The sequence below is a fragment of the Eschrichtius robustus genome, chromosome 8, assembly GCF_028021215.1.
Source record: "Eschrichtius robustus isolate mEscRob2 chromosome 8, mEscRob2.pri, whole genome shotgun sequence".
NCBI lineage: Eukaryota > Metazoa > Chordata > Mammalia > Artiodactyla > Eschrichtiidae > Eschrichtius > Eschrichtius robustus.
In genome coordinates, this window is record NC_090831.1 from 87,468,904 (window position 1) to 87,613,082 (window position 144,179).

The window sequence follows — 144,179 nt, forward strand, 5'->3', positions numbered from 1 at the left end:
AAGACTGTGAAAAAGAACTTGTCAGGTACTGGCCCTTCAATATTACAGAAAGAACTTTGTGAAGTCATTACCACCTATTCATCCACAAAATAGGATGCATTAGCATTATCTCAGCTCCTTCCCCAGCAAACTAACACAAAGGAAAACTAAACATGCTTAAGCTACAGCACTACAAATACTTCTCTATTGGCTCTCATTTCTATAGGGAGAAATGGACTTCAGTTAGTCATTTTGCATTATGGTATGTTATATAGTATTGCCTCTTTGAAGATTCTTTTAACCTGTGGAAAGTAGAAAGAAAACCTATACATGTTGACTTTATACATTACTGCAATGACACAGCATTTTTAACCACTAGGAATAATGCATCTTAAGATTCATCTGCCTTGTATTATTAAACTTTCTTGGTACACTGATATCCAATAGTTGCGGGACTTAGGTTGGCTAAGAACTTTACACTGATTCTCTCTCAAAGCCAAAAGCTGTCCCCCACTACAGATGAATCCTGGTCCATGGTGCTTTCCCTCAGTGGTAGGTTTTATTGTGAGTCCAGCTCTCCTCTTTAATAGGTCCCATGTCTCCTGGAGAGCCCCGGCTCCAACACCCCACATCCCACCCACCCAACCCTGTCTTATATTTCCATACCCATTTGCACATTCTGGATCTGGATTCTCCTGTTTTTAGAAGAGTCATACAAATGGCGTCATCACAGCAGAGGAATGGCGCAGTCCTTGGATAGCAGCATAGGGCCCCTGCTGAAAGTAGTGATGATACCGGGGCATGTGGAATGAGGGGAATGTCGGGCCACTCCCCTGCATGGAGCTGGCAATGGCCGATGGGGTTAGAGGCATCCCAAGTCGGCTATATGGTGGCAGAGAGCCCTGTATAGGGTGAGGAATGGGTGTCGCTATGGATGCTGTGCTGGTGCCAAGAGCAGTCAGGGACTGTGGGTGCTGAAATCCAGGAAAACTGGATGAAGATGATACCCAGGAACTGAGAGACAAATTATCAGATGTTGTAAAGGCTGATCCTGAAAGGAAAAAAAAAATCTCATTAGACTGGAAACTCTACTTCAGTGTGCAAATCAAGAATTACATTATCTGAACAAATACTGTATGCTAACACATATATATGGAATCTTAAAAAAAAAAAAAAAAGGTTCTGAAGAACCTAGGGGCAGGACAGGAATAAAGATGCAGACATAGAGAATGGACTTGAGGACACGGGGAGGGGGAAGGGTAAACTGGGACGAAGTGAGAGAGTGGCGTGGACATATATACACTACCAAATGTAAAATAGATAGCTAGTGGGAAGCAGCTGCATAGCACAGGGAGATCATCTTGGTGCTTTGTGACCACCTAGAGGGGTGGGATAGGGAGGTTGGGAGGGAGCCGCAAGAGGGAGGAGATATGCGGATATATGTATATGTAAAGCTGATTCACTTTGTTATACAGCAGAAACTAACACACCATTGTAAAGCAATTATACTCCAATAAAGATGTTAAAAAAAAAAGAATTACATTATCTGCAAGGGTCAATTTTATTTTTAAAAATATGTAATAGATCTATAATTTAAAAGAGAGACAGGTTAAATCATGAGGCATATCTAGCTTTCCACACAAAAAGATATCATTTATACCATATATGGAAAAGAGAATTTACTGACTTAACTCAATAGATGGCCTGCATACTCCCTGAGAGTGGCCAAAACACTAGCACCCTGCCTGAAGGTAATGACCTGATTCCCTTTAAAGGACTTCCAAATAGCTGATATCTGTCTTAACCTCTGTAGCATCCCTATAAGTAAGGCTGGACAGACAAGCCTCAACGAAGCTACCTGGTTTCCAAAGCCACTATGAAAACCCACAAGACTGTTTTTCTTTTTTTTTTCTTTAGCTTCTGTAACTCTTTTCTTTTGGAAATGATGAGAACATTTACTATGTTGATTACATTTAAGATAGATACACAAAATCCAAACACATTTTAATATGCCAGTTCTACTCAGCATAGCTGAGTCATGTGGAAACAATAAGCACTGTCAAAAATAAAGCATAAACACTTAGAAATTACTCTAAAAAGAAATGCATGATACTTATTTGAAGTTTTTCACACGACTCTATTGAAATAGAGATGTAAGGAAAGATTTTAATAATTGGAGACACATGCCATATTCTTGGATGAAAAATAAAAATTTTTTAAAAGTCATTTATTCCCAAATTAATTTATGGGTTGAGTGTAAAGCCAATGAAATGCCAATGTTTTTTCCCTCTTCAACTCGATTCTCAAAATCATCAGGACAAATAATGACAGAATTTTAAATTTTTTAAAATTATAACAAGGATAGATTTTCCCTACCAGATACAAAAATATGTTATCATGTTATAAAAACAAAATAATGCATTTATGAAAATAGCATAGTACTGAGCAAGATGAGAAGCCACATCAATAGAAAAGAACAAATTGTCACAATACAAGATAAAATATATATGTATATTGTATTTATCATATATTTAGTATATAATAATATACTAAGTAATAATGGTAATATACATCATTACAAACTATCAGGAATGACAGCTTAGTGTCCATAATTTTTTATTAGATATTTGACAAGTTGCAAGAGTAAGTTTTTCTTATATCACAGTATCCAGAAGTTGAAACAAAAGTTGACACTGAATTTTCCAGTTGTATAATTACTAGTAGCTCATCTGGATTTACCTATAAGAGATGTCATATGTTCTGACTGTTTATGCTATTCCATATCATGAACATAAAAATATGACAGAGGACTCTCCCCATGTGAACATCCCTGTGCCTGGGCACCCCCCTCTGGTTTCTTTTCTCTGGCCTCCCAGATGCAGAGGGCTCCTCTTTGAACATCTGCAGCAGAGGAACTTTTTAGTACTCCGCTATTCTCACCACCTGGGGCACCACCTCTACACAATGTGTTCACTAGGAGAATCTTCTTTTTAAAAGTGTTTTCCATTCTAGTCATTGATCCTAATAAGATATTCCTGATATAAGTAAAATAGATATATTCCCTGATTTTTAGATTGTAAAACTGAGGTTGAGGAAGACTAAGGGGCCACCCCCAAAGTCCAATAGCTCTTTGGTAGTAGATCACAGACAACTCCTGGGCCCTGACTCAGAGGCTCAATGTCCTTTTACTGGAAAACAAACTACAGGAAAGCTTTAGGCAGCATCATCACTTAAGATGCAAAGGCAAAATAATGATCAGCCTCAGGCTGTCCCTTCCTGAAGAGGCTTCTGAAATACTTTGGGGCAGTCTCTCCCCTGAGGGCTAGAAGTCTCATCACCTCCCTGCCCGGCAGTTGCATAGCCCAGAAGCGGTCTTACCTCGATTCTGTGTCGTCTGAACCTCATCCCCCAGCACATCCTCTTCTCCTCCGTAGGTACGGATAGGTGAGCGGGCATAGGAGTGTTTCTGAATCAGGCTCTCCACACTTTCCCTAGATTAGAGAGTGACACATCCTGAGTAAACTAAAAAGTTAAGTACTCAGAGAAGGAGAGGAGTCTTAAAGATGATTTACCAGTCAGTAAAACCATTTTCTCAGCCAAAAGACCACGACTTCAGTAAGGAATCCGCCTTCCAATGCAGGGGACGCAGTTTCTATCCCTGGTCGGGGAACTAAGATCCCACATTCCGCAGGGCAACTAAGCCCACATGCCACAACTACTGAGCTCACTCACGCGTCTCAACTAGAGAGCCCGCGTGCCACAAACTACAGAGCCCACGCGCTCTGGAGCCCGTGTGCCACAACTAGAGAAGAGAAAACCCACAGGCCACACGTTTCTAGTGTTCTAGAAAACTAGAGAGAAGCCCGAGCACCACAACGAAGAGCCTGCACATCGCAACTAAGACCCGCCGCAGCCCAATAAATAAATAAATAAATAAATAAATAAAATATATTAAAAAAAAAATGCCACCACTTCAGGGAAAGATAACTTTCAAAACATGCATGTTTATTTCATTGTAGATGCCTCAGAAACATGACCTCAGGCATATAAATACAAGAAACCTAACTGGACAGGATAAGGACAATTCCCTGAAATTCTACAAAATTAGGGTCAAAGGTGAACAAGGAGCTATAAAACCTGACCATAGGAATATGGAGTTTAATGATGTGAAAAAATGGTGAATTTACTACAAGGAGCTGCAATCCTGTGACTTCATCAGCTAATGAACACAAAACACTCACCTGATACGAACTGCACTGATTGAGTTCATCTGATGAAATACTGGCCCAAAGTTCAGAATATCATTAGTCATAAAAAAGACTCAATGTTCACTAATAAACCTAGTAAGTGCATAGAGTATATGACAATATGGGTAGTATGGATAGTGGCCACTTTGCGATTCTTGTTGCTTTAAGACTGAAAATTATGGAAAACCTATGAAGGACACATAAAGGGCCACTAGGGAATGTAAGCCCCCAAATAAATTGGTGCATTGTCTTTGTAGATGGTCTTTCTCTTGCAATATAGTCTAAAAACTAAAGAGTGTTGTTAACTTTCAGAACAAAAATTATTTTGGTGTTTGCCAGTTCAACCTGCTGCCATTAAGCGAGAAAAACACCAGATAAGAGGTTTTTTTTAAAATTAATTAATTATTTTGGCTGCATTGGGTCTTTGTTGCTGTGCACAGGCTTTCTCTAGTTGCGGTGAACAGTGGCTACTCTTCATTGTGGTACATGGGCTTCTCATTGCGGTGGCTTCTCTTGTTGTGGAGCACGGGCTGTAGGCACGCAGGCTTCAGTAGTTGTGGCATGCGGGCTTCAGTAGTTGCAGTACATGGGCTCAGTAGTTGTGGCTCATCGGCTCTAGAGCGCAGGCTCAGTAGTTGTGGCGCACAGGCTTAGTTGCTCCACGGCATGTGGGATCTTCCCAGACCAGGGCTTGAACCCGTGTCCCCTGCATTGGCAGGTGGATTCTTAACCACTGTGCCACCTGGGAAGCCCCCAGCTAGAGTTTAGCCAAATGATTTCTTTGCCAAAAATGGAAGTTGGTAACAGGTTAGCTTATACAGTATACATCTCCAAGAATAGCTGTGGCCTGAAGACCAACACCAAATTAACCACCAAAGGACAAAAAAAGGATTTTTAAAAAGTGTGTTGAATAAAGGACAAACCGAACACCAAATTTCATCTTGAGGGGATAAGGAAAGCAAATAAAATGTCATAATAACTTTTCAAAATGTAATACTTGTCAACATTTCACAGAGATATACAGACTTTACCTGTGAAAAAATACTAATAGTGAATTTGGTGTTCTAGAAAGCTTGTATACTCACACAGATTAAAGCATTGTGTCATATTATATAGCATGCAAGTGAAGACTTAAAGGTATGCCTAAAAGAAAAATTAATTCTAACAACTACTCAAGTTATATCTTTACTCCCAAAAGGTTTTAAAATAAGCATACAGTACCACCTCATGCAGCCAAAATCACTGGGATCAGGCAAAATCCAGATCCAGTGGATTAACATGTAGGTGTTTAAAAAAATGAGGCCATTCCATATTTATTGATATGGAATGATCACCAAGACATATTAAGTGAAAAAAGTTAAGTACAGAACAGTGTATAAAGTTTGCTACCATTTGTGAATTTAAAACAAGAAATATGTATGTTTGTATATGCACAGTATTTCCAGAATGTTCCAGTTCCCAGAACAGGAAGTGGCCTAGAATAGGTTTTCTCTATAGTGTGGAACTAGGGGCCTACTGGAGCAATGATTCCCAAATTTGTCCCAAATACACTTGAGTTACCTAAAGCTCTTAAAAAAACAACAACTATATTGAGGTAAAATTAATGTACAGTAAGTGGCATATATTTAAATTGTACAATTTGATCGATTTGGGCTTATGTGACCAGTGACACCACCACCACAAGTTAGATAATAAATGTATGTAACACCTCCAAAAGTTTCCTCATGCCCATCATGCTCCCTGGTCTCCACCCCAACATACTTTTCCAAGGAAAACACTAGTATGATTTCTGTTCCTACCCATTAGTTTGTGTCTTCTAAAATTTTTTAAAAATGAAATCGTGCCTTATGTGTATCTTTTTATCTGGCTAAATTACTTTGAGATTCACATATCAATAGTTCATTCTTTCTTATTCTGAGTAGCATTCTATTGTATGGACGTACTATAGTCTGTCTGTTTATCTGCTGATGGACATTTGCATTGTTTCTAGTTTTTAACTGTTACACATGCCGCTGCTGCATATATTAATGAATATTTTTAAATATACATATGATTTCCGTTCTTTTGGGAAAATGCCTAGGAGTGGAATGGCTGGATTGTATGGTCGGTATATGTGTAATTTTTTAAGAAACTGCCAACCTATTTTCCAAAGCAGTTGTATCATTTATTTTAGTATTCCCACTCAGCAGTGTATGAAAGTTCCATTCCTCCACATTCTCACCAACACTTGGTGTGATCAGTCTTTTTAATTTTAGCTATTCTAATACACATGTACTAGTATGTCATCATAGTTTTAATTTGCGTTTCCGTAATGACTAAGATGTTGCACATCTTTTTATGTGCTTATTTGCTTCTATATATTAACTTTGGTAAAACTGTTCAAATACTTTGTTCATTTTAAAAATTAGGTTGTTTCCTTATTATTGAGTTTTGAGATTTCTTTATATATTCGGGATGCTTGTCCTTATAGGATGTATGACTTGCAAATATTTTCTCCCAGGCTGTGGCTTGTCTTTTCATCTTTAACAGTGTCTTTTAAACAGCAGAAGTTTTTAATTTTTATTAAGTCCAATTTATTGTTTGCAATTTTATGGATGCTTTTGCTATACTATCCCAGAATCTTTGCCTAAACCAAGACCATAAAAGTTTCTCTTAATTTTCTTTTCTAGAAGTTCTTATAGTTTTAGGTTTCACATAATGATATATAATTTGCCTTGAGTTGATTTTGTATAAGCATGAGGTATGGATGGATGTTCATTTTTTGCTTATTGATAGCCAACTATTCCAGCACTATTAGTTGAAAAGATGAGCCCGTCTACCACTGAATTACCACTGCATCTTTGTCAAAAAAAATCTTCTTCCTCTTTTTGCCTTCTTTTAGGTTATATTTTATAATTCCATTTCATCTCCTTTGTTGGGTTTATTATTTATAACTTTTGGTTTTTTAGTGGTTGATTTAGTGTTCACAGTAAATATCTTTAACACATCACAATCTGCTTGGCAAGTGATAGTTACCACTTTAAGTATAAGACTCACAATAATATTACTTTTATTTCTCTCTTCTAACCTTTGTACCATTCTTGTCAAACATTTTACTTTTACAGAAACCCCACACTACACTGTTATTTTTTTGTCTAAACAGTTAATTATATTTTAAAAGATTTGAATAATATGAAAAAGATTGATCTACTTATTCTTGTAGTTACCATTCCCACTGTCCTTCATTCCTTTGAGTAGATCTAGGTTGACATCTGATATAATTCTCCTTCTACCTGAAGGACTTCCTTTAACATATCTGTAGTGCAATTTTGTGTGTCTGAAAGTCTTCATTTTGCTTTTTTTTTTTTAACATTTTTGCTGGGTGTATAAATTTCTAGGTGAGCAGACTTTTTTCTTTCTGTACTTTTAGAAATGTTGCTCCACTGTCTCCTCATTTACTTTGTTTCTGACTAGAAACCTGCTGTCATCCTTATCTTATGTACTATGTCTTTAATTCCCTGGTTGCTTTCAATATTTTCTACACTGGTTTGGAGCAATTTGATTATGATGTGCCTTGGTGTTATTTCTTTATTTTTTTTTTAATTTTATTTATTTATGGCTGTGTTGGGTCTTCATTTCTGTGCGAGGGCTTTCTCCAGTTGAGGCGAGTGGGGGCCACTCTTCATCGCGGTGCGTGGGCCTCTCAGTATCGCGGCCTCTCTTGTTGCGGAGCACAGGCTCCAGACGCGCAGGCTCAGCATTGTGGCTCACGGGCCTAGTCGCTCCTCGGCATGTGGGATCTTCCCAGACCAGGGCTCGAACCCGTGTCCCCTGCATTAGCAGGCAGATTCTCAACCACTGAGCCACCAGGGAAGCCCTGTGTTATTTCTTAATGCTTCTTGAGCTTGGGTTTGTTGGCCCTCTTTGGATTGTGTGTTTTTAGTTGTCATTAAATTTGGAAAATTTTTGAACATTATTTCTTCAAATATAATTCTTCCTTCATCTCCCCATCCACCTTTTAGAGGCTCCAATTCTCCAGTTACACATATATTAGACTGTTTAAAGTTTCCCCACAACTCACTGATACGCTTCATTTTTTAAAATTTCTCTTTGCTCTGTTTTATTTTGGATAGTTTCTATTGCTGTGTCTTAAAGTTCTCTAATATTTCATCTGCAACATCTAATCTGCCATTAGTCCCATCCAGTGTATCTTTCATTTTATACATTATAGTTTTCATCTTTAGAATTTTGACAACAAGGTCCTAATGTATAGCACAGGGAACTAGATTCAATATCCTGTGATTAAACCATAATAGAATTTTGATTTGGATCACTTGGGCCTCTTCCATGTCTCTACTTAATTTTTGGCTATTTGGAATACAGTTATAATAACTGTTTCAATGTCCTTGTCTGCTAATTGTAATATTTGTGTCAGTTCTGGGTTATTTTCAATTGGTTAATTTATGGGTTATATTTTTCTACTTCTTTGCATTTCTGGTAATTTTTAATTGGATGTCAGACGTGAATTTTATCTTGGTGGTTGCTGGATATTTCTGTATTCTTATAAATATTCTTGAGCTTTGTTCTAGGATATAGTTAAGTTATTTGGAAATAAGTGATCGTTTGGGGTCTTGCTTTCAAGATATGTTAGGTAGAACTGGAATACTGTTTAGTCTAGGACTAATTTTTTTCTCACTATTAAAGCAAAACCCTTCTGAGTATTCTATCAAATGCCCTGCAAATTGCAAGATTTTCCAGTCCATCTAGTTAGAACAGGCATTATTTTTATCCCTGTATGGACACTAGGTACTGTTTCCGCCAGTCTTTTCAGGTGCTCCCCTCCCCCCAACCTCTGGTAGTTTCCTCACACATGTGCTAGTCAGCTCCCAGCTGAACACTCAAGAGGGACCCCCTGTAGGACTTTGGTATTCTCTTCTTCTGTGGTGTGTCCTGTGGATTCTCACTGTTTGCTCTCATTGAACTCTCAGCTCTGACTGCTCAACTCAGGGAGTCTGCCAGGCTCAGCCTGTATTCTCCCTCCCTGTGCCATGGCCTAGATACTCTCTCAGACTCTAAGCTGGGTCCATCATAGGGCTCACCTCATTTGTTTCCCATCTTTCAGGGATTACTGTCTTTTGTTGCCTTGTGTCCAGTATCATTTAAAAAAGCACTGTTTCAAAAAAAAAAAAAAAAGCATTGTTTCATATATTTTGTGTGTTTCTTAGTTATTTAAGGCAAGAGGTTATATTTGGTCCTTGTTGCTTTACCTTTACCTGAAGCAAAGTCTGTCCTGAGGCTCTTCTAAAAATTCCAAAACCAGGTCATACCCACAGATCAAGTAAATAAGAATCTATGGGGTGGGACACAGGCTTCAGTAATTGGTAAATCTCCCCAGGTGGTTCTAGTGGAGGAGAAGGTGTGTGATGGATACTTTTCTCCATATATGCCTCTGTACCATTTGAACTTTGGACATGTTTATTCAAAATTAATTACAAATCATAAACTATCATAAGAAATGGTAGGGCTTCCCTGGTGGCGCAGTGGTTGAGAATCTGCCTGCCAATGCAGGGGACACGGGTTCGAGCCCTGGTCTGGGAAGATCCCACATGCCGCAGAGCAACTAGGCCCGTGAGCCACAATTACTGAGCCTGCGCGTCTGGAGCCTGTGCTCCACAACAAGAGAGGCCGCGATACTGAGAGGCCCACGCACCGCGATGAAGAGTGGCCCCCACTTGCCGCAACTAGAGAAAGCCCTCGCACAGAAACGAAGACCGAACACAGCCATAAATCAATCAATCAATCAATCAATCAAAAAAAAAAAAAAGAAATGGTAACATACCAATGGACAAAAAGAGAAGAACTGCTGGTCTAATGCTGATACTTGGGGAACTTATAATGAATTGATAAAACTCATTATCATGCTGATTTTTATATCAATATAGTAAATGCATTGGAGGCAATGTGGTATATGGGAAATTTCATGGGCTTTAAAGTCACTCATCAAATGGATGAATGGATAGATGAGTTTATGGACCACCTAAAACCATTTTCACATTCTAGTTTTGTTACTTCGTTAATCTCTCTTCATCTATAAATTGGGAAGTCATTCATTCATCCCCCCAAAAATTATTTAGCACCTTTTATGAACAAGGCACTATTCTAGGAATTATGGAGACAGCAGTAAGCAAAATGTAAAAATCCCTGCCTAATGGGGGAGAGGGCTGGGGGAGAGGGAGAAAGATGATAAGAAAAATATGTAGAAAAATGTGTAGCATATTAGATGATGATGATAGTGCTATGGAAAAATAAAAGTAAAGCAAATAATAGTGATAAGAACTATAACTATGAGAATTAAATGAGATAAGGCATTGGAATTGCTCAAAGTGTCTGGCACATAGGAGGTACTCAGTAAATATTAGTGCCCTATAAAAGTGTATCTAAAGCAGGTAAAAATTCTATTCTTTTAGATTATATTTTTTTCCAACTTATTTCACCCATATGAATAATCCTAATTCAGAATAACGTGATCCAAACAGGAGGATTTTTCTCAGTGATTGAATGTAAAAGTCAGCAGAAAACTTGAAAAGTACGTTATTTGCAGTTCTATTATAAAATTATACCTATCATAAAATATAACATTAAGCTTTAATGAGTCCATATCACCTGTTTAAAAGTGTAACCTGTTTTTAAAGATCCCGTGAACTTGTTGAATCCCTTGAGTTGGACTTGTTGACATGAAAATATTTTATCATTTACTAAGAGGCACCAGTAAATGCAGAAATTAACAGAAAGGGTAACTTGGCATGACATGGACCCTAACTAATCAATTTGCCAACTGCCATATATTTTAAGCTTTATATGCCCACACTCTGGTAATGTTGGACCCCTGTAGCCTTAACAGCTGAGTCACTTACTCAAGGACTTAATTCACTGTAATATTAGAGCATGACTGTCTTTTTGGGTAACTTGGGTCATTAAGAAGAGCGTCAATTGAGATGAGTAACCCATAATAAAATGACAACTATAGCATCCATTCAAGCTGATGTCCTTTCAGTCTAAGCCATGTGTCATACTGTTAATATTTAAAATGAACTTAGAAAAGAATTAGGTGGTCATTTTCACATGAGGAAAGAACTTGTTTCAGATACCCTAGAAAATATTTTCTCTTTGTAAAGTCATAAAGGAATGACCATCAATGGGCTGAAATTATGGATGGTGTATTTCTAAGGTGTATTCTGTTGCCCATCCTAGGCACGTAGACTGCTCTATCCAAGCATTTAAGTTCAAAAGCAGAGTATAGTATCTGCCTCTCTAAAAATGCCCTTATATAAAATCATTTAAACATTTTTCACATATACACAAGAAAAATTGTTTAAATAACACAATGAATCACTGCCTTGTGAAATATTTTGCTTTTCTATACAAAGTACATTATATTTATTTTGTCCTTGGAAGATCACTGGTATCATTACTTATTCTTGTCTCTAAGAGGGAGAAAAAAGGGATTTATTGAAGTGATTTATTTTTGTCAGGCCTGGAAGGGAACTGAAAGCAATGGCAGTTCTTATATAAAGGATGGCATAATTAAATTATTGCCTTTTAAGTGATTGAAAACAGTGGTGCAAATCAGGGCCGTCTCTTCGAAGATGTTACAAAGAATAGACAGCTCATGTTGTTTACTTTATGTCTAATCCCTGTTTCCAGCAGAATGAAAAGTGCAAAGAATTTATTTAGCCTGGAAGACTACTGTGAGGATTTCTGGAATACTGTGCTCTGAAAAATATGGGATGACTCACCTAATGGGTTAAGTGACTTAGGTATTACAAGCTAGGACAGTACCTTGTAATGCTCAGTTCTGTTATATCCCAAAGCAAGAGACAATAGTTACTTTGGATTTTAATAGATAAGTAAAATGGGTACCATTATTGAAGGTTGGCCTTTCTAATATCTAACACTAAATTATTTTTCTAGGCAAAAAGCATACATCATTAGGTATCTTTAAGAGATCTCTTCTGACTAATGTGTAACCATCAATTCCAAGACTAATATACATGTGAGAGACACAATCATAGCCAGAAGGTGGGCAAGATACAGGGTAGCTGCAATGATTATGTTGATTCTGCAAAAATGTTCAGAACTATTGGAAGTCATCTGAACTATTTGTTCAAACTCTAGATAAGCAAAACCAACATACTCTATCAGTATTGAACTGATTACCCTTCCTCTATCTCTGAAACTAGAGTACAAATTTCTTAATGCTCAAAAAAGCAAAACCCTTTTCCTTCACATTCTCCTTTGCACCATCGCTTTACCCAATATATTCCTCTTTAAATGCACTTACTAGATGGATGGCAATCATGTGTTTGCATGACCACCGTTACCACTACACTGTTGGCCTTTGAACAAGGGAGAGAACAATGCTTACTTTATCTAGGCAGTGGTTCTCAAACTTTAGTGTATTATAGACTGAGTGTTTGTGTCCCCCAAATTCATGTTGAAATCTTAATCCCCAATGTGATGATTTTAGGATGTGGGGCCTTTGGTAGACCGTTAGGTCTTAAGTGTGGAGCCCTCATAAATGGGATTAGTACCCTTATAAGAAGAGAAAGGAGAGCTTGCTGTAGCTTTCTGTTCTTCAGCCATGTGAGGACACAGTGAGAAGATAGCTGTCTATGAACCACAAGCAGGTCCTCACCAAAAACTGAATCTGCCAGCACCTTGATCTTAGACTCGCCAGCTTCCAAAACTGTGAGAAATAAATGTCTGTTGTTTAAGCTACTCACAGTCTATGGCATTTTTGTTATAGCAGCCCAACAGACTAAGTGTTCATCAGAATTACCTGGAGGGCTGGTCAAAACACAGATTTTTGGACCCCACCCTAGAGTTTCTAGTTTAGTAAGTCTGAAGTATGGCTCGAGAATATTATTTCCAGCGTGTTTCCAGGTAACGCTGATGCTACTGACATGGAGGCCACACTCGGAGAACCACTGCCCTAGTGTAGTGGTTACTGGAACCTGCTTAGCTCGAATCCTAGCCCTGCCACTTGCCAGTTGTGTGCCTTTGGTCAAATTACTTCACTACTCTTTGCCTCAGTTTTCTCATCTGCAAAATGAGGGATATTAATATGACCTCGCTCTTAGGGTTATTATTAAGATTTAATGAGTTAAATACACATAGAGAGCTTATATTTGTACTTGGCATATAATAAGTGCTCAATAAATGTTTATAGGTAACAAAATTAAATCACTGTTATTGAGTATCAAAATCATGTGTTCCTAAAGCTGGTTACATAATCATAATCATTTTAGATGAAATTGAGACTTCCAGTTGCTATAACTTGCTATGCTTCATTTAAACCATCCTACAATATACATGTCAGAGAGAAAATTAAATAAAAAGTAAATATTATTTCGATTTACATTCTAACTTTCTCTCTTTCTATACAGACCTGGTAAAAAGCTGCATTCAGGGAGAAAATGTCAGATCCATTAAAATCAAATCTAATTTACAGGAAACAAAATATTTAAAGTTGTCCTTGCTCATCAGTTTGCTCATGTTTACATCATATCTTACTAGGCCTTTGTAAACAACTCCTTGTCACAAAATTTTTCTAAAGATTTATGCAGATAATGTTATAAATTACTGGAAGACAATATATCAATATTTGTTGCTTCCACAAAGTACTTAATAAATGAAAACTTTAGATAATATAATTGGAGATGTATTATAAATCATTAATTTTAATTTGAGAACAGAAATATATTATGCAATACATTTTGGAAAAACAAAATAATCTTTTTAAAAGCTTTTAGATTTTAGCTTATTTTTATTTATGTGACTTAATCCTACTAATTTTTCTTTTCAATAGTAATACACATTTCTGGTTTTATATCATTATTAGCAACTTAAATAAGTAAACTGTACCACTGTGGAAAAAAAAAAACTAGTTTCTTAAGTCTAACTGTTGTGACTAGAACAAAGGTCTCATGCAAAGTACAGATTATTCAGCCTCTAAAAATAAACTTTAGTAAATTGCGAGGCAGGGAACAAATATCCTTTAGACACAGATAGAAAGAAAGAAACAAGCAAGAAAAAAAGGAGGACAAATTGTGACCGTAAGTCAATTGTGAATAACTGCTACTCTATCAAACCTGCTGATTTGTTTGACACTGTTTTGTAATATAAATGTTTCCTCTTAGAAGCTGTGAATAAATGAGTAACGTTTTAAATGCAGGAACATAGCTTGCTAGTTAAGAGAATTTTGTGGTAACTACTTATATAATTTGAAAAAAAAAATTTAGTTCTGTTGAAAGTCATCCCTTCCTTTCTGTGGTTGTTGTCACCAGACTATTTTAATTTATTAAATTAATAGATTGTATTTAAAAGCAGACTTTAATCTGGTTGCCAAACAAAATAACTTTCATTTTATGCATACAGTCTTTTATACTAACTCTGTCTTCACTGGAGATGATAAAAAGATGTTTCTTTACTAAGAAGCTGTGCGATCAGATTCCTTATCTGTGTCTGGGCTTTGCTTTCTCCTATAAAATGAGGGTGTGGTAGGGAAATGGTGGGCTGGATTAGATGAGCTCTAAGATCCATTATGGCTCTAACAATTTATGAGTCTATAAATATATAAACAGAATTAAAATTAAAAAGAGCCATTTTGAAAAAGTCCAGTACTAGTTGCAAAGAACCCTGAGTTGTAACCCCAAATCTTCTACTAATTGTGTGATCTGGCAGATCACTCTCTGGGCCCTACTTGCCTCATTGGTATAATGACAGAGAAACTGGTTGGCTCCCCAAATCACTCCAGCCTTAAAATAAATAAAGCAGAGACCATTGTTACTACCTTTTACCATTTGCTTTCTTTAGTATTTTTACTTTCGAATAGCCTGCCTCTCACATGGTGGCTGCCTTTAACATCCAGGGTTTTTTGTTTGTTTGTTTTTTTTAGCTGACTTCATTGAAATTATGTTTCACTTTTACTTTATTACAGACACTGCATAATCTACTTTGTAAGAGTCTCCATAATACTCAAGTATAGTTGTATTTATGAAAGATTAAGGGAATTAGCAAACTAAGTTATGAGCCATAACCATTTCACTATTCACTAGGCTGAAGTTTAATCCATTTATTTTCTCAGGCAATACAATGCTCCCCCCCCCATATATATATTCCTCTGCTTTGCATAAATCAGTTATACTGGTTTTCTTCTAAAGATAGAATATAAGAGTGATATGTGAACTTATGTTGTCAGCTATTTGGGTAACAACTATTAGGTTGGACTAATCAGTTCATGACATGCATGACTTCTTCAGGAGCCCTGATTGTCAGAATTTTCTTTTTTCCAAAGCTAGCTAGAATGCTTAGAAGAAAGCCCAGATACCAGCAGGTATCCTAAACAGGGGAAGGTGAAGATGAGGAGGAGAGATGAACTAAGTACACAAAAGTATACTGCAGAAAGTCTTATTCTGGACCACACTTTAAGAAAAAAAGTGACTAATATGTCCAAAATTCAAAGGTAGAGGAGAAGTTTTTAAAGAAATGTCTCTACTATAGGACATCTGGAGAGAGCACTGAGCAGGACATCCATTCAGCTTCCCATTGAGTCCACCAAAATGATGCAAGTGCCAGCTGTCTGGATGGGACCCATGATGTAGAGAAGGAAAATCCATATAATCCTTACATTTCATTTCACCATGAATTTCCTCTTCTCTGCCTCTAAGGTCATCAGCAGAGCTTCTGACAATTTAAAATTTATTCCATTGGCAAGCTCACTAGAAGTTAGTATAGGGAGGGTCTTGGATTGTACTCCAAGGACTCCTCATTCTAAGGAAGCATGAGGTACAAGAGGAACAAATGAATAATGTTTCAGAAGACTGATGCCACCTTCTTTCTGTCCCTTCACATCATCTATGAGTGAAAGAAATAAGAAGGCAACATGTCCAGATAATCCTCTGGGAACTGGGCATCCCCTTCGGCCCTTTGATCAAGGACAATAAGAACAAAAGAAAAAGAACGAAATCTTTTTATCATTCCAGAAAACAGGCTGTCACTTATATGGGAAAGAATATCAGATTGTCATCAGAGTTTGACAGCCATAGTTTATTCCAGGAGACAGTGAAGTAACAACATATCTAAAATATGGCAGGAAAGAAAATGTGATGCAAGGATTGTGTATACCAAGTCAAACTGACTTTCACAAATGAAGGCCACAGACTGTTATGTTCATGCAAAAGACAAGGAATTTTGGTCCCACTATAGCCTTTCTTGAGGAACCAAGTAGAAAATGAACTTCAGACAACCAAAACACTGGAGAGACACTGACATAAGATGCATCAGGGGCATTAAATATATATTTACTTATAGAACTAAGACTAAACTATGGTTATAAGAAAGGATATAGTATGTAATGACTGTTCTCTGACAAGGTAGATGAGAAACAGTTCTCAAAAATGGGGGGGGAGAATGGGGAAAGAACATGATAAGTAGAATAAAGTTGTTGATTATATATGTTTATTAACTGGGATTAAAAGGATGTTACTTCAAATCAGATGCTGAAAAAGAGGGAAAGTAGAGGGGAAGAAAAAAAGAAGTTACTAGTTAATTTCAATATTGCTTCTAGGAGGGGACTTAAAGAAAATTAGAAAGAGGGAGAGTAGGCATTCTTAACAGATATTAGTGTAAAGGAAAACAGAACAAGAGTATGAATCTTGCTAGTTACCAAAAAAAAAGTATAAAAAAAAAGGTTGCTAATAAAATAGACCACATAGTAAAAGATTATTTATATAAAATACTTGTATATCTATTTAAATATAACAAAACAATATGACACAACTGAGCCCAAACATATTACTATATACATTACATGTATATTATATACTTACAGATATACATATATGTAATATAATACTAATGTACAGTGTTACATAAAAAACAAGGTAAAATGTATAGAGTTAAAATTTAAGAAAAAGAAGCATATATAAACATGTATCTGCTTATATTAAAAAACATAATGGAAGGATAAACAATGCTTTTTCTTTTTAATAGTTACCGATAGGAGAGGGAAGAAATAGGATGGAGGAGATACAGAATTTTGACCGCCTTTGAATAAGCCATGTTCTGTAGATTTATCTTGAAACCTTGTAAATCATGTATTAAATAACCATATAAGAAAATTATACTTTTTTAAATTCCAAAAAATAAAAAATACAATAAAACAAATGAACCTAAATGTGTATCATTAGGTTGGTGGTATGACCAAAAAACAAAACAAAACAAAACTTAAAAAAAACACAACACTCTAGTATCAACAGAATCTACACTAAGGACAAAAAGAACCACAAAAAGATTTTTAACTATTTTTAGTTGGCACACTGTTGGAGATATGCTGACATACATATTCTGAGATTGCTATGCTTCTTTCTCTATGCTGTGAGATAAAGCAAAGGAGCAATGACAGAATATTGTCATTCCTGGTGTTACTGAGAACTAGAGGCTCAGCATGAGAGAAAAGAAGTACAGAGAAAAGGTCAGAGAGGTTAAGTAAAAACTTTATCATCCTGAATTGAAATAGAAAGTATTAGTATGAACTCAAGTAGGATTTTACCTCTAAAGTACATGTGAGTGTGCACACACATATCCTTCAAACTGAGGACAGAGACTATCTCTGGGGAGGGGGATTCTGAGAAGTGGAGGCTCACATTTGACTTATTTAAAGTTTGAGTACTGGATTCTTACACATTTTAAATATCACATTTTTCCATTTTAAAATGCAAATTTGGGAAATATTAGTAAAAGTATTTTCTAATTCCTTAATAATAAACTGGATGATGTTTTAGGAGTCTCTCTAACACCAGCTTTCCCAAATGCCTTTTATACTGTTCTCTAAAGGCCCTGCAAGTTTTCTCTGAAAGAGGAAAAAAAATTACAACCTATTTTTCAGTTATTCATTATAGTTGAGGCACAAGATTAGACGATGGATAAAAATAACATAGATAATTGAAATTTACAGAGAATCTTAAAAAGTATGCATCTCTGAAGTTATTACTCTGTCATCCTACTCTGTCATCTTTCTTCTGGCTTGAACTACAGGTGCTAAAATGACCCTAAGGCATGTCTCAAAAACTACCATTGTAAAGAGAGGAAGGATAAGGTGTTGGCAGAGGTCAGATCTCGCCAGCTTTGTCAATTAGCATCACCATATGGGCCTCAAAATGAAATTCTGAGTTTCTTCATTTTAAATACCATCCTAAGGAGGTAAAATTTCTGGGTAGGAGTTTTCCTTGCTGCCAACATTTCCACAGCCCCTTAAAGCTCTAAGCCTGTGATCAGCAAACTTACTCTGTAAAGGCCTGGTAGAAAATAGCTTAAGCTTTGCAGGCCTTAGGATCTCTGTCAGATATACTCAGCTCTGTCACTGTAGCATGAAAGCAGCCACATACAATACATAAATTGAAAAATGTGACTGTCCTGCAATAAAACTTTATAGACAATAAATTTTAATTTTATATTATTTTTGCATGTCACAAAATGTTATTTTTTATAATTTTTTCAACCATTTAAAATGTGAAGACCATTCTTCGCTTGTGGGCTATACCAAACAGGTGGCAGACAGCAGGGTTTGCCAACCCCTGCTCCAAGCTATTTACCTGATTAGAGGTGGGCCCCACTCACCCCACACTGCTCTTCATGAAAACCTTACTGCCTCAGAAACTCCACAAGCCAGCTTAGAGCTATGTTAGAACCAACACTGCTTTCTTTCTAGCACCAGAAGTCATTATTTAAGACCGAGGAATTATCCATAAACTGTGAACCTCTTTAGCAAACCTGCCAAAATGCTTGCTGCTCCATGGCTTGATGCAGATAAAACTATAAATTTCCAGAATAGCAGATTTGCAACTTTGTTTCCTGAAGTTTTCTTCTTCATCTAAACTAATAGTGTTTGAGCTCTGAGCAAGAAGGCCTGATTCCCTCTGGGCTTGTGTCCAAATTTCATGTGTTTGAAAGTTTTGTTCAGTCCCAGGGAGTTTTAAACATATTTTATAGAGACTCTCAGTGTGAAGGGAGAGTGCCAAGTGCATAGTCTGACATTTTAGCCACAGGAAAGGAGTGAGGGAAGCATCAAACAGCGTGCGGTTCATTGCTGTACAGGGAGGAAAGCTACTTGGGGGGGATGGGGAAGAAACGAAAAGCCCTCTGTCAGAGCTTCACCTAAACCCCACCTTGGAGCAGCAGAGATTAATGATAAAGGCAGATCTTTGAGCAGTTGATGAGAAGCAGATTCTTAACACTGCTGGAGGCCATGAGGAAGGGATCCCACAGCAGCACGCTCTCAGCTAGCACACTGTGGTCTTGGTACACTGCAGGGTGTGGGGCTAATGACCACCACCGGCTCTGGAGGAGGGCCATGAGGTTGCTTTGCTGGGCATGGAGAGGGGACAGCTGATTTCCAGCTGCTGAGGCAGACAGGGTAATATAATCAATGCAAAGTTAAAACTCCCTTTTCCAAGGCTATCTCCACCTACCTGCAACAACTTCCTAACCCAAACAGAATAATTTTATTTCCAAATTGGCACACTCACAGTAAGTTTAAATTATTACCCCTTCTTCAGTCTGCACCTGCAAGATTAAACAAAGAGCCACATGATTTTATTCACAATTAATCTCAGCTCCTAACGCTAAACAAACAGACATCCCATTCTATACATGAGCTAGAGAAAGGAAATTGGAATTACAAAAAACTCAGTAATTCAAAAGAAGAAAACTAATTTTTAAAAACAGAACAGGTGTTCTCTTTTGAAACAGACTTGTTCCAAGAAACAAATATTTTAAGTCTCTAATTTGTAGTTTCAAGTTTTTAGTGAGATTTAAGAAGACCCTACACTAATAAAGCAGGGACTAGCAGGCATGAAAAGGAAACAATCTGGAAATGTAAAAGGATACTTGAAAGTGACAAAATAATAATTACCACATTTTAAAAGAACTCAGTAAGGACAGCAAACAGCATACCGGATGCTGTAGAAAACAGCATCAACAAATTAGAAGACTCATATAGGAAATTCTTCCAATATCAGAGTAAACAGTTAAAGAAGTAAAAATTATTAAACAAAAGATGAAAGAAATAGGGAATAGATTCAGGAATTGTAACATTTATATAATAGGAATTTTAGTAGGTCTGAATAGAGCAGAACAATTAGAAGCAAAAAGAATGAGGAAGAGGAGAAAAAAAAAGAACAAGAAGAAAACTTTCCTGAGATGAGTAACGACTTGAGTTTTCAATTGGAAGCGCTCAGTTATATTGTGAATACGAATGAAAAAAATTTACAACTGAACAAATACTGGTACAATTTCTGAATTTCAAAGGAAACTTTCTAAAAGCATTTTTATCAGATAGGAAAAAAAGGTAATTTTCCAACAAAGGAAAGACAGTGAGTTTAGCATCAGCTTTTACTCTATCTACAGTATTTAAAAACTAGATGACAAAGGAAGGTTGAAAGAGTTCTGAGGAGAAAGACAGTGACGCTAGTCAGGTTATAATAATGGCAACAGATCCTCTCAGATATGTATGAACTGATAAAGAGGGTCACCCATATATCCTTCCTCAACCAATTACTCAACATTTATCAACAACTGAGAATAAAGTCAGAACACAATTCCAGTAATTAGAGTATAACAGAAGAAATGAGCATTAAACAATGAAATGAGTATGACTAGAATTAAATTTAAATGATCGTGGTTGATGTATTTGTGATCCTTACATAAACATTAAGAAAAAGAATTGAAAAAGAAGATAAGATACATGAATAAAAAGCTGGATTTTAAATCCCAGATTTTTTAAACCAAAACTATAGGTTGAGGGAGGGGCAGTACAAGGAAAAAATCACATACTAAGTATCTCCTATTTTACAAGAAAAGAAAATGTATAGTTTCATTCCTAACAATAACAGAGAAATATCAATTTTACAATTATGTCTTTCAGAATTTAAAAGCATAATTATATTAAAAAGAAATATAATGAACATTAAAGAAAGGACTTTGGTTTCAGACAAACTAACCTGGGTGTGAGGCTCAGCTGTCACAAATTACCATATGTGAATTTGAATAAAGTATTAATCTCTTTAAGCTTCAGCTTAATAGGGATGACAGTCATTCTTTATTATAGAATTATAGGGATGATAATCATTCTTTATTATAGAATTATTTTGAAGTGTAGCTGAAATAAAATGTGTCAACTGCATAGCTCACTGGCTGACACGTGGTGGCTGTGGAATGTTAACTGTAATAAAAGCGGGGTGGGGTGGGGTGGGGGGTGGTGCTGGGACTTGATAAATTTAACAAAAGACAGGAAGAGAAAATAAGGGGTAAAACAAATAGCTGAATTAAACAGAAAGCAGAAATAGTTAGAAAGAAGCAATACCAAACATATCAGTGGTCATAATACTTGGAGATAGATTAAATTTTTTGACTAAAACACAAAGACCTTCAGACAAGTTTTTAAAAATACAGATACTCTGTATGACATTTTTAAAGACACAGCATTATTTATGCAACAAATATTTGAGTGTTTACTATGTACCAGGCACTATTCTAGGTTCTGGGGATATAGTAGGAAGCAAAAAGACAAGGCATTGGACCAATCAGATATTGGGGGCTGCAAAATCTAGGCAGAGGGTAAGTAAGTATAAAGGCCCTAACTGGGGCTAAGATGGGCCTGGGCATGTTCAAAGGAAAGTGAGCAAGACAAAGGTAGGTGAGTTCAGAGAGATAACTGGGAGGGCTGGAATCAGATTCTGTGGGACCTTTCAGGCCTTGTCTGGACTTTGGATTTTACTGTGAATGGGAAGATGAGTCACTCTGAGCAAGAGTGATGTGATCTGACTTCCTTTCTTTGATAAGATCATTCTGATTGGTGAACTGAAAATGGACTTAAGAACAGTAAGAGTGGGAGTAGAAAGATCAATTAGAAAATTAATGTAATAATTCAGGAAAGAGATGATATTGTCCTAGATAAGAGTGGTAGCAGTGGGAATGGTAAGAAGTAGTTGGACTCCTCTGGATATAGTTAGAATGATTAGTTGCCTGCATGTGGAAAGAGAAAGAGGGGCCAGCAAGGGTGACACCAGTCTTTTGGCTGGAGCAACGGGAGGGATGCAGCTGAGAAGGGAACTGTAAGAGGAGAGCAGGTGTAGAAGAGTGTGGTTGGGCGTCCTGTTGTAGATGTGAGGTACCCTTAGCAGAGATGGAAGAGTAAAAGAAGTAGCCAGCCAGAGCTTTGACTCTAGAGAGGCCAGAACCAGAGATGTAAATTTGATAGTAGTCAGCATATAATGGCATTTAAAGGCATGAAACTGGTGATATCACCCAGGAAGGGGATGCGAACTGAGAAGAGAAGAGGTCCAAGGACTAAGGCCTGGAACACATTACTGTTTACAGATGGAGGACAAGGGGAAGAACCAACAAGGGGATGGAGAAAGAATGGCCAATGGAGTAGAATAAAAACCAGAGATTGTGAGAGATCTTGGAAGCAAAGAGGAAAAAGGGAGAGAATAAACAACAGTGTCAAACCCTGGTAATAGGTGAAGTAAGATAGGACTGAGAATTGACCATTGTGGTTAGCAATGGGGAGTTCACTGATGACCTGGACAGAGGAGGACTGGTGGGGTAGTGTGGGTGAAACTCTAAATGACAGGGTAGAAGAGACAAAGGGAAGAGAGGAACTGAGAAGAGAATACACACAACTCTTTTTAAGGAGCTTTACTATTAGAAGGAGTAGAAAACTGGGAAAATCAGTAACTCAAGAGACACATGGCATCAAGAGAAGGTTGTTTTTTACTTAATGAAAGAAATGTCAAGATATCTGTTTGATTATGCAAGAGAAAGAGGGGTCTATTGCTGTAGGGACAAAGATTTTTAAAAATTGAAAGGCAAATAAAAGCAAAAAATGTTAAGGTATACCAATAGAAGATGAGACAAAGTAGAACTCAAGACAGGCATTAAATGGGATAGAAGTAAATGATCATTTGACTGATAAATTATGGAACAAACTAAGAAAGTAGTTAAAGAAGTATTCCTCAAAAGAATAGTGCACCCAGATGAATTTATGGGCAAGACTGTAAAGTATCACTTCTTTGGATTTAAACTGATCAAACAATAAAAAGAAGGAAGATATTTCAGTTTATTCAAACAAACTAGCAGAAACCTGATACCAAAAACTGACAGAGAAGGAAAGAAGAAACAAAGTATATCTGTGTTATGAAGACTGATACAAAAAGTCTTAAATAAAATATGAGTAAGTTAAATCCAGCAATATATTACAAGAAAAACAGATAAAATCCAGATAGGATATATTCCAGAAATACAAGGATGGCTCAACATAGACAGTATGACTAGAATTAATCATATTGTTATTTAAAAGTAGAAAAATAATTAAAATTGTCTCAGTGGATGTTAAAAGAGCATTTAATATAAATTCAGTTAACATTCAGGATAGCAAAAAATTCTTAATTTAGGCATACCTCAATATGATAAAGCATATCAATCTGAAACCAACAGCCAATGAAAACCATATATAATGATAAAACACGAGGCATTACTAAATAAGTCAAGAACAAGAGAAAATGCTAACTATCATCACTTTTTAATAGTATTCCAGAAATTTTAGTCAGTGTAATAAAACAAGAAAAAGACATTGTTAAAGGCGTAAATCCTAGAAAGAAAACAACAAAATGATCATTTTTGCAAATGATATAGAAATCTAAGTGGTTAACTCAAGAGACTAAAAGGAAAAATTGTTAAAACTAATTTTTTTAAGTTCAGTAAAATGGCAGGATGCCAAAGACATATAGGAATCAATAGCTTTTTACAGACTAGACAGATTTCTAATTAAAAATTCTATTTTCAAAAGCAAGCCCTCTCCCACCGAAAAAGAAAAACCTTCTAGTACATTCTAGACAAAAGGTAACGTGAGCCACATATGTAATTTTTAATAGTCTAGTTGTCACATTTTAAAAAAGCAAGTGAAATTAATTTTAGTATTTTATTTAACCCAGTATGTCTCCAAAATATTATTTCAATATGTAATCAATATCCTAAAACTATTGTTGAGATACTTTCAGTCTTTTTTCATACTAAACCCTAAAAATCAGTGTTTGGTTTTTTTGTTGTTTGTTTTTTTGTTTTTGTTTTGTTTTTTGGTGCCTGTGGTATTTCTTAATATGGAATAGCCACATTTCAAGTCCTCACTAGCCATCTGTGGCCAGTGGCTATTGAACTGGACAGTGTAGCTATGTGCCTAAGAAATTGTGTAGGACTTATAAACTTGAAAATACCAAAACTTCTAAAGAACATAAGAAGAGGTTTCAGTAAAAAGACAAACATATGACATACTCCTAGAAGTCTCATTACTGTAAAGATATCATTTTTCTCCCCCAAATTATTATATAAATTTAACACAAGCCCAATCAAAATTCCAATGACATTTTTTGGGAAGACTGGACAGAATTCCAGAGACTGGAAGCATAAATGTCAAAGAATGTCAAGAAAATTTGAAAATGACAAGAAAAAAGATCTGGAGTTGTCATGTCAGATATCTACCGATCATCAAATATTTATATATTATACCAATTTACCAAAATTATAACAATATAATACTGGCAGATCAATAAAGAGACTAAAAACAACTATAAGTAAGAATTTAGTATATGATAAAGGGGAAATTTTTTAAAAGTGGGAAGGAATATGTTAGTAAATATATAGTTTTGGGGCCACTTATAAAAAATATACAATGACATCTATTTTATATTTTATACAAAATCAATACTGCATGAGTTAAGTATTTAAATAAAAACCTAGAAAGCAATAAAATGATAGAAAATCTGTAGTTGAATATTTACCTAGTTATGTTTTTTTGGACTAGAGAATCTTTTTAAGATAGAAATCATAAAGAGAACAATACATTTGGTGATAAAATATTCTATTTATCAAAAACATAAGTAAAAAGCTAATTTCAAACAGATAAAATAATTCCAACATATATGAACAATAAAAATATTAATACATAAAAATAGCTTTTATAGATGAATAAGAGAAAAGATGAACAATCCAAAAGAAAAAAACAATGGGCGAAGGACATAAATAGGTCAATTTATAAAAGAGAAATACAGAGTTTCACCTATCAAATTGGCAAAGATAACAAGATGATGATCATGTTTCACAAGGGTGCAAAGAAATGGACACTCTTGATCATGACATGGACAATCTTTCTTGAAGGAAACCTGGCAGTATATATGAAAAGCCTTTAAAACATGCATATCTTTCCATTTATATGAGGTACCTAAACTAGACAAATTCATTGAGACAGAAGGTAGAATAGACATTACCAGGGGCTGTGGAGAGGAGGAGTAGAGAGTTACTGTTTAATGGGTACAGATATTTTGTTTGGGATGTTGGAAACGTTCTGGAAATGGATATGGTGATGGTTGTATAACATTGTGAGTGTACTTAATGCCACTGAATTATACACTTAAAAATGTTCAAAATGCATATTTTACCACAATTTAAAAAAATTCCATTGCGTGACTATAAAAATTTATTAAACCATTCTCCTATTGTTGAACATTCCGGTTTTCCCCATAACTTAACAATTAAAAATAACATTATGGTTAAAATAATGTGTATCCTTTTACACAGCATTTTTATTTGTTAGTATTTATCCTATAGTAATAATGAGTAATATGTGTAAAGATATACATTTTACTTCCTGGCACTGTTTGTAATAACAAAGAGTGGGAAACCTAAGTAACTAACATTATAGGATTGGTCAAATTATTGTACACAATGGAAAATTAGACAGCCATTAAAAAGTATACTACAGACATACCTATTGATATTAAGGGAAAAATGATTAAAAATAGTGTGTGTGGTAAACTTCAAAGGAAGTTAATGTTCATATGTGCATAGGAAAGTATCTGGAAGAATATATAAGTTTTTGCCAGTGGTTATCTCTGAGTGAATGGGATTTTGTTACTTTTTTTATGCTCTTTTTCTTGCTTGTCAGTATTTTTCTGCAATAAGCATGAACTCTAATTGTAAAAAACAAAGCAAACAAACAAACAAAAAAACCTAACAGAAGAAACTTAATTTTGAACATTTAAATATCTTCATAGTCATTTCTCCTTTCTCAGAAGTAATACCATGCCTTCACTTACTATACAAAGTGCCCCTTCCCTCCCCACAAAAGAAAAACCAACTGATAGAGTGTCTGTAAGTTATTTATTATATGGCACCAGCAGATAATTCTTTCCCTGAACTAAATAACTATAAATTAGATTATATTAAGAAATCCCTTTGAGCTTTTAATTTGCTTCTTGGCTGTCCATTGTAGGTATATGTGCAAAGCATCTAATGAAAACACTTTCTACTTTTGGTAATGAGATGAGTTGCCTTTTATAAATGAGGGAGATGCTGTCCCTGGGAGAAGGCTGCACATGAAGTATGTAAGACATTCAGGTATCTGAATGGAACCTCATAAAATGAGAGCAAGAAAACCAGAATGCCCTTTAGAGTATCCTCAAAGCTTGTGCAGATGTAGAAAGAATAATACTGTGAGTTTAGAGGTATAAGGCAAACAGATCCAATCCTAAAGGCATTTTTGTTTGGGTGTCCCACACAGTAGCTGTAAATCGGAACAGGAAACTTGAAATCATTAAGGTCACATATTTATAACATCATATTCAATTAGGTTAGAAAAGTGCAATTTCTGTCATCATGTCCTAAAAAGATGTGTTTTTCTCTCAGATCTCTTATTAAAAAAAGGTCTCTATATTGTTACAAATAGGGCTGTTTTCAGTCAGTTACAAGGAGCAATTCAATTACTAGATGGTTTAGTGCAGTAACTGACTCCAGACTAATTTAATTTCTTTAGGTCTCCAAAGATCAATTGATCTGATTTGTCCCATCCCCAAAGGCTGCTTAGAAAAAACTCAGACTGAAATACCTGGAAATGAAATCCAAAACCTTGTCCAATTTCACACTACTTAGGTCATCTTGCAAACTTGCAGCTAGTCACATAAGATGCTCTCTTGGCCCTCAGACCATTGAAAGCTTCTTAGCTTCATGTACATGTGAGTGTTCCCCACATCAGGATGTTTATTAAATAAGTGAAAAATGTGGCTGCATGTGTTATCAAATACGTCGCTCCAAAGGGTAGTGAGTCTGGGTACTTGTCTCTCATGAGCACAAGTGCAACAAAAGGGGCTATTTTTACTCTAGGAGTAGTTTATTAAGACTATTAAAAGTAGCTTAGGGGCTTCCCTGGTGGCGCAGTGGTTGAGAATCTGCCTGCTAATGCAGGGGACACGGGTTCGAGCCCTGGTCTGGGAAGATCCCACATGCCACGGAGCAGCTGGGCCCGTGAGCCACAACTACTGAGCCTGCGCGTCTGGAGCCTGTGCCCCGCAACGGGAGGGGCCGCGATAGTGAAAGGCCCGCGCACCGCGATGAAGAGCGGTCCCTACACCGCGATGAAGAGTGGCCCCCGCTTGCCGCAACTAGAGAAAGCCCTCGCACGAACCGAAGACCCAACACAGCCAAAAATAAATAAATAAATAAATAAATAAAGTAGCTATAAAATTAAAAAAAAAAAAAGTAGCTTAGATGGGGTAAAACTATGCTCATCTAATAAAATATTTTACATTTTGAGATTTAGAAGTGCTTTCATAAATGTCATCTTACATGGTTCTCATAATAAACCTTTGAAGTAAGCAGGGTTATTTTCTCCATTTTCTAGATGAGGAAGCAGACTCAGGGGTTAGGTGACTTCTCTAGGATCACTCAGGCAGGAAAAGGCAGAGCTGGGACTCTAACCCATGACTTTGTCTCTATATACCATGCTCACCCACTGATTTGAGACAGACGATATGATGCCCACTGTAAAAACACATCACTTACTTCCCAACTGAGCCACTGTTTTCATTCTTGCCTGACCCCTGACTAGAACGGAGAAAAAGTTCACATATTAAAATCCCACTTGCATAAACCCAGTCTGAATCAGTACCTCTGGCACTCCAGAAATAGGAGATAAAAAAGGCCACACCTAAATGCAAGTAGCCTTTGTAAATGGACTCCTTTGTCACCCACGCTGCTGATACCACTTTCTCACTGACTTGGGTCTTATGACCTATTTGCACGCCTATGTCCCACCTAATTGGAGAGTTATCTCCTTGCCATCTCTCTGCATTTTGCAATGGATTTTCAACAAGCTCAAGTTTCTTTCCCTGATCTCTCAATACCCCACAATCACTTGTCAAGCACTCCAACTAATTAATCTTTTCTACTCAGATGCCACAGTTCTACCCAACTTTCAGTCTCTCCTGCTGGATACTTTGTCTCCCCACCGAGCTTCTATATCTGTTCCCACAAGTCAAAACCACACGCCTATGCTCTGCCATTTGGGAAGGATGAGGGAAGGATAAGACAGATGTTGCTAAAACATGTAATTATCCTTTAATTTGAATTTCCAGGACAGGTTAGAGAGAAGTGCTGAGGTCAGATGTGACCATGTGGTAGGTAACAAAGAGTGTGGCAGACATAGCAGTTGGTAGGGAAATCACACAAAGATTTGGAGATAAAGTAAACCAGAGGGCTGGTAGCTAGGGTACCCCACCTGTCAATAAAGATTCCAGGCCACATAAAAGATTAGATACAGAAGATGAGTAAGATCTGACGATCTAATGTGTGAAATGGTGACTATAGTTGATAACATTGTATTATATAATTCAAATTTGTAAAGAGAGTGGAACTTAAATGTGCTCACCAAAAACAAAACAGAATAAGCACAGAAAGTTACATAGTATGTTTACGGGATACAAATAATCTTTTCCTTGAAAAAATCATTTTTTGACATTCATTTTGGGCAAACTATGCATCTCAATATAGTCATTACTCATCACTTAGACAGTCTCACACTGTGTGAACCATTTTAATTAAATAAAAAGTGGGGTAAATTACGGCACATGATTGTCACTTGCCTTCTTAAAGGTCCTGAGATCTGATAGCTTTCCTATTAAGTATAAGCAGTCTATGCTGTAGGTAAAATATACACCTTGATTTAAATTGCCTCTCCTTGTTTCAAAATTCCAAACTACCTTTATAAGTCTTTATGTTAACAAATATATCCACTTCAGAAGGCAAAGGCTATTAAGATTCTATTTCTCTGTGGATTGCCACTCAAGACATGAAGCTTAATATCATCGAGAGGACTGTGTCTTTGATAACAAAGAAGCCCCGTTGAAAAACTGTCCTGTCCAAAGAAACCACTTCACTCAGAAATTGAGCATAGAATAGATCCAGCTGCAGCAGCTGTCAAAGCTTAAGCAGTTGCATATCTACAGGGTTTATAACTGGAAGGGAAGGTGGGGCAGAGAACTGGAGACTATACAGAGTACTGGAGCCTCTATACAGTCAGGTTATGGCTCTTTGGTGTTGAAAGGAGTGTGCTCTTACAAACTAGTGCTTCTCTTTATCTTATCTGGGCAAAAAAGTAAACAGAAAATTCTCATTACCTCTCAATGTCAGTGAGCCTGGAGGAGTCCCGGAATCCTTTGGCAAAAGGGTTACTATCTATTTTCAGCTTGGTTATCTGGAAAGGGAAAAAAGGGTAACAAAACAGTATCATTTCCATGGTCAAGGAAATAAAATCAGAAATAAAAACTTTGTTCATTTTCCATCATGGCACCCCAAGAATATCTTAATGTCTCTCAGTATTGTGATAAAGGTTAAAATTGCTAAGGAAGTTCACAAGAGGCCTAAATTGGGTGGAATGGTCAGAGAAAGCCTCAGAGAGAAGGAAGTAGTTGAGGACAGACTGGTCCTAAAACAGGCTGGAAGTCAATGGATAGAGACAGTTCGAAATGGGGGCCTTTTACAAACAGTGTGGCTGCCGTGTGAAGTATTTAAGAGAGTAGTGAAAGGCTAGAGCTCGACTGGGGAATGGGGAAGCTGTCTAGGAGGCCAGCATTGGTGGGTAATGGGGAATAAAAACAAGAACATTACCTCATGCTGACTTGGCAGCCTCATTTGTTAATACCATGGGTACCTATATATACCATAATGGATACCACAGTAGTAACTTCATGTTCAATACTATATGAAATACCTGACATAAATATATGATATAAAGCTTTCAGCATATAAATTTACCCCTGTTCCCCTTTCCATCTGACTAAATAAGAATCAAGTTAGTGGGTCTCTTATTATCCTCCCATATAATGTTACTTACAGACTCTATGCTTATATGGAAAAAAAGTATTTCCTAATAAGAATCATAGTCTGAAGTATTAAGTGTCTATGTTGTGCTAGTCATAATTCGCACAATATTAATGTAGAAAGATCCATTAAAATATATGCACTGCACCTTCACGGAAAAATACGTTAGGTTACAAAGAAAATAAATAAATAAATAAAACACTGATGAAAAGATGCTCTACTTGCAAAATTCCTGAGTGTTAAGAGCTAAAAGGAATGGAGGAGGATTATTGGCATTAGAACCACAGACACCTTTAAAGAGAGTCATAGCTCATTTCTGTCAAAATGAGAACCCACATTCATCTTTGGAAAGAGAGACACACACAGAATAGTCTTAACCTGAAAAAAAAGTTACAGGTTGAGGGAGGCATGCCTTCCTCTTTCAAAGTAAGGAGTAAACACAATCAAAAATATATCTATTTTGAGAGAGAGATATATATATATATAATAGTTTGAAATACTATTTTGCCAATAAGCAACTTTTCCTTTGATCAGAGTGTATCTACTTTTCATTTTAAACTATTAACATCTAAAGAATTGCTTTTTTCATTACAAAAGAAAGTCTTTTTTTTTTTACTTTTCAAGTTTTCTTAATGTGAGCTAACCAATGTACAAGCTGCAAAAAGCTATTTACCTCACTTAAAATAGAACTTCCCACACTGTCCTTACCAGAGAGACTGCACTTCTCTATCATTAACACTGGCAAGTTTTAAGATTGATTCTTTGATATTAGTTTTTAAGGGCACTTGACAGTGCCTCAGAAATGCTCATTTTTGTCCCATGCACATTCACTCTGGAGTAGCCAAAAATAAAATTGCTAATTTCCTTATCAGCTTAGTTAATGGAAAATGGTAAACAGTGAAGGAAAGTGTGCATAGAAAGAAATATACAGGAACCACTGAGGTTGCCCCTAAAGTGTGGCCATCAAGAGTTTGTAGAGAACCTTCTCTCAAAGTCAGCCACCCCTTTAATCAAGGGCATGGATTTCTAAAGGGTAAAGTCTATTTTAGCCATTCTTTCAGACTAGGATTTAGTATTAAAGGTCAGTTTTCAGGGCAAAGGCAAAAATTTTTATTTGTTTGAAATAAATTATAAACATCTTCTAAAGCCCAAGCAGTCAATATATTCTAGGATTATAAAACACCAACAAGATTTTTAAATCCTCAGAAACGGGATTTCTTTGATTATCTTTTTCTACTGAATAATTATAAATGAAAATACTTTAGATTTCTAAAGTGCTTTATAGTTCATGAAAGCACTTTCACAATAATTTATCAACAGAAATGAGATCACATGGTCCCTAAAATTCCATGGAGCAGGCAGTGGCATACATAGAACTGGAAGTGGTTTAAGTGCCACTAAAGAAGCTGGCACCACATCCCCTGCAGTGTTAGGTGACGTTAAGTGTGAACCAAACCCAGATAAAAGCTTCAAACTGAAACTGTAAAATATAGCAATAAAGTTAAGTCTTCAAGTTCAATTCTTATAAGCTCATTTATAAAAAGTGAATGGATTTGCCAATGGATAAAATTTTCTGGAGACAAAGGCAAATAATATCTGATGGAGAAACTAATTTTGAACGAAGTCCTTTTGCAGCCATCCCTCTAAAATGTGAACCATATCAGGAATTCCCTGGTGGCCCAGTGGTTAGGACTTGGCGCTTTCACTGCCGGGTCCCGGGTTCAATCCCTGGTCGGGAAACATCCTGAAAGCCACGCAGTGCAGCCAAAAAAAAATTTTTTAAATAAATATAACAAAAAAATGTGAACCATATCAAGCTTTGTTTGAGTCTTTATAAACTAAAAGAATAGAAAATATTATCTATCTGTTATAATAGTTAAAGAACCACCTTTGATCCACTTTGTCCCTGAAAAGGATTTTGAGAATTGTATTTGTTGTTATTTATATTTCCAGGAGGTAGACTGTTGGCTCAGAATGTGATGATTGTGGAGTTGTCGTAGAAAATAAATATTCTCAGTGTGTGTGTGTGTTAGTTGCTCAATTGATGTGTAACCATATCTAGTATTACTGCCATAACTTTGAATGAGGAAGTGAATCAAATTCAACACAAGTTTTCAGATTTCTTTGGAATTTTCTTTCATTTATTGGAACTTTCTCTTTCCAGTATCTTTTTGGTCCTTCTTTCATCATCCCCAAGAGTATCAATGGTAACTTTTTTACTTTACATTTGATATAATTTCAAACTGTAGGAAAGTTTCAAGAATAGTACAGCGTGTACTCATACAGCTAGATTTACCAGTTGGTTCAGCAGTGATTTAACTTTAGTGTGTTAAGTAGAAAAGGAGCTCAAGAGAGTAACCAGGTACTTACTTTCTCTACGGACTATTTTATCTAATTCCAGGGAAAAAAATTGCTTTTGGAGGTTAGAGAAAAAAAGCTGAATGGATCTCTTACTACTAAAATTGTATGGGGGCCCTGAACTAACCACTACAGTCTTGAACAGGCTTTATGGAGTACCGATTAGCAGTACAGGGACTGTGGGTAGACTTCTTAATGAGCCCACCGTGCTCACTGTGGTATCACTAGACTCTGAATCTACTGGGGTGCCAACAATAAGCACCCCAGAAATGTTTGTTTGAACTTTGCTTCAAGGACAAGCAGTCAGAAATATGATTTCATATGTTTACCAGTTATAGACTAGGTGAAATTCTTGAGTCTACATAAAAAGCATTTTGTTTTCTATTTTAAGATAAAGTAATTTTTAAATAGCAAAGTTTTAACATTCTAGTTAATCATGCACTTTTAAAAGGTCAGGCACAGATTTTATTCCATGGATATTTAAATAAAAACCAGTAGTTAATAGAAAGAAATTCATTTCTGCAGATATAGTTTTATATCCCTTTATGAAATTTGGAAGAATGAAAAAGTTACGTATTTGAGAACTGATGAGAGAAAGACCTGAGTTATATACAGTGATGTCAGTTGGACATCATTTTCCTAATATAGAATACCTGCAGCTTGTAAAGCTGTTGAACCAGCATCACCCATGTCAAAGGTAAAATTAAAAGGAAGATCCAAAAATAGTCAACTACCAAAAACATATGTAGAGAACCCATGTGAAACTACAAGTATGTCTTTATGATTCAACAACAAATTTTAAAAGCAGCAGTATTTTTCATTTTGTGAGGAAGAAGAATTAACAAGTAAGGACAGCAGTATGTGCTTAAGAAATCCTGTTTCAAGTGTATCTACATACATGCAAATCACTGACTAATTCTGGTCAAAATACACCCGTTTTTTCATGTATTATCTTAATAATATGGAACATAATGCATTTCCTAACCAAATTCATTCTTTCAACATCTCCTTTATAGATAAATATATGTATAAATGGAAGGCAGACTTTGACACTGCCAGCTGCACCAAAGAGAAAGGGACTTTTTCTAGTAGTTATTATTCCATGTGATATCACTGGACTCTGAATATAGCTGGAGTTCCCAGCCACAAGGTGAAATTGGCCCTCAGAGACCATTTCTCCAATTATCAGGAAAAGATCTGTCTAAAGGCATTTAAAAATGAAACCTGACCTACACTTCAACTCTACAGCAATGGCATGCCTGCTCAAAAACAATGTATGACCTTTAAATCTTAAATTATAAAATAGTTTGTTGAAAGTATAATGTATTTAGCTTTAATCTAATAATGTTAAGAAATGCAATCATTTCCTCACAAAAACCAGAGGAAAAAATAGCAAAAAATAGAAAAATGGTCCCATTTTCATTACTTACAAATAAAACTACCAGACACAATAAATGAGAAGCTTTTTCACAAATTCTAATGGAAAATTTGATTTGGCTTTTAATATGTATGTAAATAATGTCCTATCCAAAGTTTAAGAGATATAAAGGCGGTCCTAAGTGTGAACTTTTAAATCTTCTTTCTCTCTTTTCTCCCTGTTCTTTGTGCATGAAAATATTCTAATATTTATACTGTACTTAGTACACATTTAATTTGTTTATTTCCTATATATTTATGTTTATTATGGGTAAATCAGTAGACAAGCATGGTATAGCAGTGAAAAGGCAGTAAATGTGAGGAGGCCTAGAAAGAATCAAGGATAACTTCAGAAAACTGTATAAGACTAATGAAAATACTAACCCCCAAAATGATTTATTCACCCCACGTGAATTTCGATTGGTCTTATGAGGTCTATAAACCATTTGCAAAAATGGCTCATTACTATACCAAATCAAATTTTTGACTATTAATTGAATTTCAAATATATATGTGAGTAGATTTCACGTCACCCCTGTGGCTGCCATCTTCTTTGCCTGTAAACTGGGACTAAGAACCAGACCATCTTAGGGAACAACTGTAAGGATCAAATGAGATGCTGTGCATAAACATGCCTTTGGAAATTGTAAGGCACTCTATAAATAAAGCACGTGGTGACTGTTGGACTGTCTCTGGAATGTCCAAAGAGGATTTGCCACCATTTGGATTTTTAAATGTTAGTGGCAACTTTTCAGTGAGATAAATGAATGCACAAATGTTATACTATTTATCTTTAAGTAAAAGCACACACACATACACACACACATACGGCATTGTGCTAGGGATTATGGCTTTAAAGGTGGGTGCACAGAAATAAACTCAGACATGGCAGGATCTACTGAGAAAAGCAGTACTGAATTTAATCACTTATTGTGGGTTATTTAGCAATGAAATGATATATACTAATCATATTAATCGTTACACTTAATGATGCAGTGAAAGCTAGCTAGGCGCTGGTAGGTGGATTTTGAGCCCATTTATAATCTTAATTAGAAATAAACATTTTCAAGAGGAGCAACTAGTGTTGGGATATGTGTTTATTAGAATCTTAAGCCTATTTTAATTTAGCAATATTTTCAAATTCAGTTTCCCAACCTTGACACTGTCAGTGATCATTTCTTGGCCTTGCAATCCAGCAGGATGCTACCAAAAAGGAGGAGTTAACACCCAGAAGATGGTTCTTTCACTTACCAGATTTGTGACCTTGGGCAAGTGTATTAATCACTCTGAACCTCAGTTTCTTCATCCACAAAATGAGGCTTATGGGGCCTTATCCAGGGGATCAGTGTCAGAATTAAGTGAGATATTGATTAAAAATATAGAGGGATTCTTCTAAATTAAAATAAATCCAAACCATGAACCTTAGGTGGATACTAGTTCAAAGGCGGGGGTGGGGGGGAAGGCTGTAAAGACATTTGTAGGTCCATCCTGAAATTTTTAATATGAACTCAATTTTAGATGTTGTAAAGATATTGTGGTTACAAAATAATCTTATTGTCAGTCTAAACTTGTAGAAGTACTTACAGGTAAAGTATCATGATGCATGCATCTTAGTTTCAAATGATTGCGAGAAGGGGGAAAGTATGTACATGTACAGAGATTGAGAAATGGGGCAGGGGAGGTAAAGCAAATTGGAAAAATGTTAATTGTTGAATCTGGGTGGAGAGTATACGTGGTTCATTTTACCATTTGTTTAACTTTTGGATATTTGAAAATTTTCTAGATAAATGTTGAGTGGAAACAAAAGAATTCAGTGAGGTAATGTCACTATAGCATATGGCTCCTATTTGAAACAGCTAATGCCAGTGGATATTTTGATTGTCAATATAGGTTGATTACCATCTTGTTACACTGGCTGCTGTCAGTGTGAAGAGCTCCCTGCACACAGCAGGTAAGCAATGAGCACTTGCTGAAAAGAAAAGAAAAGAAATTAACATAAAGAGCTGAAACCCTCTAAAAAGGATGTCTTGAATCCATCAGGGTCACAAGCTGACAGGAGGTGAGGTTCCCCTTTCTTGGGTAAAGCTTAGAGGTTAGGCTTTTAAACCTAACTACCTGGATTCATATCTGTGATGGGAGCAGCAGGGTCACATTGGATAAGTTATTTAACTCCATGCCTCCATTCTTTGAACTGTAAAATGCAACATAAAAATACTGTTGTTCCTATCTCATAATATCATTGTGAGGATTAAATAAGACAGTGCACTTTAAATGGTGCCTTGTGCACCGAAATATTAGCTGTTATTATAATTATGTAGATAATAACCTCCTATTCCGTGTTCCGTGATATGAAAGGTCCTGCCAGTATTTATTCAGGATTGCTCCTTCACCAATTAAACCAAATGTAAGGTGTTACACTTAGAACTTTCCTTAGTTTTGTTCTGTCTGTAATTTTCACTAAACAATCCCAAATTACCTATTCTTGCTTTGGTTCCCTTTACAGATAATTCTGATAAAAGCAATGAAGTTTCCATATGACAAGTTTTTATTTCATTCTCAAACATCAGCAGGTTTTCTTGTATTAGTATAAATCTGATGTTTCATAATATAAAAGCTACTAATTCAGTTAGTGTAAATTGAATTAAATGTTTCAGGAATCTTTTCTGAACCTGTGATACCTGTATTACATGCATCCTCAAATAAATTAAAAATGGGATTGTTGATGTCAGTGTTCCAGATTCTAAGAGAAGGAGCATTATGTTTTAGGCCTTTGTGGGCTTCACTCTATACCCAAATTTTTAGCTTGGGCATTCTCTGAAAGTTGCCACTCTTGTGTTGTTATCTTAGGGATAATTAAAAAGTTATAGTACTTTGCTTTTACTTAAAGATAAATAGTATAACATTTGTGCATTCATTTATCTCATTGAAAAGTTGCCACTAACGTTTAAAAATCCAAATGGTGGCAAATCCTCTTTGGACATTCCAGAGACAGTCCAACAGTCACCACGTGCTTTATTTATAGAGTGCCTTACAATTTCCAAAGGCATGTTTATGCACAGCATCTCATTTGATCCTTACAGTTGTTCCCTAAGATGGTCTGGTTCTTAGTCCCAGTTTACAGGCAAAGAAGATGGCAGCCACAGGGGTGACGTGAAATCTACTCAAAGTCATATGGAAATTATAGGTGCTTATGCCTTACAGACACATACCCACTCTGGCCATTTTTCCACATCCCTTCTCTGACTTCCTGTTTCCTCATTTGTGTAGGGCTACCTGGGCTTTCAGTTTCATCTTCTTGCTCTTCCTGAGAGACTCAACACCATATTTCCTTGGTTGACCATCCCACTCTGAGCCATCTGTCAGGCAGCACCTAACAGTTATTCACTCAGAACCAAAATATAACATCAAGACATGAGGAGAGCAAGAGTTCTGGCTACCTATAACCAGTCAAATAAAAGCAAGACACAAAACCCAGAGTAAACGGACAATGTGAGTTCCTTTTACTAAAGTACAGTATATCAAAAGGAATTCTACTTCTGGTCCATTCGGACTGTGGAAAAGTTACTTGTCCTCTCTTAGCTTCAGATTCCTCACTAAAGAATGTTACCGTTACCCCTGGCCTTCAAGATTACGCTGACCATGAAAGAAGAATACATGGGGAAGTATCTAACAGCACCCAGTCCTTAGCAACACTTTGATAAATATTTACAGTAGAGTTGGACTAAGCCTTATGGATGAAGAAATGCATAAATTTTAAATATGATTTACAACAGAGAGTAGAAAATATATAACTCAATATTATAAATTAGATATCTTGACGTTAAGTAAATACACAACTGCTTACATACTACAGTTTATTATCTAAAGAGGCATTTAAGATCATTCTACTAGAATTATCTTACCCTGAAATACAGCTGAATAAATCTCACAAAATATCTAACGTATCAGTAGCTTGGACAGTTGGCTAGCACACTACGTGTGCTAATTTAGCAGAAAAACTGAACTTCTAAATTTTATGAAGCAATGAGTTATGGTTACGCATGTCATGAGGCTCTACCAGAAAGAGAAGGAAGCAGGTAATGTTCTTGAGAAAATTTGAGAAGGCAGATTGGGTCAGGTTTGGGTGGGACATGGGAGCAGTGAACAGCCTGACCACGAGTATAAAGGTTCTAAGAAAGATGGTGTAATACAGACCTTCATAACCTTGAGCCACAGATACTCAACATATTTGGAAGTCCTGGGGCTGATTCTCCATAGCTTTCTCCAAAGTGAATTTCTGTTTTGAGTACTGGGATAGCCCTTCTCTCCAAGAAGATAACTCTCCTAAAGCCTTATCTTATTCAGGAAATAAATTGTGAAGGGTATACTCACCAGTTGATTCTGGTAGGCAGTGACCGCCGTAAAAACTGTTTCTGGAAAGATGAATGTTCTGAATTCTTCAGACTTCAGATTGAGTAATGATGCTGTGTGGTCTTTCTTCTTAATGATGTGCACCCGTGGCTGGTACTTATGCATTGAGTTCAAAATTATCTGTAGCAAAGAGTGGGAAGTACAGTACTGGATTTTAAGTACTTATAGTGCTAATAAACAGGCCAAATTACAATGAGGCAAAGAAAGAACCATAAAATCTACAGTGTCAAATGCAGTTTTAAGATTAGGATCTACCCTTTCCATTCTTCAGGCAAATAATTTTCACAAGATACTGCAGAGTATTGTGAGTCACGTTTTACCAAACCAACTGCAAATAATACAGGTTGTTTCAAGTGTCCTTTCTAAAATGACAGAGGAAAAAGTCATCTGGAGGATGTTTATTTTTTAAAAAACGCTTTTTGTTTTTTAGTCTGGTTAGACCAAAGGCAGTATGTCTCTAAATTTTCTAAAGTAAGAAATTACATATTTGAGGAGGCTAGATTGTTATTTGGGGCAGTGGGGGGTGAGGGGTGGGTGGCAGATGGGGCAGAGGGAATAAAACAATTTTAAAAGGCAGCGTGGTATAAGGTAGACCTTGGTTGGAATACTGAATCTGCTACTTTCTAGCTTTTTAATCTTGGGCCAAGTGATCTCACCTCTCTTACCTCATTTTCTTAAATGCAAGAACAGTATTAACTTCACAGGGGTTGTGGTGAGGATCAGACGCTGTAACCCTTGTAAATCACATAGCAAATAGGAAGTGCTTAGTAAACTGTATTATTATTATCGTCGTCATCATTTCTGACAACTTCATTGATTCCTGACTTACAGTTACAAACTAAATAAGAATGTTAGTGATGGATGTCTTCCATTCCATAGCTGCTAAAAGTTGCCCGGTACTTAGAGATCAGAAATATACCCTGTTAACAAGGCAGTATTTTTCATGTATCATTTAAATAAAATACAATAATTTACCATTATGAAATTTGAGCAACAAAATTTACTTTCAGATATTAAAGATTTTCCACATCTCCCCCCACCCCGCAACCCAGACAGCTACCTAAATCTACAAAATCGGGTATGTCTTTCCTGGGATAACAGGGCTCACAATGTACGCCCTTCACCCCAAGGGCCTAGCAGAGAGCTTGGCTCTCAGGGGAGGTGTCTGACACATGCTGTGGCAGGACTAGGGTCAATGGCATGCAGTGTTGTTGCTCTCTTGTTCTTTGGCTAACTTGGGTGTGGTGGGTGAGTGTTAACACTGGTTGACTTGAGCAGAGTTAAATACTAGTCACTGTGAGATAACCGATACAGAATCAATCTCTTTCCATGCTGAGATATAAGCCAACAAAGTTACAGGGCATTAACTGGCATTGAATTTTTGAACATGCCATCTTTTTATGATCCCAGACCTGAATAGGAATTACTGAAACAAATGAGACGTTCAAATGAATCAAAATAAACTTAAAAAAAAAAAGTTATCTCTTTGTGTAATGCGTTTATTCCAAGGAGTTCCAAGATATCTGTGCTCAGTCATAAAACTGGGATAAACTTGAAGTGACAGAAGTAAACATTTGCCTTCTAATCCTGATATAAGAAAAACCTGAGCATTCATTATATGTTCTACTAAGAAGATAGAGTTTTCAAATCATACACACACACACACACACACACACACACTCACACACACACAATGGGAAAAAACCTAAGCTTTAAATAAGGTCCCCTCTTCCTTATACCACCCCCACGTTAATTTCCTTTAGGAAAGGGTGCTGGACAGACTCAGACCCCAGACTGAGTCTCAGATCCCAGGGCTCCTTGAACCTCTGCTCAAGCTTTCATGGGGCTAAGAAACACTGATAGAAATGTAGACTTTGTTACATCGAAGAAATAAATTCCTGGAAATAAATTTTCCTGGAATGCATCTACAAAGGGGGCTTCTTTAGGACTGATTCAAAGAACCTGGCTAAACAACACAGGATCTAAAAATATTTCCTGGTACTTTTCAGAATACACTATTTCTGGTGACAAAGAGTTATATTAAATAATAAAATTTTAAAGCTAAAATGGATATTAGCAACCATATAAGACTTAAACAATTTGTCAAGGTCTAATCTTAGCATAATCAGACTAGAACCCAGAGCTCCTGAAATATAGCTTAGTGCTATTCCCATCCATGAAGCTGATGCTAAAAGGAAAACATATCAATTCTGGACAACTGATCTCAAAATGAATTCTCAGGTCTTTCTGGAAAAACTCAAACAGTTCTTACAAAAGTTTCACATTGGAAAATACTAGAACCATAAAAAAATTTCATTTCTCTCTGCAAAGATTTCAGTGGAGCCCAAGAAATTTTAATATGAATGACATTAAGAATGATCATGGGCCTACAGAAAATGTCTCTCAGATACTTCATAAATTTTAACCTGAAAAAAAAAAATCTATCAATGAAAACATCTGAAAGAAAGGACAATTCTGCCAACGTCCTTGAAGGTAAAAAAAGTCAGTTATCTTTTCCAATACATCAAGTAACAGAAGCCTGTTAACCTACTTCCAACATCCCAGCAGTGCCACCAGCAGACTTGTGAGTTAACCTGGTTACTCTGACTTGGTCAAGATAAACAAGATCTCCTGTGGGTATATGGATGGTGGCAGTGCCTGAAGTGATTTACTTGGTTTCAGGTTCAATCCAACCATTAGAAACCACGTCTAGAGCTCTCTCTTATCTATGTGTAACCGTCTTTTTTGAGAAAAGTTTTGAAACTCTTCCTTTAAATTGCATAAATCCAGTAAAAACTAAAACCTTACGTAACAGGAGCCTTAATAAAGGGGATAAGAGAGAGAATAATTATATCAGAATATCTAAGCCAAGGAAAGCAACTATGAAAATCCCAATGTGCTTTCTGGCAAACGAGGCAAAAAAAGAAACAGTATTCTCCTCATCAAAAAGAAGCATGCATGTCTGTCTAAAGTTTTCTTAGCATAAAATCTAACACAGATTTTAAAAAATGTGAATCTTTATTTAAGAGCATGAAATAACAGCACAGATAGTTCCTTAAAAAGCAGTCTTAGCAAACATGGAAAAGCCTGTGTCAACAGCTATTTGTTCTATTAATTGTTGATAAGAGCTGAGAATTCCAATTTCTCTTTTCTTCAACATTTTAATGAACTACTTACTGATGTAAAATCAGATTGTTTTGTTTTTAACTGCAAGACTTCATTGTGTTTTAATATTCATAAGGCTCTCTACAGAGGGGATATATAATGAGCTAACAGCACTTTCCCAAATTTATTTGTACATAAAATCCTTTTGTCCCATTGCATCTCACAAGAATGTATTCTATACAACACACTTTGGGAAACCCCCATAGGAGGTCTCAGCCCCATTCCCTTTATGTTGTGTTATCTGATATACCACTGATAGAAATTAGATGTTTAATCCAAGAAATGGGCTGTAGTAACCTCCAAAATGCACATTCCCTTTGTTTAGTTGGTGCAGGTGGTAAAGCAGTTGCAGAAGTAGGAATCCATGGTGCCAGAGGTCCCTGACCCTCTTGCATAGAAATGGCATACAGCATCTCTGTAAATGACCTCTTGACAATAGCAGTCAAGGTTCCCTGTAGAACAAATAAATGTTCTCATAGAATGACTCAGAGCTGGAGGGTGGGAGGGGGAAAGGGAGAGAGGAAGAGACATCGAGAGAGGAAGTTTTATGTGGTTTCTCCATTCCATCCCAGGGAATCCGCATAGTCCAAGCACTGTACTTACATGGCCATGTTGATCCAGTTCATTGTTGGTGAGTTTCACCTTTTCAAAAGACACCATCTGTTTAAGTAGCTGCTCACCAGTAAAAGGAGAGTCTGGATGTACATACAGCCTAAGAAAATTATGAGAGAATTTTATTGAGATTTAAAAAAAAAAAATCTCTCTTTGGGTTATAAAATATTCTGATTCTAAAGGAACACAAAAATATCATATAAAGTGAATTTTATTTGCCTCGTATAATCTCAAATTTATAATACAGCAATACCAAAATAATGCTGAAACATCTAAATGTGTTTCTTTGTGTACCAATGACTTAAAAGGGGTTATACTAATGGTAGTATATATATGTTAATCCTAATCTCCCAATTTGTCCCACAGGAAGCTCAGCTCAGTGCTCTGTGACGACCTAGATGGGTGGGATGGGGGCGGGTGGGAGGGAAGTCCAAGAGGGAGGGGATATATGTATACATATAGCTGATTCCCTTCATTGTACAGCAGAAGCTAATGCAACATTATAAAGCAATTATAGTCCAATTAAAAATAAATAAATAAAATATACTTAATACATTTTCTGTTATTTGCTGAACAAGCCATTTTTTTAAAGGTGGGTTTTTCCCATCGACCTAGTCAACTACTGGTCTGCTTCTGTCAAATATAAAATTCTATTGTTGTAGATATTTTCAAAAGAAAGACTAGGTTATAACTAATTGCAAAATGAATTCCTAGTATAAGCACTGCTAAAAAGCAGTGAAGACAAAGAATTTAAAAGAGGAAACAATTCTAGAGAATCTATTCATTTAAACTTGAAGGTGATTCAAATTAAAGTTTGTGTTCTTTATAAACAAGACAGAATAATTTTAATACAGCGACCTGGGGAACTTTTAATAGTCCACAGATCACATAGTCTGTTTGCTTCTCCCGGTACTTTAAATATTACTACTTTCATCATCACCTAGTTAAGTGCTTACTAAGGAGAGTGAAAACAAGTTGGGTAAGCTTCAAATTATTCAATGTATTTATCTGTAAACAGCCTAAGCAAAAAAAAAAAAAAAAAAAGGCTTTGATGGGAAAAAATATACTTATCAAGTATTTATCGTTTATTGATCAGCTGCGATGTTCAAGGCAATCTTTTACTCACTGACAGTTAAATGCCTGCAAGCTTCACACTAAGTACAACTCTTTGTAAATCACAATCCTAGTATGCACTCAACATAAGCGTTTCTGAAGTCAGGGATATCATAGAACTAATGATAGGGAAAGGAAATATCCTTGATTTAATGGGATAAATTCCTTTATCCATGCAATGGGTTATTTATATCTATATTTTGTGTAGAATCTTTATAACTATCATTAAACAAATATTATGGTTGGGGCAAAGGCAAGGAAAAAAGTTTAAAAACATATTCATGTAAAGAACAAGAAGTCTATGCCGTGGTTTGTCACACAGAGGACTAAGAATAGAAGAATTGGGTGCACGTGCTGCAACTCACAAAGCCCACAAGAAGCAAAGCACAAAACAGGCTGACAGCACTAAAGATTCTTACCAGACCCGTACAAGAACTTAGGTGTTTGTCTGCCTGTTTGTTTGATTTTTTTTTTTAAGGAGTGCTCAAAATTGCCTTCCAATTGAAGTATTCTTTGATGACACAACCATAATAGCTTTTCAAGTGTCACGCCTCCAAGGCTATAACTTTATAGGTGCAGTTGTTTTACTAATCAGCACCACATCCTACCCACTCCTCCAAAAAGGTTCAAAAATATTTAAAGTCCTAGAAGTTGATGAGATGGTCCCTCTTTAAGTATCAATTCACCACATATGATAACATTAATAAAGATTAATTTATTTAAATATCAACTACTTTTTTAAAAAAGGAAATGTCCTATATGAAAATATAACATTACTTAGGTCATGTATAATGTCTTGTTCATTATTATGATCAAATGATATTGTCAAGCATCATTTCTTCTGATAAGGAACAGCTGACTGATGAACTTCAGTCTAAAATAAAGTGCTTCAAAGAACTGGAACTGCAAGGAATTTCTACCATCAGTTCAAAAATGATCACCTCCCAAGTTCTTCACCTTTCCCATATGGAGCTAGAAAATATAGCACTATGTCTTTTAATAATAATTACAGTTGCTTATATGATCTAGAATATTTCTATCCTATAATGCACAAAACATTTCAATCTAATATCAATATAAGTAAGCTGAACTAGTATGAATGAAAAAACATACAGGAAGCCCTGCTTCTCTCAAGTCCTCTGGGACTTAAAATTCCAGCAATAGCTTAAATATGCTTCAGTTAAGATAGTGTATTGGTACATGCTTTCCTTTTCCAGCCAGAACAGATTAGTAACATAAACAAGGCATGTCATATTTCCAACTGGCCTGCACCAGTTCCCCATACCTTCAGATAGGAGGAAAAATGTATGCTAAATAAGAGTGATTAACTTCTTAGAGGAAAGACTTAGAGAAAAAAAAAAAGAAAAGGGGTTTGCTTGTAAAAATGGTTAGGAATCTGCTAAAATACTTCTCTCATTCTCTCTTCTTTCTTCCTCTCTCTCCCCCTTTAAAAAAAACCTAAATTTTGGAAAGAAGCTCTAGAGTAATGTGAACTGGCTAGTTAATAGTAAATAGTAGAGAACACTAATTATATTCATTTAAATATCTATTGTAAATTTGTAAATCTTGCTCCTTTTTTTAAAAAAAAATCAGTGACATTTAAAAAAAATTTTTAGTCCTAAAAATTATTTAATATGTTATTTAATATATCAGTTTGGAAGGGCTGGGAAGATCTCCTTCCTAGTCTCTTGTGGGAATGGAAAACTTGGAGAGGCTTCTTTTAATCTCTTCTCCAGTGTATTTAATATACTGTAAGCTCAATAATATGATCAACCACTAAGTAAGCTTAATATTCCATTTGAACTGTATGTGTAAATTGTGTTGATTCTGTGCCTTGACTTAGACTCCAGACTAGATACTAACAAAGAACCATACTTTGAACCATAACTTCAGAGTTCCTAAACCTGTACATTTAAATAAATTCTTAGCTCTGATATGAACTTCCAATCAATTATAAAAATTAGTCATAAAACAACTTTAAAGCTGTAAGGCTTGGTTTTAGAACCCTAAATGTAAAGTTAGCTAAGATTCATTGTTTGTATTAAAGTATGCAGTTAAGAGTCCTGTTCTTAAACTATTAGTATTCACATAAGTAAGAACTTGCTGGTTTTTTTCCCCCAGAATGCTCATTTGGGCAGTAGCAATAAAGGTTTGCATGTGATTTTTAAAACGGAGTTCTCCTGGAAAAACATTACCAATGAACAGCACAAAAACGAACATGTTTTGTTTGGGTCATTACCTAATATATTGAGTAATTTCTCAGTAAAAGAATATTTTTTTAACATCTTTATTGGAGTATAATTGCTTTACAATGGTATGTTAGTTTGTGTTTTATAACAAAGTGAATCAGCTATATATATACACACATATATCCCCATATCCCCTCCCTCTTGTGTCTCCCTCCTACTCTCCCTATCCCACCCCTTTAGGTGGTCACAAAGCACCGAACTGATCTCCCTGTGCTATGTGGCTGCTTCCCACTAGCTATCTATTTTACATTTGGTAGTGTTTATAAGTCCATGCCACTCTCTCACTTTGTCCCAGCTTACCCTTCCCCCTCCCCGTGTCCTCAAGTCCATTCTCTACATCTGCGTCTTTATTCCTGTCCTGCCCCTAGGTTTCTCAGAACCTTTTTTTTTTTTTAGATTCCATATATGTGTGTTAGCATACAGTATACAATGGAATATTACTCAGCCATAAAAAGAAATGAAATTGAGTTATTCGTAGTGAGGTGGATGGACCTAGAGACTGTCATACAGAGTGAAATAAGTCAGAAAGAGAAAAACAAATTCAGTGGAAGAATATTAACTTGATGTCGAATTACATTTATCCACTAATTATAATGAGGTAAAAAAAGAGTTTGTTTTTCTTACTTAAAAATCTCTGAGCCTTTTACTGGTCAAAAACTACCACATTTTACCAATATGATATTTACTATGTGAAGTTATAACCACGTTATAACAAATATTTACTATAAGCAACTACTTTACTAAAATGAAGACTTCTGAAAAGGATTTTAGGGCAGCCACTTCATCAGTAGGTTTATTATGTTCGTTGTTAGCCAAATAGAAATGATGGATGCCATATGAAATGGATCCAGATTTCTAATAAATATTCCAATTGAAATTTAAGAAAAACTTTGAAATGAATTATGACGAAGATAAAATTAAAGGCAATGTTCTGCATACAAACTCTTGCCTTTCTCAGAGACTAACCCATATTTTGTAGTTAATCCTGGAGTGTCTGGGCTTGGAAAGCTCTCTTACCAGAACTCACGGCTTTAAAAACAGACCTGCTTAAAATTCAAACAACCAGGGTAGGAGACATTCTGCCAGCAAGGTTAATACAAATTTTGCTTGGCTGGAAAATCTGGAGGCACAAACCTGGCTGGCAGCGGAGGGTCCGCCTTGCCAGCCACCAGCCAGGAGGACCGGTGGTAGGCATAGCGGTACCTCTTGTTGTCCACAGGGACGATGTCCATCAGTACTATGTACTTGGCCTCAGAATCCACACCGGAAAAGGACACACGGATGGTAGGAAACATCCTCCTGACACAGTGAGACAAAGAGAATCACCCGAATTAGAGAGGGAGGAAAAGGGTCCGCCTTCCCTCCCTACCCAGCCCCCAAACTCTTTGTGTTTCCTGTAAAGCCATTCAGGGATGTGAATACGGAGACTGACCTTCTCCCGAGCCTAGATAATCTTAAGTGTCATCTCTGTAGGAGTCCTCATTAATACCCAAAGGTCTGCAATTAGGGAAAATCCTGTGCTAAATCATCAAGCCCATTAGGCTCCCAGACCAAAATCTCCAGAGCAGACGGAGTCCTATAACCTCCTTGCCTTGCAGGGAGAAAACTTACTCTTGCCTTAGTAGAAAGCCAGAGCAGGGTTCTCAAGTTGAATTTCGTTTCGGAAGACTCTGGGCGGTGTGTCCCAGAGTCCTGACAGCTGGAGCAGTCAGGCGCCAAGGGGCCACCGACCCCCAGAGCCTTAGCCCCAGTCCCAGGAGCAGCCTGCACCTGGGACTTCCTGCCTGCCCTGAGTCAGCCCACTGCGGCGCCAAGGGGCCCCCTGCACCAGAGCTCCTTCCTACCGGGAGTGTGGTCGTTTCAAATTTCATTCTTCCTCCCAGGTTTTCATTTTAGTTTTTAATGGGAGCTTCTGCAAATTGAGGCTGATAAAAGGGAAGCCGCCTGCCTCCCTCACAGCACCCAGCAGCCCGCCCTGTACCCCGGCACGAGCTGAGTTCCTGCTTCCCTCCAGATGCCGACCCTGCACCCAGAAGCCATCCCAGGCTGCCGGGGGTCAGAGATCCCAGTCCCATGCCCTTAGGGCAGGGGTGGGGCTTCCCACTGCCAGATCCCAAGAAAGCAAATGCCTGGACATCTGTCTCAGCAGCTCTTTCCAAAAGCAAGTCTGCCGAAAGAAACCCTCCTTGAGCGAAGCTTCCTCTTGGAGCTCAGGACCAGTAGAGTTTCACCCAGTTCCTGGAAACTCCCTCTGCCACCCAGGGCACTATTCCCTTCTCCCCACTCCTCACCCAACAAGCCCCCCTACAACCTGCCAGACTTGGTGATGATCATCTCCGTGCCCAGCTCGTGGAATTTGTCCCAGAGCTCCTTGGTCTCCAGGCTGCAGGCAATTTTGGCCATTTCCTCGCTGGGGATGATGGGGGTGGTGGGGATCAGCGGCTCAGTGCACAGAGAGGAGGAGGATGGGCTGCTGTTGCCCGCGACACTGCCACCAAACTCCCCGTGAGCATCTAGGCTGGTCAGCTCGCCCAGGGGCTGAGCGCAGGACGACTTCTCGACAAATTGTTCTGCAGGCAAGGAGAATTGAGAATGACAGCTAATTCTGTCAAGAAAAGATACAGGAAGGAGAACAGCGCCACTGAAATAGGTTCCTGGATTTGACTTTGGAAAAGTTACGCACAGAATCTCCGGGAGGGCAGCAATAACCTATCACTATATAAATTAAGCCTGAAATTCCTGTGAAGTGACATGGCTCCTGCTTGCTTACGGAACCAAATGAGTGAGTTTTAGAACCATGGTTTGTTACCACCATTACTGAAACCCACTTTGGAGAATAGAAATGCGAGGAGTGGATAAAGGGAAAGGCATGATCATAAAGAATTAAAAGCAAGTAGTCCTGTTGTTATCCCTCCCATGTTCTAGACTTCACAGCTTGTGGGCTCTAGTGCCAGTTCTCCCTCATTGACAAAGGGGACACTTTTCTGCAGGGAGATCAAGGGAGTGAAGAAATCAGCACCTTCCTCACTTTGAGAGAAACTTCGCTTCCCTCCTGGAGTCCCCTCCCCATAAGAGAAAGTGAAAAAGGGGTGTTGGGGGGTTAAAAAAATTAAGTCACTTCGCTTCTCTGCCTGGCTCCCAGTTTCCTAGGCTTTCAGATGTTACATTAGGGCATTTTTATAATTTCCCTCCCAGCCTGAGAGCTTATGAAAGACTAGCATATTTATTGCTTGTTAAATCACAGGAGTACAATCTCTGGGCCAATTTTTTGGACTGGGCTTGAAACAAGTACTTGAGGGATGATATGTGTATTTCTCTCTCTCTCTCTCAAGAACGTTTTGGAAGTGAGCAAAAGAACCCCAAACCCAGAAGAGCAGAGTATTAAAGTAGGAAGAACAGTTTGCCATCTACCATCAAGCTGAAACACCACTGCATACGAACCAAACATTCTCCCCCACAGATGATAAAGGCCTGGGACTACACCAGTCACTTTGATGGAATACAGGGGGAGCTCTGTAATTGTCCCAATTATCTTGCATCCTTTAAAAAAGAAACTACTTGAATCCGCAATGTGAAACTGAACTTCAAACAGCTCTGTTCTAAGTGCCCTCAAGGAATTGAAACAAGTTTTATATATATATATATATATATATATATATATATATATACACACACACACACATACATACACACGCATACACACCACACACACACACACATACATACACACGCACACATATAATGTTTTATTTCTCATATTTCTCTTTTGACTTGGGGCAGGCAAGCAGGAAGTAGAAAATTTTTACCTTCTTTTCTCTTAAAATAATAATCCAATTCATGGAAGCATTTTAAATTAAGAATAACCAAATTAATTATCCTTCTGTTTTCAAATTCAAAGAGAACCATGCCATGGCAAAATCATATTTTTTACTAATGTTTTCAGAAACACATTCACATAACATCTGTATAGGGAATTAACAAGTAGCCTTAGAAATTTTCTGACAATTGAAAAACACAAATGCTGTAAGCTCCAGACTAACCAGTGGGTCAGGGTTGGGAAGTGGAGGAAGAAGAAAATGATACAGAAATGCTCTAACACAATGTTATATGTCAATTATATCTCAATTTTAAAAAAAAATTAATGATCTAGTCGTCTGAGGTGGTTCTTCTGAGTAGATTTAACGTGTTTAAATGAGCAGTAATGAGACACTTGTGACTCCCACCCTACAGTTTCTTCAGCGTCTCGCTAGTGTTTCATTCTCTCTTAACAGGTATTTCACATGCCGGAGTCCTTGGCTTACAGCTGCTAATTGTGCTCTGTTGAACTGGCCCCTGAAAGGGACTAGAATGCCCTCTGGTTGTTTTTGGAGCCGGTCTCAAAAGCCCCAGGGGAGGGAGGATGCTCATTTTACACACTGGGGTAAGGGTGGAGGTGCCGAGAGCTGTGAATGGTTTTATAGTTTAGAATTCAGAGGAAGGTGGGTTTTTTCTCAGGAAAGTAGAGAAGGAAGCAATGTTGCAATGACAGTGGAGCTGAAGCTGGCATGTTTCCCAGTCTACTGTCTGTACTTCTATCAGGAATTTTAACCTGAAATCCTCTTTTCCTGCTAGCTACCAAACTGTAATGGGGGCATTTATAAAGAATTCAGAGGCCCCCTAAATAGGAGCGGATAATGTTGGGAAGTGCCATAAACGTAACTTTGAAATTGGTGGTGAATTTTTTTCTAAACAGTTGGAGTTTGTCTGATTGGTTGTTTCCATTTCTTTGGCAGGTTTAGATTTACCCAGGAGGATAGGTGGGAAGAACCAGGGAAAGGGAGTGAAAACCTTGGAAGAGAGACTTTTTGACATGTTTTCTGGAGATCATCCAGTTTCCTTTTCCTTGGTTCTAAGTTGCTGCAGGGATTTTAGTTCTCTCTTCTCTCTCTGCCCAGGCCCCTTATTTTTCATCTCTAACATTTCATCTTTTATATTATTATTGTTGTTTCAAAGTGTGAGATGTTAAAATGTTGAGAAGGACAGGGAGAAGGAAGAAAAAAATTGATGAGAGTTTAAAAGTTATTTAAAATATTACCCTAAGTTCGCTGTTTGATGCTTTCCACAGTTTTAGGGCTACCAGATGATCAGGATGTGGACTAGTGATTACCTGGGGACCCAAGAGGTAATGATGAGAACACTTCTTTCTCCCTCAGTTGTAAAGGGACTTAAAACACTTATCTCCAGCAGTTTCTTTCCCACACAATTCACTCGTGGTAAGGGGAATATAGTCCCTTTTTTCCCTTTACTCTGAGAGTAGTGTCTTCTATAAATGGTAAAGGTTGTTAAATAAACAGTATAGCTAAAAGTTGAGGAATCTGGGAAATGGTAACTGGCTAATGTTTTTGCCAACCTCCACTGATGTCTTACAGATAAGTCTAGAGCTTCTGTGAAGAAAATGGTTCATGCGGGGACAACTGGCTTATTCTACGGCACTTGACAGTTGTCTTAAGGAGCTGACTTTGTGTAGTCTATTCAAGTCGGGGGAAAAACAAAATTAAACTAGTTTTTTGTGAAGTCAGAGTCTCCTTGGTTTCAAATGCACAAGCAGGTGTTACACGCATCGTAAATCCTGTTGAGTCTTTAAAAGGGGTTTTATTATTATTTATCCCCTAAATGTTTTTATCCCAACAAAGTTACACACACCGGATGTCCGAGTTGACATAAGGATTCTAGACAAATAGGGAAAGCGACTAGCGATATACGTACGAGATAGGAAACCGGTTGCATTTAACAGACTGTGAAGTCCCCAAAGAATCCGGGCCTAAGAGAAAAAAAAATCTCCCACCCGCAACGTATAGTCTATGGCCTGAGGGTCAGAGCTGCCGCGAGCCGGGAAAGGTGGCCACCCTCGAGAGCCTCCTGAAGCTAGGGAACAGAGGGACAGACAAATGTGCAGCACTCCCATGCCTGCGCACCCCGACGGTCTAGCACCCGACTTACCCAGTGGTTTGATAGTGTTCTCCGTAGCTTCCTTCTCTTTGGAGCCGCCGCTCGACATCAGCGCGGCGATGGAGAAGGCGTTGGCCCTGGAGGAAAGCTGGGGCTTGGGCGACGCCGTGAACTCCATGGCCCCTAGTGCGCGGTCCTGGCCAGGGACCTGGCCTGCCGAACTGCCGTCCAGCTTCCCCAAGAGAGACAGAGACTGAAACACAGCGGAAAGTTTCCAAGTGCAATCACAGGGGAGTCGGGGACTCTAGATGAGTCAGCCCCAACCTCCCGAGAGCTCCACACCGGCCTCTCCTTTCCCCCACCGCAAGTGCCTCGAGCCGCAGAGACTTCAAACTAGTCGGAGAGGACCAACCACGGTCTCAGCTAGGTGTGCAAGCACCGGGACGCTCCGTAGGACCACAGGCTGTGCCTCCGGAAGCTGGAGACGGGCATCAGCTGCGCAAAGCCCAGGGGTCCTGCAGCACCCGCTCCACGTCTTTCCTCCCTCCCCACTCTGGGGACAGTCGGAGCGGCTGAGCGCAGCTAAAATGGGGCGGTTGCCTGGGAGCGGGAGCGTAGCCGTGCGAGCGCGGCGGGGCGCGGAGGACACTGCGCCGGGGCGTTCGCCGCCCTGCGCCTTAATTTGCTGGCAGCTGCGATCCCGGCGGCCCGCAGCCAGTCAGCGCCGCCACACGTCACCGCTTCCTGATTCCGCCGCCGGGGGCGGGGCCGCGGGGCCGGGTGGGGAGGGCGCGCCCGGGGCGCGGCGCCCGCGTGGCCTCGCTCAGCAGCCGGCTGGAGCATGGCACCCGTTCGGGGAATGGGGTGACACCACCAGGCTGGCGCAGCGGCCGCGGACTCAGCCGGCCTGGTCTCGCAGTCCAGGAGTGAGAAGGAGGTGATCGCTGTCGGGAGGGGACATTTTGGTCGCGTCCTAAGACCTGGGATCTCGGGAACGTAGACCAGAGGAAGCCTCGGGGAGTTTTTGCTCCTTCCATTCTTTTTCTTACTGGTGCTCAAAGTTGCAAAAGAAAGTTAGCGCTAAGTAGGGCAGAAACCGACGCCGTAGAGCTGGCGCCAGTGGGCCAGAGCCCATTCGCCGGGCAGCACCCAGGGCTGGGTCCCTGCACTCGTTGGGCTCCAAAATCTGGCTGCTAGACAGTGGGGCTGGAGAGATGCAGCCCTGCAAAAGATACGCTAAGTGAGGGCTGTGAGCATTTGGCAAAGGATGATCTCAGAACCACGGCTTCTTCTGCACACCGGTGCGCCTCTCATTCAGGGTTTCTGTTCTCGAGAGGGACTCTCGAAAATCGGGCCTTGACCGAGGGGAAGGCGAGGGGCAGACGCCGTGCCGGGGGGGCGCGGCACCCTGCTGGGACCACGCGACGCGCAGTTGGAGAGTGCGAGCCTCACAGCGCCCGGGCTTGGGGGACACGGAACCTTCAGCCTTCACAAACTCAGTTGCGACCTGGACTTCCCACGGCCTTATGGGGGTCGTCTTGTTGGCCTTGTTCAGCTTGAATAACTTAAATTCTCCGAATTCGTAGGGTAATCCGCCTCACTCGGAGCCGTGTAAACTTAGGCTGACACACACACTCAAGCTGTACATGTAAATATTTGCGCTCCTTTCCAGTCAGTCGGTTTGGCGATTAGGAGCCTCTTGGTGGGTCTTGAAAGGAAAAAAGAAAAAAGAAAAAGAAAGAAAGGAAAGCAGCTCCCATTTCCCACCAACGTTTTTCTCTCTCCACGGCACACACATTCCCCATCCCCTGAAATAAACTTATGGGGGAAAAAAACCTGAAAGTCAAAAGTTGAAATCGTCCATGTAAGTAACATGATGACAGCTGGGAGACTCGTGATTTAAGCCTGTCTTGTCACCGTATATCAATAGTTTCTAACAATGTACTGCATGAGATTTCTGATATTAGTCTCGATGTACAGAGAGTGTATGTAAATTAGGGGGAAATTTGTAAAACTATAGACTTTTGTGCTGGAAGGGATTTACGCCGTCTTCCAGCCCATGTCCATTTGCTTTGAGAGTGAGAAACCGGGTCTGGCTGGCAGGGCGGTGCATCTCCCCTAAAATCGGCCCAGCCGGCTAGAGGCGCAGACCTGCACTCCAGGCGAAGATTTTGATCACACCCGGGCCCTGCAGCTGTGCCTGGGCTATTCACGGGCGATCCACAGTAGAGTAACGCAGGGTGAGAATGCTTTCAGATTAAACTTTGGTAAGAATAGAGGCTAAACCACTGCATGCGCCTACAGATTCTTTCCTATTCTTGAGTCTTTGGTCCTTTGCTGTTTTTGGACAGCCCAGACCCTTGGGTTAATAAAGCTTCCCCCCCAACACACACCCTATCTCAGTCAATGCAACAGTGACATTTCGCTTGTTTGAATGTAAGGCGCAAGCTTGTCCCTCTCCCGTCTGAAGTGCTCACTGTTTGGCCAGGAAGGGAGATTTCTGTCATGAAGTTTTTTGGGGGCACGAGGTGGGGGGTTGTTTGTTTTGGGTGAGTGATGTCATAGTCTAGAACTTTATGCTTCAACTGGGCATCGAAGATCTTATTTGCTGGTTTCAGTTTTCATATGAGGAAACATATCTTTTATCTTAACGGTTCAGGCTGGAATTTGAATAATTTCATGACAGGGACATTTTTAGAAAAATTGGCGGAACACGGGGAAAAATGATTTGCCCCCAATCAGTTTCCACTTTTCCAATTGCCCACGCAGCCTTAGCCCAATTCTGGGTCTCTGGTGGGCAGCGAACTTTGACTGTTCATCCTACTGCAGGCAAAATAGGAAGCTAAGCTAGCGCGTGCGGAGGCAGGCGGCACACCACAGGAATTAAAAGGGCCACTTTAAACAAATTCGGGCTCTAGAGGTGAGCCGTTTGGGGATCCCTAAAAAGTGATGCATCTCGTTGGTGTTGAAACCGCGGCAATAAAATGTATACTACAACATAATTATCAGGGGCACACTGTCCCTTCTCTTAGATTTATTGCCTCTGCAAATCAATACCGTGCTATAAAAACGGGGATCCAGTACTTGGCAGAGAGGTGCCGTCACAGGGTGATTCAAAGCCCACCCGAAGAGGAGATCGCCCAGTTCTGAGGTCCCTTCAAAACCCAGGTGTTAGCGTGGGTTAACAGGTAAAGCCACCTAGGGGGTTGGAACAAAGCAATCACATTAACACTTCCCTGCAGGCCCTTCTCTGGCTGACTTCAGGAGGGCGGGGGCGACTCTTGGACACCGGAAAGTGCCTTGCACTTGGAGAAGGCTTTGAATCTTGACTTTAGCCCACTTTAGCCCTCCCTGAGACTCGGTACAGGTTACCTAAATTTCTCAAAGCCTTAGTTTCATCATCTACATTAAAATAGACCAATAATTTATTCCTACCTAGAATATCGTTCTGTGGATTAAACGGGATAAGGTGCGTAAAGCGCCTAAACAGTTACCCCAGTATAAGTAAATCATGAGTACAGCATTTTATTATATTTAATTTTGAGCTGCAATTTCGCGATCTCAGAGATCTTTCCTTCGTGTGCTCACGTACAGGTAGCTGTGTAGACAGTTTTGGAATGTACGGATTGGGGTCACATTGTGGTAATGGACCATTATTTACATCTTGCTAAACTTTGGAGCCTAGGAATTAAAATTTGGGGTTATATGTCTGAGTCTGGTTATACGGAGTTTGATTATATGGAGGACTGGAAGATGTTTCTTTATACACACTACCGTTTCAAATTGTCATTTGTAGTCTCCGGAACTCAAAAGTTGGTCGACCCCAGAACTGTGCAGGAAGAAACGGTTTCACGATTTTGGCCAATAGCCCCTCGCTTAATGGACGTTAGGACTAACGCAGAACCCTCCGCTGACAGCGGTAGGGACCCTCCACCCGCGTGGGACGACTGCGCCCGGAGCGGCACGACCCGGTGCCACACCAAGAGCACCGCCTGGTACCCGAGGGCGAGAAAGGAGACCCGCTTCTCAACGCAAGGGCAGCTCTACTCCCGAGATCTCGTCTGCATCCTGTTTTCCGCTCTTTTTGGTAAACTCCTTAAAAGCAAAAGAAAAGGGCTTCGGTGCTTTTGGATTCCTAAATTCGGTTTACCGAACAAGAAAGACACCCGAAGCAGCGTAGGGAGCGCGGCCGCAGCCCCCTGGAAGCCGGTGCTACACGTCCCGGGGGCGCGCCGTGAGCAGCGCGCATCCCTGGGCTGAGTAGGGAGCGCGCGGCGCAGCCTCTGACTTCACTGTGCGGCGAGGGGAGTGGTCTGAGCCTTTCCTCGGAGGAACCCGGACCAAGGCTCAAATGCACATCCTGACGGAGTTAAGTTTTTTTGAACCCAAGTGGTCCCCGAGAAGCGCCCCCTCCAGTCCCGGCCGCAAGAACGGGCCCGGAACGTCCGGAGCTCAGGTCCACCCCGGAGGCCCCAGTGCCGGGCGACTCGAGGCGCCTTCGCCAATTCCGGTTCTAAGGGCGAAGCATAGATCAGCTCCTCGAGGGGCGCGGCCAGAGTGTCATCCGGCGGGTGTGTGTGTGTGTGTGTGTGTGTGTGAGCGCGCGCGCGCCCAAGCGGCCCGGGACTTCACACTGGCGCCCGGCTGTGGAACCCAGGAAAGGGATGTCTTGTGGGCCTAAGGCAGGTTGCGCCCATCTCCAGGGCCTACGCCCTCAGATAGTGAAGGGAAAAATCTTTCCGGGCCAGAGCCCCCGGCACTGCGACGTTGCCGGCCGGGCCTCAAGCTCGAGGAGGTCTGCGTCTGTGGGTGCGCGCCACCGCCCGGCTGCGGGAACTTGCACGCCCGGGGCCTTCTCCGGTTCCTGTCGCGTGGAGCCACCGGGCCTACGGGCAGAGATCAGGCGCGGGGCCTCAGAGCTCCTCACAGGCTGATCCCTTAGGGTCGCGACCCTCCTGCTCCTTCTCTCGACCACTCGCATGCAGGTTTGTTCCGCAGGAGCTCTAGACTGCAGGGACCGACCCTAGGCGCCCCAGGCCTCCTCCTGACCAGGGCAGAACTCGTACATTAGAATTGGGTGCAAAACTCGCATCGTGATCCCAAGAACAGCAGAGAAATCTCTTCTGACCCTGTGGGCTAGGAATCCAGACCTGCTCTCTCCCACCCCTCCTCCACCTTCCTTCCTCCTCCTCCATACGGGCTCCTGCCCTCCTTTTCCAATCCTCCTCTTGGGACTTCGTCCGTCGCCTTCCCTCTCTCAACCGCCTGGCTGCTGACCAATCCTGTGTTTAACACTTAGATATTTCGTACATCATGAATTTTTGCATGAATTTTGATCTTTTAAATTACTGCATTGAAATATTATTTCTTTATTAGTTTTTTTTGGCACCCCCTTAAATTTTAGGCTCTCATCCTAGTCTTGGCCGGGTCAGGAAGGTTAAGAATTTGATCGAAATTATACTGATAATAATCAGTAGAGCGATGATTTCCACTCAAATCTCTAGCTTTGAAAGCATCACCCCTGCCATTATCGCGCACACTGGACTGTTTAAGCGGGAACCCCCATTAGGAGGAGGAAAGCGGACAGAGGATGGTCCCCTGCATCAGGATGAAGGTCATCATGGCCGGGTGCCCTGGCCCACCGGTGGGGAGGCGTGGGCCCTGCGTGGATAGGGCACACCACAGCCAGACAGGCGGCCCAAGCGTCCTTCCTGAGCTGTGACTTCTTAGGTGTTTAAAAACAAACTGAAAACTAAATGAGGCAATTTCCGTAGAAGAGCAACCACAGCTGTCTTGTCAGCGCCCCTCCTCTCGCAAAGTAGCGTCGGTTTTGCAGATGTCACCTAATTAAACTTATAGCGATTACCACATTTTGGAAGGTGATCCAGCCTTCCAACAACCAACTGCACCCTGTCCCCTGGGTGATTGCTGGAGCACGTCCTGCCTTCGATTTTCAGGAGCTGGAGCCAGTTGTTTGGTGACAACTTGTCCGGGTCCTTATCAAGAGGTTTGGGAGATCAAGGCGGGGAAGACCCAGGCAGGAAGTAGTCCTACAAGGTATCTGCTGCCAGCCCCCATTGCAAGTCTCCCCAGAAGCAATTTGATTGAAGCTCATTTTATTCCCTTACCCGCGGAGGGCAAAATACACCCAGTAAGGGCTTGGGTGCCTATTCCCAAATGTCAGCATGTTCCAGACGACTTGAAGCATGTATTATGTAAGGGAACAAAGATTTATGCATCTAGTAAAAGATAAAGAATGCAGAGTATTTGTTCATTTATCTAATATTACCTGGTACTTACTTTGGGCTGGGTATTGTGCTAGGTTCCATGAATAGACCAGTGATCAGAACCCTAAAATTTCTGCCTCATGCAACTCACAGTCTGGTGGGAGACACCAATAATAAACACATGAAACCATACACACACAAATAAATAGAAATTGTGATAAAGATTTGAGGAAACAAGGAGCAGAGATACCCAATTCAACCTGTTTATGGCATTCATTCATTGTGGACAAGGCATTGGCTTATTGGGGTGGGGATGGGGCTGGATAATTTGCACATGATCCCTGCCTATCAAGGATTCAAAACGTAGCTGGAGATGTATAAAAGAACATCGATATGAAAAGTATACATTACAGTTTTCTCAACATTGAGCTAAAAGAACTCTTAGGATGTAAGGGCATAAAGGCAGACTAAACAACCTTAATAAAAAAGCTTGCAGAGGAAGGTGTGGAGCCTGGCATTAGAAACACCAGTTTGGGCAAGTGCCTCTGTTTCCATATCTATAAAATATGGTTTTCTGATGATAATACCTACATCAAGTTTGTTGTGAAGGTTAATGTCCGTGTGAGGGTAAAGGACTTAACAGATTTTACTATTGGCCAACTCTGGAACTTTGGCGAGGCCCCTTTTCAATTTAATACAAATTACAAATTTGTAATTGATACAAATTAGATCTGATGGAGAACTGTGTCCAAGAGCCCCAGTTTCCACCCTGGAATTGTAAGGAATGTAAGAAACAGCTTTCTCTCTGGAGTCTGTGAAAGGCTCTGGGTCTCACTCGATTTCTATGGTGTAAGAGAAACTCATACTTCACCACTAGGAAGGGGCCAGGTCCCCGGGGATGCTCAGGCACGCGGCCTCTCTGTTGTGAACGCCCTCGCTGGAAAGACTGGAGGTCCACAGATGGCCTTTGGGCTGCATCTTCTTCCATTAACTCACGTAGTTTGAAGGCATTTTGCGTACATTTCAAGTCCTGGATGCTAGTTTTTCAGTGCATTGCAAAGAGCTTCTATTGTGCACTTAATATGTGCCGGGCGCTGCACTAGGCTTCCCAAGACATACATAATGTTGATAATAATATCTGTCGGGTAGCATTATCATCTGCATTTTAAAGTTGCAGAAAATGAGGCTTGGAACGCGAAGTAACTCACTTGATCTAGGGCACACGGATAGTTTCATGGTGGAGCGGGAGGCAATCTTGGACTGTGTGACCCAAGTCTTTTAGCTCCGCAGTCTTAACCTCCAACCCATATCGAATGCTATCACTAACTTGGCTAGTTTCCGGTTCTGGAAGCAGAGGCAGTTCGGAGGAAAGGGCTGAATTCTCTGTTTGTATATAGCAGCCCCAGAAACCCGTAAACACCTGCCTGTCTTTGTTGTATGCTCACCGGGCCAGAGAACATTGTTCCTTCAAATGTGGGCAGATGTAACTCGCATGCCCACGGTCCAGCCGCCCGGCGTGCCAAACAGAAGGCGGGCCAAGTAAAGGTCTTTCGGTGTCGCACATAGACCGCGAGCCCAGGCGGCCTTTGTCATTATTCTTTCCTGGGGGTGATTACCGACTAATCTGCAGGTTCCGCGGAGGCAGCGGAGGCGGCGAGGGGGATGGAGGCGGGGCAGGCCCTGGAGATCATGCAGAGCTTGGCTGGAGTCTGCGTACCCCCAAGTATGGGAGGCAGACTTTCAAGTTTTGGAGGTTTGAAGCCAGCTTTGTCCTTCATTGGCCAAGTGACCGTGGGCTGTCTGGCTGCTCTGAGCCTTAGTTTCCCTAGCGTGAAGCGGTCGGCTCGCACAGTGCCCGGCGCCGGCTGAGCACACTGGGAGCGGCGGCCCCAGTTACGGAGATGCGATGGCAGGAAGCGGACGCTTTCCTCAACGGAGAGGCGCAGACTAACCGAGCCCAGGGGTTTGCAAGGCTCACTCTCGCCTCTTGACTCTGGGATCCGCTGGTTCTCTCCCACCAACCCATCCCCTTTGCGGCTGTCATCGGTCCAGACCTCCACCTTGGAGGGGCCACGACAGCCCAGAGTAAAGGGGACAACAGCAATGTATGCTCGACTCCACTAAGTTCCATCACTTGGTGACTCTAGAGGTGGACTCAGATTCCTAAAGATGCTTCCTGAAGTGTCACTGTAAGGGGTCCCTGCGAACGACCGAATGGTGGAGAAGCAGACCCCGACCCACTTCTCTGCTCGAGGCGCTCGGGCCACCGTCCCGCACACGCGGCTCCAACCCAGGACCCGGGGCCAGAGACGGTGCCCTCGGCTCCGACCGAGGCAGTCCCTGCGCCTGGGACGCAGACGTCCAAGTTAGAGGCCCCGCCGCTGCCGGTCCCTGCTTAGTCGGCGTGGTGACGGTGGCGCTGGCGGCGGCGGGGGCCTTCCCTTGGCTGCCCCGCCATTTAATCAGGGCTATTATCAGACTCGGCTTGCAGGATGGCGCCGGCCGAGCTTTACCCCCATTAGCGCAGGGCTGGGTGGGGGCTGGGTCCCCAGACTGCCGCCTGTCCCGGCTCAGCTGCAGCGCTTCTGGAGCGCTTTGAGAAAGGCCGAGGCTCGGGGTCTGGCGGCGGCTTGGGCCGTCTCAACACAGCCCTTCTCCGGCTGACAGGTTATTAGACTTTTATATCCTACCTCCCAACTCGACCCTTTCTAGCTCTTTGGCGTTGGGGCAAATCACTGAACTTCGAAGTCAGAGCCTCAGTTTCTCATCTGTAAAATGGATCTGGATAGATACTTAACTCTAGGTCTTCCTGAAGATAAACTGAGATGATGCATCTTAAGTGTTAGGCGGACCACCTGGCGCGCACAAATGGTGTTAATACTATTATTACACTAGAATTATATCTGCTTTTTTTTTTTTTTTTAAAAAAGCCCTCTCCCCTTTAATTAAAAAAAAGAGGGGGTGGAGAGGGACCAAAGAAGTCCAAAGATTACTTATAGACTTGCTGGTTTTATTCATGACTTGCTGGGTTCAAGTTTCTTCTCTGCCACTTGCTATCTGTGTGACTTTGGGCACTTCACGTCGTCTCTTTGTGCCTCTTTGCCTTAGCTGTGAAATGGATGGAATACTAGGACCTGCGTTATTGGACTGTTGGGCACATTAAATGAGCTGATGCATGTAGAATGCTGAGCACAGGGTAGGGTCTCCTTAAGCACAAGTTATTTGTTATTAGTTATTAGCAAAGTGTTTTTACAAACCACATTCTTTAGGTTTGTTTTTAATCTTCCTACAAGCAAACAACTGTCTCCTGATGTTAAGGAATATTACGTCGGGGTTGGGGTGTCAGGTTTAGGGCTGAATGTCAGGTCTGGAAATGCCAGGGAGGGAATCATACAACAGCGTCTTCTAGCATCCAGAATTCCCTCTTTGTATTCCCATCACAATGCGCTATTGACACGGTCCGTTTAAAGGTAAATGTCTGGACAGCAAAATCGGTCACTATTATTTTCAGATGGCAGCTAAAAAATTAGCACTCTCAGCAACCCCAGTATTGTCAGCAGTAGTTTCTAATCAGTAAAATATAATTAGCAAAGTAAGACTAATTATTAAAGTGACCTTCTAAGTAGTGAATGTTTGTGAATGGTCCTTAAGTGGGATGTGCTGGGCACACAGCCCAATACTTAAGGACTGCTCTCAGCTTCAGCCAGCACTAGACTCAGCTCATCAGCTACCCCAAAAGCCTAGTGCTGCTTTTCTTCCTCTGACATGAAGCAAACGGCCCATATAATGATTAAATTGTTTCAAGGGCTTGTATGTGCCTGGCAATACTCTAAGGACCTTACCTATACTATCTCATTTGATCTTCCCCATTTTACAGATGAGGAAACTACGGCACAGAGAGGTTATGTAACTTACTATAAATCACACAGCTAATAGTTGGTGGAGCATAGGTTAGAATTCTTGTTTTCCTTTCTCCTGTGTTCCCATCTCCCAGCACTTTTAGCCCCTACTCTTCTGCAACTCCAAAAGCACTTCAAAACCAATGTGTCTGGAAGAAATCAAGCAAACAACAAACCTCAGAAAGTTCTCTTCTTCTAAGGAGGCACCTAGGGGTGGAGGCTACCATATGTGGCAGGATTCTGAAGACCTTTACTAGTCAGGATGACTTCTTGTCAGTCACTTGTCCTTTGTGCCACAATTCACTCTTTTGGAAAATGATTGGATGCTTCTTATATTGTATAACTGCTAGTTATAATGATAACTAACATTTACCTAGGCCTAAGGTATATCAAAATCTGTGGCAGGTGCTTTTATATACATCATTTCATTGTAAAACAAATCTCATAAATTTTATTTGATAATAAATATTGCCTATGTCACAGGGCTTTTGTAATGATCCAGTGGGTCGCATCATTTGGAAACATTTAAAAAATAAGACGTTATTATAAATGGCTATTGTTTATTTTAAACGTTCTGAAAAAAGTACTTTTTTGGACAGTGATTTTTCAATGTGTGGTTCAAAGTCTACCTGAATCCAAAGTACCTAAGAATTTTGTGTATTTCTTGGTTCTACCCTGAGTGACTAGACTCAGGTCCCCTGGTGCCTAACAGGGCAGAGGTGGGTGAAGGAACACACATTTGAACCAAGCACCCCAAAAGGCTCCTGAATTCCTAGTCTTTCTCATGGCACTGCAGTCTTCCTATTGGCCACATTTAGCTTTGGATTTGACCAGAGCTAGTGAGAAACAAGAATGTCCACCTCTTCTGAGAATCCATCTGTGATTAATCGGAAAGTCCCACACTGAAACCTATAACTTTCATCATTTCCCACCACACCTTTAACAGGAAGGGGTGACTTCTGATATGTCTGTTGTTTCTGTCAAGGGTGAATACTAGAAAAGCATGACTGACTCTATGCAAGTTGAGAAAAAAAGAGCCACCAGCAAGTTCCCCCCCATCCCACCCCACCACACACAAACACATTACATAGAGGGCACTGTGGGAGGTGAGGTCCTTAGCTTGGATTACTGCAGCAGGGACCAAGACATTGCAGAATGTGTGAGAAGACCAACAGGGTCACTAAAATTCAGCCCCCCCCATCTTGTGGATGAGGAAATGGAAAATTGAAGCCTAGATCAGGAAGTGACATGCCCAAAATCACCTACACTGCTGGTCATGTCCTTGAACCAGGTTGCCTGACTTCTGCTGACCCTCTGACAGGAGCTTTGCTGAGGGGTAGGAAAGCCTTCTCATTATCTATCATTGGTTTCCTAATTTATGCAGCTACACTCTCTCAGTCATGGCTCACACATATTAGGCTTTGGTGATGCTCATGAAGCCCACATAACTGCTCTAAGAACCGAACCTGAATTCTGCAGCAAGGCCTCATTTGGTCATGAGCATAGAAGAAAACTTGGAGTCCTGCCCTTGGCATCAAGGGTTTGACTTCCAGAGGAGTTCCTTGTCATTTGGGTTGTACAACAGTGATCTTTGGATTTTAAGGTTGACAGGCCGACAGGGTTGATTTGCTCATTTTTGGGGGTGTGGGGTTGGAGGAGGAGGATTTACGTATGACCAGATAAAATGCAAGTATTTGAAATAAAATATTAAGGAAGGGGGGTGGAGATAATGTGTGCATCACTTAGGATTCTATGTTGCTAATAGTGGGAGATTCTTTTCAGCTTAGTTTAACAATAAAGGGAATTTGTTGGCCTACCCATTTAAATAGTTTTGGTGTAGTTTCAGGTGAAGTGTGATTCAAGGCACAAAGGAAACCTCTTTTTCTCATCTCTGGCTTCTTGGTGTTGGTGCTAATTTTTGGCAGGCTTTTTTGGTGGGCGTCACAAGATGACTGTCCCCTGGTCTCATGGCTATGTTCTTCCTTGTTTGCATCTATTAGGAAATAGTCATCAGTAGCATCTGCAGAGAAAGGAGTCCAGAAAATGTCATTAACACCTCATTGGCCCTCGTTTAAGATCATGTGCCTTGAACCCCAAACCATGATCCAAGGGATAGGGGTTCACTGATTGGCTTGTTTGGGAGTTTGTAACCCCTGGAATTTGTGGGTAGTGGAAGTCCTCCCAAACCATGTGACTGAGACCAGGGAAGGGGTGACTTCATTAAGGAGAAATGAAATTACTATTGGCCACATTTGAGCTTGGGAAACATTGTTTAAGAAGATTTTTTTCTTTTCAGGAAACCTGGGTTGTGTTTCCCAAAGGAAGCTTTGAGAACCAGGTTGCTTCAAATGTTATTGGCTTTTGTACATCCTTCCAACTAAAAATGTTTTTTTTAACATTTTCAAATGGTTTTAAAAATCAAAAGAATATTATTTTGTGACGTGAAAATTATATGAAATTCAAATTTCAGTGTCCACAAATAAAGTTTTATTGCAGGGGTTAGCAAACGTTTTCTGTAAAGGGCCATATAGTAAATATTTAGGCTTGCAGGCCATATGGACTCTGTCACAATTATTCATCTCTGCCATTGTAAAATAATAGCAGCCATAGGCAATATGTAAACAAATAAATGTGGCTGTGTTCTGATAAAATTTTATTTATGGATACTGAAATTTGAATGTCTATAATTTTCACATGTCACAACGTATTATTCTTCTATTGATATTTTTAAACCATTTTAAAATGTAAAGACCATTCTTGGCTAGCAGGCTGTATAAAAACAAGTGACTGGTCAGGTTTGGCCCACGGGCCATACTTTACAGAACCGTTTTATTGTCTGCCTTTGCAGGACAGGGGCAGAGCAGAGTAGCTGTGACAGAGACCACATGGCCTAGGAAGCCTAAAATATTTACCAGTTGGTCTTTTATAAAAAAAAAGTTTGCTGCTGCTTACTCTAGAATGGTACTTCTCATGCTTTAATTTGCATACAAAGCATTTGGGGATCTTGTTAAAATATGGATTCTGATTCTGTAAGTTTGGGTCACCCTGCATTTCAACAAGTTCTGAGATGGACCACATTTGGAGGAGTTTTCAGTCCCACTTGGGACATCCTATAACAGAAAGCTGAGAGGAACTCCTCTCTCGCCCCACGCCCACTTGTTGAATTAGAACCATGTTTTCAGGGGTCTAAGGATCTGCATATTACATAAACAGATTCTAACTCTGTGGTTTTTTTTGAGAACCATTAATGTAGATGCTTTAACAAAAGTTCAGTGACAAATACATTGAGGACAGGGATTAGCCTAACAGTTGACCTCAGAGCTAGTGAGATTCTGGTGGCTTTTTGTTCAACAAAGGATTAATTCTGTATTTTAAAAAAATCTATTGATTGTAGCATACAGATTATTTATTTGTTGGTTAATCTCCAAGGAGTGAACACTGATTAGAGCATCTTGATTTCACATGAAGACAGTGATTTAGGCATAATGGTTGCTGGCGTACTGGCCCTCGCCCTCCATTTTTCCCATTTCAGTTATGCATTTATGATCTGCCAGATCTATTAATGTACAGATAGGTTTAAAGAGTAAGGATTGGGTTTTTATCTGTTCTTTGTAGTAGCAAGGTAAATTTTCTATAAAACCCCATTAAATCCTTTCTTTGTTGACTTCCTCTTTCCTTTCTCCCTCCATTCTTTCCTTTTCTTGATGGCCATACATCTTCAGTTCGTTGTCTTTATTTCCAACTTTAGCAAACTTCTCAAGCATTAATGTTGCAAAACATGAAGCTTTTATATTAGAGCTAAGAAAAAAAAGGGGGAATGGAGAATCTTTAGCACACATGGGATTTGGGGCTTACAGAATGTAAGGACAGCAAGGAACAGCCAACCTGAGAGCCCAAAAGGGTGGAGACTGAGCAGCTGTGGAAATAGAACACTCACCCCTAATTGAGTGGGGAATCTGTGTTGTGATGTGTGATGTGTCAGACACACTGTTCAAGCAGCATTCACGACACTGTGGGTCACATGAGTGGAAAAGCACCATTCGTTTTCTTCTTTTTTATACTTGCTAATGACTCAAAGCCAGCTTTCTAATTCAATCTGTGCACTTGGTCATATAAGCCAGGCCTGTCAGTACTGTCTGCTTCTTGCGGGAGCGCGATAGGACACTGGGGGATGGAGAGGTGGGTGGAAGCAAACATTCCATTTAAAGTCTGCAGAGAAGTGTTGGGCAGGTTGGGGAACTACTAATCTATTATTAATTTAAGTTATAGTTGCTTCATATTGGACCCTGATGGGTATTATAATTTTCATATAAATTAGCAGAATTTCTTAGTAAAAGAGAAAACCAAGTAGATGAAAGTTAATAATGATAATTTTTAGAAAAGCTATCTTGAATGTTCTTAAATAGTTAAACTCTTATTTAACCAAACCATGGTGTTGGAGAAAAGCAATATTCTCCTACTAAAAACAAAAACAAAAAAACTAACTTCTCAGGGTTGGGTACAGAGAGGCTTCCATTCTTGACTTGATGCTTACCATAATGCAGAATGATTAGCCTTCTAGCTTAAAAGGCTGCAGAGTAAAAGAAACCTGAAAATGAAAATCCCCTTAGACCTCTTAGAATAAATTATGCGGATTTGCTAAGTACACAGACTGGCCCTCTTAAAAGGGAGATAACCACTTTAACTATTGCTTTGGAAAGAGAATCCATAAGACCAATTACGAGTCTTATTTTACATTAGTGATTTTACACCAGTAAAAATAACCACCTTAGGTCCTTCACAAGGTGTTGTTTTAAAACAAAAACCAAATGAATTTGGAGTCTGTTTACATTTCAAAGATAAAGCAGCGAAGTGTAGTAAAGAGCCTGCTAGACCAGGGGTCAGAAAACTGCATTCTCCTCACTCCTTCCCAGCAGGCTGTGAACCTCAGACTTTTCCATCTATGAGAGATAGAGAAAAATGTCTGCCCCGCATTCTTCATGGTATTTTTTTTCCTATTAGTTAATTGTGGTAAAAGTTGTGGTACTTTTGTGAGGCACAAGTGAAATTTAAAAAAATATGAAATTTCCCTTTGAAAATTATGAATTCTAGCAAAAGATATTTTGGAAGTTTGAAACAGGTTTATTGAGACTGTAAAAACATTTACATGACTATTTAATATCCAATTATGTTCCATTTTCCTCTTTCCTAGCCTCAGCTTTCTCAAAGTAAAAATTATATATAAAATAATCAGAAAGGGAAGGAAACCGGTCCTTTTTGTTTTGTTTTGTTTTGTTTTTTGTTTTTTTGGCCGTGCCACGTGGCTTGTGGGATCTTAGTTCCCCAATCCACGCCATTGGCAGTGAAAGTGTGGAGTCTTTAACCACTGGATCCCCAGGGAATTCCCTTGGTATTTCTTGATGACTGATCATAGGTTCTGTGGTAGCCAGCCTCCACGATGGCCCCCAGTGAACCCACCTCCTGGCATCACATCCTTGGGCTGTCCCCTCCTATATTGTTCCCGGGTTGGCCTGTGTGACCAATAGGATACAACAGAAGTGATGGTGTATCACTTCCAAGATGAGGTCATAAAATACTGAAGGTTTCTTGTCTCTGTTTCTGTCTCTGTCTGTCTCTCTGAGCTGTCTCTCTAGGGGGGAGCAAGCTGCCATGTTATGAGCAGCCCTATATAGAAGCCCATGTACTTAGGAACGGAAGTCTCCTGCCAACAGCCAAGCTTAGAAACAGATCCTCCAACCCAAGTCAAGTTTCTAGATGATTCAATATTGCCCAACAGCTTGACTGCAACCCCATGAGAAATCGTGACTTAGAATACCCAGGCAAGCTGCTCCCACATTCCCCACCCTTGGACATAATGTGAAATAATAAACGTTTGTTATTTTAAGATGTTAAGTTTTGGGGTAATTTGTTGTGCAGCAATGAATAACTGATACAGGTTTTAACAGGAAGAGAAAATGTCAGAGATGCAGTTGATGAATTCTTTTAACTAGAGAATTTAACCAAGAAAGCCTGTTGGGCACACATTTCCTTACTCATCAGTTTAGCTCTGATAAGAATTTGAGAGGCAAAATGTCAAGATGTAGTAATTTAATCTAATGAAGTGTGTTTTGACGTTGATGTTGCCCTTGACAGATCATAGCACACAGTTGAGGCAACTGTGCAGCATGAGGAGAAGAGGAGTTCACCAAGACCAACGTGGTTTAGTCAGGCTTTAGTCAGGAAAACAGCCCACGCCAGGTAGCTCAGTAGAGGGAATTTGAGATGGGGATCCAGGCACAGAGATTGAAAAGGCTAAAAAGCCAAACAGAAAATGGGGAGGCAACTCAAATTAGCAATAACAAGAAGTTGCTACCACCCCTGTGATTGGAGAAACCAGGAGCTGTCATGTGCCAGGGACTGGAATGACAGTGCAGGCTACACAGCCAGAGCTGAAACCATAGAGAAGAAGCTGCAATGACAGAGATACTGCCCTAAGTACAGAGAGATGGGGGGAAGTGCTAGGGCCCTGCCCCCTCGGCAGGCCTTAATTGCCCACCAGCCCCACCACTGGCTGGCCGGACCAGAATCCATTTAGAAACAGAACCTTGGAAATATAATTTGCCCGGGTCGTCACCTTGTGAAACAGAGCAGGGGAAGTGTGAGGAATGGATCTGAGAGCAAACAGGCATCCAGCTGGCGCAGTCCACCTCTTCTGCCACTCAACAGCTGTTCTACATTCCCACCCATTTTTATTTCCCAAACAACGTCAACCTCATGCTTCTATTATTCATACAAATGAAGACTCTCACTCTCTTAGGAAGGGGAGACACAAAGTCAAATCAGTCATTTCAGAGTCCACTTCTATCCATTTCAAGGTCTAGAATCACCAGGTGATAAAATTCTTCCCTTTAGGATCACATGTGACTCCTCTGGTCTGGTAATTTATAAATAAGCAGCCACCAAAATTCCTTACACATAATAGAGGAGAAGGAAAAGAAGTTATTGTGTGTGTGTGTATGTGTGTGTACATATTATATCATATCATATTATATTATAATATGTTGTGTATATGGAGGATGACAAAATAGGCGTTATCACTGTAGTCCTCATTTCTGTAACTGATTATCAGGCCATGTTAATATTTATCACTTTCTTTTTCTACCACCCATTTCATGTTCCCTTTGTCCCCAGCTTGCATCTCAGCTAGTCAAGGATTTTTATTTGGTGAGAAGATCTAAAGTTTCATTCTTGAATTTTCTGAGGTCGTAGTGCTATTGCCTTTACTGAATTGCTGTAGTCTTTCATTAAACTTATATAGAAGACATAAGAGGTGTCCCAGTGAATTCTGGTTCTTGAGAGTTCTCCATGCTCCCATTATGTAGCAGCAACCCAGTTTCTCCTTGGTAATTAGGATCTGATGCCTCAACCAGCATTGTACCCCCTTCTCTTCCTTTGTTCAGTGCCATAAGGAGCACAGATTCAGAGCCAGATTTAGTAGAATCATTGCTCTGTCTCCCAAGGGAAGCATTTCTCCCCTAGGAACCAAGGCCTCTAAATAATCATACCCCAAGGTCTTGGGGTTGGGAAGCTAACACTCTTCAAGGAGTCACTGAGTACAGAGGGGTCATTCCTTTATATCGCCTCCTTCCATTCCTTTATATCTAGACTTCTATATTATGGCTATTGGAGAAATAGCACCATATATTGGTTGTGGTTCAGAGTATGTATTACATCCTGAAGGACAGCGTCTGCAGTAGGTAGAATAATGCCACCCCCCCACCTCAGCCCCCACCAAGATGCCCACACCCCAGTCCCAGGAATCTGTGAATATGTCAGCCTACATAGCAAAAGAGAATTAACATTACAAGTAGAACTGAAGTTGCTAATAAGCTGATCTTAAGATAGGAAGAGTAGCTTGAACTATCCACGTGGGCCCAGTGTAATCAAAAGGGTCCGTAAAAGTAGAAGAGAGAGGCAGAAGAGAATCAGAAGAGCAGATGTGATGATAGAAGCAAGGTCAGAGTAATGAGATATGACACAGACTCAACTCTCCTTCAGTTGCTTTGAAGAAGGAGGAAGGAAGCCAAGAGCCAAGGAATGCAGATAGCTTCTAAAAGCTGGGGAAAGGCAAGGGAATTGATCCTACCCAGAGCTTACAGAAAGGAACGCAACCCTACCAAAGACTTAACACGGGTGAGACCTGTGTCAGACTTCTGAGCTACAGAAATGTAAGATGATAAATTTGCATTGTTTAAGCCACTAAGTTTCTGGTAATTTTTTATAGCAGCAACAAAAAACTAATACAGTACCTCAGTCTTTCAGGGTGTTTATCTCTCAGCAAGTGCTGTGTAGCTGAATCTGCAGTAAGCCATTTACCATCAGGCCAGATGTTTCTGAGTGATAGGCTATATTATAAGATCAGTAAGTTCTATGAGGGTGATTTCATTGCTGGATTTTTCTTGCTGTAAAATGAGTTCCTTGGTTAGAAATGTAATGGTGAATTAATCCCACGGATGGTGGTGTTGGCAGAGGCACTGTGGGCAGAGAATGTAAATTCAGAGTATCCAGGTCAAATTAGATAAGGTTAGGCCCATGACTACCCTCTCCCCGTACCACCGTGGCTATTTGATACATGGGCCCCTGTTAGTTTTGCATATGGGGCCCACTGAGCAAGCAAGCACTGGGGTGGCTAAGGAAAGAAGACAACTTTCATCCACTGAACAGACCATCTTGTCCGCCTGAATATTAAGAGTCTTCTCTGTAGTAGACGCCCTTTGAAGAGTATTCACATGGGACTCAGATATCTTCCCACTCTATAGCTGTTCTAGGCAAATCAGCTGCATATTCTATATACTTTCTTGTAGTCAACCTCATTCTTTCCAAGCCTTTGATCAGCTGGGCAACTTAACCACTATCTATGAATAAGGGTAGATCCATACCTCAGGACATCTCTCCTTTCAGGCAAAGTGGACAACCAGATGTACTGCTTAAAGATTTTTTTCACAGAAAGTTCCCTTCCCCACTGCCTATAAAGCCACCGTAGAGTGTAACTTTTGGTGTGACAGCTGGAATTCCCAGTTGGACCCAGCTTCTCATGCAGATTTATATGTAAACCAGGCCCAAGTGTTTTCTTCCTTCAGCAACTTCCAACCACGACTTCCTTCAACAAGGAGTCATAGGGGACTCCTCGTGCGTTCCATAGAATTGGACTGAGGGAGAAGTGGTGATGCATTGAAGAAAGTGCCCAGACAGTCTAAGTCAACTACCTGTTCAAACATTTTACTTGAGCCTTCCAGGCCTGCTCAAGCTCAAGCTTATGTATGCCATTCCCACTTGATGATGGATTATTTTCATGTCCACCCTAATTTGTGGCTTGATGGCTCAGGTAACACCCTAGTTCAATATGAGTGGCTCTGTAGTATTAGGTGTTCAGTTTCTTCCAAGGCTGGTAGTAAGTCAGAAGCTCTTCTCAAAAGGAAAAGATCAGCAGAGTGAAACATGGCTATTCCAAAGTTTAGGGGTCTGTGCAGGATCTTTCTATTGTGGCTTACCTCAGAGCCCATACAGCATCCCGATTTGCAACAGGTACTCCCAGCACTAATACATCTGTGACGTCAGAAGATCTGAGTTACAGAGCAGTTTGTATCATACCTTGGAGAAAATAAAGAGCCTCTGAAAACTAGCAATCTAACAGGTAACTCAGTAAAAGACTTGAAGCAGCAACTTGAAATGAGGAGCCTATTGCCTTCAAATTGTGAGGCCCACCAAGCATTGTACCACCAAGTGAGAATCAACTTGTTTTTCATTTTCATCAAAATGTTCCACTTGTCTCTCACCAACATGTTTCTGAACATCTAAAAATGTTTTCGAGTGGGCCCATGAATGTTTATGGGATTTTTCTTCTGCTTGCTAGACTGTATGTATCTTACTAAGGCATCTAAGATACTTTCTCTTACTGCTTACCAGGTCGAGTCAACATGATGTTATCAATGTGGTGGACCAACCTGATGTTCTCTGGAATGTCAGCTGATCAAAGTCCCAGTGGACGATACTATGACAAAGAGCAGGAGAGTTGACATAGCCCTGAGGCAAGATAGTGAAGGTGTACTGCTGTTCCTACAAGCTACTGCTTTTAATTGCATCTGCTAATTGATATAGAAGAAAAAGCATTTGTCAAATCATGAGTTGCATAATAAGTACCAGGAGCTCTGTTAAATTTTTCCAGTAAATGTATGCACGTCTTAAACACCAATTGCAATTGATATACCACTTTATTAATTTAACAGTAATTTCTGTTGTTCTCCAAATGGAGTCAATCTCTATCTGGCTTTTGCCCAGGCCAAAAAGAGATGGGTTAAAATGGCTAAGTATAGGAATCATCACCCCTGAATTTTTCAACTCTTTGATGCTACTATTAACTGCTGCAATTTCTCCAGATATGTGGTTTTTTGTTCTTTTTTTTTGGTTTATTATTTTGGTTGAAAGGGGAGAATTGGTTGAAAGGGGATAATTTGGTTGAAAGGGATAATTCCAGAGTCTTCAACTTGGCCGTTCCTACCATAGTAGTCCTCATATCAAGTCAGGGAGCCAATGAAGATATTCTTCCAACTCTCTAGTATTATGTCTTTTCCAACTATGCTGTCTCTGAGAAAATAACCACATGGATAGGGAATTAGGCCCTCTAGACCTATTCTAAGACTGACTAGGACCCAAACTCCATTTATCACCTTAGACTTCCATAAACCTCCAACTATGTCCAGTGGATCACAGTGAAATGTAGACTCAAAGCCACTGTCTAATAACTTCTGAAGTGTTGGTATTACTGGCTTTTTTCTCTTCCTGGCACATTGTGGGGATGTGAGCAGGTAATTAAAGAAAACACTGTCAGACCATGTTCACAACTGTTTATAAAGCCTTTAGAGAATTCCTCTCACTTTTCTGGCGGGTTTTAATAAATAATCAAAGGAAATGTGTGTAACTCTTTAGATTATAGTTTATTTATATTCCTTATCTGTGCCCCTTTTCTTATACCATAACATTATAAGGTCATAAATGTTCTGCTGCCTGTAGATATTTAAATGCTTTTTGTATCCTAACTTTAGAGTATATATAAAATCAGAAATAATGTATTTTGGCAACCTGCTTAGTTGAAATTGTAATGATCAGAAAGGAAATAAATCTGAATGAAGAAAGCACTGGCTAAAAAAACATGGTCACAAACCACTTTGGGGAAGATGTGGAGGAAGATTTACAATATACACTTATGGCAATGGGACCTGCTCCCAGCTCAAATTAAAGGCTCTGGGTCTGCCCAGTGGCTTAAGTTTGGGAACTAGATGAAAGGTCTTTCTTTATCTCATGTTATGGGAAACACAAGTCTGAATTATGCTCATTAAACCTACAGTTTTTCTGATGATATAAATCAAGTAATATTTTGTCAGGCAGTCTATTTCATTCCCAGAAGCACCGTCATCAGTTAACCACCATCATACATTCGTATGTGTTTAAACACTCTGATTGCCACTCAGCCGTGCTGCCCATCATGATAATTACACCCACCTTGCTGCCACTTGGCCACTGCTTGTCTGAAATCCCATCATTCCCACTGAAATCAGCACGCCTATTTCAGTGGTAGTATCTCTCACTACCACTGGATGCTGGTTCTTCCCTCCGCAATCTTTTTAAAATTCCGTAATAGACTATACTCTAACACCTCCCAGGTACACAGTGGTAGGTTGCCCATAATAAATTCACTGTGATATATTCATCTCACTAAGCTTTCGGATTCCTTCTTCCACATTATACAAGAAGTTCCAGCATCTTGATCTCATTGGATATAAGTCATCAGCCTATAGGTTCAGTTATTCAAACAAACAAAATGTTAGAGCCATCTGCAGCCAGGTAAGCTAGCATATTAAATTCAGAAAGTTGGATAAGTGTACCCATATTGATAAATTAGCCTATACCATATTGGTCTAATAATTATTGATTCCCACACAGGTTCCCCAGGTTCTTACTAATATAAATTACCAATAAATTGAAAGTGTTCAGTATATAAGCTATATTTTCCCAGAAGAGACTTTACAGTTCTGCTCCTGAGGTGTGCTAGGGTCTGATCTTTTCTCTAGAGCTGGAGGCAATGAGGGAAATAGGGAATGGTTTTGCAAAGAAAAGATATCCCCTGGAAGCAATTTCAAACAGGGAAAACATGATCTTAACCTTCACGTAAGAGATCTGCTGATGCTGTATATTGAACTTTCAGTAAACCAGTATAATTCCGTTCAAATCTGATCATTAGCTATGTGTGCCCTGTGGCTAGAAGAAATTAAATTTTTTGTGGCTGCTATAGCATGTCTCTGATTCTCTGACCATGCCTTGAGTTGAGAGTTAAATCACTGAACTTATAATTTTATTTCTGTTAGTGTCCCAGCACTATTAGAAATATCCAGCCTATTCCATGATCTTTGCTTTATTTATTAATACCATAATGGTCGGATGCGGCAGCCATTTGATCTCTTAAAGCCTTGCCTTCAACCAGCAGTTCATCATAGGCAACCACATGTAATAACTGAAGTAATCTTGATGTCAGTGTATGCCACATATCATCAGTATTCCATTCCCCACCAGCAATGGGTCTCCCTGAACAATGCAAACACTTCCTAACATTTAACTCCATCAATCCCCTTCCAATCTGTTATGGTATTGTTAACATATATTTTACTTTACATATTCTATGAACTCCACAGACACAATTGCTGTTATTGTTCTAAACAGTATTTTAAAAATTTACCCACACATTTACCTTTTTCCAGTGCTTTCATTCTTTTTCTTAATTGACGTTTTTATTTATTTATTTATTTATTTTAGTTTTTACTGGAGTATAGTTGATTTACAATGTTGTTAGTTTCTGCTGTACAGCAAAGTGAATCAGTTATACATATACATATATCCACTCTTTTTTAGATTCCTTTCCCATATAGGTCATTACAGAGTATTGAGTAGAGTTCTGGTAGGTCCTTATTAGTTACCTATTTTATATATAGTAGTGTGTATGTATATGTCAATCCCCATCTCCCAATTTATCTCTTCCCCCTTTCCCCCCGGTAACCATAAGTTTGTTTTCTATATCTGTGACTCTATTTCTGTTTTGTAAATAAGTTCATTTGTACCATTTTTTTAGATTCCACACATAAGCAATATCATATGATATTTGTCTTTCTCTGTCTGACTTACTTCATTCAGTGTGACAATCTCTAGGTCCATCCATGTTGCTGCAAATAGCATTATTTTGTTCCTTTTCATGGCTGAGTAATATTCCATTGTATATACATACCACATCTTTATCCATTCCTCTGTTGATGGACATTTAGGTTGCTTCCACGCTTTCATTCTTCTCTGAAGTTCGCTACTTTCATCTGAGGTTACTTTCCTTTAGTCTGAAGAATTTGTTTTGACATTTTTTTATAGCTCAGGTCTGTTGACAATAAATTTTCTTAGCTCTGTTTGTCTGAAAGTATCATTATTCATCTCTAATTTTCTTAATAAACTTCAGTTTTTAAACAGTTTTTAGATTTACAGAAATATTGTAAAGATAGTACAGAGTTCCCAAATATACCACACAAAGTTTCCTCTATTATTTACATCTTATATTAGTATGGTACATTTGTTACAAATAATTAACCAGTATTGGTACATTACCATCATCATTCTTATTATTGATATGTTATTATGAACTGAAGTCTTATTCAGATTTCCTTGGTTTTTACCTAGTGTCCCTTTTCTGTTTAGGACCCCGTCCAGGATACCACATTTCATTTAGTCATAATTCTCCTCGGTGACCACATTGCTGGTGGGGAATGGAATACTGATGATATGTGGCATATAGTGGTCGTTACAGTTTCACTGTTATTTTCGAAGGTTATTTTCACGAGGTTGGTAGGTTTTTTAAAAATTTAACACTTTCAAGATGTTGTTCCATTATCTTTTAGTATCTATAGTTTTTGATGAAAAGTCAGGCAAAAGTCTCCTGTTGTTCTTGTGGTAATAGAAGTCTGAGTAGGAGTTTCTTGGGCAGGAGAGGGGGTGTATGGATTGGGAAAAGGCACAGGGAATGCTTTTGAGGCATAGAAATGTTCTGTATGTTGATCTGCGTAGCAATTACATGAGTGTGTAATCATGTAAAATTAATTGAGCTATTCACATCTGATTTATGCGTGGTAAGTATATTATACTTCCAAAAAATATTTTTAAACATCATTTAAAGACAAGTCTTGCTAATATAGTGAGTCTACCAATTTGGATCCAGCTCTCCCTTCTATAACCAACACTAAATATTAATAAATTGAAAAACAGATATAATTATGAATTAAAGGAATTCCTATTTTTATATAACTTGTAAACTGAACTAAGACAGATTGACATTTTTTGTTTAATGTCATGGTCATGGTAAATAAATAATTTAAATCTTTTTTGGTCAAGAAAAGTATTTTGTAAAACAAACTTGTTTCAGGTGATAACATAATTTACTTATATGAATCAGCCTTACTGAACAATAAGGCAATAAATGCTCCAGCTAGACCCCCCTCACATTTACTATACCCTCGAATTATAATCTAAAATTACAATAATTAACAATTACAATAATAAATAACAATAATAAATGACACAGTCAAAAGAACAGAGACAATGGAGTTTAAATCCTGTCTCTATTTCTTGCTGGCTGTGGAAACTTTGTGACTAAGTTACTCTGAACTTCAGTTGTCTTACCTGGACAATGAGGGTAATGAGACTTGTCTCCGAGAGTTATGGCAATGAATAAAATTATATAATATATGTAAAGAATGTGACATCTAATAGATGCTCAATAAGTGGTACCTACTAATAATGACAACGCTTGTTATAATAACATTCATAAGATAATTATGGCTTATGCTATTTTTGTTACACATATATTTTTCCAGTATCCAAAATATTTTATTACTATCTATTGTGGTTTTATAGATACTATTTATAGTATCTATACTGAAGCAGACAAGCAGTGCTTCTGGATGAATTTCAGACATCATGATTTTTCCTTCCTTTTATTTAACATTCCCTAGGATAATGCTCTTTAAGAACAGTCAATGTAATGCCACAAATGCTGCTAATTGGTGCTAAGGAAATTCTCCTGGATGTACTTATCTCTTGAGTTCATGGTGACAGGTTGGCCAAATGAGATGACTCCATCCTATCTTTTTTTGTCAGATTCAAATAGCAGTGACTTATTAATAAGTGAGGAAAATGATAGCAGCCTTAGAAAGGAAACTTGTTTCTCTATAAGACATGCCCTCCAGATAATCCAAAGTTGTGCAGTGGCAGCATTTGGGGAATTATATGAATCAGGAATTATATGAATTATATAAAATCAAATCCCACCCCAGAATGTTGAATCTCAAGTATGGTATGTATTCAGTAAATGTTTACTGAGTAAATACTCAGTAATTTAGAATGTGCTAGGTACCCGGGGATGCAAAGAAGGGTAGGACTTGACTCCTGCCCTTTGGGGTGTATGACTGAACACCAAGAAGTATAAAAGTAGAATGGGATTAAATTGTAGGAGCTCAGAGAAGAAGGCTGGGGAGGTCTTAAGTGGAATCCAGTTGGAAATGATGGATGAATAGGATTTATATGGGAAGAGAAAATAAGAGAAATTTCAGAGAAGAATGACATAAGAAAGGACAGGAGAAAATAAAAGCATTAAATGCCTAAAAGGTCAGGTTGAGAACAAATCAAGAAAGGAGAATATTTCATATAGAAAATTTTATTCTGTAGGAATGGAGAGTTGTAAACTTTGCAGATTTTAAATCAACTCAGTAGTAGTGAAAGGAGGGAGCGACGGAGCTGGCATAGTGGATGGGAAACACTGTGGTCATTGATGGTCTAGATCGGGCCACACAGGGACGGATGAGAGAGAATTTTCTAAAGAAGAGCCAACAGACTTTGATAAATGTTGGTTACAAAGCTGTCTTTCTGGAAAGTGGGTGAGGTTTAGAAGGAGAGCGGAGGTGGAAAGGTAGAAGTCTCAGACAGTTCCCAGTGTTTATACCTCGTTGGATGGAAAAATGACTTTACTCTGTATAGAAACGTGAAAGGGAATAGATGGTGAGTTTGGTTTGAGAGTTTGTGATTTTGTGATTATCAGAACACCTGCAAGCAAATGACCCACAGGCCAGAGTTTGAATGGCACAAGACTATGTAAACAGGAATAGAGGTGGCAGTTGCTAGTGTTTCGGGGTAACCTCTAGGGGTCTGTGGTAGGTAAAGGCTTTCAGCACTTGTCCTCCTCACAACCTTTATAAGAAGGCATGGTACAATGAAAGTGAAGCCTCAGTTAGAGTCATATGAACATTTGTATCAAGCAGGTGCAAAACAGCTATACAACCTGTTCCTGCAAGCTTGGAGAAGCCCTGTTCTGTCCTTAGGCCTTTTAACAAGCACCTTGCCTGATTCTTTATGAGGTGGATGGAATGATATTCTGATGCCAGGAGCAGCCAACCTTCTGGTCAAATCAGGCAACAGAGTCACGCATTAGGTGTTGGGGGGTAGGGTGGTCACAGAGCAGGCAGAGTGGTAAACTGAGGGTCAGCCACAGAGCTCACTGTACCTCTTCCTGAAAGGGCAGCAGAGCCCATATAATCTCTCTAGCCAACCACACATCATGTAAGCCACTCTTTTCACTGATTTAAAATGATTTTAACAGCCTTGTGCAAAATAACCCACCCTCTAATTTTATTTTATTTATTTATTTTTTATACAGCAGGTTCTTATTTGTTATCTATTTTATACATATTAGTGTATATATATCAATCCCAATCTCCCAGTTCATCCCACCACCACCCCCAGCCTGCTTTCCCCCCTTGGGGTCCATACGTTTGTTCTCTACATCTGCATCTCTACTTCTGCCTTGAAAACTGGTTCATCTTTACCATTTTTCTAGATTCCACATGTATGTGTTAATATATGACATTTGTTTTTCTCTTTCTGACTTCACTCTGTGTGACAGTCTCTAGGTCCATCCACGTCTCAACAAATGACCCAATTTTGTTCCTTTTTATGGCTGAGTAATATTCCATTGTATATTTGTACCACATCTTCTTTATCCATTCATCTGTTGATGGACATTTAGGTTGCTTCCATGACATGGTTATTGTAAATAGTGCTGCAGTGAACATTGGGGTGCATGAGTCTTTTTGAATTATGGTTTTCTCTGGGTATGTGCCCAGTAGTGGGATTGCTGGGTCATATGGTAATTCGATTTTTAGTTTTCTAAGGAACCCCCATACTGTTCTCCATTGTGGCTGTATCAATTTACATTCAAGAGGCTTCCCTTTTCTCCACACCCTCTCCAGCATTTGTTGCGTGTAGATTTTCTGATGATGCCCATTCTAACTGGTGTGAGGGGATATCTCATTGAAGTTTTGATTTGCATTTCTCTAATAATTAGTGATGTTGAGCAGCTTTTCATGTGCCTCTTGGCCATCTGTATGTCTTCTTGAAGAAATGTCTATTTAGGCTTTCTGCCCATTTTTTGATTGGGTTGTTTGTTTTTTTTAATATTGAGCTGCAAGAGCTGTTTATATATTTTAGAGATTAATCCTTTGTCCGTTGATTCGTTTGCAAATATTTTCTCCCATTCTGAGGGTTGTCTTTTCGTCTTGTTTATAGTTTCCTTTGTTGTGCAAAAGCTTTTACGTTTCATTAGGTCCCATTTGTTTATTTTTATTTTTATTTCCATTACTCTAGGAGGTGGGTCAAAAAAGATCTTGCTGTGATTTATGTCAAAGAGTGTTCTTCCTATGTTTTCCTCTAAGAGTTTTATAGTGTCCGGTCTTACATTTAGGTGTTTAATCCATTTTGAGTTTACTTTTGTGTATGGTGTTAGGGAGTGTTCTCATTTCATTCTTTTACATGTAGCTGTCCAGTTTTCCCAGCACCACTTATTGAAGAGACTGTCTTTTCTCCATTGTATATCCTTGCCTGCTTTGTCATAGATTAGTTGACCATAGGTGCGTGAGTTTGTCTCTGGGCTTTCTATCCTATTGATCTATATTTCTGTTTTTTGTGCTAGTACCATACTGTCTTGATTACTGTAGCTTTGAAGTATAGCCTGAAGTCAGGGAGTCTGATTCCTCCAGCTCCATTTTTTACCTCAAGATTGCTTGGGCTATTCGGGGTCTTTTGTGTCTCCACACAAATTTAAAGATTTTTTGTTCTAGTTCTGTAAAAAAAATGCCATTGGTAGTTTAATAGGGATTGCATTGAATCTGTAGATTGCTTTGGGTAGTATAGTCATTTTCACAATATTGATTCTTCCAATCCAAGAACATGGTATATCTCTCAATCTGTTTGTGTCATCTTTGATTTCTTTCATCAGTATCTTATAGTTTTCTGAGTACAGGACTTTTACCTCTTTAGGTAAGTTTATTCCTAGGTGTTTTATTCTTTTTGTTGCAGTGGTGAATGGGATTGTTTCCTTAACTTCTCTTTCTGATCTTTCATTGTTAGTGTATAGGAATGCAAGAGACTTCTGTGCATTAATTTTGTATCCTGCAATTTTACCAAATTCATTGATTAGCTCTAGTAGTTTTCTGGTAGCATCTTTAGGATTCTCTATGTATAGCATCATGTCATCTGCAAACAGTGACAGTTTTACTTTTTCTTTTCCAATTTGTATTCCTTTTATTTCTTTTTCTTCTCTGATTTCTGTGGCTAGGACTTCCAAAACTATGTTGAATAATAGTGGCGAGAGTGGACATCCTTGTCTTGTTCCTGATCTTAGAGGAAATGCTTTCCATTTTTCACCATTGAGAATGTTTGCTGTGGGTTTGTCGTATATGGCCTTTATTATGTTGAGGTAGGGTCCCTCTATGCCCACTTTCTGGAGAGTTTTTATCATAAATGGGTGTTGAATTTTGTCAAAAGCTTCTTCTGCATCTATTGAGATGATCATATGGTTTTTATTCTTCAATTTGTTTATATGGTGTATCACATTGATTGATTTGCGTATATTGAAGAATCCTTGCATCCCTGGGATAAGTCCCACTTGATCATGGTGTATGATCCTTTTAATGTGTTGTTGGATTCTGTTTGCTAGTATTTTGTTGAGGATTTTTGCATCTGTATTCATCAGTGGTATTGGTCTGTAATTTTCTTTTTTTGTAGTATCTCTGTCGGGTTTTGGTATCAGGGTGATGGCCTCATAGAATGAGTTTGGGAGGGTTCCTTCCTCTGCAATTTTTTGGAAGAGTTTGAGAAGGATGGTTGTTAGCTCTTCTCTAAATGTTTGATCGAATTCACCTGTGAAACCATCTGGTCCTGGACTTTTGTTTGTTGGAAGATTTTTAATCACAGTTTCAATGTCATTACTTGTGATTGGTCAGTTCATATTTTCTATTTCGTCCTGGTTCAGTCTCAGAAGGTTATACCTTTCTAAGAATTTGTCCATTTCTTCCAGGTTGTCCATTTTATTGGCATAGAGTTGCTTGTAGTAGTCTCTTAGGATGCTTTGTATTTCTGTGGTGTTTGTTGTAACTTCTCCTTTTTCATTTCTAATGTTATTGATTTGAGTCCTCTCCCTCTTTTTCTTGAAGAGTCTGGCTAAAGGTTTATCAATTTTGTTTATCTTCTCAAAGAACCAGCTTTTAGTTTTATTGATCTTTGCTATTGTTTTCTTTGTTTCTATTTCATTTATTTCTACTCTGATCCTGATGATTTTTTTCCTCTACTAACTTTGGGCTTTATTTGTTCATCTTTCTCTAGTTCCTTTAGGTATAAGCTTAGATTGTTTGTTTGAGATTTTTCTTGTTTCTTGAGGTAGGATTGTATTGCTATAAACTCCCCTGTTAGAACTGCTTTTTGCTGCATCCCATAGGTTTTGGATCATCATGTTTTCGTTGTCATTTGTCTCTAGGTATTTTTTGATTTCCTCTTTGATTTCTTCAGTGATCTCTTGGTTATTAATGTATTTTTTAGCCTCCATGTGTTTGTGTTTTTTACATTTTTTTCCCTGTAATTCATTTCTAATCTCATAGCATTGTGTTCAGAAAAGATGCTTGATATGATTTCAATTTTCTTAAATTTACCAAGGCTTGATTTGTGACCCAAGATGTGATCTATCCTGGAGAATGTTCCGTTGCACTTTAGAAGAAAGTGTAATCTGCTGTTTTTGGATGGAATGTCCTGTAAATATCAATTAAATCTATCTGGCCTGTTGTGTCATTTAAAGCTAGTGTTTCCTTATTAATTTTCTCTCTGGATGATCTGTCCATTGGTGTAAATGAGGTGTTAAAGTCCCCCACTATTATTGTGTTACGGTCGATTTCCTCTTTTTTAGCATTTGCCTTATGTATTGACATGCTCCTATGTTGGGTGCATATGTATTTCCCACCCTCTAATGTAGATTTATATAACAATATTAGAAGTGCTTTTCACACACACACACACACACACACACACATGCACACACATACACAAGTGTGGATCCCTAATTAGGGTTCTTCACCTGCTAGCTAACCAGCACCAGGGCATAGACTAAAGTTAACCCACGCACACATATACATCACATACAGAAGTATTTTAAAGTATATGACTGCACGGAGAGGCAGTCCAAGGAGGCAAAAGCTGAAACCACATGAGCATCTCCCTCCATGGGAGAGGGGTTACTAGAGGAAAGACACATGGGATGAGAGCATTTCAAGACAAAAGTGGGGGGCCCAACAACAGGAAATGCATCAAAGAAAAGGGTCATTGAATTGGTGATTAGGTTTGTAATAGGGGATCTTTGGGAGAACAGTTTGCGAGAGTAGTTGGGGCTGAGGCCAGATCACAGGGGTAAGTGTGAGGCTGAGTGGCCAGCAAATGGCAGCAGCAGGTGTGAGCCACCTCTTTGAGAAGTTCCATGCCAACCATGGATCATTTTCCTGGGGCAGGTGAGACATCAGAGTCTGAATATAGAAAGCCACGTCTTACCCTGGAGCTCCATTTTAATGCTGTCCCGAGGGGTTTCTGCAGCCAGGCTACTTTATGATGAGAATCTTTCAGACTTGGGCAAGTCTATGTGGCCTGCCATTTACTAAATATTGGGCAGTGCTATGAAAAAGCTTCAGGGTATAGCATCTCTGTTCCCTTGTAGTATAATTAAGTCTCATCTAGGTGTAGCAATTTCCTTCTCTTCCTTCCTTGGGCAAAGATAGAGTGAGGGTCTCCAGGTGTTGGAGCTGCACAGCTGGCACAACAGAAGCTCTGTCTTCTGGGGCACAGGTGAACTGGGCATGAGAGCAAATGGTCGCAACAAGGTAACACATACAAGAGGTGTGCAGGAGGTCTTACGGGAATGTTGTATGCGAAGGCTTCCTGGAGAAGATCTTGAAGGATGGGTAGGAATTCATAACCCAGTTAACTAACAAGGCCGGTTAGAATTGATGAAGCATGAGTTTCTTTCTCAGATAGGAAAAAGAGAGTTGGGAAAGCGAAGGGAGGCCAGAGGAAGCGGCGCTTATGTTCCACTTTGCGTACTATTAGACACGCCGTCCACATCTTTGCTTAACAATTTAAGGAGAAAATAAAAGCATGCTTGTGTGCATGTGGCTACAGCAGAGAGTCATTTTACACATATGGACATGAACTCCAAGCAGGAAAATAAATGACTCAAATCACATTAATAGTCATGTGGTTACAATGTGCTTGGGCCAGGAGCTGCCTACAGAGAGAGAAGTGACTTGCCCAAAAAGCTAACACTTGAATAAAACGCAGACGCACAGTGGAAAGCCAGGCCATCCCACTGTGAGAATCCAGGCAGTAACAAGATATCATATCCAGTCGAGGCTTGTCTACCTCAAAGTCTGGGTCTGGACAACCCCTCAGAATAGGCGTCATTTCTGCAATGCCCGGAGCAAGGTGCTGTGTGGACGTCTTCTCTAATCTTTTCTGATGACAGGCCTGGTGACCTTTGGTGGCACACAAACTCTTTAAGGGAAAAAAAAGTATAAAGTGCAGAAGCCTAAACAATCCAGTTCCCAGGATTAGCAGACCATATCCAGCCTTCACCTTGAATTCTTCATCTTGCTCAGTTTCCCATTAACATGAGACAAGGTATTAAAGAGGTCGGGGTTTTGAACGAGATCAGGGTGCTTGGTTTTCTTTATGGGTCTATCTTTGCAGCATAATTAAAAGCCTCACTTTGCAAATTCATTTGCAGCTTGAGAGACCAAAAAGAAATCTAAAAGTGATGTTCAGAGGAACATTTTGTGGCCTGGAGAGGGGTACTCATGGTATTAATGAGAAGCTACCTGTACCCAGTCCCCTTTCAATAGCATGTCAGGGCACAAAGCCTCCCTTATAGGATCTGACAAGCGTATGTTCTAGAGGAAGCGGAGGGGAAGCTCTCCGTTCATATGACTAATTAGACAGACTTCATGCTGGGTTGCTCTTTTTTGATGCAGGTCCTGGTCCTAATTGTCAATTTGCTCCTCAGAAAGTAAGGTTGAGTTCAAATGCTTATGTGCCCTGTTTTCTTTTAGCATTCCTGACCTGAAACTGATGCGGGGTGACAGGGAACAGACGGGAAAGAGACTTCGCGCTGTATTCAGAGTAAACCTTTTCAAGTTCCCCACTAGGAAGACTGGACCACTAGCAGCAGCTTCTACAGGCTATGCTTATCAATTAACATGGCTCACACCAGCTGGGAGTTCTGCCCAGGCTCGCACAAGCCTCTCTGATGGGCAGCTAAGCCCAAGTGAAGAGACCAGAGATGCTTATTGGCCAAGTCTGCTTGGATAGTTCTTCAAAGGCCAAGGCAGTTACTGGCACAGACATGGCAATGTGTTTGGGGATAATATTGGGAAATGGAGTGTGAGAGATTGATTGCAAGAATGGCTGCAATTCTTTACCCCTCCCTATAGCCGTGCCCTTTGCAATGTTCCTCCTATCAAAAGTTGGGGTCTATTTCCCCACCCTTAAATCTGGGCTGGCCTTTTGATTTGCATTGACCAATTGAATGAGGTGGAAGTGAGTTTATGTCAGCTTCAAGCCCAGATCTTGAGAGGCCTGAGCACTTATGCTCTATCTCTTGAGACAGTGCTATGTGCACAAGTGGAAGGATGTGAGATCATACGAAGCAAGGGTGAAGCATCCCAACTGAGTCCATCCTAGACCATTCCGTGCCCAGCTGACCTACCACCTGACTGTGACACATGCATGAGCAAGCCCAGCCGAGATCAACCCAGCTTGACGCAGGCCATAAGTACCACCCAGCCAACCTGTAGACTTATGAGCAAAAAGAAATGCTTATTGTTTTAAGTGATTTAACTTTGAGGTGTGTGTTAGTTCAAGTACTCTGAGAAGCAGATACCAAGGTGGAATTAGATGTCCAAGAGATTTACCAGATGAAATGCTGCTGAAGGATAAAGAGGAGGGAGACAGAGAAGGTGAGAGCCTTCAGACTGAGACACAGGTCTGACCTCTGTAGAAGACAGAGGGAAGGAAGGATTGAGTAGTTTGAGTCTCAGACTGCAGCACAGGGCTAAGAAAGTTCTGGCCAGCCTGACCAGGAGTTCTTGAGCCAAAGTCACTGTGAAAGGAACACCGTGTTTCACAGGAGTGGGTCTGCATTAGTAGGTCCTCTGTGTTCAGTCACTGGAAGTGTGAGTCATACCCTCACTGACTTGGGGATGGATCCAGAAGGGCAGCAGCTGGAGCCATTAATCAGTTATACTCCCCACAGCAGGAAATCTGAGCGGCTTAAGTTGGTTTGTTACCCAGTATTATTGGGGCAACAGATAATTCATACATGGGGCAAATAGGTTTCCGTTCCTCCAGAGATTTTTGTTGTACCCTGAGTTTAACCTGTCTTCGCCCTAAACGTGTCTCTGTGACTAAAACTAGAGAAGAATCATTTCACTGAATAACATCAAGATTTCAAAGGTTTTAGCCAACTGTAGCTCCTAGACCAAGAATGTCCTGTTAAAACTGCAATAGACTCAACATTCCGTTCCTCTAGAGGGCATTATTTTGTTCGTTATTTTGCCCAGGAAGGTGTCACACGGTGTTCTCCATGGCATGCTAGGAGGAAACAGTCCTTGGCTAAAAGGCTTTTAATTACCTAGATTTGAAATTGGCTTCAACCTGTGAGATAAAATTTATGGAATATTGTTGTTGATGACAAATCCTTTACATATCTGTGTGGCCTAGATTAGCATGCCTCGTTATTATTGTTTTTATAAAAGCAATTTAATTACTAAGCATTTGTAATCACTATTATTAATTAGTTTTTTATAGATATCTGGGAAGAAGATACAACCTCAAATTCAATTAACATTTATGGAGCTCCTTTTATTGCTAGGCACTTTGCCAGGGACATATTTTATTTGAATTCTCACCAAAACTATGGGAGGTGCTTATCATCTCCGTTTGTCTCAGTGATCACATTGCTAGTAAGTGAAAGAGCACAGGCTTGGAGTTAGGTCCTCTGACTTCATAATTCATGTACTCAACAATCATTCATTGAGCATCCAGAGTATTCTAGGAGCTGTACTATTTGATAGTAATACAAACACAGTTCCTGTTCTTAAATCATCCACAGATTAGTAGGTGAGGCATATACCATCTTTTTCTGTACCTCAGTGAGATGCATGCTATAACTGAGAGAAGCACAGGGCACTTTAGACACTGAGAAATGGAACTTGTTGTGGGCTAATTGTGTTCTCCCAAAATTCATATGTTGAAGTCTGAACTCAGTACTCAGATGTGACTGTATTTGGAGACAGGGCCTTTAAAGAGGTAGTTAAGATGAAATAAGGTCATATGACTAATCCAATATGACTGGTGTCCTTATAAGAAGAGGAGATTAGCCACAGACATGTACATACAGAAGAGAGACCATATGAAGACACAGGGAGATAACAGCCATCTACAAGGCAAGGAGAGAGGCCGCAGAAGAAACCAAACTTGCTGACACCTTGATCTTGGACTTCTAGCCTCCGGAACTGTGAGAAAACAAATCTCTGTTGTTTAAGCCACCCAATCTGTGGTATTTTGTTATGGCAGCCCTAGCAAACGAATACAGCACCTAATTATACTGAGTGGGTTGGGGGGAAAACAGTTACAGGAGGATCTCAAAGAGAGAAGCATCAGGGTGTATAGAGTGAATATGGGACTGAGAGGAGGAAACATGACTTTTAGTCCCTGCCTGGCTATCGTGTCACTGAATAGCCTTCAGCAGGTCACTTCCTTTCTCTGGGAATCAGCTTTCTCATCTGTGAAATGAGAGGAGAAGCCTAGAAGAGGGTTGCCCAAAATATGTTTCATGGAACACTGATCCCTTGAGAGACTTCTCAGAAAAAAGGGAGATAGGAAGGTGTCTGTGGTAAGATACATTTGGGAACACTGTACACTATACTCTCTCTTGGGTGTTTATAACACAGAGCGGCGCATTGTAGCTTCTGAGAAGTCCTATTTTATGTAGAATTCACCTAACTTATTTAGCCACAAAACTCCATTTCCACAGTACATTCATTAATACTAATATGGGTTCCAAAGAACCCACACTGAGCAACACAGGCCCAAGTTCCTTATCTCTTTATTTTCCAACTCCAATACTTTAGTGACTTTAAATATTTAAAATAAAATATTAAAAAAATCCCCAATACAGAATCTTCAGAGACTAGGGATGAGACCTGTGACTTGCAAACCATTGATCCAAAGAGATAGTTCTAACACCAGGAACAAATGGAAAGGAGATGGCATTTATTGGGTTTGTGTTCTCCTGCCTGATATTTTCCTCTTCATTTCTAATATTTAAACCTAGTTCTTTTTTACTGTCTTATTTCTTTAGCAATGTTGAATAATAATGATGATAGTGGAAATGCTTGGCTTGCTTTGGACTTTAATGCAAACACTACAGTGTTTCACTATTAATTTGATGTTGGCTGTTGATCAGAAAAAGCTTTTCTGTACTATGTTAAGGAAATACCTTTTTATTTATAGCTTTTAAAGAGTTTTTAACAGAAGTTCTGTTGTCTTTTAACAAAATCCTTTTGGGCTTTTATAGTGATAATTATACGATCTTTTAGCCTTTGAATTATTAGTGTAACAATTAGTTATGCATTTGATAAAATTACCCTTATATTCTTAGGATAATGGTAAGTTGGTCATGATATAGTATAGTGTGTTGATTTCAAAATTTCAGCTGAATATAATTACTAACATTCAGCTGACTATAATCAGATATATATATTACATGAACATTTAAAACAAAACAGATTTGTGCTATTGAGGATCTCACCAAATTATACCAGGATACTTTAGTTACCTTACATAATCAAACTGCCCAGCTCTGGTTCAAGGTGATGGCAGTAGTCAACTGTTAATCTATTGGAATATTCAGTAATACATGAATAGAATTTGACAAAACATGGACAATCTCAGAGAGGATCTTCTAAAGAAAATTCTGTCATGCAAATCTCAATTTATATACATTAGTAGTAGGAACAACAAATATTACAGAAAGAGTTGTTTGTTAAGGTCAAATTATAAAATAAAGCCATGAAAAAGGGATTTTTTAAAGGTATGTTAGCAATTATCTTTTGAAAATTCTCCTTATTAACCCCACTTAATAAAATATTGACATAAAAAAATTCTTTTTCTGATAGTTTCAGTTTTAGTTGTGAAAACACCACATCTGATCTCAATTAACAAATACACTTAACCTGTTTCTTGTCACAAGATGCTAGATAAAAAATGTGGTATCTTATCTAAACTTTTTCTGATTGACTTTTAGAATATGTAAAAAACAGAGCTGGGTAGGGACTTCCCTGATGGTCCAGCGGTTAAGAATCCACTTTTCAACTCAGGGGACATGGGTTCGATCCCTGGTCAGGGAACTAAGATCCCATGTGCCGCAGGGTAACTAAGCCTGCGTGCCACAAATACAGAGTCTCAACAAAGACCCAACACAGCCAAAAGTAAATAAACAAATAAATATTAAAAAAAATAAATACTAAAAAACCCAACAACAACAGATCTGGACTAATTATTACGATAACACAAAGTGGAAAACATCACCAGAACAGATACTCTATATCTCTTATCTTAACAATGTAAAACAAAACAAAGAAAATAAGACACCAAGGGAAATGGCATTAGGCTGATTTATTTGGTAGTTAACCAGTTTACATCAAATTTATTATTGATTTAAATGCTTATTCAAATCTTGATAGTAATACTCAGATACACATCAATGACAGATTATTAATTTATGCTTATGTCAGCAATGTTTCCCATCCATGGAGATAATCAGGCTTTGGAGATCTTCAGAAAAACACCCATTAAGTCCCCTAACATCATTAGCCTCTTAATTTCTCTTACAACCATAGCAATAACCGTGGAGCTCAGCCTGTGCCAAAGCACTGCTGCAGAAGCCATGAAAAAACACCTTCATGGTTTTTACAATCCCAGGAATTCTTGGACAACTTCTTTGCTAAATGAGGAGCATGATGCAATGGATCAAAGAATATTAGGGTTAGAAGGGCCCCTGATTTGCTGTTGATAGCTCAGTCGGCTTTATCACGTGCATTCCCTTATTTGGGGGGACATCACTGGAAGCACTAAAGACAAACACCATATCAAGAAGTTGAAGAAAAGTCTCAGATAACAGTGGAGTAGTATTCTCTTATGTGCAACTGTGTCAGTGAACCCAAGCTAGGTATATTCTCCTATTTGAGAATCACAGAATGCCAGAACTGGGAGTGAACTTAGAGATCCTTTTGTTCCACCAGCTCATTATAAAGTGAGTGCCAGAGTGCTTGAGTGATGTGCTTCCTCACTATGGCAGACTGCCTACGTGCTCATCTGTCTCATTACTTTGACTGCATTTACCAAACTTGTGGTTAGATTAGAGTTATATGACTATCCATGCGATGTGGGCATGAGTGATGTGCGCCATTCTAAACCTGGCACAATCCTCTTCTCTCACTCATTATTTGAATGCAAAGGATGCTGTGGTAGACTCAGGAACTCCTAGAAGATGGAAGCACAAAAAAGACGAAAAGAACTGATACCCCTAAAATATCACACTGAAAGCTGGACACCTAATTGGACCATGACATGGGTGAGAACTATTGTGTTAGGCTACTAAAATTTGGGGAGTTGTTTGTTACAGCAGCTAGTAAAATTATCCTGACTAATACACTGATGGTGTAATTTGGTGGTACAAAACTATAAACAGGATTTCTAATATCCTGTCCTTGCTCTCAATTACATATCATCCTTTAGGCAGAAATCATTTATCTCCACAGGAATGTTTTTCTTCTTGAACACCTTCCAGGAGAGGAGAAGTTTAACTTTTGCAAAGCTAAAGTGACAAGCTATGGACATGATCATACTTAAGAGTTCTCAGGTTTTCTCATAGTAGCGTGTATTTTCTTTTCTTTCAGATATAGCTGATGGGTAGTTGGGCACTTGTCCAATGTGAAACGAACTGTGCTTTTTTTCAGTTTTTAAGACATGGAGGAACTTAGCAATGTTTAGGCACCTCTGGAAACTTCCCAGGAGTCAAGGGAAATGACTCAATCTGCTTGGGGAAGATGGTCTCATCTGCTTTTAGTGATTCCTTTTATTCTTATCATTTGCTTAGAAAATGATTAAGAAGGCCATAGGTGGGGAATATTCCACTTGACTCTCTGGCTTGTTGATTGAACATGGAGCTCATATTAAGCTGTGAATGTTTTATCTCTATACATTCACAGATGAGCCTGAAAATCATCTTACTTTCATGTTCATGGAGAGATGGAGAGAATGTTTGCTTCTTCTAGCCACTGTGGTAGCCTCACTGTTACACCCCATTGTGCTGGAAAGGGTGAACTCTGATTCTTATTTGGGAATATTGAGCTTTTTTAGTGATGTTTCCTGTGGAATTTTTTTTTCTGTCCTTGTTATTTTTTTCTGATATGTTTTTCTGATGTAAATTTTTTTGGACTATGATAAAGGATAATTTGGTTTTAGTCTTTTCATATCACTTATTTTATACCACTTTCTTAGAAAAACAGAACTTTTTGGAAAGAAAAAAAATCTTGACAGAGAAAGATGAATATCATATGATATCACTTACATGTGGAATCTAATAAAAAATGATACAAATGAACTTGATGAACACTTTTAACTTGAGTTGACCAACTGACATGTTTTTCAGTTTCCAGATAGATGAGTTCTAATTGGCTTCCTCTGGAGATTACATCGTAATTTTCAAGGGGATTACGAAGCAGTTTGAGCTAAGCCAACATCTATTTGAAGAAGTTAGAAGAAGAACAGCAAAATAAACTCAAATAAAGGAGAAGAAAAGAAATAAATATGAAAACAGAAATTAATAAAATAGAAAACACAGATACAGTAGAGAGGATCAACAAAACCAAAAGTTCATTCTTTGAAAAGACTATTAAAATTGATCAAGAAATAAACTGGCAAAACTGACCAAGAAAAACAAGAGAGGTCTCTCTAATTTTCTAATATTTTCATTTCAGGGCTATAATTTTCCTTTGTAAAAACTCTTTTGGCTATAGCCCACAAGTTTTTAAATGTAGATTTTTTGGTTAGCATTATATTCAGATGATTTCTAGTTCCACTGTGATTTCTTCTTTGACCCACAGATTATTGAGGAGTATATTTCTTAATTTCCAAACATATGGATACTTTCTAATTTTTATGTTTATTTCATTGTGGTCAGAGGTCATTCTCCACAGAATTTCAGTCACTTAAAATTTTGATGAGATTTTGTTTATGACCTAGTATATATTCCTTTTTTTTTTTAACGTTCTGTTTGTGCTTGAAGGACATGTGTATGGTTGTGTTCTACATATGTCAATTGGTTAAAGTATATAATCGGGTTGTTAATGTCTTCTGTGTTCTTCCTGACCTTTCTCTGTCAATAAGGATACAGTAGATTCCAACAACATGATTACTTGTAACAGTTTCTGAGAGAGATGACTGTAGGTTTGTCTCTTTCTCCTCATAGCTCTGTCAAAATTTCTCTTTATATATTTTGAGGCCATATTTTTAGGTGTATATACATTGGTGAACAAACCTTTTATTGTTATATAGTGTATTTTTAATCTCCAGTAACTTTTGTATACCTAAAGTCTACTAGTTTAATATTAACATAGCCACACCAGCTTTCATTTGGTTGTCATTTTCATTGACTATATACGAATATTATATATGTAATTATTTTATGTTCTACCTTTCTTGTTCCTCATGTTTTAGGTATGCATTTTATAAGCCATATATAGTTTTTTCTTTCTTAACTCAACCTATCTTCATCTATAATTAATATTTATTTCATTCCTTTATGCAGTGAGAAGTATTATAATAGAGTAGTAGGCCTAAATTTGTAAAGAAAAAAAAAATGTAGACCCCGTTTAGCAGCTTGGCCTAGGAGCTGTAAGCAGTAAGACTTGTTTGTAGCTACTGGCTGAGAAAATTGTTTCTGTGTCTCTGGATGGTACCCAAACAAGTCATAAGACAGACAGAGTCCTCTGAGGCATTCCTTTTTTTTTTTTTTGAGAGTCATGTTATCTGACAGAGTACATGAGATGGGAGGCAGGGGTGACCTGCCTGGCCAGCCAGCTCAGGCCCATCCACCCTGGCTCCTTATACACGACAAATGCCAGGGCCAGATTGTCCTGACATCCAGGATGCCCTGAGGGGTGTTCCGTTCTTTCTCTGATCCCCAGTGACTGGAAGCAAAGTGGCCATGTGCAGATTCTCAGCCTCCTGTGCAGATGTGGGGCTGTGGTATAAGAGAGGAGTATTTCCACCTTTGGTGCTTATCTAAGGAGAATTTCCTTCTGAAGGATGACAACATTTTTTTCCCCTCTATCCCAGATTGCAGATCATGATGGCATGATTCCAGTGCTTCATTCTATAGCCTGATAGAAATGATAGTTAGAGCTAATAGAGCTCCTTGTGTAGTCTTGACTATACTATTTATATCCAGTTGTACCTCTGAATCTGTCTCTCGTGCATGGGGCATGAGCACCATGAATAATCCTGCCTCTTTATTCACATTTGATCTCCCTTGTATCCTGGCATATATTAAGCACTCTATAAAATGATGGGGACATGAAAAGGGAATAAATAATCTGTATAGTAGCTGTTTTACTGGGGAGTGTGGTAGAGTTAGAGAAAGTCAGTGATACGAGAGAAAGGTTCCTTCACATCTATTTACATGTCTTTTCTTTGGGAACTTTTTCAGGTAAGTTGCCTATTTTATCTTCATTTATTTGGTCTCGTAGGTTTTTACCTTGCTCCTTCATCAGTAACATATTTTTTTGTCGTTTCTTTTTTTTTTTTTGATGGGTATTCCTGTATTACTGGTTGTTTGGCCTGAAACATCCAGCACTGGAGTTTGCAGGCAGTTGGATAGAGCTGGGTCTTGGTGCTGAAATATGAGGACCTCTGGGAGACCCCACTCCGATTAATATTCCCTGGGGTCTGAGGTTCTCTGTTAGTCCAGTGGTTTGGACTCAGAGCTCCCACCACAGGTGCTCGGGCCTGACCAACAGCCTGGGAACCAAGATCCCACAAGCTACATGGCATGGTAAAAAAAAGTAAGAAAGAAAGAAAAAAAGGAGCAGTAAAATATCAAAGAATAAAAAACAAAGTAAAATTAGAAATATAAAAAATATATTAGGAAAAATAAAACTAATTGAAACAACCGGTTGCTGGGGGTTCCTCCCATCCCCTTAGGTGTCCATGGTCCCCCACCGGTGCCTGGTAGGTGCCCTAGTTGTGTGGAGATGCAAATTCTGCATCCTCCTAGTATACCATCTTGACTCCACCCTCCTTTTCTTTGGGAACTTATTGCTGTTAAGAGGTAAGACATGCTGAATTATTGTATATAACTTCAAAGTGGTGTCTTCATTTTGTTCCTAGTTTATAATGCGAATCCTTATTTTTCATGAAATTCTTCTAGCAGTTCTTAGTGTTGTTGCTCCTTCTGAGAGGAGTTGGGGGGCAATAATCATGCAATGTGGCAGCTGCCTGGTTTGTATCTGGTAGAATCCAGCCCTCTCCATGATGTTCAGGTTTCAACAGAAGAATGTGTTACCAAGGACCCTGAGCCTTTGGGGCTTGGTTCTTTCTGCCAGGGAAGAGCTAAATGTCTTTTAAGACATAAGCTGCTTTAAAGCAAGGCTATCTCATTTACAACAACTCTGAAAGCTATCCAACAATTGGCTAACATTGCTTGGAACATGAAAAAACTCAACATATCCCCCCCAACCATTTAAATTCTAAAGTGGGATGTGTACCCCTCAACCCAAACCATCACATAATCCTTGAGGCCTATGCCCAGATGAAGACAGACATTTGGCAAAGAAGGAAGGGCTACTGGGAACAGAAAGGACAGACACAGATGGCTCTTTCTAACTAATGCCTTGAAGGGACTCATGAGATTTTGTTTTGGGTATATAAAATGACTCATTCTAAATTTTGAGTTAATGTGAGGCGGGTAGATGTTGGGGACTCAGTTCTAGTATAATATATGCTGATGTCACATCTTCTGGTTAAAGTAAAAAATAAACCTGGAATGTCCTTTTATGCTCTAAGGCAAGGCAAAGGAGGTAGGACAAAAACTACCATTTGTTCAGTAAAGTTTGGGAATACTCTCAAGGCCTTCCTACCTGGTATGAATTTGAGGCTATTTGAGCCACAGGAACTATTTTGGAGTTGGTCCTCTTCTGCCACTTAGAGGAGGGGAATTCATTCTTGGGATGGAGGACAAAGGGAGATTGATCTTGGACACTGAGATATTAGGAGAGAATTGCAGAGAAGCGGGAGGGTGATAAAGATATTGATAAACAGTAGTACCCAGGGATGTACCCAGGGAAAATGGTCATAAGAAATTAGAATGGTGTGGTGGAGGGAGGGTTACTAATGTCAGTATCTCTCCATGCAAACCCTGTTGGCATCTTTGGAAGGACAACTCTTCTTGGGAGGAGTGCCCTGAACAATGCCCTAGTCCTCGGTACAGTAGCAACCCCTCAGTACAGTAGCACCCCCTAGTCATTGGGTAACAATCAAATATACCCCTACATACTTCTGAATACTCCTTGGGGGATGATATTGTCCTCCATCCAGGGTCACTAGCAGATGTTCAGAAGTCAAGGATCTAGACTGGGCTTTGCTACTATCATAATGTGAGTTTCTGGACAAGTCTTTTAACCTACGTAGAGCCAGTTAGTTTTCTCATCTGAAAAATTTAAAGGATTGGAAGTTCTATTAGATCTCTTTCAGTTCTTAGAAATCTGTAATTTCTACATTAAAAAAAAAAGAATGAATGGTCTCCTTGGATTCTACGAAAGAGACTAAGTATACCCCAGAAGCCACAGGAAAAAGCTAAGTCTGAGATAATTTTCCCCAAAGAAACTAAACACAGGCAGTGAATTGCAGGCACTGCAGGTCTTCTAGGACTGATGAGAATCTTCTTCCTTCTTATTCATTTTCCCCATAAAACTGTGGCTCATTTCTACTTGTACTGGGTGGAAATGGGAAGGAGATCAAATAAAAAAGGAGAGTAAAAAGCTTCGTGATTTTAAGTGAATTTGAAGAGAAATACTAATTTATAAAGTCATTGCTTGCCTCCTGTTTATTTCATTTTTAACTTCCCCTCCTCTCTCCCACCTTTTCCCTTCCTCCAAGGGCTAGGCTTTTATCACTGGGATCATTTGATAAAAGTCCTACTTTGCCGTGTGACATTGCAAAGAGGATCTGTGTACCCAGGAACATTCTCACTATTTACAAAGTATCCATTTTTTGTCTCACTTGCTCTGTAGAGACGTTTCCCCTTGGGGTGTTCTTACTCACTTGAGTGCTTTAAGTCTACATTAATACACTTATTTCAACTAGACCTTTAATCAATATTTCATGGGATGTATTGAGAAGACCCACTTAATCTCTTTTAGTCTCTGCAGGTGTAGGAGTGAGAGAAAGCACTGGCCCTTGAAGACGGGTGTCATTTACACACAAATGAAGATGTTCCTATCGATCATAGGCTTGTTGGGTTAATACTTGTGATGAATCATTTATAGGAAGGGGACAAGGCATCTTATGTTTTACAGAGTGGGACTTTTGGATCCTTAAATATCTATCAGAGTCCCATTACTGAAGGAGTCAAGGATAACCATTGGATTGACCTCCTGGCAAGGAAAAATACTAATAAAAATAAAACAACTTGAATAGGCAGACCAATTGGGGCCACAAATGATTCTGACATTTGTGAACTGGGATATTTTGAAGAGACCTCAGAGTTTATCATCCACAGGCAAGTAAAACCCTGTGAATGAGAAAATTGGAGTGGCCTTTGGAAAGGTAACTTATTTTCAGTTATGTTTATATTATGGTGGTAAGTTGCCTGGGACTTGGAACCAGCAGGACTTTGCTCAAATTCTGATTCCTAAACTTATTATCTATATGAATGTGGGCATTTAACTTTACGCTTCTTAAACGTCACTTCCTGAGCTGTAAAATGTTTATTTAATAGATCACATATGTTAAGCATTTACTGTGTGCAAGATACTTGTCTAAATTCTTAACATATTTTATTTTTATAATCCTCAAAATAGCCTTAATAGGGAGATATTGTTGATTACTGTAGCTACGTAGTAAGTCTATAAAGTGGAATTTCTTCTACTTTTTTATTCTTTTTCAAAATTATTTTAGCTGTTTTAATTCCTTTGTCTTGTCATATAAATTTTAGAATAAGCTTATCTATACCTATAAAAACCTTGCTGGGATTTTGGCAAGAATTGCATTAAACCTATGAATCAATTTGGGGAGAAATGACATATTTACTATATTGAGTCTCCTAATCCATGAAAATTGTACATCTGTTTATTTAGATGTTTGATTTCTTTCATCAACTTTTTGTAATTTTCAGCATACAGAGACTGTTCATGTTTTGTTAGATTTATATATAAGTATTTCATTTTGGGGAGTGATTGTATACGGTATTGTGTTTTTAATGTCATTTCTCACATGTTCACTGCTATAGAAATATGGTTGATTTTCGTTTTTTTATTTGTATTCTGCAATGTTGCTGAACTCAATTAGTTCTATTATTTTTTTTCAGACAATCCTTAGGATTTTCTATGTAGGCAATCATGTTATCTGTGAATAGGGAATGTTTTATTTTTTCCCTTTCCAACCTGTATGCCTTTTAATTTCCTTTTCTTGCCTATTATACTGGCTAAGACTTCCAGTATTATGTTGAATAAAAGTGGTGATGGCCAACATCATGCTTTGTTTCAAATATTGGGGAGAAAACGTTCAGTTTTTCATCAGTAAGTCTACTGTGAGTTATAGGAGTTTTATAGACTCTTTTTATCAAGTTGAGGAGATTCTCCTCTATTTGGAGTTTGATGAGAGTTTTTATTATAAATGGATGTTGAATTTTCTCCAGTGCTTTTTTTCTACCTTATTGATACGATAATATGTTTTCTCTTATTTAGCCTGTTATTATAATGATTGGTTTCTAAATGTTGAACCAGCCTTGCATTCCTGGGAAGAATTCCACTTGGTCATACTGTATCATTCTGTTTATATATTACTAGATTTGATTTGTTAATATTTTGTGGACAATTTTTGCATCTATGGTCATGGGAGATATTGCTCATAATGTTTTTGTCTGGTTTTGTTATTCAGATAAAAATTTTAATATTATATTTTTGAGCTGGTATGTGGGAAAGCTATTTATTTTTCCACTTCGTTCTTATATCCAGCCATGTACTTGAAATTTTGTTTCAATTCTAATAACTTTTTAATTTGTTTCTTTTATATTCTAGGTAGACAATTGTAACTTCTATTTAAAAAAACACTTTGGTCTCTCCCTCTCTCCCAAATTGATACAGTTTTCAGTTGTTCTTGTATATGTGCATTATCTAGTGCCTCTGCAACCCCTGCAACAATTTTAGTAATTTATATTTTTATAAATATAACATTTCACATTGTATCTGTACATAGTATTTACTAATAAATTTAACCTCCTTCCTATCTGTAGTGATATTTCTTTTTTCATTCCTAATTTTTTACATGTTCTCCCTCTCTCTCTTTCTCCATACTAATCAGACACATCAGAACTTCAACGTTTTTTCCGTTTATTCTTTTCTTTAAAATTGAGATATAGATGACATATAACATCATATTAGTTTTAGATGTATAACATAATGATTTGATATATGTCTATATTGTGAAATGATTACCACAATAGTTAACATCTGTCATCATACATAGTTACAATTTTTTTCTTGTGTTGAGAACTTTTAAAATTTATTCTCTTAGCAACTTTCAAATATACAATACATTATCGTTAACTATAGTCACCATGCTGTACATTACATCCCCAGGGCTTATTTATCTTATAACTGGAAATTTGTACCTTTTGATCACCTTCACCCATTTGCATACCTCCCACTCCCACCTCTGGCAACCACCAGTCTGTTCTTGTATTTATAAGTTCAGGATTTTTTAGACTTCACATTAAGTTAAATCATTTGTATTTGTCTATATATCACACTATTTGTCTTTCTTTGAGAACCTTAACTCTTAAATTGACCTTTAGAATAACAGCCTTTGATTTTATAATTATCTACTCTTTTTGGTATTTTGTTTTCTATTTTATTAATTTATGTTATTATTAATTAATCTCTTCCTTATTTTGTTTTTTAGCTTCATTCATTGAACACTTGGTTTATTTATTTTCAGGCTGTTAATTTTTTTTGAGTACTCTTTGGTCACATTTCATAGATATCAAAATGTAGTGTTTTCATTATCATTTATTGCTAAATAGTTTATCATTTCAATTTTTTAAACATCTTTATTGGAGTATAATTGCTTTACAATGGTGTGTTAGTTTCTGCTTTATAACAAAGTGAATCAGTTATACATACACGTATGTCCCCATATCTCTTCCCTCTTACATCTCCCTCCCTCCCACCCTCCCTATCCCACCCCTCTAGGTGGTCACAAAGCACCAAGCTGATCTCCCTGTGCTATGCGGCTACTTCCCACTAGCCATCTGTTTTACGTTTGGTAGTGTATATATGTCCATGCACTCTCTCACTTTGTCCCAGCTTACCCTTCCCCCTCCCTGTATCCTCAAGTCCATTCTCTAGAAGGTCTGCGTCTTTATTCCCATCTTGCCCCTAGGTTCTTCATGACCATTTTTTTTGTTTTTTAGATTCCATATATATGTGTTAGCATAGGGTATTTGTTTCTCTCTTTCTGACTTACTTCACTCTGTATGACAGACTCTAGGTCCATCCACCTCACTACAAATAACTCAATTTCATTTCTTTTTATGGCTGAGTAATATTCCATTGTATATATGTGCCACATCTTCTTTATCCATTCATCTGTTGATGTACACTTAGGTTGCTTCCATGTCCTGGCTTTTGTAAATAGAGCTGCAATGAACATTGTGGTACATGACTCTTTGAATTATGGTTTTCAGGGTATATGCCCAGTAGTGGGATTGCTGGGTCGTATGGTAGCTCTATTTTTAGTTTTTTAAGGAACCTCCATGCTGTTCTCCATAGTGGCTGTATCAATTTACATTCCCACCAACAGTGTAAGAGGGTTCCCTTTTCTCCACACCCTCTCCAGCATTTACTGTTTATAGATGTTTTGATGATGGCCATTCTGACCGGTGTGAGATGATATCTCATTGTAGTTTTGATTTGCATTTCTCTAATGATTAATGATGTTGAGCATTCTTTCATGTGTTTGTTGGCAATCTGTATATCTTCTTTGGAGAAATGTCTATTTAGGTCTTCTGCCCATTTTTGGATTGGGTTGTTTGTTTTTTTGATATTGAGCTGCATGAGCTGCTTGTAAATTTTGGAGATTAATCCTTTGTCAGTTGCTTCATTTGCAAATATTTTCTCCCATTCTGAGGGTTGTCTTTTTGTCTTGTTTATGGTTTCCTTTGCTGTGCAAAAGTTTTTAAGTTTCATTAGGTCCCATTTGTTTATTATTTTTTTTATTTCCATTTCTCTAGTAGGTGGGTCAAAAAGGATCTTGCTGTGATTTATGTCATAGAGTGTTCTGCCTATGTTTTCCTCTAAGAGTTTTATAGTGTCTGGCCTTACGTTTAGGTCTTTAATCCATTTTGAGTTTACTTTTGTGTATGGTGTTAGGGAGTGTTCTAATTTCATTCTTTTACATGTAGCTGTCCAGTTTTCCCAGCACCACTTATTGAAGAGGCTGTCTTTTCTCCACTGTATATTCCTGCCTCCTTTATCAAAGATAAGGTGACCATATGTGCGTGGGTTTACCTCTGGGCTTTCTATCCTGTTCCATTGATCTATATTTCTGTTTTTGTGCCAGTACCATACTGTCTTGATTACTGTAGCTTTGTAGTATAGTCTGAAGTCAAGGAGCCTGATTCCTCCAGCTCCGTTTTTCTTTCTCAAGATTGCTTTGGCTATTCGGGGTCTTTTGTGTTTCCATACAAATTGTGAAATTTTTTGTTCTAGTTCTGTGAAAAATGCCAGTGGTAGTTTGATAGGGATTGCATTGAATCTGTAGATTGCTTTGGGTAGTATAGTCATTTTCACAATGTTGATTCTCCAGTCCAAGAACACGATATATCTCTCCATCTGTTTGTATCATCTTTAATTTCTTTCATCAGTGTCTTACAGTTTTCTGCATACAGGTCTTTTGTCTCCTTAGGTAGGTTTATTCTTAGATATTTTATTCTTTTTGTTGCAATGGTAAATGGGAGTGTTTTCTCAATTTCACTTTCAGATTTTTCATCATTAGTGTATAGGAATGCTAGAGATTTCTATGCATTATTTTGTGTCCTGCTACTTTACCAATTCATTGATTAGCTCTAGTAGTTTTCTGGTAGCATCTTTAGGATTCTCTATGTATAGTATCATGTCATCTGCAAACAGTGACAGCTTTATTTCTTATTTTCTGATTTGGATTCCTTTTATTTCTTTTTCTTCTCTGATTGCTGTGGCTAAAACTTCCAAAACTATGTTGAATAATAGTGGTGAGAGTGGGCAACCTTGTCTTGTTCCTGATCTTAGTGGAAATGGTTTCAGTTTTTCACCATTGAGGACGATGTTGGCTGTGGGTTTGTCATATATGGCCTTTATTATGTTGAGGAAAGTTCCCTCTATGCCTACTTTCTGCAGGGCTTTTATCATAAATGGGTGTTGAATTTGTCGAAAGCTTTTTCTGCATCTATTGAGATGATCATATGGTTTTTCTCCTTCAGTCTGTTAATCTGGTGTATCCCATTGATTGATTTGCGTATATTGAAGAATCCTTGCATTCCTGGGATAAACCCCACTTGATCATGGTGTATGATCCTTTTAATGTGCTGTTGGATTCTGTTTGCTAGTATTTTGTTGAGGATTTTTGCATCTATGTTCATCAGTGATATTGGCCTGTAGTTTTCTTTCTTTGTGACATCTTTGTCTGGTTTTGGTATCAGGGTGATGGTGGCCTCGTAGAATGAGTTTGGGAGTGTTCCTCCCTCTGCTATATTTTGGAAGAGTTTGAGAAAGATAGGTGTTAGCTCTTCTCTAAATGTTTGATAGAATTCGCCTGTGAAGCCATCTGGTCCTGGGCTTTTGTTTGTTGGATGATTTTTAATCACAGTTTCAATTTCAGTGCTTGTGATTGGTCTGTTCGTATTTTCTATTTCTTCCTGGTTAATTCTCGGAAGGTTGTGCATTTCTAAGAATTTGTCCATTTCTTCCAGGTTGTCCATTTTGTTGGCATATAATTGCTTGTAGCAGTCTCTCATGATCCTTTGTATTTCTGCAGCGTCAGTGGTTACTTCTCCTTTTTCATTTCTAATTCTATTGATTTGAGTCTTCTTCCTTTTTTTCTTGATGAGTCTGGCTAATGGTTTATCAATTTTGTTTATCTTCTCAAAGAACCAGCTTTTAGTTTTATTGATCTTTGCTGTAGTTTCCTTCATTTCTTTTTCATTTATTTCTGATCTGATCTTTATGATTTCTTTCCTCTGCTAACTTTGGGGTTTTTTTGTTCTTCTTTCTCTAATTGCTTTAGGTGAAAGGTTAGGTTGTTTATTTGAGATGTTTCTTGTTTCTTGAGGTAGGATTGTATTGCTTATAAACTTCCCTCTTAGAACTGCTTTTGCTGCATCCCATAGGTTTCGGGCCATCGTGTTTTCATTGCCATTTGTTTCTAGGTATTTTTTGATTTCCTCTTTGATTTCTTCAGTGATCTCTTATTAAGTACTGTATTGTTTAGCCTCCATGTGTTTACATTTTTTACAGATTTTTTCCTGTAATTGATATCTAGTCTCATAGCGTTGTGGTAGGAAAAGATACTTGATACGATATCAGTTTTCTTAAATTTACCAAGGCTTGATTTGTGACCCAAGATATGATCTATCCTGGAGAATGTTCCATGAGCACTTGAGAAGATTGTGTATTCTGTTGTTTTTGGATGGAATGTCCTATAAATATCAATTAAGTCCATCTTGTTTAATGTATCATTTAAAGCTTGTGTTTCCTTATTTATTTTCATTTTGGATGATCTGTCCACTGGTGAAAGTGGGGTGTTAAAGTCCCCTGCTATGACTGTGTTACTGTCGATTTCCCCTTTTATGGCTGTTAGTATTTACCTTATGTATTGAGGTGCTCCTATGTTGGGTGCATAAATATTTACAATTGTTATATCTTCTTCTTGGATTGATCCCTTGATCATTATGTAGTGTCCTTCTTTGTCTCTTGTAATAGTCTTTGTTTTAACGTCCATTTTGTGTGATATGAGAATTGCTCCTCCAGCTTTCTTTTGATTTCCATTTGCATGGAATATCTTTTTCCATCCCCTCACTTTCAGTCTGTATGTGTTCCTAGGTCTGAAGTGGGTCTCTTATAGACAGCATATATACAGGTCTTGTTTTTGCATCCATTCAGCCAGTCTATGTCTTTTGTTTGGAGCATTTAATCCATTTACATTTAAGGTAATTATCGATATGTATGTTCCTATTCCCATTTTCTTAATTGTTTTGGGTTTGTTATTGTATGTCTTTTCCTTCTCTTGTGTTTTCTGCCTAGAGAAGTTCCTTTAGCATTTGTTGTAAAGCTGGTTTGGTGGTACTGAATTCTCTTAGCTTTTGTTTGTCTCTAAAGGTTTTAATTTCTCCATCAAATGTGAATGAGGTCCTTGCTGGGTAGAGTAATCTTGGTTGTAGATTTTTCTCCTTCATCACTTTAAATATGTCCTACCACTCCCTTCTGGCTTGCAGAGTTTCTGCTGAAAGATCAGCTGTTAACTTTATGGGGATTCCCTTGTGTGTTATTTTTTGTTTTTCCCTTGCTGCTTTTAATATTTTTTCTTTGTATTTAATTTTTGATAGTTTGATTAATATGTGTCTTGGCATGTTTCTCCTTGGAGTTATCCTGTATGGGACTCTCTGTGCTTCCAGGACTTGATTAACTATTTCCTTTCCCATAGTAGGGAAGTTTTCAACTATAATCTCTTCAAATATTTTCTCAGTCCCTTTCCTTTTCTCTTCTTCTTCTGGGACCCCTATAATTTGAATGTTGGTGTGTTTAATGTTGTCCCAGAGGTCTCTGAGACTGTCCTCAATTCTTTTCATTCTTTTTTCTTTATTCTCCTCTGCAGTAGTTATTTCCACTATTTTATCTTCCAGGTCAGTTATCCATTCTTCTGCCTCAGTTATTCTGCTATTGATCCCTTCTAGAGAATTTTTAATTTCATTTATTGTGTTGTTTATCACTGTTTATTTGCTGTTTAGTTCTTCTAGGTCCTTGTTAAACGTTTCTTGTATTTTCTCCATTCTATTTCCAAGATTTTGGATATCTTTACTATCATTAATCTGAATTCTTTTTCCGGCAGACTGCCTATTTCCTCTTCATTTGTTAGGTCTGGTGGGTTTTGCCTTGCTCCTTCATCCACTGTGTGTTTCTCTGTCTTCTCATTTTGCTTAACTTACTGTGTTTGGGGTCTCCTTATCGCAGGCTGCAGGTTCGTAGTTTCCGTTGTTTTTGGTGTCTGTCCCCAGTGGCTAAGTTTGGTTCAGTGGGTTGTGTAGGCTTCCTGGTGCAGGGGACTAGTGCCTGTGTTCTGGTGGATGAGGCTGGATCTTCTCTTTCTGGTGGGCAGGTCCACATCTGGTGGTGTGTTTTGGGGTGTCTGTGGCCTTTTTATGATTTTAGACAACCTCTCTGCTAATGGATGGGGTTGTGTTTCTGTCTTGCTAGTTGTTTGGCATATGGTGTCCAGCGCTGTAGCTTGCTGGTCGTTGAGTGGAGCTGGGTCTTGGCGTTGAGATAGAGATCTGTGGGAGATTTTCGCCGTTTGATATTACGTAGAGCTGGGAGGTCTCTTGTGGACCAGTGTCCTGAACTTGGCTCTCCAACCTCAGAGGCGCAGCCCTGACACCTGGTCATGTGGCTGTAGCTAGGAGGCCTCAGTTCCTTGCCACATGGATTTCTCCTTAGGGCTGCTTGAGTGTCCTCATGACATGGCAGCTGGCTTACCCCAGGATGAATGATCCGGCCCGCGGTCCCCAGGACTGTCACAGCTTCGGCTGCTGGGGCCCCTCCAGAGCCAGCAGCCTCAGTGAGCCCGCCCTCCCCTCGGGCTCCGGGGCAGTTCAGTGACGGCGGAGGGAAGAACTATCATTTCAGTTTTGTTTTCTTCTTGCTTCTAACCCCTGCCAACCACTGATCTTTGTACTGTTTCCATAGTTTTGCCTTTTCCAGAATGTTATATAGTTGAGATCATTCAGTGTGCAGCCTTTTCAGATTGGCTTCTTTTACTTAGTAATATGCATTTAAGCTTCCTCCATGTCTTTTCATGACTTGATAGTTCATTTCTTCTTAGCACTGAATAATAATCCATTGTCTGGATGTACCAGTTTACTCGTCCATTCACCTACTGAAGGACATCTTGGTTTTTTCCACATTTAGGCAATTATGAATAAAGCTGCTATATATTCTTATGTGGGTTTTTGTGTGAACAGTTTTCATCATCTGCTTAGATACCGATAAGCACAACTGCTGGATCATATAGGAGTATGCCTAGTTTTGTAAGAAACTGCCAGACTGTTTTCCAAAGTGGCTGTGCCATTTTGCATTCCTATCAGCAATGAAGGAGAGTTCCTGATACTCCACATCTTTGCCAACATTTGGTGTTGTCAGTGTTTTGGATTTTGGCCATCTAATAGGTGTGTATTGGTATCTCATTATTGTTTTAATTTGCATTTCCCTAATGACATATGATATGGATTATCTTTTCATATGCTTTTTTTTGTCATCTGTATATCTTCTTTGGTGAGCACTATTTTATTACTCTAATGACTGTTCTTAAACTTTTATGAACATCTGTGGAAATGTATTAATTTCTTAAATTATAAAAGCAACACAAATTGTTATAAAGTTACAGTAGCATGGAAGTCTAAACAGTAAAAGTGAAAGTCCATTACAACCCCTGGAAAAGTTCTTAATGAATACTACACTTTCAGATTTATTGATGCATAAATAGGTGTGATTTTCTGTACAAATATGACTATACTGTACATATGGACTATACTGTACATATGGAATAATATATTTAAGTTTATTTTGCTTTCCCTCTCTACCACCACAAATTTTTGTTTAGTTAAAATCATATTTAATTTTAGTTTGACTGTTTACTTTTGATTTCATATTTTGCCTCAATATTTCCTAACAATTGCCTCAAGTTCACAACCATATTACAATCCTTCAGCCTTTGTTTTTCAGTTATCTTTGCTTATCACCAACCCTTTTATCTCAAGTCTTCCTCTTTGTTCATTTTGTTTGTTTTGCTGAAGAATTTCCTTGCTTTTTTTTTTTTGAAAATTGAAGGTACATTTATTTTACCATACACATTAAATGGCAATGTCATTATCTTCTAGCATCCTGTGTTGAAGAAATAAAGTTGGACAGTGTTCAAAAGGTAGTTCCTTCGTAAATAATTCATTCCTTTATTTTCAGGATGAGTTAAGAAATTTGGGGGGATATGTCTAGATAAACATATTTTTTCAATATTTTTGCTCAGCAGTCAATAGTGAAGTCCCAAGTCTTTATTCATCTCAATTATCCTGTATTGTTTCTTTTATTGTTTCCCCTTCTCCAGTCTGTTATCTCTTTCTTCCTTTTATATTAAACGGATCTTCTAAATATATCCTCTAAGTCTTTCTTTGTCATATTTTTATTTCTTTGTTTATTGTTCTATTTTATGGAAAATTTCTTTGCTTTGTATTCCATATCTCTAATTTGGCCTTTGGGTGGTCCTTTTTAATTACTTCAATTTCAAGCATTTCTTTTGAGCAGTTGTTTCCTTATTCTTTGATTTCTTCTTTTAAAATAGCACCTTACAGTACCTTGTTCTTCAGGAGCAAAACATCCTCCTGAAAATTTTGGAGGTTGCTAATTAGAATTTTAAAATTTCACTTTCAAATATAATATCTTTCGTTTTCTTCAGAATTGTTCTTTCTGCCTGTTCATCTTGGCTCTTTCTTTGCTACCCTTGGTTTTTCTCAGATGTTTGGTGATCTTTCATTGCTCATTTAAATTTATAAATGAAAGACTTGGATGATGAGTGTTTGAGGTTGGCATGGATTTCCTTTTTTGTGCGTATCTGTTTTCATAATAGGTTTCTCCCCTGATTGGAAGGAATGAGGAGTAGATGGGCCTGCTGACAGGCATGTTTCTTTTTAGAGTGGATGAGGGAGGCAAGTTGGGGTTCCACACAGTTATCAAAATAAGGAAGATTTTTACCTTGATACTAAAATACTTTAGTGTTTTCATTCCTAGAAAAACTCTTTTTTTCCTACTTACCTTCCCTGCATGATCATTATCTAGGACGAGAATTTCCCGGAGCTCTGTTCTACTTTTCTCTCTTTCCAAACTCAAAAACTGTTAGGACACCCTCTTCCCACAGCCCCTAAAGGCAGACTTCCCACCATGGAAAGTATTCTCAAGGCTTTGTCCTGGTGCTTGTCTCCAGGAGTGGATGGGGACTACAGACCAAGCTGCTCATCAAGCAGTCCCTTAATTGTCCTGAGCATTGCCCCATGGCCAGGATCTCCTCCAGTTTTGATTTGTATTTTCTGCATTTGAAGATTCTAAAACTCTTGGGGTGAACAACTCTCTTCTCCTCAGCAGCCTTTTCCCCTTCCTGTTTTGTGCATAGTGTATTCTACTCTGGTTTCTCTATCAATCTGATCATTATTATTAGTTTTCTAACTTCTAGAAATTCTCCCAAACGTATGGTCTACTGGTGATATCATTTCCTGTTCCCCAGGTTGTTATAAATTTATTTTTCAATTACATATTTTGTGTCATTTCAAATAGACTTTGGCAGAGAGAGGAGGTACATGTGTGTACTTAGCCTGCCATATTAAAATGGAAGTCTTCACCTATTTTTGATCCACAGTTAAGGTTCTAAAGGCTAATCAAATGTAATCCGTCACCAGTATGTAGATGCTAGTTTAAATTATCTTTTAGTTTCTAAATGAAATCCCTCAAGCAGGAATTTTATCCTAGGATTCATGGGTCCTTAGAGATCAATTAGCCCCTGTGCTCCTAAATAATCTCTAGGGGATTATAGGAGAAAAAACTAGAATAAAGCCCTTTGAAAATATTTTTTCATGGGCTACTTAAAATGGCAATGGACAATTAATGAAAGATAAATAAAATCTAAAACTGCACATTTCAGGAAAACTTTATATAAGGTAACATTTCCCCAACATTATATTATGAGAAAATTTAACATACAGAAAAGTTGAAAGAACTGTACAGGAAACACCTATATACTCACTTAGTTTGGACAATTACAGTTAACTCTGTTTGCTTTATCTCAGATTTATCCATTTCTCTATCCATCAGTAAATTCTTCTTTCCTTTTTGATGAATCTCCAAGGAAGTGGCAGCCATTAGTGCACTTTAAAAGGTACTTTTAAAATAACAGTACATTTTCCCCTGATTTTCCTTCCTCTCATTTCCTTTCTCTCTTTTTGTCATCATATTCTCATGACACTAATAGGTGAGTTTCTCTCTGTATGTAATGTTCTTGTCTGCTTGGTTGGCTAATTGGGTGGGTGTTTAGACATGCAAACCAGATTGGCTGCTTTAAGGACCAACAGAAAGCTTACCTTTTCTGCAAAGACTTCTTTAATTGAATGGGTTGACAATCCATTCTCCTGTGATCTTGGATCATTTTGGCAGGTCTCTGCTATTTATCAGATTGGTATTGTGATTCTTCCTTTATATGAGTGTCTCCCCCCTTGACTATAGGATCCTATATGTGTATGCCTGTGTGTGTTTATGGTTGTGGGGAACAGTGGGTTAGAGACTGGGTCTTGTTCATCTCTGTTCAAGAGTTGAAACAGTTCCTAGAACGTACTAAATGAATAAATCAGTTGGTGAGCAAATGAGTCAGTGCTTGCCCACTTTGACTAGACAAATCAGTTCAAAATTGTTTTTATGATCATTGCTTTTTTTATTAGTTTATCAGGTTAAATGAGAATGATTGCTTTGCTTAAGAGTATTTGCAATCCACATGATCAATATGGTTTGGTGTAGTTCTTAAAGTAGGTGAGAAGATGGTCAAAGTAAGGCTCCTTACATCGTTCTAGACTCAAAGTCAAGAGTAAGTATCACTGTGCAAAAATGGAATCTGTCAAGTTATAATCTCCGATTCCTGGACAAACCTAATGTCATCTTTATTCTGCTTTGTTAGTGTCATCAGAAACTCGTCACAGGCATGGGTGGACCCTGGGTGGTGCACATGTGCAATAGCATGCCATGGCGCCGTCTCACAGGACATCCTCGCACATGGGTTTTCTCGCCAGCAGGCGGTGCTGCCCTGATTGCTCTTTGACCTGAGGAATTTCTCAGAGATCTGGAAAGAAACCAGAACGCGGGGCTCCAGATCTGTCTGTCCTCAAAGCCTGTGCTTCTGACCGCTGCTCATCACACCAGCTACAGTTTTGTCAAGTCCTACATGAGAAACCATGCTCAGAGAGGTGAAGTCACTTGCCCAAGATCACACAGCAAGTAAATGGTAGACCTGGCATTCAAATCCAGAACCTGAGCTCTTAGCCTCACATTATAGTTATCATTTGGATTTGCAGATGATCTTCGACAGGAATCAAAGCTCTTTGAGTAATGGCTGATTCTGGATTTGGTCAAGAAATGTACAAAGATGAGACCAGAGGGCAGACAGCAGAAGCAAGAAGAACTACAATCCTGCAGCCTGTGGAACGAAAACCACATTCACAGAAAGATAGACAAAATAAAAAGGAAGAGGACTGTGTACCAGATGAAGGAACAAGCTAAAAACTCAGAAAAACAACTAAATGAAGTGGAGATTGGCAACATTCCAGAAAAAGAATTAAGAAGAATAATAGTGAAGATGATCCAGGACCTCAGAAAAGGAATGGAGGCAAAGTTCGAGAAGATGCGAGAAATGTTTAACAAACACCTAGAAGAATTAAAGAACAAACAAACAGAGATGAGCAATACAGTACCTGAAATGAAAAATATTCTAGAAGGAATCAATAGCAGAATAACTGAGGCAGAAGAACGGATAAGTGACCTGGAAGACAGAATGATGGAATTCACTGCTGCAGAACAGAATAAAGAAAAAAGAATGAAATGAAATGAAGACAGCCTAAGAGACTTCTGGGAGAACATTAAATGCAACAACATTCGCATTTTAGGGGTCCCAGAAAGAAGAGAGAGAGAAAGGACCCAAGAAAATATTTGAAGAGATTATAGTTGAAAACTTCCCTAACATGGGAAAGGAAATAGCCACCCAAGTCCAGGAAGCACAGAGAGTCCCATACAGGATAAAACCAAGGAGAAACATGCCAAGACACATAGTCATCAAACTGACAAAAATTAAAGAGAAAGAAAAATTATTAAAAGCAACAAGGGAAAAACGAGAAATAACATACAAGGGAACCCCCATAAGGTTAACAGCTGATTTCTCAGCAGAAACTCTACAAGCCAGAAGGGAGTGGCATGATATATTTAAAGTGATGAAAGGGAAGAACCTACAACCAAGACTGCTCTACCCGGCAAGAATCTCATTCAGGTTCGATGGAGAAATCAAAAGCTTTACAGACAAGAAAAAGCTAAGAGAATTCAGTACCACCAAACCAGCTTTACAACAAATGCTAAAGGAACTTCTCTAGGCAGAAAACACAAGAGAAGGAAAAGACATACAATAACAAACCCAAAACAATTAAGAAAATGGGAATAGGAACATACATATCGATAATTACCTTGAATGTAAATGGATTAAATGCTTCAACCAAAAGACACAGGCTTGCTGAATGGATACAAAAACAAGAACCATATATAAGCTGTCTACAAGAGACCCACTTCAGACCTAGGGACACATACAGACTGTAAGTGAGGGGATGGAAAAAGATATTCCATGCAAATGGAAATCAAAAGAAAGCTGGAGTAACAATGCTCATATCAGATAAAATAGACTTAAAATAAAGACTGTTACAAGAGACAAGGAAGGACACTACATAATGATCAAGGGGTCACTCCAAGAAGAAGATATAACAATTATAAACATAAATGCACCCAACATAGGAGCACCTCAATACATAAGGCAACTGCTAACAGCTATAAAAGAGGAAATCGACAGTAACACAATAATAGTAGGGGACTTTAACACCTCACTTACAACAATGGACAGATCATCCAGACAGAAAGTTAATAAGGAAACACTAGCTTTAAATGACAGAATAGGCCAGATAGATTTAATTGATATTAATATGACATTCCATCCAAAAACAGCAGATTACACTTTCTTCTCAAGTGCACATGGAACATTCTCCAGGAGAGATCACATCTTGGGTTACAAATCAAGCCTTGGTAAATTTAAGAAAATTGAAATCGTATCAAGCATCTTTTCTGACCACAACACTATGAGATTAGAAATCAATTACAGGGAAAAAAACGTAAAAAACACAAACACATGGAGGCTAAACAATACGTTACTAAATAACCAAGAGATCACTGAAGAAATCAAAGAGGAAATCAGAAAATACCTAGAGACAAATGACAATGAAAACATGATGATCCAAAACCTATGGGATGCAGCAAAAGCAGTTCTAAGAGGGAAGTTTATAGCAATACAATCCTACCTCAAAAACAAGAAAAATCCCAAATAAACAATCTAACCTTACACCTAAAGGAACTAGAGAAAGAAGAACAAGTAAAACCCAAAGTTAGTAGAAGGAAAGAAATCATAAAGATCAGAGCAGAAATAAATGAAATAGAAACAAAGAAAACAATAGCAAAGCTCAATGAAACTAAAAGCTGGTTCTTTGAGAAGATAAACAAAATTGATAAACCCTTAGCCAGACTCTTCAAGAAAAAGAGGGAGAGGACTCAAATCAATAAAATTAGAAATGAAAAAGGAGAAGTTACAACAAACACCACAGAAATACAAAGCATCCTAAGAGACTACTACAAGTAACTCTGTGCCAATAAATGGACAACCTGGAAGAAATGGACAAATTCTTAGAAAGGTATAACCTTCTGAGACTGAACCAGGGCAAAATAGAAAATATGAACAGACCAATCACAAGTAATGACATTGAAACTGTGATTAAAAATCTTCCAACAGGGCTTCCCTGGTGGCGCAGTGGTTGAGAATCTGCCTGCCAATGCAGGGGACACGGGTTCGAGCCCTGGTCTGGGAAGATCCCACATGCTGCAGAGCAACTAGGCCCGTGAGCCACAATTACTGAGCCTGCACGTCTGGAGCCTGTGCTCCGCAACAAGAGAGGCCGCGATAGTGAGAGGCCTGCGCACCGTGATGAAGAGTGGTCCCCACTTGCCACAACTAGAGAAAGCCCTCGCACAGAAATGAAGACCCAACACAGCCATAAATAAATAAATAAATAAAAATTAAAAAAAAAAAAATCTTCCAACAAACAAAAGTCCAGGACCAGATGGTTTCACAGGTGAATTCTATCAAACATTTAGAGAAGAGCTAACAACCATTCTTCTCAAACTCCTCCAAAAAACTGGAGAGGAAGGAACACTCCCCAACTCATTCTATGAGGCCACCATCACCCTGATACCAAAACCCGACAGAGATACTACAAAAAAAGAAAATTACAGACCAATACCAATGATGAATATAGATGCAAAACTCCTCAACAAAATACTAGCAAACAGAATCCAACAACACATTAAAAGGATCATACACCATGATCAAGTGGGATTTATCCCAGGGATGCGAGGATTCTTCAATATATGCAAATCAATCAGTGTGAAACACCATATTAACAAATTGAAGAATAAAAACCATATGATCATCTCAATAGATGCAGAAAAAGCTTTTGACAAAATTCAACACCCATTTATGATAAAAACTCTCCAGAAAGTGGGCATTGAGGGAACCTACCTCAACATAATAAAGGCCATATATGACAAACCCACAGCAGACATCATTCTCAATGGTGAAAAATGGAAAGCATTTCCTCTAAGATCAGGAACAGGACAAGGATGTCCACTCTCACCACTATTATTCAGCATAGTTTCGGAAGTCCTAGCCACGGCAATCAGAGAAGAAAAAGAAATAAAAGGAATACAAATTGGAAAAGAAAAAGTAAAACTGTTGCTGATTGCAGATGACATGATACTATACGTAGAGAATCCTAAAGATGCCTCCAGAAAACTACTAGAGCTAATCAATGAATGTGGTAAAATTGCAGGATACAAAATTAATGCACAGAAATGTCTTGCATTCCTATACCCTAACAATGAAAGATCAGAAAGAGAAATTAAGGAAACAATCCCATTCACCACTGCAACAAAAAGAATAAAACACCTAGGAATAAACCTACCTAAGGAGGTAAAAGACCTATACTCAGAAAACTGTAAGACACTGATGAAAGAAATCAAAGATGACACAAACAGATAGAGAGATATACCATGTTCTTAGATTGGAAGAATTAATATTGTGAAAATGATTGTACTATCCAAAGCAATCTACAGATTCAGTGCAGTCCCTATCAAATTACCCATAACATTTTTTTACAGAACTAGAACAAAAAATCTTAAAATTTATATGGAGACACAAAAGACCCTGAATAGCCAAAGCAATCTTGAGGGAAAAAAATGGATCTGGAGGAATCAGACTCCCGGACTTCAGACTATACTACAAAGCTACAGTAATCAAGACAATATGGTACTGGCACAAAAATGAAAATATAGATCAACAGGATAGAAAGCCCAGAGGTAAACCCACGCACCTATGGTCAACTAATCTATGACAAAGGAGGCAAGGATATACAATGGAGAAAAGACAGTGTCTTCAATAAGTAGTACTGGGAAAACTGGTACCTGTAAAAGCTACATGTAAAAGAATGAAATTAGAACACTCCCTAACACCATACACAAAAATAAACTCAAAATGGATTAGAGACCTAAATATAAGGCCAGACACTATCAAACTCTTAGAGGAAAACATAGGAAGAACACTCTTTGACATAAATCACAGCAAGATCTTTTTTGACCCACCTCCTAGAGTAATGGAAATAAAAACAAAAATAAACAAATGGGACCTAATGAAACTTAAAAGTTTTTGCACAGGGGGCTTCCCTGGTGGTGCAGTGTTTGAGAATCTGCCTGCCAATTCAGGGGACACGGGTTCGAGCCCTGGTCTGGGAAGATCCCACATGCCGCGGAGCAGCTGGGCCCGTGAGCCACAACTACTGAGCCTGCGCATCTGGAGCCTGTGCTCTGCAACAAGAGAGGCCGCGATAGTGAGAGGTCCGCACACTGCAATGAAGAGTGGCCCCCGCTCGCCGCAACTAGAGAATGCCCTCGCACAGAAACGAAGACCCAACACAGCTAAAAATAATAAATAAATAAATAAATAAATTTATTTAAAAAAAAAAAAGCCTTCCCAACCAATGTGCTTTGGAAAAAAAAAGCTTTTGCACAGCAAAGGAAGCTATAAACAAGACGAAAAGACAACCCTCAGAATGGGAGAAAATATCTGCAAACAAATCAACGGACAAAGGATTAATCTCCAAAATATATAAACAGCTCCTGCAGCTCAATATTAAGAAAACAAACCACCCAATCAAAAAATGGGCAGAAAGCCTAACAGACATTTCTCCAATGAAGACATACAGATGGCCAAGAGGGACATGAAAAGCTGCTCGGCATCACTAATTATTAGAGAAATGCAAATCAAAACTACAATGAGGTATCACCTCACACTGGTTAGAATAGGCATCATCAGAAAATCTACAAACAACAAATGCTGGAGAGGGTGTGGAGAAAAGGAAAGCCTCTTGCACTGTTGGTGGGAATGTAAATTGATACAGCCACTATGGAGAATAGTATGGAGGTTCCTCAGAAAACTAAAAATAGAATTACCATATGACCCAGCAATCCCACTACTGGGCATATACCCAGAGAAAACCATAATTCAAAAAGACACATGCACCCCAATGTTCATTGCAGCACTATTTACAATAGCCAGGTCATGGAAGGCAACCTAAACGCCCATCGACAGACGAATGGATAAAGAAGTTGTGGTACAAATATACAATGGAATATTACTCAGCCATAAAAAGGAACGAAATTGGGTTATTTGTAGAGACATGGATGGACCTAGAGACTGTCATACAGAGTGAAGTCAGTCAGAAAGAGAAAAGCAAATGTCGTATATTAACGCATACATGTGGAATCTAGAAAAATCGTACAGATGAACCAGTTTGCAAGGCAGAAATAGAGACACAGATGTAGAGAACAAACTTATGGACACCATGGGGGGAAAGCGGGCTGGGGGGGTGGTGGTGGGATGAACTGGGAGATTGGGATTGACATATATACACTAATATGTATAAAATAGATAACTAATAACCTGCTGTGTAAAAAAAATTAAATTAAAGAAAAAGAAGTTAGTCACAGTTTTTTCATTGAGAATAACACACATCATACCATTGTAAAGAAGTTGCGTATGATGTTTACTTTTTTCTATTTTTAGAAATTTTCCCTAGATTAATTTTAGTAACTGGTCTAACAATTCCCATCTCAGTAGTGGGAATAAAACCTTGTATCTTGACCCATATCCTCTGTATGTCATGACTTCCTTTGAGCTTACGTGATTCAAGAGCCAGCCCCACAAAGAAACGCAGGGCATGCGTTTAATAGGGACCAACATTTTTTGATGAAATATGATGTGCTTGGCACTGTACTAGGCAGTTTACATTGGTTATTTTTGTCTAAAGTGGCCTCCAATGGAGGGGAAATTGGATTACCTGGCTGAAATCACTCAGTTGAACTGTCTACATGGCTACTGGTCATTGGCTGCTTGCTGATTTGAGGCTAAGGAACTTTTTCTCCTCTTTAATGTTTGTCTTCGTGATTTAACATCATGCTCAAGAGCAGTGCTAGAGACCAAGCAAGGCCCTCAGGGGATACTGGGCTCACATCAGGATTTACTTTTCAAAACTGAAAGTGCTTCAGAGAGTGCCCTGGTGGGCAAGACCTGGGGAAGACCTCTTTGGTCCAGCTTTTTCTTTTGTTCAAGTCATAGATTCCTGATCTTTTAGCCAAAGGACACAGACCGTTTCCCCCTCGTTCTCCTTGCTCTCCACAGGCAGCCTGCAGCCCTTTGGTAGCCCTGGGAGTTCATTTGACCAGATGTAACAAATATGGCTTAGGAGGGGATTAAGGTGTAATTTACCTGGAAGAACACCACGGTCTGGAGTCTTTTCTGAGCCCAGTACACCTGCAGGAACGTCCCAGAAGCCTGCCTCTGTCTTGTGGGACCAACTCACCTCCCAGGCACCACTGGGTGGCTGGGTTCCCCAGGATGCCACTTTAGGACAGTCTGTGCTTGTGGGAGCAGATAAGTGAGCTTAGAGGGGCCTTTTATCAGCTTCTGTGTTCACAGAGGCCAGATGATCTTCAAGGAGTTGCTTAGAGATTTAAAGCACTGATGTGACAAGGATACTTTGATTCCAATGTTCCAGCCCTCTCCCTGCAGCCAGTGTTTATGTAAACTTGAAAAAACCTGCCACTACTGTTCATCACCCTCGTTTTTCAACCGTAATGGTAATGACATTCCAAGGACTAGGAGAGATTTAGCATCCTTCAAGTCTGGGGTTAGATTCTCCCTCAGACATGGCATTGGAGTGTTGTAGTCCAGCTCTTGGGAGCACAGGCAGAGCGGACTGCAGGAAACAAGGGAGACTGCTCTCAGATGGAGTTTTGAAATCAGCCCCCGGAAAGCTTTAATTTGTGTATTGATTATTGTTGTATATGCAAAATTCTGACTTAAAAGACTCAAAGTCTCTTTTTGCTTTAATATATGAAACAAAATTCAAGAACTAGAAGTCGTGAGTTTCTCACTGCACCCTGTGATCTCTTTCCCAAGCCTCCTCTATTTCCCCTCACTCCTCTTCCCTCTCAAACTCAGATCCTCTCCTCTCTGTTTTTTAAAATATTTATTTATTTATTTATTTATTTATTTGGCTGCACCGGGTTTTAGTTGTGGCACACGGGATCTTCGTTGCCACGTTCAGGATCTTTAGTTGCGGCATGTGGGCTGTTAGTTATGGCATGCAGGATCTAGCTCCCTGACCAGGGATTGAACCTGGACTCCCTGTGTTGGAAGCGTGGAGTCTTAACCACTGGACCACCAGGGAAGTCCCCTTTCCTCTCTCTTTTATGGCCCTTATTTCCAATAGCAAAGATGGGACTCTGTGAAGGAGAGAGACTTATCCCATCAGTACAGATGACAAACCAAAACAACAGAAGGGAATATTAAGAACTGAGACTCTCCCCCTCCAATCAAGGACATATGCTTGCCCTTTGGTCAGCTTGAAGTGCCTCTCCCCGCCTTCCACTTATAAGGGGCCTTAAATGTCCCTACCATCATCTATTTTTCTTCCTCAGTCAGTCTTTCCTGTAAGAAACCTCGATCATCCAATCCCTATTCCTACTTTCCTGTAAGAGTAAAGGGAAAAACAAAAGGATTTTGGATGGGGGAATAGAGTTTTGTGTGTGAGAATACAATTTTTTTGTCGCTCTTCATTCTTTCCCTAATGAAGGCCCTAAGGATGAAGTTGGTGGGCACCAGGAGACCATATCCTGGTCTTGAGTATCTCAGCCACTTCTTGGGCAGTTCTCTGATCTCTGTTTGGCACCCTCAGTGCCTCTGAAGCCTGGCCCTGGTGTGGTGCTTTGGAGAGCCCTTCCTTCAGGCTGATCATTGGAATGGTGCCGAGGGCTGTGAGCACAGTCACACAGACGAAAGGAACTGGATCCTTTTCCTGGAATCCAGAGCAAGGATCCTGATGGAGACTTTTTCTTCCTCTCGAAGGCTGAGCCTCTGGCAGTCTTCTTTTCCATCTGTCCAGGAAAGCCATCTTTCAACAAATAGAGTTTTAAGAGCTTTTATCCTGCTCTTGCATCCAAGAGCTGGCCCAGAGCATAGCTCTTGGCTTTTCTCAAAACCAGCTCTGTTTGGGAACATGAACTCCATAGGGTTTAGTACATGGATACCGGCATTTTTCAACTTGCCGATCTTAAGTAGAAATTTAGGGGTAGATGCAGGTTTTGTGAGGCTTGAAAGCTTGCACATGACATTTTGAAACCACCAACCTGATGGGAGGTGTGGTGAAGTAGCAGATAGAGTGGAAAGAGACAGCAGTCTTGCAAATCGGGTTAAAATGTCTTACTTCAGCAACTTAAAAAACAAACAACATGTGACCATGTGAGCACATTACGGGTGGTCATCCAAGGCCTAGGAAGGAGCCTGTGCAAGTGAGGAGGCCTGCAGTCCATGCTTCATTAGCTTCATTGTAAATTTGCCTCTGTAGGAATGTTTTCCTCTTAAAAAAATGAAAACACATCCTTCTTGTCCCCCAAACCATATTACTTTATGTTTCTAAAAATGCTTTTCAAGTGATTTTTGCACAATTTGACAATGTATCAATAGCCTAAAAATATTCACGTTTTATCCCAGTAATTCTCCTTTTGGCAATCTAGTCTAAGAAAATTAACTAGATTAATGGAAGAGCTTTATGCACAAAGATGTATATTGCAGCATTATTTATAATAACAAAAAAAATGGGTAAACTTTAATGACTAACAACATGGGAATGACAAAGTACAATATGATATATTCACCTGTTGGAATATTATACCATTAGTGCCAATGACTTTTCTTTACAAAATGCCTATAATAATCTGGGAAAATGCTAATATACTAATATTATCAGAAAATAGCAGTGCACAAAACTTATATAAACAGTATATATAAACAGCCAATTGATAACATTGTCTTTGAATTTCCAGCTCTTTGGAAATATTCTTGTGTTACACACATCTGACCCCTTGGATCTTTGGAATTTCGAAAATTGAGGACCAACACCGATCACACTAGGAAAATGTCTCATTTTAAAATATCCTCTGATTTTATATTGTTTTTTAAAGATAATTCTCGGGACTTCCCTGGTGGCACAGTGGTTAAGAATCCGCCTGCCAGTGCAGGGGACACGGGTTCGAGCCCTGGTCCAGGAAGATCACACATGCCGTGGAGCAACTAAGCCTGTGTGCCACAACTACTGAGCCTGTGCTCTAGAGCCTGTGAGCCACAACTGCTGAGCCCGCGTGTCTAGAGCCCGTGCTGCACAACAAGAGAAGCCACCACAATGAGAAGCCCGTGCACTGCAAGGAAGAGTGGCCTCCGCTCGCCGTAACTAGAGAAAACCTGTGCACAGCAACAAAGACCCAACTCAGCCAAAAATAAATAAATTAATTAATTAAAAAAAACCTTTAAAGTTAATTCTTGATACTAATGGGAAAATGATGAAATCAGCACTTTTATTTATTGCTGATTGAAGAATAATAAACAACATTTTTGGACAGTATTTTGACAATATTAATCAAAAGCCTTAAATGTATTCATACCCTTTGACACAGTAATCCCAATTCTGAGCATCATTAGTAGCAGATGCTGTACTGCTGTGCATAGAAAATGCAAAAGAATCTATAGATTTGGATTAATCAGTGAACGTAGTAAGGTGGCTGCATATACATGTCAATATTCAAATTATTATGAAAATCAATTGTATAGATTATTAGAAAATGAAATTTTAAAAATATATCATTTACAATAGGATAAAAATAACATCAAATACCTACAAGTATGTCTAATGTGAGATATTCAAGGCTATTGCCCAGAAAACTATAAAATATTATTGAAAGAAATTAGAGAAGACCTAAATAAATGGAACTGTACTATGTTCATGGATTGGAAAACTAAATATTTTTAGAAGATGTGTATTCTTTCCCTACCAAACCGATCTATAGATTCAGTGCAATCCCAAGCAAAATCTCAGTGTTTTTATTCTTTCTTTAATTATAAGCTAATTTTAAAGTTTATAAAAAAATGAAAAAAACTAAAGATAGCCAAAAGAATCTTGAAGAAGAACAAAGCTGGAGGACTTACTCTACCAGATATCAGAACAGCCATTATGGAGTTATTTGTAGGCATAATTTGTATTAGTATTAAATTATATTAAGCCTCCATTTCTTTCCCCATTACCTTTGTTTTTATTTTTATTAATGGCATGTGTTATGTATATTTACATTTTTATTAAAGATATATTTGACTACAAATATTAAGTGTTGTATATGTATGTATACATAGATTTTACCAAACGTTATATGGTCCTACCTGGCTTTATAAATGAAAAATAGCTATTTTTGACAATGATAGGTTAAGTGTGAGTTTTTTCTGATTCATTCCATTTTGTAGATCTTTTCAATTTGAAATTCACTTTCCTCTTTAGGTCTGGAAAATTTCTTTGGTTATTTCTTTGATAATTATCTCCTCTGCACTTATTTGTTCTTGTTCATTTCACTCTTCTCTTAGTGGATGTTAGACCTCCTGGTTTGATGCTCTGTGTCTCTAATCTTTATTGCTCATATTTTTCATCCCTTTGCCTTTTTACTTTTATGCTCTGAGAGATTTTCTAGACTTTTTCCCCAGTGCTTTTATTGAATTTTTATTTCACAATCATATTTTTAATTTCCAAAACTACTTATACCCTGATCATTCCTTCCCCTATTCTTTTTTTTTTTTAAATTTATTTATTTTATTTTTTTATTTTTGGCTGTGTTGGGTCTTCGTTTCTGTGCGAGGGCTTTCTCTAGTTGCAGCAAGCGGGGACCACTCTTCATCGCGGTGCACGGGCCTCTCACTATCGCGGCCTCTCTTGTTGTGGAGCACAGGCTCCAGACACGCAGGCTCAGTAGTTGTGGCTCATGGGCCTAGTTGCTCTGCGGCATGTGGGATCTTCTCAGACCAGGGCTTGAACCTGTGTCCCCTGCATTGGCAGGCAGATTCTCAACCACTGCGCCACCAGGGAAGCCCCCCGATTCTTGATTTGTGGATTAAATAGCTTTTCAAATCTCACTGAGCCTTCTGATTAGATTTATTTTTTAAAATCACTGAACTTGAATTATGTTCATGTTCAGTTTCCCTTGCTCTTTCTCTTTCAAACTGCTTTTTTCCCCTAAAATGTCTGGATACCTTTGAATGTTTGTTGATATTTAAGAGTATGGACTAGGCAGGCAAATCTCTGTACATGGGCATGGGCTTGTTACTGGCAGACATGTCTTTCAGGTGAGCAGTTGGGAAGCTAATTATTCTGCTTCCAAAAGCCAGGATGATGACTGCTTTACTTTTAGGCACTAACACCTCCAATAGTTGCCTTAGTTCACTCCAGATATACTGTAATTTTTTTTTTTTAAAGAAAATTACCCCCTCCTTTTTTTGGCTATGGATAAATGCCTGCCTGCTTGAGATTTGTGCAAGGAGGGAGGTATTTGCTATTTTGTTTATAGTCCGTCACTCATTCCCTGGTTTTCAGCTCTGCTTCTTATTTCCACTCTCGTGTGTGTTCCCTCTGAGTCCAGAGGTTCTGTGGTTCTGCTGCTTTTGGATTCCTGCAGCTTCCTCAAGGTTGCTATTTCCCCTGCTCTGCTTCAAGCCACTGATGCCCCTGCATTTACTTTCTATCATCTGGAAATTTGTTAGAATCTCTTGTCTGTTGATGAGTATCCTTCTATTCACTTGCTGTTATAGTTTTATACCTTTCTGTTGCTTTACCATCATTTTTCTGAGGACTCAGGAGATGGAGAGTCTATCATGGGAATTTAGTCTGTCATCCTGAAGCCGAATACTTTAATCTACTTAAGAGGAATCCCTTAAATTCCATGGAAGATGTTTGGTTTAAGCCCAGTTTTGAGAAATAAGTAGAATTTACATAGAAACAGAGGATTGTAGAAGACAGACCAAGGAGAGGACAGGTTTGAACAATAGTGTGGAGATGTGCATTGACCACGTTAGGTTTGAAGAATAATGAGTGTGTCAGCCTAGCAGGATCCCAGAGTTCCAGGGGGAGAGTCATGGGAAATAAGACTTGAAAAGTAATATGGATTTAGAGTTTTTAGTTCTAGATGGGAAAATTTGGCTTTTTGAGCAGAGCAGAAAAGCAATGAAATCAATATTTTAAAAAGATTCATTTGGCAGGATGTGAAATATGCTTTGGAGGGAGATAGACTGTAGGCAGAGAGCCAGTTAGGAAACAGGTGTAATCATCCATTTGTGAAATGAGGGATGATGGCAGCAGAAAGGAAAATAAGGAAGAGATGGCAAATTAGAAATAAGAATCTATATTACTTAATGACTGATTGGCTATGGAGGATAAGACACCTGTCAGTTTTCAGGACTAATGACTATGGAGAATTACTGGCATTGATGTAGTTGGAAAAGTCATAGGCACCTATCCTATTTACACCTCCTCTCTCTGCTAAGAGTAGGTCACCCACAGTATAATCCTTGTTTCCAGCCTAGGTTTTTACAGGTGGCGATAGCAGTGGTGGTAGTGGTAGTGATGATGGTAGAGATAGTAGTGATGGTGATGGAGGCAGTGGCAGAAATAGTGATGATGGTGGTGATGACAATGTTGAAGGCAGTGGTAGTGGTGGTAGTAATGTGATAGTGGTGATAATTGTGGTAGGGGTTGGGTGCAATCGTGTAGGTGGTAGTGACAGTAGTGATGGAGGTGGTGTTAGTGGCAGCAATAATGGTGGTAATGGAATGGTGCTGGTGGGAATTTTGGAGGGGGATGGTGATGGTGGTGGTGATAGAAGTGGTGGTGGTGGTGGTGATAGAAGTGGTGGTGATGGCGGTAATGGAAGTAGTGGTAGTAGTGGTTATGTGATGAGAGTGGTGAAGGTGCAGCTGGCTTTAATGATGGGGAGGGGGTGGTATGATGGTAGTCATGGCAAGTGATTATGGTAGGGACTGTGGTGGTGAGGATGGTGGTGGTGATAATGGTGGTGATGAGGATGGAGTGATAGTAGAAGTGATTGTGGTGTGGGTTATTATAGTGATGGAGGGAGTCATAGCAGTGGAAATAACAGCAAAGGTCATGTCCTGGTGACTGTGGTAGGGTGTGGTAGTAGATGGCACATCTTAGCTATGCAACTATAACTTTAAGTCTTGAATTTACTCTTGTCTACTCACATCATGAATTTAGGAGAACAGGAGAAGGCTTGGTTGTCCACAGAGCTATGTGACCCTGCCCTACCCTTTAGCCACAGCTGTTTAGACTAGAACTGGACATCTGCCTCGGGAAACAATCTAGGCTGGTTGAGCTAAGATGATTTTCAACCTAGAGGTTGAGTTTAACTAAGAGACTAGGAAATTGTAGCTATCAGATGTAGACACTTGAATGGAAGAGACTTGTGGAGTAAGAGCCTGAGTCATCACCATTGCAATGAAATGCTGTGTACCGTTAAGGTTAAGAAAGGGTTCACAAGTTATGAGTAAACAGAAAAGGGCAATGTGCCGATAGAGGCAGGAAATGAACCAGGGGGGCAGAGAGAAGCAGAAATGAAAGACCAGGCAGCAGCCTCCTTCCTAGCTGACAAGGTCCAGGCCTCATGGGCTCCCAAAGAGACCATTCAAGTCCATTCTGGTTTCAAGTGGCCGTGAAATTGCCAGTTGTATCCTTTCCATAAACTTCTCTTTTATTTGAATTGCTTTGTATGAGTTTCTGTTCCTTGCAATCAAATATCAGGGACTAAGATATTCATGAAGTTAATTGCTTATTTTTCACGCTGTTTGCAGACTTCAAGGTTACCAGCCCCTAGATACCACTATTAGATGCTTTTGTGTTTGGACCCCTCAACCCTCTACCAGGGAGCTTTTGTATTGGACAGATCATGAACCAAAGAATTGTACTTAACATCAGGTCCATTTCACACAGAGTCCAGGCCTTATTTAATATAATCTATTACTTAATAGTGCCCCCTTGATATTTCAAAATTAGAGTTCCCCCACCCAGGATGTCACATCCTGCTTCTCCAGTGGCAGGAATGTCTCTAGACTCTGTCTCTTACAACCTCTTGCTATGTTCTTGTTTCTCTGGCTTGCATTCTCTTGACTTACACCTTGATCCCCCTTCTCTGCCTTCCTTCTTCAGATGCCAGACCTGGACTCTGACTTTGATTTTGACTCACTCAGAAGATCCTGACTCTGATGTCTCTCTCCCAAGGATGGAAGAGCACAGCTGACTGACAAGCTGGACTTAGACCTGATGCTCTACACTTCTGCCAGGTTGGTGAGAGAGGACTGGAAGGGGTCGGGGGGTGATCTTTATCTACTGAGTACACGTGTCAGGTATTATACAGCCTGTTCGGTCAGCATTACTGCCTTCGTTCTATACGTGATAAACCTGAAGCTCAGAGTGTTAAAGGTGAATGAGTTTATGTAGTGAATGAATGGCAGATCTGGGGTGTGAACCCAAATGTGTTTGACTTCAAAACATGTTTTCCTTTTAAACTGTGCTGACTTGCCAAAGAGGGGATAAAACGAGTCTTAGTCGAGTACTCTGGTAGCACCCTTTAATGACGGTCCAACGTCCATTCTCCCCTTCCTTCTTCATAGCAAAGCCCTGGTTTTATTTGGTATGGAAATATGCTCCCCTAAAAAACTCTATAGTCTAGGCTTCCTGCAGCCAAGGCATAGGCATGTGAAAGCCGATATGATGAAAGTCGAAGGGTTGTGTGGAGCTTCTAGGAAGGCTGCTTAAAGCTTCAAGTTGATCCAGCTGGGAGGTTCTCCCCTTTGCTCTTCTTCTTGCTCAGAATGGAGCTCTGATAACCACCTTGTACATGAGGAGATCCTAAAGGTGGAATCCACATTCTAGGGTAGGGGAGCCTGGGTCCCTGAAGGTAGCAGTGCCGCCATATCAGTTCTGAAATGCCTGCCTCTGCACTCTTATGTGAAGAGATATAAACACCTGTTTTGTTTGAGCTACTTTTATATGCAGTACGATTCAAGCACCTCCTATATGTGAACACTGTGCTGGCACTTGGACATTTGGTTGCCCCCATTTCGGATGAAGACCCTAGGTTCCAGAAAGTTAGAGTAATTAACTTAAGCTCACACAGCTAGTCAAGTGGCATGTCTTGACTTTAGAGCATATTGCTCTAAAGACTAAATTCCTTAACGTGGCATATGAAATGCCCGTGATCTAACCATTGCCTTTTCTCTTGTCTTACATTTTGTTTTATGCTTTTAAAAATGCTGTTCCCTCTGCCTAGAATTCTCTGCCCCTACTCTTCTCTGGGAATCTCCTACTCATCCTTTAAGACCTAGTCAAAGTGCTACCTCCTCTGAAGTCTTTCCTAAGCAGCTGTCTCATGACATAGGTCTTCCTTCTTCTGTGCCCCTATTGCTCCATGTTATGCCTTATTAAGACATCGTGTTGCATATAGCGTGGTAATTGTCTACACGCCTGTCTCCCTTCTAAAATGCCAGCTTCTTTAGAGGTCAGATCTTTCCATCTCTGTATCCTCACCATTAGTTCACTGCCTAGCACATAAGAAGGAAATTTTTTTTGAATGACTGACTGCCCGAATGAATAAAAGTAGGCATCAAGTTGAATGGTACCTTTTAGTAAACTTCAGGGGCTGAATATCACATACTGAGGCTTATCTCCTCATGTGTCTCCTAAGCCCCCTGGGAAGCATATGAGAGCATGTCATTGCAGGACTGCTTTCGCTGGAGACCCATGAGAGCTCATGTCTCCATGGAGACCCTTCAATTCATTCTTTACTCTCATTCCATAGCCCCTGTACCTAAAGAGGATTGTGGCATATTTCCAATTCAAAACATGGTTTTGTTAGGGAATGTGACTGAAAAGATCATAAATGTAGATCTGATTCTTGCTTGAATCCTTTCAAGAAATTGAATCAGTTCTGACACAGCATCCTTTTTCAAGATTTTGAAAACTTTGAATCCATTTTAAACTAGATTGTGATCGACAGACCCACTGGAACATTAGCAAACAGTTAAATACTAATTAGCCAAGTCCCTGCTAATCTCCCAGCTGTCAAAAGCAGAGATAGAGACAAAAGCTTCTATTAAACCTGAGTTGGTCCCTGAGGAGGAAGAGGTCAGAGGGGAGTGTTCAGTCAACTGTGAGATTATATGAATGAAGTCTTAAGTGATAATAATAAAAAACATGCAAATGTCCCTTTACTCATTTAAAAAGACATTATATTGACATGAAAACTCTCCTTTTGTCATTTTACTCTCCCCAATTTCCCCATCATTTAACTGTTACCCATTATTTTTAGGATAAAGTTCTAAACCTTTTCCCTGACTTTCTGCCCCCAAGTAAGATTTCCAGTTGTATTTGTCACTTCCTCCTCTTCTTGGACCTTCTGCTCAAGGCTGAACATGCCCTTAGGTACATAAAGCTGGGGATGATAACTGCGAGATACGAGATGGACAGATATACTGTGGTTGTGAATGGTGGTAGTGGTGGTAGGAGGGGATGGGTATTGAGGGAAGGGGGAGAAAGCTGCCTTTGAAGACCCAAAATGGTCTGCACAAAAAGACTTAAAATCTACTCCTGTGGGCTAGTTCTCTGTTTACACTTCACTGCCCTCCAATATTTCTCCTAATTGTTTCTCAAAATTCAAGCAAGTGTAACCCAGTATTGTAGCCCAAGTCCCTTATTCAAGTGAAGCCATACTAAAACCTATCTGTCCCCCATCCCATTGCAATAGGAGACTTTTCTTTCACTCCTTGGTATATATGTGGATTTGCAAGGGGAGTGTGGGGGTGAGGTGGGGCAGTGTCCATTTTATATTGTATGAATCTTTTTTTAAAAAATATTTATTTATTTATTTATTTATTTATTTATTTATTTATTTATTTTTGGCTGTGTTGGGTCTTTGTTGCTGCATGTGGGCTTTCTCTAGTTGCGGCGAGCGGGGGCTACTCTTCATTGCGGTGCGCGGGCTTCTCATTGCGGTGGCTTCTCTTGCTGAGGAGCACGGGCTCTAGGCACGCGGGCTTCAGTAGTTGTGGCTCGCGGGCTCTAGAGCACAGGCTCAGTAGTTGTGGCGCACGGGCTTAGCTGCTCAGCGGCATGTGGGATCTTCCCAGACCAGGGCTCGAACCCGTGTGCCCTTAATTGGCAGGTGGATTCTTAACCACTGTGCCACCAGGGAAGACCCTGTATGAATCTTTATAAAATTCTCACAGGTATTTGAGAGTCCCAAAAGGTTAACAAACATCAATTTAGAAGAGGTTAATGTGAAGAATTAAAACAGAACTTAAAGTATGGTTCGTGGACGACTTATGTTAGGATCAACTGAAGAGCTTGTTTTTAATATAGATCCTTGGACCTCGACTCAGGACTCTTGAATTAGAAAATCTGGGGTGGGAGCCCCAAAATCTGCATTTAAAAATCCTCCCAGAAGATCTACTTTACCAGATGAGAACCACTGGCTTTAAATGGATCTAGGCCCATGTTTATTGGTATTTTATAATTTGTGGGCATTTTATAATTATCCGTTTTCCTGAATTCTCAAAGTTGAATAGTTAACGCCTTGAGTTTGCCTGAAAGACAATTATATCATCAGAAATAATTATAATTTGTCCTCCTTCTTTCAATTTGTGTGTGTGTGTGTGTGTGTGTGTGTGTTTTCTTCTTGCACTGGCTATGTTGTAGAACAGGGGTTGGCAAACTATGGTCCATAGCCCTAACCTGGCCACCATCTATTTTTGTATGACCCATGAACTAAAACTGGTTTTTACATTTCTAAATGGTTGATCTATAAGTACCTACATAATATCCTCTGTGTTGCCTCTTGGCAGGCAAAGTGCAATATTTCCTATCTGGCTCTTTACTGAAAAAGTTGGATGACCCACCAGCAAAGAATGAGAGTTCCTGTTACTCTCTGACTGTCAGCATTTGGTATTGTCAGAATTTTTTTTAGCTATTCTAATAGGTGTATAGAAGTGTCTCATTGTGGTTTTAATTTGCATGTTTCTAATGGCTAATGATGTTAAGTATCTTAATGTGTTTATTTGCCATCCAAATATCTTTGGTGAAACGTCTGTTCAAATCTTTGGACCATTTTTTAAAAATTGAATTGTTATTTTCTTAGTGTTGAGTTCTGAGAGTTCTTTATATATTCTGGATACAAGTCCTATGTCAGAAATATGGTTTGCAAATATTTTGCAAGTATTTATTTTAATTCTATTGAGTGTTTTATGCAGAAGAAAATCTTTTAATCTTAATTAAGTCCAGTTTATCATTAAAATATTTTTTCCATATCATGCTGTTGTTATTATATGCAAGAACTCTTTGCTTAACCCAAAGTCACAAAAATTTCCCCCTGTGTTTTCTTCTAAAAGTTCTATGGTTTTACAACATTTTATATTTAGAGCTGTGATTAGTTGAGTTAATGTTATAAGATGTGAGGTAAAATTTGAGTTTCTTTTTTTTTTCTCTTCTTTTTTTTGCATATGACTGTTCAGTTGTTTCAACAGCATTTTTTAAAGGACTGTTAGTTATCAAAAATAGGTTGACCATATTTATGTGGGTCTCTTTCTGTTTGAGTCCTCCAACTTTACTCTTCTTTTTCAAAATTGTTTTGGCTATTCTAGTTCATTTGCTTTTCCATATAAATTTTAGAGTCAGCCTGTCTATATCTTCAAAAATCCTGCTGGGATTTTGATTGCAATTGAGTTAAATCTATAGATCAATTTGGGGAAAATTTATATCTTAACTGTGTTGAGTGTTCCAATTCATGAATACAGAATGTATCTTCACTTATTTAGGTCTTCCTTGATATTTCATCAGATTTTGTAGTTTTCAAGATACAGATCCTAAACATGGTTTTAGTTGGGTTTTTTTGTTTGTTTGTTTTGGTTTTATGCCTAAGTTTTCTCTTTTTTTCAAGCTTTAAATAGTATTTAATTTTTTTCAGTTTCCAATTGTTGTTGATTGCTAATATATAGAAATACAATTGATTCTTGTACGTTGACCTTGTATCCTGTGATCTTGCTAATAAACTCACTTATTAGTCCTAGGATCTTTTTTGCGTTGAACTTCGTCAAATGCTTTTCCTGCAGCAGTTAATATATGATCATGTGGTTTTTTGCTTTAGTCAGTTAATATGGTAGATTATATTGATTTATTTTTAAATGTTGAGACAGCCTAGTGTTTCTGCAATAAAACCCATTTTTTGGTGATGTATTGGTTCTTTTATTGATTGCTGGAATTGATTTGATAATGTTTTCTTAAGGACTTTTATCTCTATTTGTAAGGATATATGTATGGCCTTAGTTTTCTTTTCTTGTGCTATCTTTGTCTTGTTTGGTATCAGGTTAATGCTGGCTGCATGAGAGGACTTGGAAAGTGCTTTCCCCTCTTCTATCTTCTAGAAGATATTGTGTAGAATTTCTGCTGTTATTTATTTAAATGTTTGTTAGAATTTACCAATGAAACCATGTGGACTGGGAGCTTTCTTTTTGGGGAGGGTTTAAACTAAATTTTCAATTTCTTCAAGAGACATAGGACTAGTAAGATTCTCTATTTCTTTGTGGATGAATTTTGGTAGTTTGTGGCTTTTAAGGAATTTGACCATTTCATCTAAGCTGTTGAACTTTTATTCATAGGGTTCTTGTAATATTTCCATATTATTCTTTTAATGTCTGTGGAGTCTGTATTGATATTCCCTCTTTCATTTCTGATGTTAGTAATTATTGTCTTCTGTATTTTTTCCTTTCTGTCAATCTGTTCATAGTTTTACCTTTATAATTATTTTTACAATGAATCAGCTTTTGGTTTTATTAATGTTCTCTATTGCTTTTCTCTTTTCAGTTTTATTAATTTGTGCTCTTGTGTTTATTGTTTCCTTTCCTCTACTTGGACATCTGTATTTTAATTTTTATACTAGCACATCTCAATACTTAATCACTTAATTTTGTTTCAATTCAAATGGTTGTAGTATGTCTTCAACCAATTATTTTCAAAGAAAATAACACATATGTCATAAAACTTTTAAAGCCCTGCCTCCCTGAAAATTTCTCTCTGTTGGTCATACATGAAAGCCAGCTTACCTAGGTATAAAATTCTTAGGTAATAACATTTTCTCTTCAAAATCTATAGATGTGGCTTCACTGTCATCTAGAAGTAGAAATATAGAGGTATCTGAGGCTACCCTTGTTTGCGTTCTGTTATAAGAAACGGATTTTCCCTCCTGCTAATGACATTTTAAATTTATTTTTGTAGTTTAAATTTTTCTAAGAAGTGGGCCAATTTCCAATAATTTTTACCTGGAGTTTAGTCAGTTCATTTAATCTCCAGGTCTTTCTTCAGCTCAGAAAAGTTATTAGATGATTATTGCTTTATGTAGCTTTTTTGGTTAAGTAATAATTCTGGTCTCTCCATTGTAAATACTGTTTGTTATTCAAATGGTGATTTGCCATTCCTTATTCTGTATTTCTATTGACTTCCAAAAGATTTTGTTTTTTAATTATTTCTCTGCAATGTAATACCTTCTTATTTTGTTACCTCTTATTCTCTTGATTTTAGATTTTTTTGAATAGATTTACTCATATTTATTAAGGTTATTTCCTGTTGTACTCTTCTGTATATACCAATTTGTTTTCTGAAATTTTATTCTGAATCTTACAGTAGACGTTTCCTACGTTTATGCTTTTGTTCTGAATCTTTATTACATTATTCTTTTTCCTCAGTTTTGCGGTACTTTAAAAAAAGTAAACTTCTGTTGGTTTTCTTCTCTTAGTCACTGTCTAGAACAGGGCCTGGCATACGATAGGGATTCAATGGACATTTGTTTAATGAATTAATCGTGAGGAAAGTGAAATCTTTCTAGACATTGGGTATGTGAATTTAACCTTGGCCCTGCTCTTACCCTGTTTATGTGATGGTCTAAGTCCCTTTTCAGATCTACAACTGCAGGCTAATTGATGTGCATAGTTTCCAGTCTAATTCCTAGCTTAAAACTAATGTGTCTCTTTTCCATTCAGATGACATCTTTCCCTGTGTCTGACGTTCACTTGTCTGGTACTGATGGAATGCGTGAACAGGCATCATTCCCATGTCTGTCAACTTTCATCCTATGTCTGTGCATATCTTTAATGGTTTCTCATGGTGGTTACCTATCCCATGTACAATGCTCAAATGAAAGCTTCCTACCTGTATTTTCCACCCAATTGATATCTGGCTTTTGCTCTTTGACTGTACGAAGATGTGAAACAGAGCAGAGAGGTTTGTAGGCAGATGTGTTCAGTCATTGAAGGAAAAACTTATGCCCAATTTTCTGGGTGGTACATACTGGAGTCTCTGAATCAGTGGTGGTAAAAAATGCAGTATCATTTTATATTTCATCACTTTTTTGGTATTCCTATTTAATTTATTGAGGAGTTGGACACTATTAAACACAGAGCTACCAGCCAATGCCATTTTGAGCTAGAACTCCATTTCTAGTATATTTTTAAAGTGTTAGAATTTATTTTAAAATCCAGCCAGAATCTAGGACATTTATTTTGAATGAATACACATTGCTGTTTTTTCTTATCATATTCACCTCCTTCTACACACTCTTATACATAAATATGCCAAAACTAAATACTCACACTGTGCACTCACTACAGACAGTTGATAAAGGATTTTGAAACAATTTATAAATATTTATTAAAGTAAAATAATAGCAACTGTTGCCAAAAATAGCATACCATCTAAGTATATTCACAACAGATGATCTCCAAAATCATTTTATGCTGACTCATTTTTTCATTTTATTCTAATGCTGACATGTTATTCTATCCCAGATCACTTCAGAGTTATCAACTGCTCTCCCTCATGAATTCCCAGTCCAATTAGCAAACCCTTATGTATCCTATTACACTATCTTTCACAGTGCTTGCTGAGCTCCAAGTCCAGCACAATCTATTTCTAGTCTGGTTCTTCCCGTAGGAATTTTTTGCAATTCTTAAATGGCAGAGAATTTATTTTCAAAATAAAAACTGATAAACAAGTTGTAGAAAAATGTGTATTTTCTTCCCAAGAAAGATTACTTCAAAATGTTGGAAAAACTCAGACTTTTGATTTATCATCTACAATAATCCTGTTTTACACATTGACCTTAACCAGTCCCAAACTTTTCCCCTTCATAACTGAGAATAAATAGTTGGGGAAACTCCATAAGCTACAGAACCAAAGGTAGAGAAATGCTCAATTAAAATAAAAATCAGGAAGCCATAGGCTAGATAGATAAATAGGTACGTTTTTCATTTAAAGTGTTTTAGCAGCCAGCTTACCCATCAATTCTCCTCACCCTCTTTTGACCCTTTCTTTAAAGCAGTTAACATGGTCTAAGTCATTGCATTTACTGTTTTTAAGTCTGATGTTTTTCTTTGTTTGAACAATGGCTGTAATCATGTTTTCTCAGGTCTCTTAGAAGTTACACTAATAAGAAGTAGCAGACAGTCCTCTCCCATGCATTCTAAAAGCAGATTTCTCATGTGGCAAGACAAAAAAGGAAAAAAATATCACTTAACATAAAATGAGGCCCTATATCTGAGACCCTGTGAGGTCATGTCTGTACAGCAGATTGGACTCCTGCTTAAGTTTTTCTTATGGAGGCAGGAGTGATTTGGTGATGACATAAAGGGGCACTGATAGGGGACTGTCAACTTTTTCTTAGATGACAAGACTAGTTCAGAAGAACAAAAAAATTATCCAGTCAGCTCCTCCCTGGCTTGCTCAGGGCAAAATGGAGTTGAAACTTGTCTAAATCACCTCCATCTGCCTCCTTTAAAAATAGGTGTTGATGTGAAAATTAAAAGACTCTCTGGTTCTTACCACCAGCACTGCCTTTACTCTCCTCACTGGCAGAAATACAAAGGTGGCCCAATGTGTCTCTTGAAAGTTTATTTCCAAGCTAAACCCCAGATACAGTTGTGCCTACAATACCATCAATTGGCTCATCAAATAAGCAAGCGTGTGTGTGTTTCGGAGGGAAAAAAGGTTAATTTCAAAATTGGCAGAATTTGTCAGGGGGAAATCTGTTTTTGTTTTGTGCAATGCCTTAATGGACCATCTTGTTGTAAAAAGACCCCATAGAGCATGGCCTGAGGTTCAAGTTAGGCAGAGAGAAACAAGCTGCTCTGCCTCCTAAGTCCAGGGTTGGGCTTCCAGAGCAATCTCCAGAAGGAGGATAGCAGGTCCCAGAATAGGGAATGGGGGGTAAGATGACAAAAGACTGGAGAAAGACAGCCTAAGAAAATAGCTGGATGTTGAAAGCTCAAGAGAAAAGACAGTCATGCAGAAGTTTCCCATGGTAGTTATGATGGAGATACTTTTAACAACTGAATTGTTTAAAAACTACTCTTAAGTTCTCATACAGTCGATTCTGTCTTAGTCTTGCTGCAAACCTTGAATTAATGAATTCTGAACCATTCATTGTTCCTAGGGAAGGTACAAGGTTAGGTTCCTGTGAGCCTCTGGCCACAACATTTTCATCAGCTGTCAGTACATAACCTTATTTCATGTGTTTCTGTTTAAAGGCACCTTTTAATATATTTTTGATTCATTAACATTGAACTCATGGCCAATAGCACTATAACTTGTGGTTGAAAGAAGCTCATCTAACACACACATTGCCTCTGTAAGGCACATCAGAGTCTCTTGCACTTAGGAACACTAGACAGCACTTCAACACTATGCTTGAGGGGCATTTTAAACAGTGAAACCACCAACAAAAAGCACAAAAATGTGAAAAAGTGGCAATAAATAGTCTGCACAAAGGACTCTCGTTTACAGTATGAGTTGAAACCAGAAGACAGAGTGTTGCCTTCTTCTCACCTCAGCTGACACTGTGCGTGTCGGGTAAGTCAAATATTTTTCCACTCTGCTCATGTCCATGAATAACCATGAAAGCACTGTGAGTATTGATTTGGGGGGTTACAAAAAAATTTTATCAAGTAAGTGAATTCACAAATGTGGAAACATCAAAAGAGGACCAACTTTATTTTGATATAATCTTTCCTCATGGTGACCCCCAAAGTGTTAGTATCAGTAAATGCTTACTTTATACCACTTCCCATTGTGTTCATTTAGGAGAAATCAAGGAACAAAGGCAGTGTTCCATAGCTGGGTTGATGTATGTCAGAGTTCCTGATGCCTAGTTAATAATAATTATTGTTGTTATTATTCTTAGTATTTCATAAAGTGGGATATGAGACAGCAACCCTCTTTTCCACATACACCTTATAATTCATACTTCCTTTTCATGATTACTCTTACTATTTTAAAATAGTTTCAAGAAGATGTGGCACATATATACAATGGAATATTACTCAGCCATAAAAAGAAAGGAAACTGAGTTATTTGTAGTGAGGTGGATGGACCTAGAGTCTGTCATACAGAGTGAAGTAAGTCAGAAAGAGAAAAACAAATACCATATGCTAACACATATATATGGAATCTAAAAATAAAAAAAAAAAAGCTTCTGAAGAACCTAGGGGCAGGACAGGAATAAAGACGTAGATGTAGAGAATGGACTTGAGGACACGGGGAGGAGGAATGGTAAGCTGGGACGAAGTGAGAGGGTGGCATGGACATATATACACTACCAAATGTAAAATAGATGCTAGTGGGAAGCAGCCACATAGCACAGGGAGATCAGCTTGATGCTTTGTGACCACCTAGAGGGGTGGGATAGGGAGGGCGGGAGGGAGACATAAAAGGGAGTGGATATGGAGTTATACGTATACATATAGCCGACTCACTTTGTTATTCAGCAGAAACTAACACACAATTGTAAAGCAATTATAGTCCAATAAAGATGTTAAAAAAATAAAATAGTTTCAACTATATAAGGGTAGGATGTATGTGTGCATCTGTGTGGGAGGGAAGTGTGCAAAGTGACCTGCTCAGCCTCAGCTCCACAAGGAGGGTCTTAGCACCAGAATCCTTATTTTTATTTACCCCTATTCCTTGATCCTTAATTAATTCTCTGTGACCAATTGTGCAGTTGTGATGAGGACAGCAAATCTCACTTCTCTTAAGAGGTTACTATCAAAAAAAGAACCTTACACAGGGATCCCCTGCTATTTGAAAGTTAGCTATATGCCACTTTGCTCTTATGAAAGACCTTCATCAGTACCTGTTTTTGCTACCCGGAAGAAATTTTCTCTTTTATAAAAAAGAAAAGTGCTTCTTCGCTTTATGTCATTTCTGCTTTACGAAAGTTTCTTAGGAACACTCTACTTTTGGATAGCTGGGGAAACCTGCATTTGTTATTTGCATCTTAGTAAATTCAGCTCTTCATCTACTATCCCATTTAGTAACCCACTTTTCCCTTCTTCCCCTCCCCCCTTTCCTTCCTTCCTTATCCTGGAGTCTCATTCTCCTGCAGGTAACCAATGCTAACAGAAATGCAAGGCTTAATCAAAACACTCATGCCTTCAAGAGAGGGCTGCTCTGCCCTCTCACAGTTCCCTTTGGCGACCCTTTGTTAGGACAAGGAGCTTGTGGCCAAACTTCTAGTCTCAGTCAGAGATTCTGGCAGTTGAGGTCCCAAGCAAATATAGTTGATACACATATAAAACCAAAGTTCAAACTCTTTGTCCAACAAACTTACTCTGGATTGCCACACAGATTGCCTATGTGAGAACCATCTCCAAATATGCTATTAAGTCCACTAAACAAATTCTCTGTTGCCAATTGTGCAGTTGTGATGAGGACAGCAAATTTCCAGTTCTGATATCAGCTTTCTCATCAATGCAATGGGGAAAACAAACAAAAAAACATCGCAGGCTAGAGGTCAGGCCTCTTGGACTCTTCCAAGGTTCTGCCACTACAGGATGGGTAACCTTAGCCAAGTTCTATTACCAGCCTTGGGTTGAAGTTTTGCTCTCTGTAAATTGAAGAGACGGAACTAGGTAAACTTTAAGGTAAGACTGACAAATTTAAAAGGGGAAAGAAGTGTACATGTGTTAAATTTCAGTTAAATTTGTATTTCAGAGAAACAAACAATTTTTTGTGTAAGTACATCCCATTCAATATTTGGAACATACTTATGCTAAAAATTTTTTCTCTGAAATTCAAATGTAGCTGGGTGTCCTGTAGTCTGTCAGGCAACCCTACTACAAGATCCTTCTTAGCACTAAGATTCCAAGATTATTTTTGTGCTGTATCAGTTATGATTCAATCAGGAAAGCAGAACCACTGAGTTATAGAAGAGATTTATTACAAGAATTGCACCTTACACAATTGTGGAAGGAATTGGGGAAGTGAAAGCTCAGGAGGGAAGTTGAAGGATCAAAGAGTCAACAAACCAGTCAATCCAAGAGGCCGAGCACTTCCAGCCACCAAAGCGAAGCACAGGGAGGTCTATGGAAAGCTGTCTCTGTGTAGCTATTACCTCTTAGCACCTGCTGCTAAGTGTCTGTGGGGCTTTGGGGTTCGTGGTGATCCCGTATCTGCCTGACACTCACTGTGAACGACCTTCAGAGAATAACAGCTGCTGCTTCACCTCCATGTCCCAACGTTGTCCATATTCCCCTTTTGACTAACTCTAACTCAGAGCAATGCAGAGAAGAGGCTCGTGGACAACACGGTTCCTGCTTAACCAACTTGATGCAGTACAAATTGTCATACTGAGGAGATCCAGAGGAATCTATTGAAAAGTTATTTGAATTAATAATAGAATTTATCAGGTAACAGGGAGATAAAATAATGGCTTTCCTATATAACAGTGATAATGAGTTGGAAAATATAGTAGGAAAAGTCCCATTTGGCAACTGAAAACATAAAACACTTAGGAATAACATGAACAAGAACTGGGTGGTATCTGTGTGTAACACATTTCACTGCGTTACTCAGGAACATAAAAGCAAATTTGGGTAAATGGAAACGTAAGCCAAGTTCTCTCGCGGAAACTCGGTATTGTAGTGATGTCAATTCTTTATTTAATTTGTAAATGAGGTACAATTCCAGTAAAAATTCCAATAGCATTATTTTTTGAGAACACATCAAAATTATTTTAAAATTCATGTGGAGGAATAAACAAGGGAGACTAACAAAGAAAATTTAGAAAAAGAAGAATAACAAAGGAGGACTTGCCTTAAGAGATGTGAAGAAATGTTGTAAAGTTACAATAAGTAAGACAATACAATACTGGTACCTAAAGAGACAGTCACACCAATTACTGGAATTAAATACTGAGGTTTGATAAAAATGACATTTCAAATCAAGAGATAAAGGGTAGATTATTTAATAAATGATATTGGGGCAAATACCTAACTAGTTGGAAAAAATGAAGCTGGAGCTCAAAAGAAATCTAACCAAAATAATTTTCAGATGGCTTTGAGCTGTGAAATATCAGAAAATATAGATAAATATCATGATTACGAGTATATTTAATCTTGGAGTGGCGAAGACTTTTTTCTTTTTTTAAAATTTATTTATTTATTTATTTTTGTCTGCATTGGGTCTTCATTGCTACGCGTGGGCTTTCTCTAGTTGTAGTTGTGGCGGGTGGGCGCTCCTCTTCGTTGCGATGCACAGGCTTATTGCAGTGGCTTCTCTTGTTGCAGAGCATGGGCTCTAGGCGCACGGGCTTCAGTAGTTGCAGCCATGTGGGCTCAGTAGTTGTGGCTTGCGGGCTCTAGAGCGCAGGCTCATTAGTTGTGGTGCACGGGCTTAGTTGTTCTGCGGCATGTGGGATCTTCCCAGACCAGGGCTCAAACCCTTGTCCCCTGCATTGTCAGGCGGATTCTTAACCACTGCACCACCAGGGAAGCCCAGCAAAGGCTTTTTAAAACATGATGCTATGGACAGAAATCATAAAGGAAAGATAATGGATTCACTTTATAAGTATTTTAAATGGTACAGCTGAAAACACACACACACACAAAATGACAAACTGAAAGCATATGCAATATTTCCCACAAAGGGTTAATATTCTTAATGTCTATAATTCTTTACAAATAAAGACGAACTTCGAAGAAGAGTTAAAAGATATGAGCAAGAAATCCCTCCCCCACCCCAAAGTATAACTAAAGGCAAAAAAAGTAAAATAAATTCATAGTCATTAAGTAAAGAAATGGAAAGTTAGGATGGGATAACTTTTCCCCCATCAAATGGGCAAACATGAAGGGAAAGATAACATCAATGGTCAGACTACCTGGTTGGGGAAATGAATCTGCATCTACTGCAGACGGGGGCGTGAACTGACATAAGGTGTTTACAGGGTAATTCATTAGAGGATATCCAAAGGCAGCAGTGTATATCAAAAGTCTTGAAAATAAGCACACTCTTTGATCCAGCAAAACTCCTTCTGGTATTTTTTTTTCCTAAGGTATTATGATGAATGTCCATCTTTAACTGTAAGAATGTTCATTGCAGCTTTGTTTAAAATAAGTGCCCACCCATATGAGGTTTGGTGAAGTACAGCGTTATATATATATTGAAGAATATCATGTAGTCATCAAAAGATTGTTTTAATACATGGGAAGGTGTTCACAATATACAATGTAAATAATGAAAAATCAGTTTATAAAACAATGTCTTAAGTCATTCATGGTCATTTATTACTTTAATAAATATTGATTAAGTCTCAATATGTGCCATTCTCTAGATAGTGCTAAATAGTACAAGCAATAGTACAGTAATTATATTAGTAATTGTAATGGTAATAGTATATAAACAGTACTATAATGGTCCTCCCCCCCCTCCACACACACATATAGAAAGTACTGGAAGGTTATCTACCAGAGTAGATATCTCTAGGTACATGTGGTTTTCATTTTTCTACTTGAATTGTTTTCTAAACTTTGTTTGTGATAATAAAAATCGTAAACAGTTGTTTATCGGTCTCCATTTTTATTCTTCTTTTCCTTGTATATACTTTGACCTATTTCCCCCCTCTGCCCAGTGTGAAGCTTTGGTGCGGAATCAGGGGCTAGGAAATCAATTTGACCTGGAACAGGAGAGAGAGACCTAACACTGCAGCTGAGCCTGAGGAAGTGCATAGGCAAAAAATGCCCATTCAGTAGAGTGACCCCCTACTTATCCAGAAAGGAAGGAGAATGGCACATGTTTGGATTATCAGAGACTCAACACACAGCAAAAGCCTCTTCTGAGCAGCCCCTGCCTTCCCCCCAGCTGCCACCCTCCATCTAGCGCCTGTGGTTCTTCCCACCTCCCGTCTGTCCTGTGTCTCCTGCCACAGTCCGCTTCCTCAGCATGACTCTCCTCCTCACATACCTACTGTTGCTCTCCATGCCTACATAATACAATCGGAGCTCCTCAGCCTGGAGTTGAACACCCCTCCCTACAGCCCCTGCCCACCGCCGCCCACCCCAGTATCTTCATTACCCCTCTCAGTGCAGCCCCACCAGCCCGCTTCCTGCTATCACCCTCTCCCAGTGCGTCTGTCCTGTTGTTTGGTTTTTGCTGTTGATTTCTCCTCAACTGCTGTGTCTGGTCAAAGCCATGCCATCATTTGGTTCTGCTCAGATTATACTTTGTCTGAGAGACTTTTTCAGTAATCTTCCTGCCATTACAGTATGTTCACTCTTTTATTATAGCATATGCCTGACATTACAGTTCTTTGTATGAGAGCTGTGTCTTTTCTTCTACCGTGTTATTTTCCACAGTGCAAAGAACTTAGTATGCATTTGATTAACTGAATTCACCATGCTGCATAGGAATTGGCAGTTTTCAAAGGATCCGATTGTACAAGTGCACTCACCGCTGAAAATAGTCTAAGTATTTTATATTTAATGGAGTAATCCTTTATTTATATAGTGTTGTACCATTTATTTATAAATGTCTTTCACATAATGAGAACCAGTCTGAGTAAATATTTGCATTTTCCTGGGGAACCTGATTTATCTAGTGTTACATGGATAGTTAGAGGGCAGAGTTGGGGTGTAAAATCTGATTTCTTCCTTTCCAGTGCTGTGCCTTGTTGAACTCAGTGGTTCCATTTGGAAGGGACCTCAGGTCTTACAATATGAGAGGGCATCATTTTAATGTTCTTTGTCTTCATATACAGGGTTGCAGAAATTCTAATTATAGGAGCTCTTTGGTTGTTCAGACTCTGACTAGATTGGAGCTTATTTTGTGATAAATTCATCAGGTATATCAGTGTTGCCGGTGCCCGGATGTCCCAGCTGACCACCAAACATTTGTCCCCTGGCCTGTGGAGTGACCTCTAGGTTTTCTCCTTTCCCAGATGGGGGTAGGGCAACACTGCTTCACGGCTGACATGGCAGGCTTGCCCAGCCTCCTTCACGGGAGGTCATTGGACCCTGTATATTTTCCTACAAATGTCTCTGGCATTTGAGAGGCGAGCGAGCCCCACAGCGCCTGCTCGTTCACAGAGAGCCTTATCAGTTGTTGATGAGACCCTGTCTAGGCTCACAGACAGGCAGTTTCCTCCAGCCCCAGAGCCTGAGCCTGCTGTGGAGCCAGAAGAAGGTGATAAGCCTCCGAGAAGATTTTTTAGGAGCCTTGCCTATCTTTCACACCAAGTCGCCAGGGTACATTTTCCATGGTCGCCATTTCCAGATAGGGTGGCTGCTCTGGATAAGGCTGGGGAGGCCGTGGGGGGAGGGACAGTGAAGGGGGCAAATGGTTTTTCCAATTAGCTACCCTCGGGACTCCCTCAGGACCCTACAGAATTTGTCTTGGACAACTTTTTTTCTTTTTAATTGTAAAAATTCCTCCCTAGCCAGCCAAGCAGACCTTTGAGGCTGGCTCCAAAGCAATCAGACAGGGTAGGCCCAGACCCTGATGGTAAAAGTTGAATCTTGTTGGGCCTTAACTATGGGGAATGTTCTTTCTGCAGCTGCCAGGCAGGAGGGCTGTGGCCATAGGGGCAGCACGGCTGCCACAGAAAAGCCTGATGTGAAGCCCAGCATTTCAGAGCAGTCAGGTTACAGGAGATATGTTTATAGAATCTACACAAACCAACCCCTTGACAGTCTCCCTGCCAAGTGTTCGGGCAAGGCCAGAGGAAAGCACGAAGAGATTAGCCCATGCTTGACTGAAAAGCAAGACATGTTCATTTTCCTGGGATCCAGAAAATCTGTCTTCTCTTTGGAGACTTTCTTAGGAGGTAGAAATGAATGGGTGTACTGCTGATTCACAGTATTCACGAAAAGTTAAATGAGGGCTTCCCATCGTGTTTAGAAAATGCATCATCTTGTTTTCTTGTTTGGACAAGTAAGTATGTGTTGTAGGCTCTGCAAAGAAAATGGAAGTACAATCCATTTTTAAAATGGAGTGTTTTAAGTTATTTGTTAAGTGCCTATCCATTGCATTGTCTCATTTAATTTTTCTTATCACTATTTTCCAATGAAGACCTGAGGTCCAGGGAGTTAAGCCACATGCCCAGAGTCACATAACTAGCAGAGGCAGGGAGAGATTTCAATGAGTTATCTCTTTCTTCCGTTTCATGCTGCTTTCTGTTTTTTAATGGTTAGTTTTGTTCTGGTCATTCCTCCAAAGCGCAAACCAAAACAGAATGTAGCCTTCCAGGGTCAACTGAGGAGTAAAACATGAGGTTTAGTGATGGTACAGCAGTGTGTGTATTGGCCGATGTGGAGGGGAGCAGGTGGGTGGCCGTAACACAAGGTTGGCTACTCTGGAGTAGAGTTATTTTATTTATTTATTTATGTATTTATGTATTTATTTATTTATTTTTGGCTGTGTTGGGTCTTCGTTTCTGTGCGAGGGCTTTTTCTCTAGTTGCGGCGAGCGGGGGCCACTCTTCATCGCGGTGTGCGGGCCTCTCACTATCGCGGCCTCTCCTGTTGTGGAGCACAGGCTCCAGATGGCGCAGGCTCAGTAGGTGTGGCTCACGGGCCCAGTTGCTCTGCGGCATGTGGGATCTTCCCGGTCCAGGGCTCGAACCTGTGTCCCCTGCATTGGCAGGCAGATTCTCAACCACTGCGCCACCAGGGAATCCCTGGAGTAGAGTTATTTTACAGCATGCCATCCAAAGACTGCTCCCTTTCTTGATTCAGGTTTTCCAAGTGGTAACACACAGACCATTATCAGTGCTTTCAAACACACTGTTAAGTTTTTCCCACTGTCAACTCACATCATAATCTCACAAATTTTGTCTCAGATACCACGGTGCAGGGCAGGCAGTTTGGGTCCAGCCTCGTGTTCTTGGGTGAGATGATGCCTGTACTGCCTGCAGTACAGTGATGGCCGCACAGAAAATGGACAATAAGTGATAGCCATAATTGTCATTATGGTCATTATTTTTTCCAGTGAGCAGCAATGGTGTGAGAACAGACTGGGTTCTTCACTGCAAAGAGAAATGCATAAGCACAGTACAAATGGAAAATACAAATGATGGGACTTCATTTAAGGCTCCCAAACAGTCACAGAGGAAAAAGTGCTCGTAGCCTGTGGGACCACTTTTTAAGTAAAGTTGCAGGGCAGCAGTCTTATTCCTCCATGGCTAAAGTTTGGACCCTCTTCTTTCTGGTTTCTGTTTATCCTAAGAAACCTGAGCCTTGGGGAGACAGACAGGTGGAAATGCCTTTGTGATCCCCCAGGAAGAAAGAACTAATTAGTGGTTTGCAGAGGAGATTCCCAAGCCTAATACTGACCTTCCTGCACAGCTTCCTTTTTTTTCTGGAACTTGATAACTCAAGGCAACCACCAGTGAGACCACCAACTACTCACCCTCTAGGTAAAATTCCACACTGGAACTTGGATTTGGAGTTTACTTTGAAGGAGTAAAGTAGGTGCCAGCAACCACAGCTCATGGTGTTAGCACTGTTGGCCACTGGATGCTGCCCAAAGCAGGCAGCTCTCTTCTAAAGATACAGTTTGGACTCAGCCTGAAATGGTCACAATATTGCTTGGAGACCCCATGAGTCTCTCTGCCTTTTGAACTCTGGGGACAGACTCTGCCACTAAAGGTGCTTCAAGAATCATTTCATAACATCAGTGGTTTTACTTTTCAGTACAGTGCTGGGAGAACGATTAGAAACTTTAGTGTTCTGGATTCATTTGGAATAATAACGAGGCCAGGACAGGGTGGGTGGTGAGCACATGTATGTCTATTTTATAGATGAGGAAATAGAAGAAGGCAGAAGGTTACACTGACTCTGAGAATCTAACTCCTGGAAGGTTCTGGATCCCAGAGAGCAAAATGCCTGGGTTTGTCTGGTTGTGCACTTAACACAGCATGACAGACTAGCAGGAGGGGCTGTATTTTCCAGCTTTGTGCTCTAATCTGGGAAGTCTGCCTCATGGCGACACGAAGGAGCTGGTTTTAGTATCCCCAGGGCCCGAAGTCTGTGACTCAATACCCTCTCTTGACCACTAACACTGGCCACGTGGATATCACACCTCTCTTGCTTATGGTGCAACATTACTCCAGAGGTCTCTGTCTCACCAAGAAGGAATGCGTGAATCGCCCCCTGGGGAATCCCTATTACTTGAGTTACTACATGTCCCAACATTTATGAGTCTTCCTTCTCACATATTTTTACTGGTAAAATAGAAAAAAGAAATTGTCCATTGGAAAAATAAATACAATATGTAATTTTATTTTTTTAAATGAAAGGCATCAGTTGTTCCCTTTCTATATTAAAGTCTCTTTTATCTGTCACAAGAGTTCTGGAGATGGTTGGGGATTGTGTTGCACGATAATGTGAAAGTACTTAATGCCACTGAACTGTCCCATAAAACACGGTTAAAGTTTATGTTATGTATATGTTACCACAATTTTAAAAAATCGTGTCCTGTGGGTATTGCCATCCCTTGGCCATGGTTTGGGAGGTTTTGAATGGAGAGTGAAGATGCAGCTCTCTCTCCACAGCACTGGGGACAGCTCTGAAGCTTTCAGTTCTGTCTAGCAGATGCCAGAGTTCAGTTGCCTGCAGTCAGGATCCCTGATGTCTAGGACACTTAACAGAGGCCTTTTCCTGGGTCCGTGTTTTTTCTTGACAAAGTGATAATGCTCCTAATTAGCGAGGAGACCTGCGGGTCTGGACAGCCTAACAGGCTGGGCCCTTGGCTGCTGGGCTGGGGAGGGAGGGGGGAGTAGGGCTGTCTGCAGGACCTGCTTGGAGGCTGGAGCCCACCCACTTGGGAGTGGATGAGCACCCAGCAGACAAGAGGCAGGGGCTGGAAGGAAGAGGAGGCCCATAGATGGAGAGGGCAAGAGGGGAATGTTTTGCTGACAGAAAAGAGATATATTTTAGACTGACTTCTAATGCCAGCGATGCCTACTCTCATTGCCAGAGCACAGTGCTCTCAGGATAACCTGAATTACTGTCTTCTGTGCTCTTCCTCAAACGAGGACCCAGGGAGACTGCAAAAGAGTGTCTCTCTTCTCTCTTTATGCTTCTCTCTGATAATTATAACCCACGAGGACCCTTGATGAATGATTTAAAACAAATCGGGGGACCCTAAGAGCTGAAGGTCACCTCCAACAATGTGGCATCCTGCCCTTTCTCTTCCCCTGGGACAGGCCCTCGCATCTTGTAGACTGCCCCCCTCACTAAACTCCATAATGCAGTAATGAGTTGAATGGTGACCCCCAAACATATGTTCACCCAGAACCTGTGACTATCATCATATTTGGGAAAAGGGTCTTCAAAGTTGTAATTAGGGATTTGGAGAAAAGACCATCCTGGATTATCCATGTGGGCCCTAAGTCCAATGACAAATGTCATTACACAAAGGCAGAGGGAGATTTGAGACACAGAGGCGAGGCCATGTGAAGACAGAGACAGAGATTGGAGGGATGCAGCCACAAACCAAGGAATTGCTGGAAGAGGCAAGGAAGGATTCTCCCTGTAGAGCCTTTGGAGGGAGTGCAGCCCTGATGG

At 39.2% G+C, this 144,179-nt stretch overlaps 1 protein-coding gene across 1 annotated transcript; it reads right to left on the bottom strand.

Moving 5' to 3' along the window:
- Positions 1 to 630: 630 nt before the first annotated feature.
- Positions 631 to 52,415, bottom strand: TBX20 (T-box transcription factor 20). Its single transcript, XM_068550039.1, has 8 exons — positions 51,776 to 52,415; positions 48,108 to 48,366; positions 46,931 to 47,095; positions 42,426 to 42,534; positions 38,619 to 38,777; positions 29,771 to 29,847; positions 3,358 to 3,470; positions 631 to 1,030 (listed from the first exon to the last, which is right to left on the bottom strand). Exons 1-8 carry the CDS (start codon positions 51,900 to 51,902, stop codon positions 690 to 692), a joined length of 1,350 nt encoding a protein of 449 aa, XP_068406140.1. The 5' UTR covers positions 51,903 to 52,415; the 3' UTR covers positions 631 to 689.
- Between the last annotated feature and the right edge of the window lie 91,764 nt (positions 52,416 to 144,179).

Bases quoted from the DNA above. Each gene is read 5' to 3' on its own strand.
- TBX20 (XM_068550039.1), bottom strand. From the start codon at position 51,902: ATGGAGTTCACGGCGTCGCCCAAGCCCCAGCTTTCCTCCAGGGCCAAC. The intron at 42,535-46,930 runs GTTTGTGCCTCC...TAATTTTCTTAG, and splicing joins GACCCTCCGCTGCCAGCCAG to GCTGTATGTACATCCAGACT. The intron at 3,471-29,770 runs GTAATGAGAATT...TCTCTAATCTAG, and splicing joins AGGCTCACTGACATTGAGAG to GGAAAGTGTGGAGAGCCTGA.